Source organism: Sphaerodactylus townsendi, linkage group LG14 (assembly GCF_021028975.2).
Source record: "Sphaerodactylus townsendi isolate TG3544 linkage group LG14, MPM_Stown_v2.3, whole genome shotgun sequence".
Classification (NCBI taxonomy): domain Eukaryota; kingdom Metazoa; phylum Chordata; class Lepidosauria; order Squamata; family Sphaerodactylidae; genus Sphaerodactylus; species Sphaerodactylus townsendi.
This window is the reverse complement of record NC_059438.1, coordinates 23,925,024-24,068,601: the sequence shown is the minus strand read 5'-3', so window position 1 is coordinate 24,068,601 and position 143,578 is coordinate 23,925,024. Positions and strand designations below refer to the sequence as shown.

The following is a 143,578-nucleotide window of genomic DNA, read 5'->3' as shown; positions in this document are numbered from 1 at the left end:
ACCCTGGAGAGCCCCTGCCAATCGGAGTGAAATGAAATACCATCTCTGACCTTCATGGACCAATCGTTAGTCCATCTCAGGTTGAGGCGAGCTTGACGTGCTCGGTATTGTGATGAGTGCTCTGGAGAGAGGGAGAGCTAAGCAGAGCTTTGTGAAACTTTGGGGTCTGGTGTCTTGGACAGGGCACAGAACAACACACCAGAGAGCCAGCGTGGTGTAGTGGTTAAGAGCAGGAGAACCGGGTTTGATTCCCCGCTCTGCCCCTTGAGCTGTGGGGAGGTTTATCGCAGGAAACCGATGAACTTCGCGCACCTCTTAATACGCACCAACGGGGCTGACCTTGGACCCGTCACGGTTCTTCTGAGCTCTTTCAGTTCCACCCCAACTTCACAGGCTGAAAAGCTGTGAGGGGGGAAGGGCAAGGAGGTTGTAAGCCCCTTTGAGTCTCCTACAGGAGAGAAAGGGGGGATATAAACCCAACTCCTCCTCCTCCTCTTCTTCCTCTTCTTTTTTCCTGTTTCTTCATGGGCCTTTTGCAGCAAACCTTTTTTAAGATGCTAACCAGCCAGACTACACTTCGAGCTTCTGCCTCCATCCACCCCCCGTTAGAATTCTCCTCTTGGAATCTTTTGACTCTGAGAAACAGATTAGGTGCACCCTTTCGTGACAAATCCTTCGTGCGCAGCATCCTTCCGTATTCTCGTTGTTTAAAGAAATATATATAAAACAAACTGGCAACTGCCTGGCTTCTATCCGCACAAGAAAACAAAAGGGGGCACGAGAAAGATTTGACATACAGGAAGAGGCTGCCAGGTGGATAAGCCGCGCCACCGCCAGACCGCAGATGTTTTAAGTATTCCGCCTGACTCCGCATTCCGGACTCATTTCCTGATCTTCTCTACTGCCGCAGCAGGAGAGCAAAATTCGCAGTGGTGTGCAGGTCTCCTTCTTAGAGCGTCTAATCTCCAGAATTTTCAGCAGGTTCCTTGGAGAAGGATATTGCAGGTTGTTTCAGGGATGGGTGAAGTTAAGACGGGCCCGGATTTGAGAGACAAGCAAAGGTGATAACAAAACTAGATTGCGCAGTGCTCAGATGCAAAAGCAACGGGTGTTTAAACGCGTGCTAGCCCCACTGAAGCTGATCCCCTTGCTAAGCAGCATCCAGGTAGGTCCCAAGTGAGCACCCAACTCGCCAGAGAGCCACCTTGCCCACCTGCACCCCAAGAGATGTCCACAGCTCTGTTTTTCACACACCGTTTTCTTCCTGGGCCGCCTAAACGTGATGCTTTGGATGAGGCGGTAGCGGCTCCTTCGTTCCAATCCTCCTTCAAGGCACAGAGAGCCGCTTTCCTCCAGATAAGAACAGTGCGGAAAATAAGCAAACCGCCAAGGAAGGCATCTCAGTCTAATCACCTGGGCTGTCAACTGATTAAAGCATTCCAAATTGATCAATTATCTCCTTTTTACCCAGTGAAGTTCACTGCCCAAGTACAGTTGAATGTGCTAGTGTGCTGCAAAGCGCAGGTTGGAGCATGGGATGTGTGTGCCCCCTTCCTCAACCCTCCGCTGCAGGGGCTGCTGCACTTGTTGGGGGCAGCTCCGGAATAGGACCCCCTGTCCCCATGCAATGCACTGGGTCAGGGTGACTCATTTCAGCCATGTTTCATGCTCTTGTGTGGTCGTTCCTATTGAGGGAAGGACAGACATTTCACCCTGAAAGTCACACTATTATTTTCTTTTAGGAAGAGGAGCCTCCTTCTCATCTGCCACAATGTAGGGAAGAGAGACTCACAACAGAGTAAATAGCCAGGGGTCCTTTAACAGCCTGGGCCACCAGATCTAGGGGCGTACCACCTAGGGCAGTGATGGTGAACCTTTTCGGCGGTCTAATGCACTAAATTGCAAAACCACAAAACTCCATCGGTATTTATTTCCGCAAAGTGCCAATAACATGGGTACTTAACCCGAATACTTAGGTTTCAGCTTAGAAAAAACAGTTGGCCCTGCTACGCAAGGCGTGCGTTAATCGGGAGTAAGTTTGGTGGTAGTTGTTGGCTTTATTTTGAAGCCACCAAGCAACTCTTCTTCTGAACGGATGAATCCGCACATGGACTCCAGGAGGGTTTACTCAGAAGCAAAGCCCCATTGGCAGCAACTCGAGCTTACTCCCAGGCAAAGGATCACGCTTTAAATTTTGGTATTGAAAATCAGTGGGGTTTAACAGCGCTTAACAGGGTTACCTACACTGCTTCCCCAAAACTAGGTCTTAGGTTTAATGCTAATAATCGAGACCAGCAGCCCAAGCCAGCCTAGATGTGTGTGTCTGTGGGGGGGGGGGCAATTTCCCCCGCACATGATGAACTCTGTTTGCATGTGCCCACAGAGAGGGCTCTGAGTGCTACCTCTGGCACCCGTGCCATAGGTTCGCCATCACTGACCTAGGGGGACATATGGGTCAAATGTCCCTGAGCTGCGGCCATTTAGTCATGTGGGGGGTGGAAAATCTAGCCCAATGTCACCCAGGAGGGATGTAGGACTGCGGAAACACATCTGGTTCGCCAGATAAGCCTCTGCCACTCAGGTGGAAGAGTGGGGGATCAAACCCGGTTCTCCAGATTAGAATCCACCTGCTGTTAACCACGACACCATGCTGGATCCCAGCTCTGCAAATCACTCACTCCAACTGACTGCAGATGTGACAAATAAAGCAAATCTATTTCTGCACGTTTCCATGTTTACTGATTTATAAATATCTGCATTCCATTTTCATGCCAAAGCCATCTCCCAAGCCAGCATTGCCCATAAACGAAACCTAATGCGCAGGCTTGCTTGGGGGCCTCAAAAACGCCAATGTCGGCTCTGTTGACAAGGTGAAGGGGAAAGGAGAAGGGGAAAGGGGAAAGGCCGGGCTCTGTTGACAAGGGGAGTGGTCCACACATCCACCGACATTTGCAATCCAAGTGATTTCAGCTGAGCATCAGACGCTTCAGTTGCTTGCGGTTCTTATCGTCTGATTTGGGTGCATTTATTCCATCACACAGATATTGCGATGAAAACACTTCAACAGGAGGGAAGAGGTCACTGAAAGCTGACTCCTTCATTCCCCACCAACAGCCAGGAGCCAGGAGCCCCCGCAGGGACTTCCTCACTCCACATCTGGCCATGGAGAACAGCAGCAGTCAGGGGGACAACCCCACCAACATCTCCCTGGCAAACAGCGCTGCCATCGTGGCCATGATGGAATATAAGGCCCTTTCCGTCTTCCTGGTTCTGTGCATTTGTGGGGTCGGCATCGTTGGCAACGTCATGGTGGTCCTAGTAGTTGCCACCACCAGGGACATGAGGACTCCAACCAACTGCTACCTGGTTAGCTTGGCTGTGGCTGATCTGATGGTCCTGGTTGCCGCTGGGTTGCCCAACGTCTCTGAAAGCCTGGCAGGAACGTGGGTCTACGGCTATGTTGGCTGCCTGGGCATCACCTACTTCCAGTACCTGGGCATCAATGTGTCATCCTGCTCCATCACAGCCTTCACAGTGGAGAGGTAAGAGAAGAGGCTACATTCTTTTCTGTTTTTCTGTTGGGCAGGAGGGGGCAGAATGGTGGCCTTCTTCTTCTTCTTCTTCTTCTTCTTCTTCTTCTTCTTCTTCTCCTTCTTCTCCTTCTTCTCCTTCTTCTCCTTCTCCTCCTCCTCCTCCTCCTCCTCCTCCTCCTCCTCCTCCTCTCCTCCTCCTCCATCATCATCATCATCATCATCATCATCATCATCATCATCATCATCATCATCATCATCATCATCATCATCATCATCATCATCATCATCATCATCATCATTCTGGTCCAGCCTATGCTGCTGTTTTGCTCCCCAGCATGACTCCCCCCCTCTTCTCCCCACAGGTACATTGCAATCTGCCATCCAATGAAAGCCCAGACCATGTGCACGGTGTCCCGAGCCAAACGCATCATCGCTTTCATTTGGGGCCTCACGGCGGTGTACTGCCTGCTCTGGTTTTTCCTGGTGGACATCAACGTCGGCAAGAACCAGCAGGTGGAGTGCGGCTACAAGGTCTCCCGCAACCTCTACCTGCCCATCTACCTCCTGGACTTTGCCCTCTTCTTCTTCACCCCCTTGCTCCTGACCACCGTTCTCTACGGCCTCATTGGGAGGGTCCTCTTCCGCGGTCCCGCTCTGCACCAGCCAGCTGCCCTCACAAAGCACCATGGAAACTCTGACAGCAAGGAGAGGAACACCAGCTCCAGAACCAGCGTGCCCATCAGGAAACAGGTAGGGCAGCTGCCGACAGAGAGCTCCACACTCCACCCCACCCCCAACACAGGCTGTGGGAGGGGAGGGTTGTAGCTCAGTGGCAGAGCCTTCACTTGGCATGCAGAAGGCCCCAGGTTCGATCCCTGGCATCTCCAGTTACAAGGACCAAGCACCTAGAGATGTGAAAGACCTCCGCCTGAGACCCCGAAGAGCAGCTACCTGTCAGAAAGCCACTGTTAAGAGCAGGTGGATTCTAATCTGGAGAACCAGGTTTGATTCCCCACCCCTCCACCTGAGTGGCAGAGGCTTATCTGGTGAACCGGATGTGCTTCTGTACTCCTACATTCCTGCTGGGTGACCTTGGGCTAGTCACAGTCCTCTCAGAACTCTCTCAGCCTCACCTGCCTCACCAGGTGTCTGTTGTGGGGAGAGGAAGGGAAAGGAGCTTGTAGGCCACCTGGAGTCTCCTTACAGGAGAGAAAAGTGGGGTATAAATCCAAAGTCTTTTCCTCCTTCTCTTCAGAGTAGGCAATACTGACCTGGATGGACTAATTCAGAATTAGGCCTCTTTGTGTGTGCAGACGGTGCCTCCACCAAGAGCCTGGAATTCAGCTCTGAACTGAGACAAACAGCGCTTCCCCGGCAGTGTAATAGGCTGCCTATGTCTGTGGCTCCTGAGTGGCCTGGCTGCCTCGCATCTCCTCCCCCGGCCACCTCCAGCTGGGACGGAGATGCAGAGGATATAGGGTGGTTTTGAGGCAGAACGGATCCCTGTTGTTCCCGCTCTGAAAGTACCAGCCAGACAAATGTGTCACCCGCCCTTTTCTGCCAGTATTTGTCGCATTCGGCATGCCAATAAATCGGCTTTGCTTTGAATTGAATTATCACCACAGCCCACTGCCAACTTGTTTTGCTGGTGGAGATCCCTTGAGCCTTCTGCCAGTGTTCAACTCCAGGCTGCTGGATGGTCAGTTTCTGGAAAAAAATTGGCTTGGGGAGATTGTAGGGAGGAGCAGTAAAGACTCGTTCGCGAAATCCCCAGGGAGTTGTTGGGTCGCCCATTTTATCAGGTGCAAGGGGGAAAAAAAGTGCTTGTCTTGTTCCTAACCGGTTATGTGGAAGGCGGCTGTCGTCCCAGATGGCAGCAAAGCGGCCCCAAAGCTTCATCCAGCTTTCAGTCTTGAGGCCCTTAATTGGGCACGGCAATCACTGCTCAAAGGTGGCTGTGGCAGTTGTATTCAAGGCCACAAGTGCCAGTTATACCCCGCCTTTCAAAGCAGGTTTTAAACTATCCACATTATTCTTTCACATGGAAAACATCCATGTGCACACTGCAGATCATATGCGTTTGGGCTCCCTGTTCACACACAGAGGCAATGGCGTATCTAAGGTAGGACAGGTATGGCACATGCCCTGGGCTCCACTTGAAAGTGGGTGCCTGCCAGCCACAACCACACCATCCATGAACCTAACCTCATCCCACCTGCTATCCTATCCCTCAGCACCATTTGGCCCACTCCATGCTCAACTGGGCTTCAAGAAGAGGCTGCCACTGCCTTGAGTCAACAACAAGGCACATGGCACTATTTTCAATAGATATTCCCCTGCACAGAGGCAAAGTACCCAGATGTTTTCCTACAGGTAGGGAATCAGGGATATAATGTGAAGAAAAAGAAATTGCTCTGCCCAGCCGCTAGCCTCAATGGAAGCTGTTAACTTTTTCTCTGTCTTCATTTGGCAAATACTAGATAAGAACTGCTGTGGTGTAAGAACATAAGAACATCAGGACAAGCCAGCTGGATCAGACCAGAGTCCATCTAGTCCACCTCTCTGCTACTCGCAGTGGCCCACCAGGTGCCTTGGGGAGCTCACATGCAGGAGGTGAAAGCAACGGCCTTCTGCGGCTATTGCTCCCGAGCACCTGGTCTGCTCAGGCATTTGCAATCTCAGATCAAAGAGGATCAAGATTGGTAGCCATAAATCGACTTCTCCTCCATAAATCTGCCCAAGCCCCTTTTAAAGCTATCCAGGTTAGTGACCATCACCACCTCCTGTGGCAGCATCTTTCAAACACCACTCACACGTTGCGTGAAGAAGTGTTTCCTTTTATTAGTCCTAATTCTTCCCCCCAGTAGTGTAGTGGTTAGAGTTAGACTAGGATCTATGGGACCCACATTTGCATTCCCGCTTTGCCACTGGAGCTTGCAGGGTGACCCTGGGCCATTAATCTCAGCCTAACCCACCTCACAGGGTTGTCACGAGGATAAAACAGAGGATAGGTGAGCTTCTTAAAGGAAAGAAAACATTACACATAATCTAGAACCCAGAACCATCACGAGAGCAGAGGCAGGAGTGGCGGGGCGGGGCCGCTGTTTCCTGGCTTACACGTCTTCCTCTTTTTCATTCTCTGCAGGTAACAAAGATGCTGGCCGTGGTGGTGGTCCTTTTCGCCTTGCTCTGGATGCCCTACCGGACCCTGGTGCTGGTCAACTCCTTCATGGATCGCCCCTACCTGGACCGCTGGTTTCTCCTCTTCTGCAGAGTCTGTGTCTACGCCAACAGCGCTGTCAACCCTGTCATTTACAACCTGATGTCCCGAAAGTTCTGCCTGGCCTTCAAGAAGCTCTGCAAATGCCGCTCCGCCTCCGGGGGCTCCAGAATGAGGGGGGAGCCCAGCGTGCAGCACCCGGAGGAAGCAGCCCCATCGCAGTTGGTGGGGGAGAAGGACCCAGCGGTCTTGGAGCCAGGGATGGCAACGTCACCCCACAAGAAGGAACTGAACTCCAGTGTGGTTTGAAACCCACTCTCTTCTCCTTCCCTTCTCTGCCTACCACAAGTGGATACATCTGGGAGGCTGAGACATGCTCACTTCTTCCTCTGGGTGGAATCACAGCTTGGCCCCGGAGGAAATTCATCAGGATTTGAGTCCACAGGGATTGCAGTCCCCAGAGCTTGGGTGTGCCTTCTTTGACCCAGCTTGGGTCAGTGCGTAGAACAGGGGTCCCCAAACTATGGCCCGGGGGCCAAATGTGGCCCCCGAAGGCATTTATCCGGCCCGCCAGGCATGGCGGCGATGGCTCCATTCATGTGCAGTGGGGGCTCGAGGGAGAGGAGGAACCGGCCCCAACGGCTGTTGATTGCAATTACATGATGGCACCCCCAAATCTCCATGAATTTTCTGACCCAGAGTTGGAAACCTTACACGTGGCAACTCCTGCTCCACCCTTCCCTCTGGGCTACTCCATGTGCTGTTTCCTGTGGCTTTCTAGGTTCACTCACTCCCATTTGGCATCAGCTGTGGTGGTGAATCGGCCAGCTGGTTGCTAGGGAGGAAGAACCCAGGAAGATACCTGATCCTGGGTTAGATGGAATGCTTCATTGGGAAAGCTCTGCTTTTTTTTTTACAGGGGAAGAAATTTACAGCCTCCTTTAACAATATTTGGATTCCACCCTGTACTTGGATATACTTTGGTCACTGTTCTAAAAATAGACCATGACAGAAAAGCAAGTTGAAAGGTGAAAATCAAACATTTTAAGCAATCATTTGCTATAGGAATTTTGTTCCATAGTTTCTTTTAGTCTGGCCCTCCTTAACAACAGCGTCTGGAGGGGATGTGCGAACCGCCCCCTGTTTAAAAAGTTTGGGGACCCCTGGCGTAGAATAACAGGAAGACCCAGCCCATTGAGGGGTGTTCCTTGCATCAGAGGGTCGGAGCAAAGGCTTCAGGGGGTGGGGGTGGGGGTCAGCTGTCCTCTGTTGCTGTAAATAGACAATCCCCAAGACTATCAGTCAGAAATGCAATTAAGGGCAAAAGGCACGATGAAATTCTCACCTGCCCTCTTTGAAAGCTCAGATCATGTTTTAACTACTGTCCCTTCTTGCTTGGGAAATGGACTCAAAAGGCGGGAGGGTAGGGGAGGGTAGATGGGGGAGGACTTCTTGGATCCTCAGCCATGTTGCTTTGGAGAATCCAACATCTGGACCAAAGCCCAGATGTATGGAAGGCTTGGACCAACCTGCATGCAAAACAGAGTACCTGACTGAGCCCCCGCTGCCCACTCCCAACCACATTAAACCACGCATGCTTTTCTGAAATGTGTTTAAGACGAAAATCATATCTTGCCTTGCCATCAAATCCAATCTCCTAGCTTGCACAAAAGCTTTAAAAACAAATATAAAATATCACACAGTAGAAAGCAGCAGCCTCGGAGGAGAGACAGCCAAAATAGATCCCCTGTTAAGCCCCACCAAAGCTTTCTGTGAAAAAGAAAGAAGAAGAGTTTGGATTTATACCCCTCCTTTCTCTCCTGCAAGGAGACTCAAGGTGGCTGACAAGCTCCTGTCCCTTCCTCTCCCCAAAGCAGACACCTCATCAGGCAGGTGGGGCTGAGAGAGTTCTGAGAGAACTGTGACTCGCCCAAGGTCACCCAGCAGGAATGCAGGAGTGCAGAAGCTCATCTGGTTCACCAGATAAGCTTCTGCCACCCAGATGGAGGAGTGGGGAATCAAACCCAGTTCTCCAGATTAGAATCCACCTGCTCATCCACCTGGAGCAGCAGTGGCGTAGGAGGTTAAGAGCTCGTGTATCTAATCTGGAGGAACCGGGTTTGATTCCCAGCTCTGCCGCCTGAGCTGTGGAGGCTTATCTGGGGAATTCGGATTAGCCTGTACACTCCCACACACGCCAGCGGGGTGACCTTGGGCTAGTCACAGCTTCTCGCAGCTCTCTCAGCCCCACCTTCCTCACAGGGTGTTTGTTGTGAGGGGGGAAGGGCAAGGAGATTGTCAGCCCCTTTGAGTCTCCTGCAGGAGAGAAAAGGGGGATATAAATCCAACTCTTCTTCTTCTCTTAACCACTACACCACGCTGGCTCTCAGAGACAACATCAAGATGGCGGGTACACTCGAACGCCCAGATTTGCAGCAGGTACCACTAACTGTGACTGGCCCCACCCACCATATTGTTCCACCTTTGGGTTGCTAGGAGCTGGACTACCTATTCACCCTTTACCTTGCTTGTAAAGGTAATTTGGGATATTTGGCTGGTCACCCTTGGAGAAAGCATATGGGGACAGATATGCCTTTGGTGTGACTCACTAAGGCAGTTTTTACTGGTGGTTCTGCAGTGGAATGGTGCACCTTTCCCCCAATACGGGGACCAAGACTGCTTCAGTCCTGGAGTGGATTTGCATGTGGTTAATCAGGGTGGGGGAGAGGGGGCAGTCTGAAACACTGGCCTGGATGAAGAAATGGAAGGGTCCCACCCACCAGAATCTCTCCCTCTGGGAATCCACACCTTCAAGGTGAGTGCAGTGACAAAGGAAATGTGGGTTTTGGTGGGGAGAGACAGCTCTTCAGATATGAGGGTCTTAGGTTCAGATAAGTGTGCCTTAAGTTGTGATGAGCACCACTAGAAAGAAGCAGCACCTCCCACTGAACTCTGAAGCCGGCAGGTAACCCACATACTTGCTTCTCACAATACTAGAACCAGGGGGCATTCATTGAAAATGCTGGGGGGAAGAATGAGGACTAATAAAAGGAAACACTTCTTCACACAACGTGTGATTGGTGTTTGGAATATCCTGCCACAGGAGGTGGTGATGATGGCCACTAACCTGGATAGCTTTAAAAAGGGCTTGGACAGATTTATGGAGGAGAAGTCGATCTATGGCTACCAATCTTGATCCTCCTTGATCTCAGATTGCAAATGCCTTAGCAGACCAGGTGCTCAGGAGCAGCAGCAGCAGCAGAAGGCCATTGCTTTCACATCCTGCATGTGAGCTCCCCAAGGCACCTGGTGGGTCACTGCAAGTAGCAGAATGCTGGACTAGATGGACTCTGGTCTGATCCAGAAGGCTAGTTCTTATGTTCTTATGTAACGTGTGCACTGCATGGGAGAACAATCAGCTCACAGGATTCTGTAGCCATTGCTGTTTCTGAGTAGTCTTCAAGGGTAGCCCCATGTAAAACATGCTGATGTAGTCCAACTGTCAGGTTCCAGGAGATGTTTATTGGCAAATCCAAAGCCCCTTCCTGGAAAAAAAATATTGTGGACTTATAGCTGAAGTTGTCATGTACCCTGCTGGAATTAGTCATTCAGAATTTCCTAGAGCAGAATCTGCTCCAGAATCTGCTCCAGAATCTGCTCCAGAATCAGGGGGCTGGGACATTGATCTTTAACTTCTGCTGGGTGGGGTGGGGGGAGCATGCAGCCCCCACATAATACTGCTTCTATTACTACGCATGGGGTTTCTCAAATGTGTATCCTTCCCTCCAAAAAGCTCTTCTTGGCATGGCGCGGCTTATCTGCCTACGTAGGCAGAGCTCCTGCACGTTCCATTTGAAAAGACAATCTGCAAGCACAAAATGTCGGAAACAGCCGGTCGTGCCAGAAGAAAAGCAAAACACAGACAATAGTGACATAAACTTCCTTTTTTTAAAAAAAATAGAATAGTCCCATTTGTTCCTGTGGGATCAGGATAGATTGGAGCACAAAAATAAAACCCAGGAATACATTAAACCAAACCCTAAAATACTCTGAACAGTTTCTAAAATGTTCATCTTAAACCCCCACAGGAATCAAAACAATGTGAAGCATGCCAGCTGGAAGTCAGATTCCATCTGAAACGGTTGCTGATGAGCTGTTTCTCCCTCCCAAGCAAAATCCAGCCTGAAAATTCAAAGGAAAAAAAATCATAGGTTTATGTCTCCCTCTGTCAGGCCTGGAAAGGTGGGGTGGGGTGGCGTGGGGAGAGAGGTGGGGGGAGATACTCTTTTTAAATGCACTTTTAATTGAAACTGTATAAAGCTTTTTCATCTTGCTTATTGTAGCCAGAATGCTTTAGTGTGTGCATAAGCAGCTCCCATCCTTTTCATTGCAAAAAACCAAATCTGGCCTCGCACAAAAGACAAATTTAATAGACTCTCCATCACATTAGGGAAGTGAGGGGGAGCTGGCAGGGGGCTCAGAACGGGTCATTTCGAGAGCACTAGAATTTCCCCGTTGGGTTGAAAGGAACTTTACAAAGTTTGGGCATCTCTGCGGGCAAATCTAGATCCTTTCCGCCAGATAAGAGCCTCCCGAAATGGGGCATTCCATCTGTCTGCCTGGAAGTTGGGCCATGCATTTGTTTGTAGGGATATTAGATACCTTCTCTCCAAAGACCCAGGCAATGGGTAATATTCTGGTGGAGAAGGGCAGCAGCAAAACAGAAACAATAAATATGACAATTCCATGACAAAAGTTTCAGCTGTCCCCATTAAAGTTCTATAAATGGCAACCAAGTTATAGAAGAAGAAGAAGAAGAAGAAGAAGAAGAAGAAGAAGAAGAAGAAGAAGAAGAGGAGGAGGAGGAGGAGGAGGAGGAGGAGGAGGAGTAGTTTGGATTTATATCCCCCCCTTTCTCTCCTGCAGGAGGGCGGCTTATAAATATAATAAATAAATAAATAAATAAATAAATAAATAAAGGGGCTTACAATCTCCTTGCCCTTCCCCCCTCACAACAAAAACCCTGTGAGGTAGGTGGGGCTGAGAGAGCTCCGAGTAGCTGTGACTAGCCCAAGGTCACCCAGCTGGCGTGTGCGGGAGCGTACGGGCTAATCTGAATTCCTCAGATAAGCCTCCACAGCTCAAGCGGCAGAGATGGGAATCAAACCCGGTTCCTCCAGATTAGATACACAAGCTCTTAACCTCCTACACCACTGCTGCTCACTTTAGGAGAGCTGGGAATCAAACCCGGTTCCTCCAGATTAGATACACGAGCTCTTAACCTCCTACGCCACTTCTGTCCTTTAGGATGGAAGGCAGACAGCGTTGGAAAGGCCCTGCTTTATTCACTGGTAGACTTTACCGCATGACTAAGAAGTAAATGGGATGAAGCCTCTTCCGAAGGCTCAGGGAAAGGAAAGTCAGTCGTGCAGATGCTCATGTTGGGGGCAGGAAGTCTTTTGGCGCCTTCGTGAAAAGCCACCGTAAAGTGATAGAAAATAGGCTCAGGATTAAATCTGGATTGCACTCTGCCAGGACCTACTATTCCCTGAAGCCCAGCATGGGCGTAATAACATCAGGCGTATATGTCCGGTAGTTTTACCAGTGCCGCCAAGTTGAGCTGGAAGCTACGCATCCCCGAATAAGGGATTTTCCGAGCAAGAGAATGTCCCGGTCCCTGCAGAGAAGGTGACATGGGGAAAGGATAAGGACACGGATGAGACCTGAAGTTGGCGGGTGGGCTTTTATAGTGGGCTTTTGGTGAAAGTCTGCTGGTGGCAGCGGGTGGGCCCATCCCCACCATATCTTTGCTGAGGTGGCCCTTTTCTGAGGCCTCGGGGAACAAGAACTGCCCGCTCTGGAAACTTCACAGCAACGTCAAGCTTCTGAGACATTTCCAGGGCCAGCTTCTCCGCCTGTTGAAAGAGAAAAGTAATTAGCACCACTTGCAATCTCCGACTGCAATTATCCCGGAGCGCACTTTCCCCGGCTGAAAAAGGAAGGTTCCGCGGGAGACGTTTTTCCGAGGCCAGAGCAAGACATCAGCTTGCAGAGAGGAGAAGGGGACTTCGGAAGACTCTCTCCTTACTAGGATATTTCGAGCTGTCTGTAGGGGATTCATGGAAGCATTTTCCTTGAGTCAATAATGGGTTCTATGCCAATAAAGGCTTGCTGCTTAAGAGTCAATAATGGGGCAGCTGTCACTCAGCAGTTTCAGAAGGAGCTCCAGATATCCTTTTCAGGGCAGCAGGGCAGACAACGCAGGGGGAATGCCCTCCAGCAGAAATCGTGGCACTTGATTGTTTCGATGCGACTACTGTCTGGCTGAAATATTCCCCCTCCCCCTCCTTTTTTAAAAAGTGAAAGGCTGTAGACTCCATAAATTTCTCTCTACTTCCAGTGATAGCCACACACATGAGTCCACTGAGGACTCCGGAAGGATACTTGCAGCTTGAGGACTCACAACTTCATTTGAAGAAGAAGAAGAGTTTGGATTTATATCCCCCCTTTCTCTCCTGTAAGGAGCCTCAAAGGAGCTGACATTCCCCCCCCCCCCCCAACATTAAACACCCTGTGGGGGGGGGGGGGCTGAGCGAGCTCAGAAGAACCGTGACTAGCCCAAGGTCACCCAGCTGGCGTGTGTGGGAGTGCACAAGCTAATCTGGTTCACCAGATAAGCCTCCAAAGCTCAAGTGGCAGAGCAGGGAATCAATCCCGGTTATCTAGATTAGAGTGCACCTGCTCTTAACCGCTAGGCCACGCTGGCTTGGTCTGTGGTTCAATGGCGGAGCATCTGTTTGGCATGCGGAAGGTCCTGGGGTCAAGATGCAGCAGCGTCTCCTCCAGTTCAAAGAACCAGACGGTCAGCCTGAGCCCCTGAACAGCAGCTGCCAGTCTGAGTATACAGTGGCGTAGGAGGTTAAGAGCTCGTGTATCTAATCTGGAGGGTTTGATTCTCAGCTCTGCCGCCTGAGCTGTGGAGGCTTATCTGGGGAATTCAGGTTAGCCTGTGCACTCCCACACACGCCAGCTGGGTGACCTTGGACTAGTCACAGCTTCTCGGAGCTCTCTCAGCCCCGCCCACCCCACAGGGTGTTTGTTGTGAGGGGGGAAGGGCAAGGAGATTGTCAGCCCCTTTGAGTCTCCTGCAGGAGAGAAAGGGGGGATATAAATCCAAACTCTTCTTCTTCTTAAAGGACCAACTCTTTGTCAGCCGCTTCATATGTTCACATGAAATGAAGCCGGCGGGAGAGTTTCCAAAAGGCAGAGGCAGCCTGAGAAGAAACGTGAAGATATGATGGGGAAGGGGAAAGGGAGCAGAGCCCAGAAGGGGAAGAGAAGATTCACACCCTGTTCTTTTCTCCTCAAGGCGGCTTACAAACTTATTTCCCTTCCTCTCCCCAGAATAGTCACCTTGTGAGGTAGGTGGGGCTGAGAGAGTTCAGAGAGAACTGTGACCAGCCCAAGGTCGCTCAGAAGGAATGTAGGAGTGCGGAAACACATCTGGTTCACCAGATAAACCTCCACCACTCAGGTGGACGAGTGGGGGATCAAACCCTGTTCTCCAGATTAGAATCCACCTGCTCTTAAGCACTACACCACGCTGGCTCTCAGGATAGGCAGGAGGAAGATTTGTGCTTGTCTGGAGCCCCACCTTACTCTGCTGAATCGTTTCAGGTGGACTCACCTTGCTTGTCCTAGTTCAGGCATTAGTGCCCAGTGGATGATGAGGCTCAGGGCATTTAATTCACCAGGAACACGCCGGGACCATCAGGTGTCAAAGTGGGGCAGAGCTCCAATTAAGCAGAATGGCTGGCTGCCTCTTTCAGATGAAAAGTCTGATGAGCAGCAAGCAGGGGGGAGAGGGGGGAGGCCCGATTGCATTTGGATGCATCTGAAGGAGGCGGAGACGGAGGGGGGTCTCCGGCAGTTGGCAGCAAAGCTGATTTCCATTCTGAAGGGCCGAGAGGTATCAGCAGAAGTGCCCTCATTACCTGGAGGGAGGGGGCCGTCTCCATGGGGGAACGGCACATCCTTGTAATTCAGGTATGGCCTCGACACCCGAGCTCAATTATTGGCTTGTTATTACAGCGGCTGCGCTGATGTGAGACTGCAGAGCCTGCAGAGAACGCTTTCTGGGCATTGCCGGCTGCGAAGGGCATTCAGGAACCGCGGGGGCTGTGGGGAGGGGAATCTGCGTGGGCCACAGAAGGCCCTGCGTTCAGTCCTCGGCGTCTCCAGTTTAAAAGGACCAGGAGGTAGGGACTGCGAGAGACCTCTGCCTGAGGCCCTGGAGAGCAGCTAACATAAGAACATAAGAACAAGCCAGCTGGATCAGACCAAAGTCCATCTAGTCCAGCTCTCTGCTACTCGCAGTGGCCCACCAGGTGCCTTTGGGAGCTCACATGTAGGATGTGAACTGCCAATGGCCTTCGCGACTGTTGCTCCCCGATCACCCTGGTCTGTTAAGGCATTTGCAATCTCAGATGGCAAAGAAGAGGATCAAAGATTGGTAGCCATAAATCGACTTAAGTTACTACCTCCATGCAAATCTGTCAGAAAGCCCCTTTTAAAGAAGCTATCCAGGTTGGTAGCCATCCACCACCTCCTGTGGCAGCACCCAGGTTCTAGTACCATTGAGAAGAGAAAAATTTCTCTCTGTCAACGTACCCATGCATAATTTTGTAGACTTCAATCATATCCCCCCTCAGCCGTCTCCTCTCCAAACTAAAGAGATGGACAAGCAGCTGCAGCCTCTCCTCATAGGAAAGGTATTCCAAACACCAATCACCGTCGTGAAAAGTGTTTTCCCTTTTATTAGTCCTAATTGCTTCCCCCAGCATTTTCAATGAATGCCCCTGGTTCTAGTATTGTGAGAAGAAAAAATTTCTCTCTGTGTCAACATTTTCTACCCCATGCATCTAGTTTTGTAGACTTCCAAAGTGGCATATCCCCCTCAGCCTTTCGTATCACCTCCAAATAAGAGTCTCAACTGCAACAACTCATGCTCCAGTCCCTCAATCATCCCTCGTTGCCCTTCTCTGCACTTTTCCTATCTCCTCATTATCCTTTTTTTTTGAGATCACGGTGAGCCAGAACTGGACACGAATCCTCCCAAAGTCGCGGTCGCACCATAGGGCATGACAAACTCCTTTGCCGGTTTATTATCAATTCCTTTTCCTTTTCTAATAGTCCCCAGCACTTAGAGGTTTGCCTTTTTTTCACAGCTGCCATGCATTGAGTTGACTTGTTCCCATGGAACTATCCAACTAAGGCGACTATCAACTAAGATCCTAAATCCCTTTCCTGGTCTCTGACTGAGACCTTTGGCCCAACTGACCCCTGTAGCGTGTATGTGAAGTTTGGATTTTTTGCCCCTATGTGCATCACTTTACATTTTGCTACATTGAACTGCATTTGCCATTTCTGAGCAGGCAATACTGGCTGTGAGGAGCAAACATCTGATTCAGTATAGGACAGCTCTGTGTGTTCAGCTTCATGAGTTCAGAAGAGATGGTGGTGGAGTATCAAAGGCCTAGGAGACCAGAGAAAAAGAGATGACAAGACGAGGAGGAGGAGGAGGAGCAGTATACCCTGCCTTTCTTCCAAAGTGGCTTATACAGCTCTTCTCACCTCCATTTTAATCTCACAACAACCCTGATGATGGTGTGGTTAGTCCATAACATGAGAGTGCTGTGACCAGGTTGCCTCCATGCTCCAAATTCCCAGCAGCAATCTTCAGCTGAGGAGCACTGTGAGGATTAGAACCTGGGACTTCTAGATCCTAGTCTATCCACTATACCACACTTGCTGAGCTTCAGGAATACTTGGTGGTGTGGGGGTGGGGGCAGGCTGGGGGTGCATGACACACCGGGCATGCATTGGTGTGGGGGCATGGCATGGCAGGGGTGCAGGGCGCACCCTTGGGTGCTGTTCCCTCTCGCTGGGTAGGGGTGAAGATTGGCTTGGCAGCATTCGCCAGAACCAAGGACAATCACACAATAACAGCCCTTTGTGTGTGCATGCATAAAAATCCATCAGAAATTGTGTGCTGCACTTTACTTTTTGCGTGGAGGAAATGAAATGACATTTCCTTTGTCTGGGGGCGGGCAAATGCAAACAAGCCAAAGGGCAAGGCCCAGATTCGATGATGGGATGGCAAGCAGCAGCACAGGGGAAGGGGAGCCTGCTAGTCTATGCCAGCCACAGATGCAGGCAGAACGTCAGGAGAAAATGCTACTGGAACACGGCCATACAACATGGAAAACCTACAATCCCCCAGTGATTCTGGCTGTGAAAGCCTTCGACAATATAATATGAGGCTTCTCACTTGCCTTGGTGGATTTGTGACCGGAGCCCTGGACGTGGTTGCATGACACAGTGTGTAACAGACTTCCCGCAGTGACACACCTCTAAAGATGCCAGCCACAGATGCAGGTGGAACGTTAGGAACAAGATCCACCAGACCACAGCCACACAGCCCAGAAAACCCACCACAACTCTTGGGACTCTTTAGTTTGGAGAGGAGACGTCTGAGGGGGGATATGATTGAAGTCTATAAAATTATGCATGGGGTAGAAAATGTTGACAGAGAGAAATTTTTCTCTCTTTCTCACAATACTAGAACCAGGGGGCATTCATTGAAAATGCTGGGGGGAAGAATTAGGACTAATAAAAGGAAACACTTCTTCATGCAACGTGTGATTGGTGTTTGGAATATGCTGCCACAGGAGGTGGTGATGGCCACTCACCTGGATAGCTTTAAAAGGGGCTTGGACAGATTTATGGAGAAGTCGATTTATGGCTACCAATCTTGATCCTCCTTGATCTCAGATTGCAAATGCCTTAGCAGACCAGGTGATCGGGAGCAGCAGCAGCAGAAGGCCATTGCTTTCACCTCCTGCACGTGAGCTCCCAAAGGCACCTAGTGGGCCACTGCGAGTAGCAGAGTGCTGGACTAGATGGACTCTGGTCTGATCCAGTAGGCTAGTTCTTATGTTCTTAACCAGTTGAATCCGGCCGTGAAAGCCTTCAACAATACAATGTTTGCATGAATTTCCCAGTGAGAAGTTAGGACCCACCAGGGCCTGTCTTTCTCTGCTCCAAAGGCCTCCATTTGATTCTGGAGGAGTGGATGAGGGTGGGGGGTGGGGAATGATGCCATCGCCCTAAACACTGGCTTGCATTCATAGGGGAAGATCTCTCCCAACAGCTCCTGGGTAAAAGCAACGGGCTGCTAATGGAAGATCAAAGCCGGCTTTCCTCCCTGTCGCTTAAAAAGGCAGCTTTATGGGGCCCTGTCCGTGGTCCTGAAACACCAAGACTGGAAAAATAGGATGAAAAATCTTGTCCTCCGCGCTTAAAACATCTGTGGCAGGACGAAATCATTTGCAATGCAAAGCATATGAAATCCTCAACACTGTTGAAGAAGAGGAAGAGTTTGGATTTATACCCCACCTTTCTCTCTTGTAAGGAGATTCAAAAGGGCTGACAATCTCCTTTCCCTTCCTACCCCCCACAACAAGCACCCTGTGAGATGGGTGGGGCTGAGAGAGCTCCAAAGAACTGCGACTAGCCCAAGGTCACCCAGCTGGTATGTGTTGGAGTGCAGAAGTAATCTGGTTCCCCAGATAAGCCTCCACAGCTCAAATAGCACAGCTCAATCAAAACCCAATTCTCCAGATTAGAGTGCACCTGCTCTCAACCACTACGCCACGCAGGTTTCATTCCCCATTCCTCCAGATGAAGCTTGCTGGGTGACCTCGGGTTAGAACAGGGGTGGGCAATTATTCTTTCCATGGGGCCGCATAAGAAACAGAAAATATTGTGGAGGGCCGGGCCAAAAGGCAGGGGGGCGAGGTGCTTTTGAAAGCCCCGCAGAAGCTGGCAGCCAAGGCAACCGGCTTCTGCGGGGCTTTCAAAGGCGCCTCACTTCCCAGCATGGCAGGGGGGTCAGTCAGGGTCATCCAGTGGGCCGGATGTGGCCCGCGGGCCGTATAATGCCCAGGTCTGGGTTAGAAGATGGAGAAGAATCTGGGCTACTAGAAACAGGCAATTCAACTAGTAGGGAGGGAGATGCAGAGGAGGAGGAGGAGGAGGAGGCTGTATCACACACAGAAGGCAGCACCATATCACCTGGCTGTGGAAAGGCTGTCTGTAGCTGGCATTCCAACGAACAAGGAGATGAAGGAGGCAGGTGGCTTTGGGTGTGTTTCCCACGAGGCATTCAGCCGTCTCTCCTCTGCCCACCTGCCTCCCCCCCCCCTGGCCTGGGGCCCAGGAGGACAATCCATCCCCTAAGAGAAATAATCTGCTTCGTAAAGGGAAGTGACTGACAGGCGAAGCCACCTTTGAGGAAATAAAACGGCAGCAGGCTTTGAAAAGGAGCCCTGCACACTCTCGCAGGTTGAGAGGTTGCTGAGGTGGAAAAGCGGCCAAAAGACGTGGGTGGCGGCCAAAAGATGTTCTCTCTGCCTTTTTTCCGTGCTCCGGCCCCTGAACCTCGGGCACCCCTGCTAAGCTCAGCGTGGAGACTGAGTGATGGCTTTTGGGGGGGGGGGGGCAACACTTGTGCCCAAGCTGAAAATGCAGCTAATGTGTCGTGCACTTTACAGCAAGAGGCAAACACATTACAACCCTCCAATCTCATTTTCCCTATTGAGTTAATGTACTGGAGAGAGTCTGCTGTGGACAAGGCTATTCTGGTGCATGAGGATATTCGGAGACCTCTGACAGTTTGCAGCTGTTACCCAGGGTGGAAATCAGCCAGTTGTGGGGGCGGCAGGGGGCTCAAATCTTTCCAAAAACAGAGAGGCTGTTGGCTGGTACTTCTCCTAGTGGCTGGCTGGTCTGGTCAGCTCCAGAGGACCCCTTCATTTCTAAGCGCAAATTCAGCCCAATTTGGAAATGGGGTGGGGGTAGGGAAACAGTAATGAAGAAACCTGTAATAGAGGAAACAGAGAAGGGCTGGGTTTTGTGGGGAACTAAACAATCCCAACCACACTGAACAGCAGAAAGATGTTTTCAGACCAGACAGCTTCAGATGTTCCAGGGAGTAAACCAAATGAGGGGAAAGCCAAAACATTAAAAAAAAAGGGGGGGGGGAATGAATTAGGCAATAAAACCTGCCATAAAGCCCCTCTCATGTAGAAGCTGAGACCAGGAGTAAACACAGGCCATCGCCAAAACATCCACACAATTTGAGACAGGGGAGACAACGTAAAGCAAAAGGCTGTGACTCAGAGGCGGAGGGACAGCGGAGATGCTCTCTGCTCCTGCCCAGAGGCACAGTTTGCTGGCTCTCCAGCCGGGCTTTCTGGAACCTCACATTGAAAACAGATCCTCAGGCAGAGTCTGCACTTGACTCTGGTCCACTTGCAGCCCTTTGGGCGGGGGGCTCTCTGCAAATAACTGCCTCTGTGCTATTATTTTCCAGAGATGTTTTTAGCCGGCAGCACAACCACACTCTGGCACCCCCTGATTGGTGAAATACCTCTTTATGGGACATGTTGGGTTTACTTCTCAGTTCCTTTGCTCACTAGACATTGTCACTTCCAACATTTAACAGAGGGAAATAGGAACCCCTGTTACAGAATAAGAAACACTGGTGGTTCTTTTTGTCTACAACTGGATAACCCAACTGGCAACCCCTCCACCTGTTGGAAGTGAAGGACTTTACGCTGTTTCCTGCCTCAACCTACAGAGGGGGTTTTACTAGAGAGCTAGTGGCTAGATAGGGACCTAGGGATTTGACACCTTTACTCTATCATGCTGGTTCTATCCCTTTGATGTTAGACTGATACTCTCAGGGACTTCCTTCTTCCTCGACCCCTTCTCACTTTATCTTCCTACCATGCCTAGAGAGAGGATGGATGCTCCGCGCATCTGTCTCCATCCAGCTAGATTAGGATAGCATAGTGAACCTATCTACCTACCTTTCTATCCAGAATGGAGTTCACTAATAAATACTCTTTTTATTAGATTAGAAACTACAACTGACTCCGACTTTCTTTTGTGTAAGCTTGCGGCACATTGGGATCCATCACACACACGCACGCACATGAGGTAAGGCTTCTGCTGTGTTCTAGCCACCTGTGCCGCTCTGCTAACTACAAATAGGGATAATCTCCAACTACCAGGAGCACTTATCCCAACACCACCAAGGCTGGGGTTTTCCCTTTCCTTGCCCTCTGCCATCCCTTCATCAACGACTAAAACAGGGGTCTTCTGCAGGGAATCGAGAAGCTCAGCTACCAAAGATACATTTGAAAAGATTTCTCCTCTGGGAGGAAGAGAACTACAGACCAAATCAATGCCTTTTATTCCTAAGCATACCACACTGAATTCAGGCAACAAGACCACCCAAAATCACAGAGAAAGTCTGCCTGGCCCATCTCAGCTGGGTTTGCTCTCCCAGTCAGGAAAAGTTCCTTCAGGGATAAGCTGATGTTAAATAAAGATTTTCCAGAATCTCTCACACATGGAAAGCCCTTCAAAGAACTGCACTTCATGGCTGTCAAGCATTCTGCATAAATAGCTGCTAATTAAGCCTAATTAATCTGCTGAAAAACAACTCATTTCCAAAGGAAATGCTCCGTAGCCAGCAAACCTCCCATCTCAGCCCCGCTTGCTCAAACTCGGATCCGAACGTACAGCCTGCCCGATTTCTTTTCTATTCATTTCCCTAAAAGTAAGGCTGAAACACTTAGTTGATGGATTGATTTAAACATTTTGGTTCGTTCAAAGCCGATCACACTTTCATTTACTGGGAAACAGATTTCTTTAAAAATCCTAAAATTATTTTATATAAATATTTATTTCTAAAAACTGCTTATGACAAATGCCTTTAGTGACATAGGCGTTCACATCTACAAAGTTTGCTGGGTTTTATTTTACAGTAGAATTGTGGATTTTTGCTCCTAGATAAAAGTATGCAAATAACTCAAGCCACTAAAACCCATACAATCAATCATTTAAAATGTGTTTAATGATAAAAGGCACCTCTGATATATTCTTAACGCCAGATTATAGAGAAGCGCAATTCCTTTGGGGAGTTGAACTGAGCAAAACCTTCATCTTGCATTTAAATTTTTTTTCTCTTTCTCAGAGAACAAGCAAGGCGGGGGTGCGGTTAATTTAATTGTTTTCCAACCTCACCGCAATCATTCTTTTAAAAATGTTAACTAGGGCTAGTCACAGTTCTCTCAGAACTCTCTGAGAGCAGCAGTGGCATAGTGGTTATTAAGAGCAGGTGCACTCTAATATGGAGAACCAGATTTGATAAGAAGAAGAAGAAGAAGAAGGAGGAGGAGGAGGAGGAGGAGGAGGAGGAGGAGGAGTTTGGATTTATATCCCCCTTTCTCTCCTGCAGGAGACTCAAAGGGGCTGACAATCTCCTTGCCCTTCCCCCCTCACAACAAACACCCTGTGAGGTAGGTGGGGCTGAGAGAGCTCCGAGAAGCTGTGACTAGCCCAAGGTCACCCAGCTGGCGTGTGGAAGTGGTGGCCCTGAAGAGTAGGCTAGGCGCAGTGGAGCCTGATGTCTCAGAATCGGGAAGGGAAGAAGAAGACTGGTTCTGGTGGGTTTTCCAGGCTGTGTGGCCGTGGTCTGGTGGATCTTGTTCCTATGCTGAAACACACACACCCCTGCAAGGAGGCTCAATGTGGCTTACAAACTCCTTTCTCTTCCTCTCTCCACAACAGACACCTTGTGAGCTAGGTGGGGCTGAGAGAGTCCCGAAGAACTGTGACTAGCCCACACAGCAAAGTACGAGTGGGGAAACACATCTGGTTCACCAGATAATATTTGAAAACATTCCGTGAGTTCGAAGTAGGTCAGCCAACAGCAGTAGAAACCGAAGGCAGAAAGGAGGCTGTTTATTTACCTACTACAGGAGATTATGTGTTCCTGCATAGCAGGGGGTTGGACTTGATGGCCCTTGGGGTCTTTCCCAACTCTATGATTCTATGAAACAGACACACAGATCTTAATTCTTGCTCCAATGCCATTAAAATTAGGAGCTAGCAGAGACATAACAGGAACGACACCCCCCACCCCCACCCCTTAGGAATTCACTCTAGATTGACATTCTGATTTGCTGGTTTGTCAGTCATGAAATCAATCTTTGCATGACATTCTTGTGGAGAAGGTAGCAGCATTTATGGCTTTCAGATCTTTATGGGGGAGGGGAAATCCCCCTCCAGACAGCTTTAATGAGTCTACTTTTCTTTCCAACCAATATTTGAAATCCTATCCACATTTTATAGGGGGGGAGGGGAAATCTTTTCAGAGAGTGTTTATGAGGAAATTAGTTGGGGAGGGTGGGAAAAAGTTAATTAAATCAATTTTGTTTTGTTGGCAGAGCTCCGCTTTGATGCCTGCCAAGGCTATTTTCTCAAAAGCGGTGATGGCCAGATATTAATAAGTTTAACAAACTGTTTATCAATAAAGCTTCTAATTTGGCAGAAAGAACTCCTCTGCAACTTAAATGTGACCCTGGTGGATACATGATTAAGAGCGTGATGCAACGAAGCAGCTGTGTCATCAGGCAATATCCCCTGTGTGCCTGCAGGAGGTCTAGGGCTGAATCCTGGCATCTCCCTGAAAGGTGCGAGGGGGTGGGAGATTATGGCTCATACCGGAGACCGGCTGCTGCCAGTTTTAGGTGGGGAAAACTGGCTGGATGGTCTGAGGGCCGATTCTGCGGACGGCAGCTTCGTATTTCCAAGCCTCACCAACAGCAAAGAGTGGGAGGGGATGGGCACTACAAATTTGCTTGCAGCTGCCGGAGAAGATAACAATCCTCTCTTCGACTCCTCCCCACCCTAGGTCTGTAGTGAAATCTGGCTTAGCAGCTAACATAAGAACGTCAGAAAAGCCCTTCTGGATCAGATGACAGGAGGAGAACAGTAGTAGTAGTAGATTCATATTCCCCCTTTCTCTCCTGTAAGGAGGAGGAGGAGGAGGAGGAGGAGAAGAAGAAGAGGAGGAGGAGGAGGAGTTTGGATTTATATCCCCCCTTTCTCTCCTATAGGAGACTCAAAGGGGCTGACAATCTCCTTGCCCTTCCCCCCTCACAACAAACACCCTGTGAGGTAAGTGGGGCTGAGAGAGCTCTGGAAAGCTGTGACTAGCCCAAGGTCACCCAGCTGGCGTGTGTGGGAATGCATAGGCTAATCTGAATTCCCCAGATAAGCCTCCACAGCTCAGGCAGCAGAGCTGGGAATCAAACCCGGTTCCTCCAGATCAGAGTGCACCTGCTCTTAGCCACTACGCCACTGGAGACTCAAAGGGGCTGACAATCTCCTTTCCCTCCCCCTCCCCCACAACAAACACCCTGTGAGGTGGGTGGGGCTGGGAGAGCTCCAAAGAAGGTCCACCTAGTCCAGCATCCCCCTCACACAGTGGCCAGCCAGTTCCTCTGGAAGTCCAACAACAGGGCACAGAGGTTGAGGCCTTCCCCTGATAAGAACATTAGGAGCAGCCCTCTTGGATCTAACCAGCGAGGGTCCATCCCAGTGGTCAACCAAATGGGACATAGAGGCTGAGGCCTTCCCAGCTGGTTCCTTTCCATGCAAATCTATCCAGGGGTGGCCAACCTACGGCGCTCCAGATGTTCATGGACTACAATTCCCACCAGTCCCTGGCAGCATGGCAAATTGGCAAGGAATTGTAGTCCATGAACATCTGGAGCACCATAGGTTGGCCACCCCTGATTGGCTGCAAGTCTTACCCTCTATTCTCTGCTGCCAACCGGAACAACTCCCTGTTCTTCTCCAAGAGACATCCTTTCAAATACTTCCAATACTTTGGAGGATGTTTTGCAACCAAAAAGCAAGACAGAAATATTTTCACTAACTGCATAACTAAATAAAATGTATTCTTGTTTCACAAAGCTTTGTATAAATGTCTCTGGTCTTGTAGTCCATTCCACAAGGGAGCTGCTACTGACTACTCTCTTACAAATTAAACCCCAAATCCCCATCTGGACCACCACAGACCTCTCTGCTGGGGTGAGTGAAAAGAAGGCGACTATCAAAGGTCCCAATCCTGCAGCTGCTCACACCTGAGAGCCACCTCCTTACAATAGCAACATATTCGGTTTATTTCTACAAAGCAAGGCTTACAAAGCGGCTGCCAGCCCAAGTCTATTCCTTTAATAGAGGCTTAATGGAGTGTGATTTACCAGGTGATGCTCTTTACCTCCACCTTATGAAAAGCTTCCACTGCCAATTTCAAGACACTAAACCTCTATTAAAGGGACAGAAAATTTCCCTTCACGCTCACAGTGCACTCACAGTTGCGAAATAGGATTAGAACCCCACATTTCATGTCCATAAAAGTGCACTGAAAAGAGGGTTACAGCAGTGGCTCCAAACCCGTGTGTGTGTGTGTGTGTGTGTGTGCGCGCGCGCGTGTGTGTGTATGCCTCCTTTTTAGATTGTATGGTTTCAAAGGCAAATCACAAAGGGAACATTCGTCTTGCTGTAACTCCATCCTATGCATATTTACCTAGAAGAAAGTCCTTCAGAGTTGCACAGAGCTTATTCCTCTGAAACTGTCTCCAAAGCATGTGTGTGTGTGTGTGTAGGCTTTCCAACAACCAAAAGCCAGATCTCAGAAGCTAAGCAGGGGGTTCCTTGCTAAAGGTCAGCAGCAAACCAATTAAGAGTAGAATTTGCGCGCGCACACACACACACGGGGCCCAGAACACCTTGCTCTTGCCCTACGCATGTGCAACAGCTCAGACCCTTCTCAGAATTCTAATATTCTTGCATTCTCTTTTTTAAAAATACCAGATCTGTCGATTGCTTCTTCCAGCAGATCCAGTTGCACCTGGTGCTACAGTAAGTGAAGAAGAAGAAGAGTTTGGATTTATATCCCACCTTCCTCTCCTGTAAGGAGACTCCAGGTGGCTTACAACCTCCTTTCCCTTCCTCTCCCCACAACAGACACCTGGCGAGGTAGGTGGGGCTGAGAGAACTGTGACTAGCCCAAGGTCGCTCAGCAGGAATGTAGGAGTGCAGAAACACATCTGGTTCACCGGTTAAGCCTCTGCCACTCAGGTGGAGGAGTGGGGAATCAAACCCGGTTCTCCAGATTAGAATCCACCTGCTCTTAACCATGACGCTGGCAGGTGATGTTAGGCACCGAGACAGAGGTTGGAAGCAAGAGCAGACTGCCCATTTCTGCTCCAAGGCTGCTGATCCCAGCAAAAACTGTCTCCTTGGAGTCCAAGATACGTCAGCTACTTCTTGTGCGCACTCAGGAACAGGATTTAAATACATGCTGTATATAAAATAAAGGCTACACTGTTAAAAGAGTTCCCTGCTTTTACCACTATTGTGGGCGAGGTGTGGAGGATTTTAAGGGAGGGGAAGAGTTTCTGAAAACCGGCGATCACGATTTGGTGTGGAAAGGCTTCCACTTTGCAGGGTGCAATAGCCACGTCTAGTGACGAGCACCTGAGGAAACATCTCCTCCTCTAGCTGGAAGGACTTCTATTTCTCTCAGGAGACTTTCAACATCTTCTTCTGCTTCTGACCCATCCAGTTAAGAGTCACCTGGGGTCCCAACTCCCACCCACCCACAACTTTGGCCCCGTCTTCCTCAGTCTAACCTACCTCATCCCCTTGTCACACGGAGAGACTGGAGGATCCCGTGTGCCTCCTAAGCTCCTTGGCGGGACAGTGAGACAGAAGTGGGTTAGCCCAGGGGGCTCAAACTGCCCGGTGCGGCAACCCCCGAGCTAAGCCAGCTCCTTCTCAATTCCCTTCACCCAGGAAAACAGCTCTACAGTTGCCTTGGCAACCACACACCTGTCCGTCACAGGGGCTCTGATGGAGACTTCAGGGCAGTACTTGGAACCAGGAGCAATACAATTTGCACTTTGGTCAGACATTCTCCCTCAGCCCACAAACATTAGCAGCCATTTTGAGGCACGAGCCACAGCCTTAAAACACTCAGCAGGATTCCCCAGTATTTCTTCTGTGCAGTTTAACTCCAAGGTAACTCCAGCTTGATTCTGGCGGGGGTAAGAAAAGGGGACAGTGAAGCAAGAAGGATGGGAAAGACGGCACGAAGGTAGCCCCACCGAACCACCCCACAGAAGGAACCAGGGCCTTCCTCCATCTTCAAACCAGCACAGGGTTGCCTGAGGTCTTGCAAGGGAGGTCCAGGTCTACCAGTTGCCTCAGAGCAGAAACAGGAAATCCATTCTAGGGCAAAGCCTACAGCAGAAGCCTGCTGGAGAATGGGAGCCCTTTCTCGTCAAGATGCAAAGATTGTCATGCCCTTATATAAAGCCGTGGTGCGACCGCACTTGGAGTACTGTGTTCAGTTCTGGTTTCCACATCTCAAAAACGATACTGAAGAGATAGAAAAAGTGCAGAGAAGGGCAATGAGGATGATTGAGGGACTGGAGCACCTTCCTTATGAGGAGAGGCTGCAGCGTTTGGGACTCTTTAGTTTGGAGAGGAGACGGCTGAGGGGGGATATGATTGAAGTCTATAAAATTATGCATGGGGTAGAAAATGTGGACAGAGAGAAATTTTTCTCTCTTTCTCACAATACTAGAACCAGGGGGCATCCATTGAAAATGCTGGGGGGAAGAATTAGGACTAATAAAAGGAAACAGTTCTTCACGCAACGTGTGATTGGTGTTTGGAATATGCTGCCACAGGAAGTGGTGATGGCCACTAACCTGGATAGCTTTAAAAAGGGCTTGGACAGATTTATGGAGGAGAAGTCGATCTCTGGCTACCAATCTTGATCCTCTTTGATCTGAGATTGCAAATGCCTTAGCAGACCAGGTGCTCGGGAGCAGCAGCAGCAGCAGAAGGCCATTGCTTTCCCATCCTGCATGTGAGCTCCCAAAGGCACCTGGTGGGCCACTGCGAGTAGCAGAGTGCTGGACTAGATGGACTCTGGTCTGATCCAGCAGGCTCTTTCTTATGTTCTTAAGATACAAAAGCACTCTGCACATGCCCAGTGTGCTTTTATTCTTACTTCTGATGCTCCGGTTTTGCACAGTACAAGTTCTGGGACTGAGTTATGGCTCCAGTGACACTTTCTGGAGCTCAGTCCTGTCTTCGTGAAGAGTTAATGCAGAACATTCATCCCCACCTGGCCAGTGAGAAGGCCAGCTGAGATGGTTTGACTCCAGCAGCGGTGCTTTGGCACCACCCAGTGGCCAACACTGCAAACTACAAGCAATAAGTAGCAAGAAACTCTAACCCTTGTGCTCGCTTTGGGATGGAATGCCGCCAATAGGCAGAATGCAATGTTAATAATTGCCTTGGAAAGCATCCAATCTGGGACAGAGTCGGCGCACACAGCAGCCCGAGTGATTCCTTGGAATGAGTCCCATTCCACTAGTATTGCTTCTTGTATTTATATCCAGCAATCTTTTACCTATATACTGCCAACGTTGCAAAGGACGCTGAATACCTGGCTCTCAGCAGCACGTTCCCTTTCTGGGTTTGGGGTGTTGTATTGTTGTTTTCTGGAGCAATCCTACACTAACGGCACCTCTGCCTGCATCAGGGGTCTGCAACCTGTGGTTCTTCAGATGTTCATGGACTACAAATCCCATCAGGGGCAACTGAATGGGACATCTGGTTTCTGACTGACAGATGGGATTCGTAGTCCATTGACATCTGGAGAACCGCAAGTTGCAGATCCCTGGCCTACATATTCCTCCCCTTGGAATCCACCACTCCTGTTCCCCTAAATCTTCCTGCCTCCACTCTAACATATTTACACGGACATACATGAAGCTCAGTTCCAGATGTTGAATGTCCGTGTAAAGAGTTCTGAGAGAACTGTGACTAGCCCAAGGTCACCCAGCAGGAATGTAGGAGTGCGGAAACACCTCGGGTTCACCAGATAAGCTTCCGCCACTCAGGTGGAGGAGTGGGGAATCAAACACGGTTCTCCAGATAAGAGAGTCAATCCCACCACCATGACACCTTCATGCTAATTCTTGTCAAGACCCTTGAATATCCCATGAAGAGCCATACAATTAAATACAATTAACCGCTCACTGACTACTCCCTCCCCGTCCCATAAGACAAGAACTTGGGATCAGCCTCTGCAACTGGTTGGCAGTAGATTTAAGACAGGCAAAAGGAAGTTGCACTTCACACAACCGGTACCTGACTTGTGATACTCCTTGCCACTCAACGTGGTGGCGGCTCAGATGGGATTAAAAGGAGATTGGATACGTTTATAACAGTGGTGGCTAACCTATGGCACGGGTGCCAGAGGTGGCACTCAGAGCCCTCTCTGTGGGCCATGCAGCGACACAGGAGTTTGTCATCAATGCAGGGAAGCTTCGCTTCTGAGTAAACCCTCTGGAATTAGGGTCGTTGATTCCAATCCTGTTCTGAAGCATTTTTATGCATGGTTTGCTTCAAAGCAAAAGCCGCTGACTATCACCAAACTTTACTCCCAGGTGTAATGCGTGCCTCCGGTTCAACCAACTGTTTTTTCCTAAATTCAAAACCTCAGTAATTCAGGTTAAATTCGCCGTTGTTGGCACTTTTCTGCAGATAAATGTGGGTTTTGGGGTTGGTGCCACAGGCTTTCGCCGGTCTCGAAAAGGTTTGCCATCACTGGTTTATAAAGTCAATTGTTGGCTGCTAACTCCGAGACAGCTGAATGGGGACATCTGGTTTCCTGACCCCTGACCAGATGCTGTGGATGCCGCATATCAAAGCACTGCAGGGCTGTTGTCAGTGGGTCCTGCTAGTGGGTTTTTCCTGAGACATCTAATCTGACTCGAGCAGGGTGTTGAACCAGGTGGGCCCTGGACCTGATCCAGGAGGGGCACGCGGACGTGCTGGTGACTGGCCAGCACGGCTGAATTCACACAATCGCTGCCAAAATGCTACCAGTAAGAAAAGGACTTACAGCTTCCCAGTCCTAAATCCCCGAATAATTTTACGCGAAAGGCAGGACCAGAGGCTCTGGGAGATTTCCGTGCAAGGCATTTATTTTATGCTCAATAACTTATACACACAGTTCCCGAGGGGAGAATCCGTCCTCCTCTTCAGTGCTCTCTTGTTTGAATTTCTGTTCCAGTCCACATCAATTCTACATCAACCCACCGGACAACAATTGGGAAAGGGGAGGGCCAGAATGCATACCCCAGGCAGCCACCACCTGGCTCTGCAGGAAGTGACCACCAGGCCAAAGGGGAAAAGGAGAAAAATAAAAGTAAAAGGCCACCTACCCCACAAAGAGGTACCAAGCCGACCTCCAGAGCCCGGGCCTGGGCCCTGGAACCCAGCCAAGCTTTCATGATGGCACTCTAAGAGGGAAATGGGCTGATGCCCACGAGAAACCCTTCTTCGAGTGGGAGTGGGCACGTGTGGCTGAACCCCAAGTCTGAGGGTCACACAGAGCTCCGCTAAGTGCGTAGGTCCGAGGAAGCAGACAAAAACTGTGCCACGTTGCATTATTTGGGTCTTACGCCTCTCCACACAACGGTCTGAAGGCAGCTTTTGGCCCAACCTGCTTATGTTATTTATTAGAACACCTGTCCTCCGCCCGCTGCCCCCCCACCCCCGCCTTCAGGGGCCTGTGACTGTGTTGTCTCCACCACGACAAAGTCTCGTGCAAGCGCCAGGGTGCTGCTTTCTCGCTACAAGCACAAGCCGAGCTGTTTCCAAAAGGGAGGCTCTTTCGGTGAAGGCAGGAAGAGGGGAAAACAGAAAGCAGGAAAGGGGGCCATTTTGGGAGGGGGGCTAGCAAAAAGAAGAGGGAGGGGGGCTCGCGTTCAGCTGCAGCACCCGGTCTGTTTGCCCTGGCTTCTGGCTGCACAGCGCTGGGCTGGCTAGAACACACCGGCTCTCGAGCACCCAGCGCAGAAGAAGAAGAGTTGGATTTACATCCCCCCTTTCTCTCATGTCAGGAGACTCAAAGGGGTTGACAATCTCCTTTCCCTTCCCCTCCTCCCCACAACAAACAGGTAGGTGGGGTTGAGAGAGCTCCGAAGAACTGTGACTCACCCAGGGTCACCCAGCTGGCGTGTGTTGGAGTGCACAAGCTGATCTGGTTCACCAGATCAGCCTCCACAGCTCAAGTGGCAGAGCGGGGAATCAAACCTGGTTCTCCAGATCAGAGTGCACTTGCTCTTAACCACTACACCACGCTGGCTCTCAAGGGTTCCAGGTCAAGAAGGTCAAGCCAGGAGAGGTCAGGCCCCACCCTAAGCTGAGCTGAAGCAGAGACGGCTCCCCCCCCCGCAACACTCCCCAGGTGGAAAAGGGGGCAGAAGAGCCCTCCATGGGAGTTGGTCTTCAGGGGTGTGTGTGTCTTTGCCACTGTACCCCCCAGTCAGATGGGAGCCTTGCTTGGAGAGGAACACTTCACTGCCTCCCTCTGACCCTGAGGGACAGTCCCCAGCTCCGTGGCCCCTCGGCTGTCCTTCTCCAGCGCCACCAGCAGACCCCCCCCTCCCCTCAGGTACTCCGAGTGCAAGCCGGTCCTTCTGCATTTTTTGACCCCCAACTGCGGAGGGGTCCGTCTTGACCGGTTGCTCTGGGGAGCTGGGCTTCCACGCTGGCAGAGCCAGGAGCAACCAAAGTGCTATTTGACGTGTTCGGCCGCGTGTGAAGAGCAGTAATACTTCTTATGGGCGATGAAAGTCGACAGGCTGCTGAATTTGATATTGCACAGGCGACAGTACCTGTGGTTGCCGTTGGCGATGGGGGCGGGGAGCCCTTTGCCGGGTGGGGTCTGCACGCTTTTGTCCGTACACTTAGGAGGGGCAGGAGGGGACGCCTCCGGTAGAGGAGACACGGTCGGGGGGGCGGAAGGGGAGACGGGGAGAAGGGGCTGGGGGGAGATGGTGGGCCGCGGACTCCCGTTGGACACTGAAGGGACGGGAGCCTCTTTGCCATTGGAGCTGTCCTTTCGCAGCCGAGGGAGGGGCCGTGGCGGGGAGGTGGTGGTCGTGGTGGGAAGTGGGGAGAGCAAGCTGCTCTCGGCCAGCGTCCGCGCGGCGGCTTCTATCAACGTGGCACCAGGCACCGTTTTGGCAACGAAGAGGCCGTGGGCGTTGCGGAAGTGCTCCTCCAGGTCCCCTTTAATCGCCCCGTTCAGCGGGCAGTAGGGGCACACGGCCAGGGGCACCTTAGCAGCGTGGAGTTGCAAGGCTTTGGCATCCAGGTAGCGCTGCTGAAGCGACTCCATGCCGGGGTAGGGGGCCGGCGGGGCCACGGGGCTCAACGAGGCCAGCGCCTTCTCGACTTTGACCGGCACCCCTTCGTGTTCCTCGCTCAGTCGGTCCGGGCTGCCTCGAGGTTTCAGGAGGGGCGGGACGGCCCCCTTGATCTTTTGCAGCTGCTCTAACGTGCTGGGTTGCAACGGTGTGGCCGGGCAGTAGTACTTCTTGTGCGCCAGGTAACTATCCAGGGTGTGGAAGCTGATGCGGCAGGCAGTGCACTCGTGGTAGTCCGCCAGGGGGAGGAGGGAGGCCGGCAGCCCCTCCCCGCTGTGCAGGCGGGGCTTCTTGCTGAGGTCAATGGGCCCCTCCGCATCGGGGCTCGAACTGGGGGAGGGGGTCGTTTTGACTATGGAAATGAGGGCCGGCACCACGGCGGGAGCCTCAGGGCGTGGGGCGTCCGAGGCGCTGCCGAGCTGGCCGGCGGCCCCGTGGATCCTGGCATTACAGCTTAAGCGTCGCTATACCCGAGGTCACGAAAGCGGATCCCGGCGCTGCGGGCAGGAAGGCTGACGCACTTTGCTGGCGCTGCTGCGGCGCAGAGGAGGGTCGTGGCGGGAGGCGCAGTAATAGCGCTTGTGCACCATGTAAGTCTCGTGCCGGCTGAAGCGGATGTTGCAGGCTTCGCACACGGTCCGACTCGGGTCGTCGTCCGGCTCTTCCACGGAGCTGCCCCCGGGGCTCTGGCTGTCCTCGGTCGTCCGGCCGGTGCCGTCAGTCTCCGGGGAGGGGCTCGCCTTCGTCCCCCCCTCCTCCACCTTGATCTCCTGCTTGATCTCTGGGACGAGTGGGGGGCTGCATCTCCCCATTTCTCCCTCCTGCATCGCCTGAGCCTCTCCAGCAGCTTGGGTGGACAGGAGCACCGCAGGCATGGGGGGCCCTTTCGGGGTAGCCGACAGAGTAGCTTTCAGCTTGCGGGGGCCAGGGGGGCTCTCCTCTGCCCCGCGGCGGCTGGAGCAATACAACCGCTTGTGGACGTAGTAGTTGTTGATGTTGTTGAAGGTGATCTCGCACTCGAAGCAGGTGGCACCCTTGGGCACCGGGGTGCCAGGGAAGAGGGTGGGGGGCACCCCAGTCTGGCCTTGCTTCAGCCGGCTGTGCACCAGTTCAGACATCTTTGCCAAGATCTCCGACGCTTGAGGGACCACCGCTGCCTCGTGGCCGAACACGTATTGCGGCAGAAATATGGTGCCCCCGGACGTGCCTGACCCCTGCTCACTGGGCACCGGGCTGGACCCCGGCGTGGGGCTGGCCATCTCAGACTTCACCTTCACAGAGGCCAGGCTGTGTGGAGAAGATGTCTGAGAGGTGGTGTCCGGTTCTGGCTCAGGGGCAGAAGTCGAGCCTGCGGGAGAGATCTGTTTGGGGGTTTCCTCGTCATCCACAGGTTCCTCCTTGACTCGCACCATCTCAATCGACGAGGCTGAGGGGCTTCCTTCTTGTCGAGGGGAGCCGTCCTCCGCTTTCTCAGCAGGGGGGGCCAGAACTGCCTTGATGGGGGTCTCTGGCTGGTTGGGCTCTGAGTTGGGCAGAACCATGGGCGTGGCGCTGTGCAAAACCACATGCTGTTGGAGGCCGGGCAAGCTGTCGGCCGCGTAGCCGCAGAAGGTGCACTTCAGAGTGGGAGAGGGACTCAGGGTGCCCAGACCTGCAAGGAGAGGAAGGGAGTTACAGAAGGCCCAGTTTGAGTAAGTCATCTTCCTGGGGTCTGTTTTGACCGAATGGGCTGGAAAAGACAATAAATGGATTGTCGAAGGCTTTCACGGCCAGAATTCAACTGGTTCTGGTGGGCTTTCCGGGCTGTGCGGCCGTGATCTGGTAGATCTTGCTCTTCAGAGAAACGTTAGGAAAAAGATCTACCAGAACACGGCCACACAGCCCGGAAAACCCACAACAAACAATAAATGGAAACTGAACTATTTGCTGTTGGGGAAGGACAAAAGAGTTTCCAGTGATGTAGCCGGGTCTGGTGTTTTAGTAAACAAATACAGGCGAGGTGGACAGGAGACCCTTAATTCCTATAGAGCAGTGATGGCGAACCTTTAGGAGACCGAGTGCCCCAACTGCAACCCAAACCCCGCTTATTTATCGCAAAGTGCCAACACGGCAATTTAATCTGAATACTGAGGTTTTAGTTTAGAAAAAATAGTTGGCTCCAAGGTGTGGGTTACTTGGGAGTAAGCTTGATGGTAGTCGGTGGCTTTGCTTTGAAGCAACCGTGCAACTCTTCCAACGGGTGAATCACGTCACTAGGAGGGTTTACTCAGAAGCAAGCCCCGTTGCCAGCGACCAAGCTTACTCCCAGGTAAAGGATCGTGCTTTAGTTCTTCGCATGAAAATCAGTGGGGTTTAACAGCGCTTAACAGGGTAACCTACACTGCTTCCCCAAAACTAGGTCTTAGGTTTAATGCTAATAATCGAGCCCAGCCCAGCCTAGATGTGGAGGGGGGGGGGCTCTGTTTGCACGTGCCCACAGAGAGGGCTCTGAGTGCCACCTCTGGCACCCGTGCCATAGGTTTGCCACCACTGCTATAGAGGAATGTTAAAATAAGTTTTACTTTATATTTGAACTTTCCAATCTCTTCGCTTATAAATAATTTGGAATTTGGCTTTCTATGAATTGTTGTTTTACTGGTTGTTAACTGTAAATAAATGAATGGAAACTTATTCCCTTCTGGGTTCTGACAGCTTCCCCTAAAAGCCACGGCAGCTCTGAGGCCTGCCTTGGGATAAGCTACAGAAGGCCAACGCAGGCTGAAACATGGGGTGGACTACTTGAAAGAGGGCTGAGGTATATGGTCCCCACACCTCTCATCCACCAACCTCTGGAACACATGGCTTACCTGGGGTGAGTGTTTTCGTGGCAGGAACTGAGGAGCCGGGGGAATAAATCTCCCCCTTGGAGCCCGGCTGGCAAATCATATGATTGGTGACCAGGTGGCTGTAGAGGATGTCTCGGGTGGTGGAGATGAAGCCGCAGCTGTGACAGACTCCTGGGGGCACAGAGGGGACAGAGCACAGCAGGTGAGAAGCGGGAGCAGCCTCAAACTGAGCCAGACCAAAGGAGGGTCTACCAATCTTGATCCTCCTTGATCTGAGGTTGCAAATGCCTTAGCAGACCAGGTGCTCAGGAGCAGCAGCAGCAGAAGGCCATTGGTTTCACATCCTGCATGTGAGCTCCCAAAGGCACCTGGTGGGCCACTGCGAGTAGCCGAGTGCTGCACTAGATGGACTCTGGTCTGATCCAGCAGGCTAGTTCTTATGTTCTTAGGGTCCCAGGCCAGGCCATCTCCGGGCCATAGGTGCAACAGCCCAGCCCCCGTAGCCCTTCTCTGGGTCCCACAGAACTGGGCAAGTCATCTTTAACATGAGGCTTGGCTCGGGCTGGGTGGAGGGAAGGGAGAACCTTTGTCAAGGCACCCCTGGTGATTCTTAGTCGCTCACGACCCTATTCTCTGGAGGTGCACAGGAAGAACAAGAAGAGTTTGGATTTATATCCCCCCTTTTACTCCCATAAGGAGACTCAAAGGGGTTTACAATCTCCTCCCCCACCCCCATAAGAACATAAGAACTAGCCTGCTGGATCAGACCAGAGTCCAACTAGTCCAGCTCTCTGCTACTCGCAGTGGCCCACCAGGTGCCTTTGGGAGCTCACAATAAATACCCCAATAAATACCCTGTGATCTGGGACACGCAAAGTCATCACTGAATTATGGGTCTGTCTCCAAGACGGAGAGCGAGGCTGAGAAGCACGGAGAGCAAGCATGAGGGGCGCCAGCACGCCAGCAAGGGGGTAAGCCTGATTCCTGGTGGGGGCCTTCAATGGTACTCCTGAACCCCTTGCCTAAGGACAGTCAGCCACACTGCGGGAAGCTCTTGCCTCCCTGACAGCTCTAACATGGATCACCACCCCGCAAGACACCCTGCTTGGATCCCAAAGGCAGACGCGGGACAGGCTCACCATTCAGTATGTCTGTGTGGACCTTCAGGTGGCGCTCGCAGTTGGCTTTGGTGGTGAAGGCGGAGAGGCAGATCAGGCAGACGAAAGGCCTCTCCCCTGAAAGAGAAGCCCAGCGCAAAGAGCCCCCGGTGAGGTCGGGCACTTTCTCAGCCCCATAACCACCCCTCTCGACCCACTAGGCTTCCTGCCCTCCTCCACCCCCCAAACCTGGAAGGGCCCCCTTGTGGTCACTGCAGGGATCACATCATTCTGCTCTTGTTCCACCTGGTGTTGAGACTGTAATCCACATTTTCTGTCCTTTTTATGATGTGATCCGTGAGAAATACATAAACCCAGAGGTGGGATCCAGCAGGTTCTCACCGGTTCCCGAGAGTAGGTTACTAATTATTTGTGTGTGCCGAGAGGGGGTTATTAATTGGTGATTTTGCCACGTGATTTTTGCATTAGTTACGCCCCTCCTCTCAGCAGTAGCGTGCAGAACTTGAAGCAGTCTAGCAGGAGGTGCACCGGCGTGCGTGGCAGCCTGCGCCTGCGTGCATTCGTTTCTTGCCCAAGGACTGGTGCAGCGGCTGCGTCCTTGCCACAGCCCCGCCCAGGAATGCCCCGCCCCCGTCGTGCCCAGCTATGCCCCCGCCGTGCCCCGCCCAGCCCCATTGGCGTTACGCCACTGTTTGAATCCCATCACTACGGGAACCTGTTACTAAAATTTTTGGATCCCACCACTGCATAAACCCCATTTTGATCTATAGATTAAATACTTTCTGATATTGCAAAGCGAGCTTGTTTATTAAACACTTCTGATCCAACCATATGTGAAGAGGTAGCTAGTTTCTCACAAGCAAAACAGAGTTTCATCATGGCGTTAAACTATAGGACTCCTTAGCATAATTCGTTCCATATTTTTTAGCGATTCCAGGCCTCATGTGATGGTTTTTCCTTTTTAAAAATAATAATAATAATAATGTATTTGGAGTTTCATAACCTGATTTTAAACCATGTAACCTTATTTTTGAGATCTTGTGTTAACGTTTATGTGATGCAAATATGGAATGAATGGAATGAATATTTAACTTGTCGAAGGCTTTCACCGTTGGATTCAACTGGTTGTGGTGGACTTTCGGGGCTGTGTGGCCGTGGTCTGGTGGATCTTGTTCCTAACGTTCCACCTGCATCTGTGGCTGGCATCTTCAGAGGTGTATCACAGAGGGAAGTCTGTTACACACGGTGTCCAGAGAGAAGAATATAAACCCCACTAAAACATTCCCTTCTCACTGGACACAGTGTGTAACAGACTTCCCTCTGTGATACACCTCTGAAGATGCCAGCCACAGATGCAGGTGGAACTTTAGGAACAAGATTCATCAGACCACAGCCACGCAGCCCGGAAAACCCACCTCAACCAGAATATTTAACTACTCAAGTGTTTTAATGTTTTATGTTCACTGCCTTGTGGACCCTGATGGGAGTGGAAAGGTGGCATAAAAATGTTTTAAATCAACACATGGAACAAATCCTGAGACAAAGACAGGCTGGCCTCCCGCTCCCTCGTACCACTGTGGCTGCGCATGTGTATCTCCAGAGAGCTGGCGCTGGGGCAGCTCTTCTTGCACTGCGGGAAAGGGCAGACGCGCTCGTTGGGGTAGGCTTCCTTGGGTTTCTCATCCACCGCCGGCGACGTGACATTCTGGCGACTGGCGCAGTAGTACATCAGGTGAGCTTGGAGGTTCCGTTCGCTCCGGTACCAAATGCCGCAGTCTTTGCAAGGAAAGACGTCCTCTGGAGGGAAGGGAAAGGTGGGACAGGGAACAGACATGCGCAATGAGAAGGAACTACCGTGTTTCTCCGAAAATAAAATATTAATTTTTGCTCCCAAAGATGCGCTATGTCTTATTTTCAGGGGATGTCTTATTTTTCCGCTCCACAGCTGCATGCTCTGGTTGACAGGCATGCTTCCAAACAAAAACTTTGCTACGTCTTACTTTCGGGGGATGCTTTATATTTAGCACTTCAGCAAAACCTCTACTACGTCTTATACTCAGGGGATGTCTTATTTTTGGGGAAACAGAATTGAAGTAGTAGTAAGAAAGGGCACTTCATGGAGGTGGGATCCAACGAGGTTCTCCACAGTTTCCTAAGAGTAGGTTGTCATCACTAAATTATTTCTGTGCCAAGAAGGGAGTACGACTAATGGGTGAGATTTTTGGCCAACGTGATTTTTACGCCTTAGTTACGCCCCTCCTCTCAGCAGTAGCGCGCAGAACTTGAAGAAGTCTAGAAGGAGGTGCACAGGCGTGTGTGGCAGCCTGCGACTGCGTGGATTCGTTTCCTCCGCCCAAGGACCGGTGCAGCAGCTGCGTCCTTGCCACAGCCCCGCCCCGGAATGCCCCGACCCGGAATGCCGCCGTCGTGCCCTGCCCAGCCCCATTGGTGCTACGCCACAGTTTGAATCCCACCACCGGGGATAGGGCGGTATATTAAATTCAATAAAATAAATAAATAAATAATTTTTTTGGATCCCACCACTGGGTACGCCCTCCAGACCAATTCTGTGATTTGAATATTAGGCCACACCCTATTACAGTGACAGAAGGGCCATGTGCAGGCAGCGCCCCCCCCATTACATTGCTGAACATGGCATGTGTCCTTGCGCATCACCAGAAGAAATGAGACCAGGTGACTCCCCCTTCCGTATCTCCCCTGTTCTCTCTTTCTGTTCCCACCCAAGTGCTGCAGGCAGAAGAACAGCGGCTTCCGCTCCGAAGAAGAGGAGTTTGCATTTTTATCCTGCTTTTCTTTCCTGTAAGGAGTCTCAAAGCGGCTGACAACCCCCTTTTCTTCCCTCTCTCTACAACAGACACCTTGTGAGGTAGGTGGGACTGAGAGAGTTCTCAGAGAGCTGTGACTAGCCAAGGTCACCCAGCAGGCTTCATGACCAGCAGGCTTCATGACCAGCAGGCTTCATGTGCAGGAGCGGGGAAACAAGCCCAGTTCATCAGATAAGAGTCTGCCGTTCATGTGGAGGAGTGGGGAATCGAACCTGGTTCTCCAGATTAGAGTCCACCGCTCTGAAAACCACAACACCATGCAGAGATGACCTTCTACATACATTTGTAAGTGCTATCAAGTTGCAATTGACTGGGCGATCCCACCAAGGGGGCCTTGAAGGCAAGTGAGAAGTGAGAAGTGGTTGGTCACAGCCTTCCCCTGCAGAGCCTTCCTTGGTGGTCTCCCGTTCCAGTTCTGACCCTGCTCAGCTTCTGAGATCGGAACACCACAACACCTTCCCTCCACAGACCTGCTAAGGAGACAACATACGTACTGTTGACGACCGCGGTGGCCAGTATGGCGGCCATCCCCGCTTGCTGGGGCAGGAGCTGTATCTCAGAGGGCAGCACCGCCGGGCCAGCGAGATCTCCGGGCTCAGTTTTCACAGCATGGTTGGGGATGCCCATCGGTTCGGCCATGACGAAGGCGTTCAGGGAGTCTCCTTCTGGGATGGCCTTGGTGGTCTTGCACCAGATGGAGTCATCTAAGGTATGACAAGACAAATCACTGGGGGGCTGTTGGGCTACAGCAGAGAAGGTGGAAAGTTGAGGCGGGGTGAACGGTTCTGCATGCAAGAGTGGGTAACTATACGCTACGGCAGTGGTGGCGAACCTTTGGCACTCCAGATGTTATGGACTACAATTCCCATCCCCCCCCCCCCCCACCCCCCCCCCCCCCCACCCCCCCCCCCCCCCACCCCCCCCCCCCCCCACCCCCCCCCCCCCCCACCCCCCCCCCCCCCCACCCCCCCCCCCCCCCACCCCCCCCCCCCCCCACCCCCCCCCCCCCCCACCCCCCCCCCCCCCCACCCCCCCCCCCCCCCACCCCCCCCCCCCCCCACCCCCCCCCCCCCCCACCCCCCCCCCCCCCCCCCCCCCCCCCCCCCCACCCCCCCCCCCCCCCACCCCCCCCCCCCCCCACCCCCCCCACCCCCCACCCCCCCCCCCCCCCCACCCCCCCCCCCCCCATCACCCCCCCCCCCCCCCCCCCCCCCCCCCCCCCCCCTCCCCCCCCCCCACCCCCCCCCCCCCCTTCCCCCCCCCCCCCCAGGGGGGGGGGGCACAGAAGGAGAAAACTGGGCAAGGGATGAACATGCAAGACACGCAGCCGCCCCTAGAAGGCAGCATCAACCCATGCATATGTCCGCGTCGGCAAGAACAGCCGGCTTCTCCCCAGAGTTGCTGAATTCTGTTCTGCCATCTTCAACCCCCAAAGGTCTCTTCCTCCTTCTCCCTTGTAGCCCCCCTCCCCAGATATACAGGCGCTCCTTGAACACATATATCCCCACTCAACCCTTCCTTAAAAGCCCACCAGTTCATAAAGACTGGTTTGTCCCTTTTTTCCCTGTTCTGAACAGCAGCAAAGTTTTAAACACCTACATGGTGTTCCTTCCCCTGACTTCCCCCCACCCAAACTGTGTTTCCATGTTCTGCATTTTGATTGCCAGCTCCTTGGGAGTAAACAGTCGTCCATTTTTGTCTGTGTAAATCTGTGTAAATCTGTAGGAGGAGTTTTTTTTGGATTTATATCCTGTAGGAGACTCAAAGGGGCTGACAATCTCCTTGCCCTTCCCCCCTCACAACAAACACCCTGTGAGGTGGGTGGGGCTGAGAGAGCTCCGAGAAGCTGTGACTAGCCCAAGGTCACCCAGCTGGCGTGTGTGGGAGTGCACAGGCTAACCTGAATTCCCCAGATAAGCCTCCACAACTCAAGCGGCAGAGCTGGGAATCAAACTCAGTTCCTCCAGATCAGAATGCACCTGCTCTTAGCCACTAAGCCACTGCTGCTCAGGGGGGGCACATACGAGAACTGGAAATGCCAGTGGGTCAACGGGGGCAGGAACAGAGGGGCCGTATCATCCCTGAGCTGAAAAATATATATGTTCCAGGACACAATTCCAAGAGCTTCTGCTCACCTTTAAAATGCTCACAGTTTGGGATTAGGTTACCTGAAGGACCGACTTCTCTTGGTCTTCTCTGCCTTCCTCTGTGAGCTCTGATAACAGTGCCCCGGACAGCAAATACCAGGCAGAAGAAGAAGAGTTTGGATTTATATCCCCCCTTTCTCTCCTGTAGGAGACTCAAAGGGGCTGACAATCTCCTTGCCCTTCCCCCCTCACAACAAACACCCTGTGAGGTGGGTGGGGCTGAGAGAGCTCCGAGAAGCTGTGACTAGCCCAAGGTCACCCAGCTGGCGTGTGTAGGAGTGCACTAGGCTAATCTGAATTCCCCAGAGAAGCCTCCACAGCTCAGGCGGAAGAGCTGGGAATCAAACCCGGTTCCTCCAGATTAGATACATGAGCTCTTACCCTCCTACGCCACTGCTGCTCCTGGCTGTGACTACAGGACAGGCTTGCTTGGTGGTGTTTCCTGGTTATTGAACGACTCCCCCCGTGACATTCATCCAGCCCCCCGTCTTACTGGCATTTAAGCAGCAGGCGAAAACATTTCTTTTCACCCAGACTGCTAGACAAGGTTTTGCATATTAAAGCCCTTCTCCCAAACCTGCCCAGTGCCCGTGAAAATGTATCCTGTTGTTTTTATTGACTGCATCTGGATGAGAATTTATGGTTGGGATTTTAGGCAAGATATTCCAAATAAGAAAGGCTCTACCCGTTTGTAGAAACAAGTTGAGCAGCTTCTGGCCACTGAAATCAAAAAGCCCCAAATTTAGGCATTACACAAACCCAAGACAGACTTATCCAGAGGGGAATAGGAGGGAATTTCTGTCTGCACAAAGGGGGCAGAAAGGGATGGAGAAATCCAGGGTATCTTGAAGCCCTTTCCCAAGATCCTACAGAACAGAATAATACCAGAGGTGGGATCCAGCAGGTCCTCACAGGTTCCCGAGAGTAGGTTACTAATTATTTGTGTGTGCCGAGAGGGGGTTACTAATGGGTGATTTTGCCACGTGATTTTTGCCTTAGTTACGCCCCTCCTCTCAGCAGTAGCGTGCAGAACTTGAAGCAGTCTAGCAGGAGGTGCACCGGCGTGCGTGGCAGCCTGCGCCTGTATGCATTCGTTTCTTGCCCAAGGACCGGCGCAGCGGCTGCGTCCTTGCCACAGCCCCGCCCAGGAATGCCCTGCCTCCAAAATGCCTGCCCCCGCCCCCGTCGTGCCCAGCCCAGCCCCATTGGCACTATGCCACAGTTTGAATCCCACCACCATGGGAACCTGTTACTAAAATTTTTGGATCCCACCACTGAATAATACCTCCTACCTTACTTCTCTCCACCCCCCAAGCACCCCAGGAAAGAGGCCACTATGTAAATACCAACCCTTTTTATAGATCACCACGTTGGCCTCTCCTTCTCCGGAAACCAACGGCAGCTTCGAGATCCAGCAACTCTCATCTTCTAACACCAAGGTCACGGGTGGGTTCGGCTGCCAACAGAAACAGAGTCCATTTAATGTGGACCTGAAAAGCCGTGACCTGATCAAGGTCTTTTGTTGCTCCCAGGTGAAGTACTCCCATCCCCTCTGTGGCCTGCGTGGCCACCTGCAGGCTTCAAAGAGGATGCTGAACACCTTCTATGTCGTATTGTCGAAGGCTATCGTGGCAGGAATCACTCGGGTGTTGTGGGGTTTCCGGGCTGTATGGCCGTGTTCCAGTAGTATTTTCTCCTGACGTTTCGGCTGCACCTGTGGCTGGCATCTAGCTGGCAGGTGATACGTCAGGATAAAATGCTACTGGAACACGGCCATACAGCCCGGAAACCCCGCAACATTCCACCTTCTATGTTGTTCAGGGTTGACAAAGTCCTTCTTTACTGAACATGGCATGGCATTTTGGAATTTCACGGTCAGGGGCTGCCAAAGGGCATCAGACACATGGAGGACAGTCAGGATAGTTGATGGGAATCCAGAGGCAGGTGATCTCTGAACAGCAGCGTAGGGAGGAAACATTGGTGAAGGTCTTTGGCTGGCCCTCCGGGGCAACGGGGTGGCTGCTAAGTGAAGCAGGATGCTGGATCAGACGGACCACTAGTTGGATCCATCTGGGAGGACTCTAACAGCTGGATCATCTCCAGCCATAATCTGTATGGAACAGCCACCTCTGAACAAAAGACTCCTAAGTCCAAACTGGGGCGGGGAGGGAAGAGAGAGAGAGAGAGCGAGAGAGAGAGAGTTTGGATTTATATCCCCCCTTTCTCTCCTGCAGGAGACTCAAAGGGGCTTACAATCTCCTTGCCCTTCCCCCCTCACAACAAACACCCTGTGAGGTGGGTGGGGCTGAGAGAGCTCCAAGAAGCTGTGACTAGCCCAAGGTCACCCAGCTGGCGTGTGTGGGAGTGCACAGGCTAATCCGAATTCCCCAGATAAGCCTCCACAGCTCAGGCGGCAGAGCGGGGAATCAAACCCGGTTCCTCCAGATTAGATACGTGAGCTCTTAACCGCCTACGCCACTGCTGCTCCAAGAGAGGACCAAGAGAGCAGAAAACATCCCACTGACCACAGCAGAGAGCAAATGGAGCCAGCCAGGGCCCCCCCCCCCTCCCGTGTGGAAGCTGACCCCGCGGCCAGCCCTGAGGCCTGCCAGCACCCCTCCGAACGTGACTACAGGCACAACAAGTTTGTTATTTCCTCCTCTCCTTAACCTGGGGCCACCGGAGCAGGCTGCAAAGGAAACTGCCGCTTCACCCCTAACCTCAGTTGAAGGCAAAGAGGAAAAGAGATGGGGGGGGGGAGGAGAGACGGGACAGCTTTGCACCACTTTCGCAAGGCAATAGGAAGCGCCAACGTCCCCGAGGCAGGCGTCCAGACCTCACGCTGCTGACGCAGCCACAGATGTTCAGGGGAGACAGGAAGAGGATGCCTGCCTGCGTGGACCTTGCGGAGCGAGCCTTGGCATCCTGGGCCACAAAGGGGGCTGCCTGCCCACCACGTAGGTGCTTCTCCCTCCCGTGATGACACGGAAGTAAGGGTGGGCGTCAGGCAGGAGAGACCTGAATGGCAGAGCCCCGTGTCTGGGACGGATCCAACAGGAAACATTTCCCTCTTCCCAAACGGAAGGGCAAAAGAAGGGAATGGGGTGAAGGCTTCGGGGGGGGGGGGGGTCTGCCTCCCAGACTGGAGGGAACCAAGGAAGAGATTAAGGGTTAGCAGCTAGAAGCCACCGGTCCCCAGAGCCCCACTGTCTGGTCTACAGGTTTCAAAAAGGGATTGTGGAAGGAGAGGCTGTTAGGGCAACATAACTTTTCGGGCAGCCCACCACGGAGGGCAACAAAGAAGAAGAAGAAGGAGGAGGAGGAGGAGGAGGAGGAGGAGGAGAAGAAGAGTTTGGATTTATATCCCCCCTTTCTCTCCTGCAGGAGACTCAAAGGGGCTTACAATCTCCTTGCCCTTCCCCCCTCACAACAAACACCCTGTGAGGTAGGTGGGGCTGAGAGAGCTCCGAGAAGCTGTGACTAGCCCAAGGTCACCCAGCTGGCGTGTGTGGGAGTGTACAGGCTAATCTGAATTCCCCAGAGAAGCCTCCACAGCTCAGGCGGCAGAGCGGGGAATCAAACCCGGTTCCTCCAGATTAGATACACGAGCTCTTAACCTCCTACGCCACTGCTGCAAAGGGGATTCTGGCCCAGCACCCTCCACCCTCTCCACCATTACACGCAACTTGCCAAAACCCCAAGAGCCTTTCAGAGTGACCCAGAGGGATCTGGTCCTCTTCAAACAGTGCAGGATGGCACAGGGCTATACTCCTCTGGCAGCCTCCTGTCTGCATTAAGACTGGCTAAAAATGGCCCCTAGGTTGTTGAAGGGGAGGAGAACTTCGGGGGAAGCGGAATTTATCCTGCTGTAGACCCGTGCTGTAAAAAAAGGAGGGTGCCAAGACCCGGACAAGACACAAGGTGCTCAAGTGGGAAATGCAACGGTGGGGAAATCCTCTCAGATGGGGGCGACCGCAGGGAGTGTGCGGAAGGCACCCGATGCCTCCACCCGAGGGCCGCCTCAGCCTCCCCACTCTGCTCCCCCCCCCAACTTCACTGGCTCTCGGCCTTGGCTCTTCTCTGCCTTCATGTGCCGCTAATGAATATTAATGAGCAGAGGAGGGAAAGAGAGGAAGGGGGGGGGGGAAATTAATCTGCCTGATCCTTCGATGGCTGCAGCGGTAACGATATGAAATCTAATTATTCGTCCCAATATTTCTAAACCCTCCAACTCAGACTGACAGTCTTGGTCGGTTTAGGGCTTATCACTTGAAGGAGCAGAGTGCTCACGGCTTGATAAAAACACACACACATGTGCCACACTTCCCCCCCCCTCTCTCTCTCTCGCACGCACGCACACACACACACACACACACACTGCTGACACTGCAAGAAAGGTAGCAGCCCTAATTCTTGACTATGTGCATGCATGTATGGAAGAGACAGACAGACAGACAGAGCTCTCTGCAGAGACAAGTCTGTCTTCTAGGCATGGGAGGTTATTGGGGGGGGGGGCCCTTCACCAACCTGCTGCTTCAGCTCTTTGCCTGGCAGCTGCCCACCTTGGCCCCCGGGGGGAACCCTTCCAGCCCACACAGAGAGGACCGAGGGGGGGCTGCCCAGGGGAGGGAAAGATGCGCCTCCCCACCCCGCTCCTTACGCGGCCATTGCTTGCCCCACCGTGACCCTTCCCATTGGGATGCCCCCTGCCCACATCTGCCCTTTCCCCCAAGAATGCCATCCTTGAACATTCAACAACAAACTACTGCAGCCTGGCACAGGCAAAGTTGAATGAATTATGCAAAGCAGGGATAAACACTCGCATGCTGACTTATAGGCATCATTTATTCCACTTTTGCTACTCATGAGGAGGACCACACAGCTCTGGAAATATGTTCAGGTCAGTCAGCCTGGCCGGGCCCGCAGGAGTCTGTGCCTGGAGCCTGTTTTTTTATCTCCTCCGGACCCCACGGAATTGGTTAGGCGGGTCTCTGCTGGGCAAATTCACTCCTTTGTGTCAGGCCTTCTTTTGTTTTCAAGGTAAATGGCAAAGTTCTCAGGCTGTGGACTTTAGATGCCTGTTACCCTTCTTTGCAGTGGTGCATTACAACATGTACACACACGCAGACGTGCTAACACACTTGCACCGAGCTGTCCTCAAGACATAAGAACATAAGAACTAGCCTGCTGGATCAGACCAGAGTCCATCTAGTCCAGCATTCTGCTACTCGCAATGGCCCACCAGGTGCCTTTGGGAGCTCACATGCAGGATGTGAAAGCAATGGCCTTCTGCTGCTGCTGCTGCTCCCGAGCACCTGGTCTGCTAAGGCATTTGCAATCTCAGATCAAGGAGGATCAAGATTGGTAGCCATAGATCGACTTCTCCTCCATAAATCTGTCCAAGCCCCTTTTTAAAGCTATCCAGGTTAGTGGCCATCACCACCTCCTGTGGCAGCATATTCCAAACACCAATCACACGTTGCATGAAGAAGTGTTTCCTTTTATTAGTCCTAATTCTTCCCCCCAGCATTTTCAAACAGCCTGGGTGCACTGTTTTCAAACCCCCTGCATGCTCCCTGGCCAAAGAGGGCGTCTCTTGGGTATTTCTCTGTACATCATCTAGCACATTCTTGAGACTACCTTGCGCCCAGAGGAGGGGTGTCTTGGCATTTCCACCCCCTGCAGGCAATGGGCACAGCTGGCACAATACAACATCCGTAACATGAATATCCTCTGGAGAGCTCTCTCCCGTACACAAGTATTTTGCATACAGGTTTCCACAAGGGAGCCTGCAGAAGCTGCCTAGCTCACACCTGGGACTCACAAAAGACCGGGAAAGGCAACCAAGTCTGGTGGCCCATTTTGCTGCATTGCTCGCCCTGCCCCTTCATTGGACTCTGGAGCCAATCAGCAAACTCGCCCTCCCTGCCATCCCACAACGACACCAGTCTGGTCCTACAACAGTCTCCCTTTATTTCTTCCCCACAATGCTAGTGTGTGGGGGATAAAAGGGCCATGACAGACAAACATTGGCAACCGAGGTGTGGCTTCCTTTCCGGGCGGCTTCCATGCCAGCCCCTCCGCGGGTAGGCAGGACGGGCCGCGAGGTGCCTCTGAGAAACCCTCCTTGTTTTCCCCGAACAAAGAGGTCACTGTCTCGGATCTGCAGAGGCCCAGATAACCATCGGAAACTCTATCTGAGCAACATCCGCTTGGGACGCTTTATCTGGGGCAGCCCAGACCCCTCGCCAGGAGGGGAAGGGAACCGCCAGCCACGCCGGTTAATCAGTAACCTTTGGGAGGATTCGGCCTCCCTGCAGAAAGGGGAAAAAACACCACAATTCTCCCCTCTTTGCAAAATCAGTCCAGGGCTGGTCCTGCGGAGAGCTGGAGGGGGTGGGGGCTGCCCTAATCCAGGAGGGGGGGGGAGGGCAACCTCCTGTCCAAAGCGGGCATGTTTTTATTTGCATGACCAATTTGGCTGAGCAGAGAAGAGGGAAGGGGGCTTGCGGCTTCCTGCTGTCCCAGCAATATGATCAGGAGTCAAAGCCGGTGAGTCTGAGCCAGCTCAGCTCCCAGCAAGCCCCCCCCCCCACCTCCCGCTCGCCCCCAGGACCAAGGTAGGAGCGTCCAGCCCCGTCTTCCTGCATGGCCAAGCCCACAGGCTTCCCCTGAGGTTAAAGAGATGGGGGGCTGTTCAGACTAGCGAGCAAGAATGACTTGGATGCATTTATAGCAGCCAGGAAGGGCTCATTGGCCTGTTCCAAGGTCACTGAGGTTCAGGGGTCTTCTAGCTAGCCTGCCTGCCCCCCCCCCCCGCTTCTGTGTGCCCCTCTTTTGGTCAGAGCCCAGTGGGGGAAGGGTTAAATCTCAGTTTGAGTCCTAGGCTTGCCAGCCTCCAGGTGGCTCCTGGAGATCTCTTGGAATTACAACTGATCTCCAGGCAACAGAGATCAGTTTCCCCTGGAGAAAATGGGTGCTTTGGAGGGTGGGCTCTGTGGAGGGTGCCCTGCAGAGACCCTTCCTCAGGTTCTACGCCAAATCTCTAGGGATTTCCCAACTTGGAGCTGGCAGCCCTACTAATTTCAAAATAACAACAGTGCGAGCGGCAGTGAAAGACCCAAACAGAGGAAAATACATTGCACCCCGTTCAGCAAACCTCGATACTACAAAGTGCAAAAAAATATATCCTTTAATAGCGTAGAAAATTAATAATAACAAGCAGTTATCCATTCATACATGAACCACATTCATACCAACAAACTCTCCAACATCATATATCCTACAAAATCTCTACTTACAATACCTCTATTTAACTGATACCAACCCTACTAATTTCCCAAACCCAAGTCACTTGGTTTGGGGTCTGCTGTAGCCTTAAATGGTGATGCCTCTGAGCCAAACAATCTTCTCCAACCCCCAAAAGGCACCCCAAACTAGATTTCTTGTTTTGGCCCAGACACCAAAGAAAAGATACAGCTGGGAAACCTGCCCTCCTAGAGATCCGCCCCCCCCCCCTTCCCCTGTCTCCGAGCCAGAAAGACCAACAGTTATTTTTTGTGATGGAGAGCGGCGATTCTTTCTTCTGGGCAGAGACAGTGAAGGGAAGCAAGTGGCAAAAGGAAGGGGGGGGGGAGGAGAGAGCGAGGCAGGGCTGGGAATCATCAGCACAGCTTGATAAGGGAAGCCGCTGAAATGGGAGCAAAAATATTTAGACAATAAATGAAGTATCAGAAAAAAGCAACAGCATATCTTTAAGAAATCAATCATCCTGTACCGGTTGTCTGGACATACGGCGCCACAGGAGAGATAGCCGCCAAACTGGCAAGATAAGGGTTAATCAAGGATTTAATTCGGCAAAAGATAAATGGGGAGGCTCCGGCAGAGAGGACCAGAAAAAGAGAGAGGGAGAGGAGAGGCCGAGACTTTCTGTCCCATTATTTCTCGCAAGCACCATCAAGTTCTGGATGGGTTCCCGCCAGACCTTCCTCCTGGCTTTATTGCACCCTCTTTCTCTTAAGGAGACAGGATCCCGGGCAGAGGTGGGGGACGGCATCAGAACAACAGACAGATGGTGCATCTGGAGGCCAGGGTCTGGGAGTAGGGATCCCCTCATACACACTTGGGCCAGGTTTGGACCGAACCAACGAGAGATACTGCACAAGATGTAGCCACAAAAGCCCTGCTTGCTTCCTGATTTTCTGCTCCTCTCCAGCGCCTCTTAAAGGAGTCTGGGTGAACTGAGCATTTCCTTACATTCCGTGGTGTTGCTGAGCTATGCATTTATGTAGAAGTCACACCTGTAACATCTTTAGGATGCACCTATTCTTCTACGATTCTAAGCATTTCTTTGGAGAGATTTTGCAATATTTCTGTGGAAGTTAAGACAGGAACCTTGTGCACAATAAGAGACATTCTCCCCTCTGCTTAAAAAACTGACCAAAAAAACCCCAAAACAAAACACCACACACCTTTCTACTGTCCCATATCTTGAGTTAGTTATCCTTTGGCTTTTCTGCTAGGAAATGGCCGAGCATGGGCAGAAGAAACCTCATAGAGAAAATTACATCGAGGGATGCAATTGTACCTTTCTATTCTGCATTGGTTAGACCTCACCTGGAATATTGGGTACAGTTCTGGGCACCACAATTCAAGAAGGATATTGGCAATCTGGAATGGGTCCTCCAGAGGAGGGCAACCAAAATGGTCAAGGTCTGGCATCCATTACCTATGAGGAGTGACTTAGGGAGCTGGGGATGTTTAGTTCGGTGCAGAGAAGGTTAAGAGGTGACGTGAAACTTTCATCTATGGTTTTTTTTATTTTTTTATTTAATTTATTTATTATACTTGTATACCGCCCTCCCCCGGAGGGCTCAGGGCGGTGAACAACAAGGTACACAATAGAGCACAAAATAAAATCAATGGTACCACAGTTAAATAAGTAATTATGGCTCTATACACATTAAAACCAACCCTATTAAAATGCAGCTTCCAGATACCAAACATAATAGATGGCGCCCTACTATCAGATCCCCTAAAAGTCCCCTAAAAGAGGGGAGGAGGGGGCGGCAGGTTCCACCGATGTTATGGCGGGGGGCCATCAGCGACCGGCCTCTCTGAAGGCCCGGTGGAACAGCTCGGTCTTGCAGGCCCTGCGGAACTCATTAAGATCCCGCAGGGCCCGCACAGCTGGAGGGAGAGCGTTCCACCAGGCAGGGGCCAGAGCTGTAAAAGCTCTGGTCCGAGTGGAGGCCAGTCACATCATTGAGGGGCCAGGGGTCACCAGTAAGTTGGCCTCTGCTGAACAGAGAGGCCGATTAGGGACATATGGGGCAAGACGGTCCCGCAGGTACGGAGGCCCCAGGCCACGTAAGGCCTTAAAGGTTAACACCAGCACCTTGAAAATGATTCGGAATTCAACCGGTAGCCAATGCTCTGTGTAGGCAGGGGACCAATTTTTTTAATTAGCTCCCCCTCCCTGTTAACCAAAGCCAGCATTCAAAACCAGTTATGCAGATTATTTTAAAATGTCCTAATCTGTTTCATTTATGAATAAGAATAATTGAAGTCTCAGGGCCTTCGGCTCAGCACAGAAAACTTTTGGCTAAGACTTTATTACTTGTAAAGAACATGTTTTGCATAATGCTGATTCTGGGGCTATATGTACACTGATTCATGAGTAATGGAATGTCATTACATTTTCCTTATTTATGTTTCATTCCCTTTTTGTTGTTATTCAGTTCAGCCTCTTTTTAACCTCTGTGCTTTGTTTTACTGGTTTGTGGTTGGGGTTTGTTTGCTTTCTAGCATTTTAGCTGGGGGAAACTAATGAAAAACTTTATAAGGAAAAGTAAGGACAGCCGGCTGTGAGCATGCGCAGACAGACCGCGTTGCTGGAAGGGCTCTTACCGTCTCACCGTGCCCGGGAGAAGGCGCTGGTTCGGTGTGGATGTTCCCCTGGTAGGGACCCCAGGACAAGCCCTCAGGTACGTTCTGCCGGGCAAAGACTTTGCTCTTGTCCTCAGATGCTGTCAGCTCCAGTTCACCTGTCAAAAAGAAGGTGAGGAAAGAAATGAAAGGTTGGGGAAAGGAAAGCAGTGAAAAGGAGTTTAGATTTATATCCTGCCTTTCTCAACAGTGAGGAATTTCAATGCGGCTTACAAACTCCTTCCCTTCCTCTCTCCACAACAGACACCTTTGCGAGGTTGGTGGGGCTGAAAGAGTTCCCAAGAACTGTGACTAGCCCAAGGTCACCCAGCACGAATGTAGGAGTGGGGGGGACGGGGGGCGGGACAAAACTGGTTCCCCTAATAATGGTCCGCTGTTTATGTGTGCTCTCATAAGGCGACAATGACTGAGATGCAAAGTCAGATGAGGCAAGACCAAGGGCAGCTGTTTTGATTAGTCACTAAATTAGCTGCAGCAGTACGGGGCCAGGACCTGGGTTCAAATTCTGATCATTGATGCTCATTAGGTGACCTTGGCCAAATTAATTTCCACTGAGCCAAACCGACTGCGCAAGTCAGATTCAAGTCCAGCGGCGCCTTAAAGACCGCTAAGATTTTTGAAGCACATGTTTTCAAGATTTAAACTCCCTTCATCAGATACAAGTGGGAAAGAAAACGGAGTTTTGACTCTTGAAAGCTCATACCCCCTAAATCAGTGGTGGCGAACCTATGGCACAGCTGCCCTAAATCGTGTGGGTCCTGAAAGTGCTACTGGACTTGAATCTAGTTGCTCTACTTCAGACCAACATGGCTACCTTCTGGAACTGTCTACTCCACAAGGTTATTGTGAGGTCGAAATAGAGGACAGGAAGCCCATGTCTGCTGCCTTGAGCACTTTAGAAGGGCGGGATAAAAATACGAACCAATGCCCCACCCTTCCGAAACGTTTAGGCTTCTGGGTAATGCAAACAGTTGGATTCTTCAGCACCAGAAGTTCGTCTCTTGAATATGCCACACTCACAGCAATAACAACACTCTTTGCTGTGCTAGGAGTCCTCAAACAAACCTTCCCCCAAATTCTGGGGGTTACCCTATGTAGACACCATCTCCATTCCATCTCCAGCCCCCACCCCCCTCCGCTACCCTGACCAGCCCCACCGGGCAGGAAAAGAGATCAAAGCTTGCTGGCATGCCTCCATCCAAAGGGAGACTCTCTTTTGCTTCATTAGGACCTCGATGGAGGCGGCTTCCGGCCTTAATGGCCCTGATGGGCTGATAAGAGAGGCTTTAATGGGCCAGATAACATGCAAATCGGTTAGGAAGACTCGCCCTAAAATGTTTTAGCTGCACCTTCATCTCTCCGCAGGCAGATAAGATGGCAGCTAAGCAATAGACCAACGGGAGGCTAAGTGGAGGGGCCCTGAACCCCTCAGAACGCAGCTGGAAGCAGAGATGCCCCTGAGAAGGGGGCAGGCCCGGCAATTCTCTCTCCCCCACCCCCTCCAAAGAGGGAGGCCTGTCTGGGGGCAGGCGGAGGTCCAGGAAGGTGGCTTGCTGGAGTCCAGGGCCAACTGACTCTGTGGGAAACAAGTGCTTGAAATGGCAACACTTCTCCCATTTGGTCTACTCTGGATCCCCACCTTTAAAAAGATCCTTTTGGACAGTTGTCTTGTAAACTCATTTGAGCAAACGATATTTGGGGGGTGGGGGGGAGAGGACACTTCTGGAAGGGCCCACCCTCAGTTTTGCTGCCAGAACAGGTGTCTGGATGAAGGGAGAGGGAGAGGAAAGCCGGCCTTTGTCCAGAATAGAGGCCAAGCCAGCCCCTCTGGAGTCCAGGGCTTTGAGGAACTCAATCTGGGGATTACTCGCTCTTGAAGGTGAGAAGGAGAAACGGGGCTTCCAGTGCCTCTAATCCCCCCACCGGGCAATTGGCGTGAAGGACTCTGAAGGACAGAAGGTCTGACTCATAGGCATCTCCTTCTCAAAAGGCGCTTCCTTAATTCCCCCCCCCCCCCGAAAACCAGAGCAAAGTCCAATGAAATAATGAAAATAAGGATCCCTTGTGATTTTGGAGATGAGAGAAGCCATGGTTAGCCTTAAAGCCGTATCTCTACCCGTGTCGGTTTTGAGGGCCTGTGTGTGTCTTTGAGGATCTGGGAGGGTTTTGGTTGGTGTGGGGGTTTTCTTTGTTTTTTTGGCCATACTGAAGATGGAGCAAGCTTGTTTTTGGCTGCTCCAGAGACCAGGACGAGGAGTAATGGGTTCAAGTTGCAGGAAAAGAGATTCCACCTAAACATTTGGAAGGACTTCCTGAGGGTCAGGGCTGTTCGACCATGGAACACACTGCTGCCTCGGAGTGTGGTGGAGTCTCCTTCTTTGGAGGTTTTTTAAGAGACTGGGTGGCCATCTGCCAAGGGTACTTTGATTGTGTGTTCCTGCATGGCAGGGGTTGGACTTGATGGCCCTTCGGATCTCCTCCAACTCTCTCGTTCTATGGTTCTAAGAAGAGGAGTACAATCGGAAGCTCAGAAACCAGCCAAAAAAACCTAGCTGGTGTAATTCAAATTTCAAACCAGGAAGAGATGCAAGAAAGCTATTTATTTTAGGAATACTAGCTGAGTCAGCAAGTATGCCTGGAAGCTCTTTGGCCTGGTAGCCAGAGAAACCCTATGTTCACACCTGGGGCTACTCTGTGCCTAGAAGATCAATGGAAGTTTTTAACTATTAATGAACAGCAAGGAAAGCAGAATATGTTTCAATAAATACTCTGTGCATGCTCAGGAGGCACTTTTAGTATTCAAATCTGATGCCACAACTAAGCCTTGGGGAGCACTGGCTCAAATTCCGTCTTCCTGTTGGAAGTACATTATGCTGTCTTCCACCTATACGATAGGAAATCCCTTCCTCCACCCAAGTTGTTGAAAGTTCCACTCACAATCCATTGTAATTCTGTTGTACACCACTTAATTGCTTTCTCGAAGCGAATCTTTAAAGACTTCAGACAACTGGATAGGGAACACAATCTATTGTTCCTTTCCATGGGTTAAACATGATTTCATTTAATGATTTCAGATTGGCTTAAGCCGGGGGTCTGCAACCTGCGGCTCTCCAGATGTTCATGGACTACAATTCCCATCAGCCCCTGCCAGCATGGCCAATTGGTTGCAGACTCCTGGCTTAAGCAAACCTCAAGCCCAGATGGATTCACAATCTCAACAGAATGGTTCCCCAGAGTTTAGAGCGTATGCCATCAAGAGGCTGAGATGTATGGGCAAATTCCACAGAAAGAGAAAGACGTTGGCGCTTTTTATGAAATTATGCTTAAATCGTTTTCTGCCCAAGGTCTGGATTTCATGCGTAAAACCTGCTGCCAAGAATTGGTTGACTGATGCTCCTGTTCCACTTTGTATCTTGAAACTAAGAATTGCATCCCATCGGCAAAGGTGCTCTTAGCACCACTTCTCAAATGCAGAGTTTGCCGCAACTTGAGAAACAAGGAGCCAACTCGCGGAAGGGCTATCTTGGCCCAGAGGCGGCCACAACAGCTAAGACAGTGGTGGCGAACCTTTGGCACGGGTGCCAGAGGTGGCACTCGGAGCCCTCTCTGTGGGCACGCACACACAGAGTTCGTCATGTGGGGGGGGGGGAATCACCCACACACACATGCACACACATCTAGGCTTGTCTGGGCCACTGGTCTGGGCCACTGAGTACGACGTGCGCGCACTGCGGTGAGCAGGGAGGACTCGGCTGGTGGGGCTGGTGCCTGTGCTCCAGGAGGCTGCTGCCGGGGGGGGGGGGGGGCGCAGAGGAGGCAGAGATGCTAGAGAGGCACAGAGCAGTGCACAAGGGACTTGCTGGAGACTAGAGCAGGCTGGCCCCTGCTCGAGCGGGTGGGGCAGAGGAAGAGGGAGCCAACCGGTTTTTTCTAAACCAAACCCTCAGTATTGAGGTTAAATTGCCGGGTTGGCACTTTGCAATAAATAAGTGGGGTTTGGGTTGCAATCTGGGCACTCGGTCTCAAAAAGGTTCGCCATCACTGAGCTAAGAGAATCAGAAACCAGGTCCAGAAGAGCTTCACTTTCCGTGGGGGGTACACACCATTTCTTTTGACTACTCTGGCCAAAGAAGTCCTGCAAGAGTGAAACAGATGCCCACAGCCTGACTTGCAAATCTCTCTTGCAAACCACCTCCAGCTCTTGGAAAGCCAAACCATCCAGCCTGCCTTCAGCCTTGCAAACGCTCACGTGCAAGCCCCGCTTCCTGCTCTCCAGCGCTGACAACAAAGAGTTCCCTATTCTTCAGGAACCTTGAGAGGAAAGCGGCCAACTTAGGGTTAAACAACAACTCCGGGCCAGCTTGGCAAACAAGCGGATTTTATGCCCAACAACTGCCAGGTTTCCTCCGGCTTCGTGCCGGCTAATCAGTTGCGTTTTGGTCAGGAGACCATGCCTCCGAGATAACAGCCTTTTGCCTGACACTTTCCATGTCAGAGCACTCCATCTTCTGTGTATCAATCCCCACCAGAGAAAACACACAGCCACTGATAAAGGAGGCAACCGTTCCAGACGCAAGGGGACAAAATTAGGGCAAGACAAGCAGGCCGCCTCCCTCCTTTCGGTCCTGCCGGATTTTGCAAATTAAAATAAAAAAAAAAGGGCAGGAGAGGAATTATGCCCCTCATTAAAAGTCAAGTGGATCAAGAGTCAGGAAAACAAAGCTGTCCAGTAGCAAGTCACTGCAGCATTCAGGCCCCTCCTGGCCAGCCAAGAAGTCCAGGAATCGAGGCCACCTCCCTGTGCCAAAGAAAGACATTTGTCACCCAAATGTCAAAGAAGCAGGAACCACCTGCCATTAAACTAGGCTGGCTTCTTGCAGCCCACAGCCAGGACGGTTCAAAACTGAAACCACAGCTTCCACGGCTTGATGAGAAAAAGGCTTTTCTCCTTGCAAACAGGGTGCTCAAATCAATGAGAATGAAGGCTGGATGATGCTAGCGCATCCCATTTTCGGACAGGCGTTTGGTCAGCAGTTCGGCAACAAACCCTGCCAGTGGAATTTCGTGACAAAGGAGCTCCACCTTGGAACCTCCCTGTCTTTCTTTACCCATCAGGGGGAAAATCTTCTCCATTTTGCTGTTTTATTGATGTTGCCTGCTGCAAATTTTGCAATAGCCAGAATTTTATTGATTATTTTATTGTCTTGCCTGGCTTTGAACTGTGCATATGTTTTGACCTCTTGTATTTCAAAGCCTTTTGGCTTCATGCTTTACAATTCGTTTTCCTTTCCCACCACATACATGAAGACACACACACACACACACACACAGAGCACGTTCATGCACCTGACACAGTAGGCTGTGGTTCAGGAAAGCCCAAACCACAATAAATCAGTTAAGCCCCCAAAATGCCACAAGACAGTGCCATGTTTTATCTCAAGAGGGTAACACAAAAGCTCCCTGTCTGAAATCTAGAGATATTTCTCTGCCTCATCTGAGTTGTGCTGTTGTGCAAATCTGTCTGCACAGTTTTGGCGTGGTAGGAAAGGGTAGCGTTTTTTTAAAAAATGTTCTTGTGAATGAGTCAATCATATGCAAATATGTGCTAGATTCCGTACATCACAACCCCGCCCTGGTCTCTTGTGAGGTCTCGCTTGGCCGTCAGCCCTGAGGCTCCGTGTGCCCAGGATTCTTTCCCCAAACGCCTTTTGCCCCTTCTGTTCAAGTCCTAATTTCCATTGAGTTTCCATTTGGCCTCCTGAGCCTTTCTCTCCAAGAAGCTGAAGGAGGCCCCCCTCCCCCCCCCCCCCACACCTTGCATTCACCCCCCAGGACCCTTCTCTTTCCCCCTATTTCAGAAGAAACTTTTTCAGGGTAGTGACCCAACTTTGGCTTATATTATTGTGCATCACAGACAGTGGTAGCACCATGGGGAAGTGATAAAAGAACGAAAGAGCATTGCATCTATCGCTCCAAATGTTAGAGGTGTAGCAGTTTGAACATGGTCTTTGTCAATATTGATCCTCCTTGATCTGAGACTGCAAATGCCTTAGCAGACCAGGTGCTCAGGAGCAGCAGCAGCAGCAGAAGGCCATTGCTTTCACCTCCTGCACATGAGCTCCCAAAGGCGCCTGGTGGGCCACTGCGAGTAGCAGAGTGCTGGACTAGATGGACTCTGGTCTGATCCAGCTGGCTAGTTCTTATGTTCTTAATATATTGTCATAGGCTTTCACAGTCAGAATCACTAGAGAGTTGTGGGGTTTCCGGGTTGTACGGCCGCATTCCAGTAGCATTTTCTCCTGACGTTTTGTCTGCACCTCTGGCTGGCATCTTCAGAGGATCTTCAGATTCATATTCCCCCTTTCTCTCCTGTAAGGAGACTCAAAGGGGCTGACAATCTCCTTTCCCTTCCCTCCTCACAACGAACACCCTGTGAGGTGGGTGGGGCTGAGAGAGCTCCAAAGAACTGTGACTAGCCCAAGGTCACCCAGCTGGCGTGTGCTGAGTGTACAAGCTGATCTGATTCACCAGATAAGCCTCCACAGCTCAAGTGGCCGAGCGGGGAATCAAACCCGGTTCCTCCAGGATCTTAACGACTACACCACGCTGGCTCTGAAGAGATTAGCAGAGGTGGTTTGCCATTGCCTTCCCCTGCATAGCAACCAGGGCCTTCCTTAGTGGTCTCCCACGCAACCAGGGTCAACTGTGCTCAGCTTCCAAGGTCTGCTGAGATCCGGGTAGCAGAGGCTGTCCAGGTCACGGCCAAACAGCAGTAGACAGAATTATTTTTTCTTTGATAAGCAATTTTCTTTGTTTGCTTTCAGGGAATTTTTTCCCTCTTTTGTATGGAGCACTCAGAACGGCACCCCCACCTGCTGTGTACGCACAATGGCAGAGGGCAGTTTCCCACCCCAGACTTCTTGCACTTTCTCCCGCTCTCCGTGCAGACCAGGAATCATCACACAGAGAACTCCTCGACAGAAAAAGGAGGCCCAGCAGGGGCCACGCTCCGAGGATCACACAAAACGGCACCCCCTGCATTTCTCTGGACCCCATCCAAACTGCCAGAAAGAAAACAAGAACCTATGAAGCGCGCATTAATAAGTGCCGGGCCCAGCCTAGCTAATGGGCAGCACAATCTTGCAGATTATCACAAGGCACAAAGTCCATTTCTCTCCCTCTCTCTCGCGCGCACTACGCGCACGCGCTCCTCGCCGCTCCTAATCTTGGGATCGGTGGTGCCGGCTCTCGGTTTCACCACCCTGCAGGTTAATACAATTCCCCCCTTATCTTATCTATCCATCAGTTTCCTGGCAAAGCCGGATCCGATTGGCTCCTGCAAGCCAGCTGGCCTGGAAGTTATCGGAATAATTCTTATCTCTGGGATCATTAACCAAATTGGGCTGGTATCAGCCTGTACGCTTGCGATAATAAAGTTACAAAATGAATTGGGGGTGGGGGGGAAGAGAAAATAGGGAAGGGGCCGCATCTGAAAAGCTTCTGTTCCCGGGGGTTCTGCTCAGATACTGCGGAAGAAACAGGGATCCCAATCGCCATGGGTGGGGCCAGGAAATCCTAAAGCGGCACAAAGTCTGTTCCACTCAGCGACTTCGTTTTCCAAGCAAGGCCAGTAAGATGCTGGTTGGAACATTCTTACATGCGCAACGGCATCAACCGTTCCTGCCCAGGGAGACGCTTCTGTGGCCACCTCAGCTTATCTAGACATTTGCAACATCTAGTGGCCATGAGTTCCATAGTCTGGCGATCTGTTTGTGTGTGAGTGATTTTTCTTTGTTGGCCTTCAACCTGTTGCCTGCCTGTTTTCTATAAATGTCTGCCCTTCTGCCTGTTTGTGCGTTGAAGCGTTTGTGCTTTATTTAGTCATATATATATATATTTAAACATTGTTTGAATGTTCAAAGGGTTTGCCGCCGTGGGAAGTCTGAAATGGGGAGAAAGGCACCAGTGGGGAGGGGCCCTCGCCCAACTTTGCACGCAGAAGGAGGTCTTGGGGTGGCAGCATCTCCAGGTGAAAGGAACAGGTGGCAGGTGTCGTGGAAGATCTTGGCCTGAAGCCCTGGAGAACGGCTGCCGGTTTGAGTAGGCAATACTGCCCTTCATGGACCAAGGGACTGGTTCAGAATAAGGCACCTTTATGTGTTCAGCTCCTCACATAATGTTTTGAAGAAGTAAGTAAATAAACTTCTGCAAACAACGTTGTTGAGTTGTGATCACACACTGTCCTTTGCTGTTCTCTTTACACAGGAGAAGAACAGTCTCACACCTAGTACTCACACCTAGTACTCCATGCTGGCTAAGCAGCTACCCCAGGAAGGCCCACCAGCAGGGACATTCAGAGGTATACTACTTCTACACATGGAGGTTCCATTTAGTCATCCTGGGTAGCAGCCATTATCACCCCCCGCCCTTTATTTTTTTAAATGTAAGGTACTATTTTCCTTGGATCAGAAAAGTTTCTGCTCAGGTCAATCCATAAAGCACAATACAGAGTGATATGAAAAATATTGCAATAGAAGAAGAAGAAGAAGAAGAAGAAGAAGAAGAAGAAGAAGAAGAAGAAGAAGAAGAAGAAGAAGAAGAAGAAGAAGACGGCAGCGGCAGCCGGCGAGGAGGAGTTTGGATTTATATCCCTCTCTCCTGCAGGAGACTCAAAGGGGCTTACAATCTCCTTGCCCTTCCCCCCTCACAACAAACACCCTGTGAGGTAGGTGGGGCTGAGAGAGCTCCGAGAAGCTGTGACTAGCCCAAGGTCACCCAGCTGGCATGTGTGGGAGTGTACAGGCTAATCTGAATTCCCCAGATAAGCCTTCACAACTCAAGCGGTAGAGCTGGGAATCAAACCCAGTTCCTCCAGATCAGAGTGCACCTGCTCTTAGCCACTACGCCACTGCTTAACCAGAAACATTCCCATAACACCTGTCCTTCCTCCACAGATGGACATTTCATTTGCAACTCTGCGGGAATCTCGCAAAATTATTCCCTTATTACCATCTTGGCCTCCCGTGGGTATGGAAGGGGGTGAGTTTTCGCCATCTGTTGTTGTTATTGTGGGTTGATTTTATTGTATCATTGTTATGGCTGTTTTTATTGTTTTGTTGTTCACCACTCAGAGCCCTACAGGGCAGGGCAGGATATAAATTGAAATACAAAATAATAAAATAAAATGTGGTAGAGCTAAGTGTTCATTGCAAGCTGGCTGCAATCCATGGAAGGGGGGAGTTCTTTTAACCTATCAGCAGGTGGAACTCCTGCTTTAGTTGTGCCTACTGAGAAGGAGAGGCGCTCCAAAGGAGAGAACAGCCCTGTGGGGAGAGGAACTGCCCAGTGTGGGGAGGCAAGCCATTGGGCCTCAAAGGGTGCTCAGGAGGCCAGATCAACCTGAGTGTCTATTCAGAACAGCTCGACAGGAGGCGGGAGGGTATGGAGAAATTGACATTTTACAAGATTTTTATTGCACTTCTTTAGTGAAATTCGAGTCCAGACAAAAAGGAGACTCTTACAATTAGTTGTTAGGGCCCAGCATCTCCCGACCCAAGGCGTTATACCCTGCGGAGGTCACCCTCCCTTCAAACCGGGCTCCAAAGCTCCAGGAATATTCCAACTTGGTCTCAGCAACCTCAGCAAACCGAACAAGCTCCTTTTCCACCTGGCCACCGTTTCTGCCTAGCCACCTAGTCAGCCAGAGTGAAGTTAGAATGGATCTGCAACCTGCGGCTCTCCAGAAGTTCATGGACTACAAGTCCCATCAGCACCTGCCAGGGCTGATGGCAATTGTAGTCCATGAACATCTGGAGAGCTGCAGGTTGCAGAGCCCTGATTTCTTGGCCTGGGGATGTGGAAAAGGATTATTTATGATCATTCTGTTTTAATAATTATTTTCATGTATGGCATTATTTATTGTTTTAAGGTTGTATTGGTAGTTTTTGCATTTTAAAGGTTTTATGATTGTATTATAAATTCTGTTGTGGCCCACCCTGAGCCCTGTGGGAATGAGGTGGGATAAAAGCCAAATAAAATAATAATAATAAAATAAATAAATAAAATCTTTACAGAATTGCACATGTGTGTAAAGGGACGGGACCAGAGAATGCTCACAAAGAAAGGACCGCTTCCCAAGAGACGTGTTACAAGGCTACACGACAGAACCCCAACAAACAAACAACCAGTTGAAACAGAACAAGATACCCTCTGAATGAATGCAGACAATTTCCACAACTGATGAGCTGGGGCAAGAGGAAAATGAATCAGAATAGAGAATGTAAACCTGTGAGTGGCAACAGTTGTTTTTGCTAAGAAACTCACAATTCTATCGCTTCCGACAGTATCAAACCTGCACATGAATTCCAATTCAGCTGCTTTTCACTATAGCAGAGCAATGCAGCCGCCCCCAAAGAGTTGGTCTCGTTTTCAGTCACGAAGGGAGCAAAGTATACTTCTGAGTACCACCGGCTGGGGACAAACAAGTCCGGCCTGCCAGCTGCCAGAGTGGGTGGAGCCTGTCCAGTTTCTGCAAAAGCAAGTCCTGTGTTTTAAGCTGTTTTCACAAACCTTATTTTTCTCCAACAAGCCGCAAACAGGAGGCAAACACAATATTCACACACACACACACACCCTGACAACTCAACTAGCGAAATGATGCAGGATAGCACGAGGCTGATAAGATGGAGGGGGCGATTGGGAGAGGTTTTAAGCTGCATACAAGCAACGTCTTCACTCTTCACCTTCCCGCACAAAAGGAAATCTCTCCAAAGGGGCTAAGAAGATTATCCCGGCTTTGCCAGCTCGGGTGCTCAAGTAATCAGGGGCAGTCTTGGGAATAACAAAGGAGCTGTTGGGTCTTCAATTAGAGCAGCAGAGACCCTTCCCCAGGCCCACAGCATGCCCCGTATTAGCAGAAAGGTTATTAGGTGCTGGGGAACCGGTAGCCCACAGGTGACACGCCGCTGATGCCGCGCGGGACGCTACGGTTTCTCCGGGCAGAGTCATCTCCCCAGATTGCCTCGCCTGTCTTAGCCAAGATGAACACCTTGGATAAAGTGACCCAGGTGCAGACCTAGAAGTGCTTTGAACCCCAGCCAGGTGAGAAAGCCCTGCCCCACCTCGCAAGCAGGGCACCGCAACCATTCTTGGCCTCACGGCTGGGGCGCCTCTCTGCTCAAGCTGCGTCTGGCAAGAGTTATCAGCAAGACAAGGCGCGGCAAAGTCCAGCCCGCCCGACAGCCACCCCTACCGAAGCAGAGCAGTCTTCTCGTGTCGCCACACGGGCCCTCACCTTCGCCTCCTGGTATCCGATCCTCTGGGCCACCTTTGGTGCGCGTCCAGCGGCTGCGATTCATTTCAAAATGGCATCCTAGCAGCACAGCAATCGCCTAAGGCAAGCTGGTGGCTCAAACGCCCCGGGTCCCTTGCACCTTTCTCGGTTTTGGTGGGGTCTCCTCTGATGCAAAGTCCCCCTCCCGCTTCCTCGCAGCCAGTGTGTGCCCGGCCCCCGCCTCTTAACTGGCTATTGGGGATTTCTCCTTGCCTATCGCAGCCGAGCATCACAGAGGATTTATTGATTTTTTGACACAGTTAACAACAGCAAATCTTTATCGCAGCAAACCCTGACCCCACTAATGGAGAAGCTCTTACCAAGCCGGCTGCAGCAATGGGGCCTTGTCTACCCACCCCGAGTGCAGCACCCACCGCTAACTCTACGGCAGGAGTTTTTGGGGGGAAACTTTGGAAAAGGGGAAAAGAAGCCAAACAGCCTTGTTAATGCAGCCAGAGAGACTCACACCCTCTCCTCTGCAGGGTACGGACAACTGAGCATTTTAATACAATGCCGTTTGCGTTACGGCAGAGCGGATTCCACATACTGGAAGCCCCTGGAATCAGTCTGTGTAGGGAACAGAAAAAAACACGTCTTGACACCCAGTTCATCAGTATTTAAAGTAGGGACAGGCATGACTACATTATAAATGAAAAACCCATCCAAAATACTTTTCATAGCTGCAGCAGGAACTCGGGGAGATCTGGGCTACAGGCCTTTGACATAACTCACTCATAACAGCCAGCGTGGTGTCGTGGTTACGAGCAGGTGTACTCTAATCTGGAAACCCGGGTTTGATTCCCCGCTCTGCCATTTGAGCTGTGGAAGCTTATCTGGTGAACTAGATTAGCTTGTGCACTCCAACACATGCCAGCTAGGTGACCTTGGGCTAGTCACAGTTCTTCGGAGGTCTCTCAGCCCCACCTACCTCACAGGGTGTTTGTTGTGTGTGTGTGTGTGTGTTTGTGTGTGTAAGCCCCTTTGTAAGCCCCTTTGAGTCTCCTTACGGGAGAGAAAGGGGGGATATAAATTGAACTCTTCTTCATAAGTAAGCCTCTTCCCCAAATTACAATTGCCAGGATTCTTTAGAGGGAAGCCATGACAGTTAAACCCGCTGTGTATCAACCGCTGCCAATTTTCAGAGTTGAAACATTATTATTAATTGGGAGTTAATTATTATTATAACCTGACCTAGACGGCCACTACTAGCTTGATCTTGAAAGCTAAGCAGAGCTGGCCGAGGTTAAGAGCTGGCCTGAGAGATCATCATGGTTGCTACACAAAGGTTACTACATTTCTGTTCACCTGCCCTGACCTGCCCTAATCTCATCTGATATCTGAAGCTAAACAAGATTGGTCCGTGGTTAGAACTTGGATGGGGAACTGAGGGTTGTTATGCAGAGGTAGACCATCGTAAACCACCTCTGGACAGCTCTTGCCTTGATCTACAGGGTTGGATACTCCCCCTTTGGAGCCTTTCCCAAGAACTCAGAAAATCAGCATCTCAGGGAGGGGGAAGGGAAGACTAGAACTCTTCCTCTGTTATCAGCATGCAGGGAGTTTGTTTAGATGGAATATTCACCCAGGTGAACCTTTGATAGAAAGCTGTCTGCTACAACAATGGAAGTTGATAGGAACATTTGACAGGACAGTGGTGGCGAACCTTTGGCACTCCAGATGTTATGGACTACAATTCCCATCAGCCCCTGCCAGCATGGCCAATTACATAGACTCCACGTGTACAAAGACAGAGCCCCCCAGACAACACCTTACTATCTGACGCAGCGCATGGGTGTTGGTGGGGGGGAGGATGGAGCCAGGGGGATGACCAAGGGGCTTCAACCTCATTGGGGGATTCTCTGCCACAGCAAGGCTCCCCAAGGGACGGGGCGGGCTGATCTGCTCCAGAGCCGCAGCTGGTTGTGAGGGAGCACGACCGTCCCAGTATTCTTGGGGGGCGGGGGGCGGGTACAGGTGCTCTTTTTTAGCAGCCCATGTTCCCCGCAGGTGCCGAATCTGGCAAGTTGGCTTCTTGCCCTGCCAAGCAAACCTGCCGGTCGAATGGACTGGGTTAAGGACCTTCTCCGGCTCATTTGGCAAACCCCACTTGGAGGGCGGCGTGAGGGAGCCGCACGACACCCGCCCTGTGCCAGAAGGGACCACCAGGCCTGCATCAAGACCCCCAACTTGGGCTCCTCAATCCTCTTGCTAACGCAGGCACCCAAAAAGCCCTGATGTCCAGTGGTGGGATCCAAACATTTTAGTAACAGGTTCCCATGGTGGTGGGATTCAAACTGTGGCGTAGCGCCAATGGGGCTGGGTGGGGCACGATGGGGGCGTGGGCAGGCATTCCAGGGGCGGGGCATTCCGGGGCGGAGCTGTGGCAGGGCAGCAGCCGCATGGCATGGAATCCTTAGGCAGGCTTGAAGCGAATGCCTTGCAGGCGCAGAGCTTTGCCACTGCTGCAGCGGTGCACCCTCCCCGCTAGACTGCTTCCAGTTCTGCGCGCTACTGCTGAGAGGAGGGGCGTAACTAAGGCCAAAATCACGTGGCAAAATCACCCATTAGTAACCCCCTCTCGGCACACACAAATAATTAGTAACCTAATCTCGGGAACCTGTGAGAACCTGCTGGATCCCACCTCTGCTGATGTCTCTGGGCCCTCCCTTTTCTCTCTGCCATGCATCCATTTATTTATTTATTTCCACCCCCCGCCCCGCACTCCCCACGCACCCTGTAGAGAATTTCTCATAATCGGCACCTTGGCCAGGCGGCCCCTGATACCATCAGCTCCAAGGAGAAGGGACAAAAGGGGGGGTGGGCTTTGGAGGGTCTGATCATATCCTGACAGCAAGGGCGGCCCATTCAGGCCTGGAATGAACCGTGATCCTATCTCCGCCGCCAGGGTGGGGGTTATTGTGTCTCATAAAAGGAGGAACTCTTCACCGCCTTTTCTTCTCTTCTGTGCTAGTCTCTTATCGGCACTGGCATGACCCACCTTCTCCCCCCCCCCTCTGCCCCCATCAAAACCCCCTTCTTGAGCTCTTTAACCCAAGTATTTCATCTGTACGTGAAGAATCTTTCCACCATGCTGTGATTTAGCTCCAGAATATCAAGAGCTAGTGCGAAGGACGAGAGTTCCTCTGACCACGTACAGAGGGGGAAGGAGATCTGCTGAGGCCAGGGGAAAACAGGTGTTATGCTGAATGTTGCATGGATCAAGGCCATTGCGGCCGCACGTTCCCACCACCGCCTGCCCCCTCCGCTCCCTTCCAACATGGGCGATCTAAAACAAATAGGACTATCTCATGTAAAATTCTGCTCCAAGCGATAAAAGAAAATTGCTGGAATAATTTTTCCCACCCACACATACCAATGTGGAGGGAAAGAAACAACACACACGCACACGCACACACACCAAGACACACAAATGCAACCAGATAATCAGGAAGATCGTAGCCAACCCTGCCCCTCTCCGTCAGAACGGGCTGTCCTGCCTCACGCCGCCCTGCACTGCCCAATAATAAACCTTGAGGTTTGCACAGAAACTTCAGGCAGTGGGAGATTACAGAGACAGGAGTCACAGCAAAGATAAAAAAGAAAGGAAAGGGGTGGGGGTGGGGGGGAGATGAAACAAAAATAGAGAAAGGGAAAAGTTTGCTACTTCAGATAGCCAACTGTCTCCTCTTGGCTGGCCACAGCAAGTGTACAGAGCGATTCAGTCAACTGGTGGTTTTCAGTTGTAACGACTACATGGACCCTCCGTATCTAGTAGCAGTATACCACTGTCTGATTGTTAGATGCTTTGAGGAAACAGACAGTTGGCAGGTTGTCTGCGTGTCAGGGGAGTCAGCTCCAGCCAACACGACTGCTGGGTCCTGACTGCTGGTTTCGTGCCCCCTCCCAATATCCCTGGATAGCCTAATCTAGCCTGATCTTGGAAGCTAAGCAGACTTGACCCAGGTTAGCACTTGGATGGGAGACCACCAAGGAAGTCTAGGGTTGCTACACAAAGGCGGGCGACGGCAAACCACCTCTGAACCATCCTTGCCTTGAAAACCTCTTGAGGGGGTTGCCGTTAGTCAGCCGTGACTTGCCAACATGTTCTGTCACACCAAATGACATTTTCTAGGGCAGGTTCACCAAGAATCCTGGGCCGGGGCTTCACTAACAACCCCCTCCAGCTGAGCAGGGAGGCAACAACGCCCTCCAGCTGAGCAGGGAGGCAACAACGCCCTCCAGCTGAGCAGGGAGGCAACAACGCCCTCCAGCTGAGCAGGGAGGCAACAACGCCCTCCAGCTGAGCAGGGAGGCAACAACGCCCTCCAGCTGAGCAGGGAGGCAACAACCCCCTCCAGCTGAGCAGGGAGGCAACAACCCCCTCCAGCTGAGCAGGGAGGCAACAACCCCCTCCAGCTGAGCAGGGAGGCAACAACGCCCTCCAGCTGAGCAGGGAGGCAACACCGCCCTCCAGATGAGCAGGGAGGCAACCTCCAGCTGAGCAGAAGGGGGGAGGCAACAGCCCTCCCATCCCCAGGCAGGGGGGGGGGAGGCAGCAACCCTCCATCTGAGCAGAGGGAGCAGCAACCCCCTCCAGCTGAGCAGGAGGCAATAGCATGCCCTCCATCTGAGCAGGGGAGGCAGCAACCCCCCCTCCAGCCCAGGCAGGGAGGCAGCAAGCATGCCTCCAGCTGAGCAGGGGAGAGCAACAGCCTCCAGCTGAGCAGGGGGGGGAGGCAGCCAAGCCCTCCAGCTGAGCAGGAGGCAACAGCAGCCTCCAGCTGGGCAGGGGAGGCAGCAACCCCAGCTGAGCAGGGAGGCAACATCCCTCCAGCTGAGCAGGGGAGGCATGGCAGCCCTCCAGCTGAGCAGGGGAAGGCAACAGCAGCCCTCCATCTGAGCAGGAGGCAGCAGAAGCCCCCTCCCAGCTGAGCAGGAGGCAGCAGCCCCCTCCCAGCTGAGCAGGGAGGCAACAACGCCCTAAAGCTGAGCAGGGGAGGCAGCAAGCCCTCTCCAGCTGAGCAGAGGGAGAGCAACAAGCCCTCCCAGATGAGCAGGGGAGGCAGCTTAAGCCCTCCAGATGAGCAGGGAGGCAACAACGGCCTCCAACTGAGCAGGGAGGCAGCAACCCCCTCTAGCTGAGCAGGGAGGCAACAACGCCCTCAAACTGAGCAGGGAGGCAACAACCTCCCAGCTGAGCGGGAGCGCTTAAGCCCTCCAGCTGAGCAGGAGGCAGCAGCCCAGCTGAGCAGGAGGCAGCAACCCCCCCCCTCCAGCTGAGCAGGGGAGGCAGCAAGCAGCCCTCCAGCTGAGCAGGGAGGCAACAACGCCCTCCAGCTGAGCAGGGAGGCAACAACGCCCTAAAGCTGAGCAGGGAGGCAACAACGCCCTCCAGCTGAGCAGGGAGGCAACAACGCCCTCCAGCTGAGCAGGGAGGCAACAACCCCCTCCAGCTGAGCAGGGAGGCAACAACCCCCTCCAGCTGAGCAGGGAGGCAACAACCCCCTCCAGCTGAGCACGGGGCCGTTTGCTTTCAGCCTGCAAGTGACCTGTCCAGTTGCGTCCGGCCTGAGCTCCAGGCTGCTGGCCCTTTGGGCTACCTGGATCTGTGGCCATGTCTGCGTGGGCATCTTAAGGGCTTTGGCAGGGGTGGGGTGGGGGAGATGGAGAGAGAGAGAGCCTGATTATCCCAGCAGATTATCCCAGGAGCCCTCTCCTTCGGCCCTGAAATTAATAGTAAAAGCTCTTTGCCGGGAGACAAAGGGTATAAAACGTGACAAACGGCCCCACATAAAGAGGCTCCGGGGTTGCCAATCTATTTGAATATTTGATAGGGAGTGAAAATAAAGGAGCCCATAAAAAGGAAATAGGACAATAAAACACGAGGCAGAGTTACAGGTTGGGGAGGCAGCTCAGCACCTACTAATTACGTTTCCCTTCTTTAAAGGAACTGCTTGTTATTCCAAGGGCCTGGCGGGAGCAGCCGGGGGTCTGCGCCTTGATCTATCGGCAAGGCGTAAACATCATTCAGCCATGGAGAAGCTGCAGCCCAGAACAGGGCCTCTTTCCTGGTCCCTCCGCAACAATGCTGGATCAGTGGGGAAACGGGCTTGTAAATATTCAGGGGGGAAAATTTACAGTAACAGCTGTGAAAAAGTGGAATCAAGTCAGTGGTGGGATCCAAAAATTTTAGTAACAGGTTCCCATGGTGGTGGGATTCAAACTGTGGCGTAGCACCAATGGGGCTGGGCGGGGCATGACAGGGGCGTGGCCGGGCATTCCGGGGGCGGGGCTGTGGCAAGGGCTAGCAGCATACACCCTGATCCCCTTGAAGTAGAGAAGCGAATGCGATACTGGCATGAGCCTGCCGCGCTTGCCCTTAGGGTGCACTTCCTGCTAGACTGCTTCAAGTTCTGCGCACTACTGCTGAGAGGAGGGGCGTAACTAAGGCAAAAATCACGTGGCAAAATCACCAATTAGTCACCCCCTCTCGGCACACACGAATAATTGGTAATCTACTCTCGGGAACCTGTGAGAACCTGCTGGATCCCACCTCTGCCTCTACGGTCCCTACCAACTCTATGATCCTATGAACCTGCTGGATCCCACCTCTGCTTCTACGGTCCCTTTCAACTCTATGATCCTATGAACCTCTAATAAAGCTTGGGTGTAACCTTAGGTGGCTAGTCAACGGGCTAGGCCACGAGAGGGCCAAGATCCATCTTGCCCGGGCAACTCTATCGCCAGCTACTAATTCAGTCTTGATTACTACAACTGTTTGCAACTTCAGTTGGGGCATGGCATGGGACTGGTCACCAGGGGAGGGGGGGACATTTTACTCGCGCTGAAAAAACTGCTTGTGTCCAGTTGTTTCTCGCCACAATTCAAAGTGTGGCTTTGACCAAGAAAGCCCCAAACAGTGAGGGGCCAGGAGTTGTTACAGGACCTCTTCCTGTGTTGTGAACCTGCCCGCTGGTTAACAGTGACGTGAGCGGCTATCCCCGGATGCCTCTGCTTTTGGAAAGTCTGTTGGCTGCCAGAGAAGATGCCAGCCACAGATGCAGGCGAAACGTCAGGAGAGAATGCTGCTGGAACACGGCCACACAGCCCGGGAAACCCACAACACACAAATATGGTTCAGTTACATAATTTATACCAGTTACCAAATTCTCCCTCCTTTAGTAAAGAAGAAGAAGAAGAGTTTGGATTTATTACAACAAATACAAATACAAAACCTTTAATGGCATATAAAGAGTGGTAAAATACAAATTATGTTAAAACCAATTGACTAAAATTTACACAAAGGTTTCACTCTTGATCCAAGTGCCTTTGTTAAAAACCTGGCAACTGATTCAGTAGTGTGGGGATGATGGTCACTAAGCAAGTATGAAACTATTTCCTTGTCTGATCTTGCTGAAAATTTCTTCAAGATGGCCTCAAGAAAAAGCGACCGATAGTCTGCAAAATCTTTACAATGAAGGAGCACGTGTCCAGTTGTTTCGGGTAGGACCGCTGCACAAGAACAAGTCCTGTTCTCCTGTGGGATGCCGTGATATCTACCGGGCAGTCGGTAGCACATTAAGCCGAGCAAGCATAAAATATCCATATAAAATATGTGGACTGGGTTTGGATTTATATCCCCCCTTTCTCTCCTGCAGGAGACTCAAAGGGGCTGACAATCTCCTTGCCCTTCCCCCCTCACAACAAACACCCTGGGAGGTGGGTGGGGCTGAGAGAGCTCCGAGGAGCTGTGACTAGCCCAAGGTCACCCAGCTGGCGTGTGTGGGAGTGTACAGGCTAATCTGAATTCCCCAGATAAGCCTCCACAGCTCAGGCGGCAGAGCTGGGAATCAAACCCGGTTCCTCCAGATTAGATACATGAGCTCTTAACCTCCTACGCCACTGCTGCTCCTTATTCATTTCGAATAATTTCATTCAAGAATATTCAAGAATTATTTCATTTCGCTTTAAGCACCCTGGCCTTGGCCGGGCCTGGCATTTGACTCGCGTTCTCAGCGATGTTGTGAGACATTTGAAAGTTTTCAATTCCCAAGTCATTTTAAAGCGAGTCAGTTCTCAAAGTCCCCATCATTCCTCTCATGACACAGGCCTCTGCAGCAACTGACGGGGCTTCAACTCTTGCTAGAAGGCAACCAGCCTTCCTGGACACTTGGCCACCATCTCCCTCCCATCAATTCTTGCCGCCGGGGGCAATTTGAAACTGCCCACCCAAACTGCCGGAGGCAACTGGGGCTCCCAGCCGCTGGAAATGCCACGTTCTGCCTCCGAGGGAGATTTACGAGAACAGGAAGCAAATGGAATGGGCTGCTACATCTGCAAACGCTCCCAAGTTGAGGATTATAGATTATAGCTATCAGTTATTTGCATATCAGAATTTTAAAGCAGCCGAGACCCCGCGAGCGAACAAGGTCATAGTAAAGATTTTTTTTAAAAAAAAATCTTTCCCATTTTCTTCTCCTTCCCTTGACTTTCTCATTCTGCTGCACGTTGCTCGGGGGCCAACAAAAGCACACGGCGGCCCCGTTTGCTCTCCCTTTGCCCGGCTGCACCAGAGCACAGATGTTGTCAACGCCACTGTTGGGGGAGAAAAGGTGAGCTTTTCAACAGACACAATCTGCTCTACCAACCGCTACCATTGGCTACAAAGGGATAGCCGATTATACAGCAGGGGTCTGCAACCTGTGGCTCTCCAGATGTTCATGGACTACAATTCCCATCAGCCCCTGCCAGCATGGCCAATTGGCCATGCTGGCAGGGGCTGATGGGAATTGTAGTCCATGAACATCTGGAGAGCCACAGGTTGCAGACCCCTGTTCTACAGCTATGCTTGCCCTCTGGCAGTGACATACCGGGTCTAAATGGCACCAGGGGGCATGACCGCGCCCTCCCCACCTGTTTCCCTGCTCCTTTCCCCCAGAACACACAATCCCCCATGCCGGAACACATAATCAGAGCACTCCCGACAGATGGCCATCCAGTCTCTGTCTAAAACAGTGACGGCGAACCTAGGGCACGGGTGCCAGAGGTGGCACTCAGAGCCCTCTCTGAGGACACGCACAAACAGAGTTTATCATGTGAGGGGGGATCACCCCCCCATCTAGGCTGGCCTGGGCTGCTGGGCTCGATTATTAGCATTAAACCTAAGACCTAGTTTTGGGGAAGCAGTATAGGTAACCCTGTTAAGCGCTGTTAAACCCCACTGATTTTCATGCGAAGAACTAAAGCGCGATCCTTTACCTGGGAGTAAGCTCGGTTGCTGGCAATGTGGCTTGCTTCTGAGTAAACCCTCCTAGGGTTGTGATTCACCCGTTCGAAGAGTTGCACGGTTGCTTCAAAGCACAGCCAACAACTACCACCAAGCTTACTCCCGAGTAATGCACACCTCAGAGCCGACCATTTTTTTCTAAACTAAAATCCCAGTATTCAGGTTAAATTGGCGTGTTGGCACTTTGCAATAAATAAGTGGGTTTTGGGTTGCAGTTTGGGCACTCGGTCTCGAAAAGGTTCGCCGTCACTGGTCTAAAACCTCCAAAGAAGGAGGCTCCACCACACTCCGAGGCAGCGTATTCCACTGTCCAACAGCCCTTCCCATCAGGAAGTCCTTCCTAATGTCTTTTCCTGCATCTTGGGTCCATTGCTCCTTCCCCAGTCTCTGGAGCAGCAGAAAACAAGCTTGCTCCCTTGTCCACGTGGTCATCTCCTGTCTGTTCCTTTTGACTAGCGATGCCAGGAGGCTGCTTCTGCCCTTCAAGCAGAGACTCTTCCACTGAACTTTGCCTTTTCCTTAAAGGGCAGCCTCCTATTTCCTGCTGTTCCCTGCCTTCTATGGGGCTGGAAACGTGTTGATCTGGGGCAGGGGTCAGCAACCGTTCCACCCCTTTCCTCCCCCCTTTACACTCTGGGCCTTTAATTCTCATGGGGGCCCTCCGCTCTCTTATTTTGTTTCTTTCCAGGGTGGGTTTATGAAGTTTTCATACTGGACGCCAATGTAATTTTGTTAATTTGCTGTTTTAATGGGGGTTTAATGTCATTGTTGTTTTATTATGTTGTTCACCGCCCAGAGCCCTTCGGGGGAGGGGCGGTATAGAAAATCAATTATAAATAAATAAATATAAATAAATAAACCTGCGGCTCTCCAGATGTTCATGGACTACAGCAGGGGCTGATGGGATTTGTAGTCCATGAACATCTGGAGAGCCGCAGGTTGCTGACCCTTGGTCTGGGGCTTTTAATCCCTCCTAGCCAGATGGTCAAGGGACTGGGGAGGAGGTCTGACCCCTTCATCTGGGAGCTCCATGTTCAGCTCCCTTGCAGGCTGCAGAGAAACATCTAGAACCAGGGGATGCCCAGCAAACCCAACAGGGGCAGCTTGACCGAAGTGCCCAGCTCGGCAGAGGGGAGAGAAGGTTTCAAACAGCACTGAGGACCAGCGGCAGAGCCCCACCGCTACCCCCGGCACACAGACGCATGCAGCCCCCTCCCCGGCCTCCTCCACACACCATCTTCCCAGCCTGCCACTGCTGACACACGGCGGATCCTGCCAGATAAAGAAGAAATTCAGGCTGCTCAAAAGTTTTCCTTTTTTTTTCTTCTTCTGCCCGTTCCATTCCTGATAAGTGCGGTGCCTGCACAGAGACTGATAGAAGCCCTATCGCGGCGGTTAGTGCAAGACGGAAAAGCCTATCGCTCCGGCATCACCGGACTCACATCAACTCCCAGCCACACAGAAATTAATATCACTCCAATTACCAGAGTGGAGATGGGCTGCGCAGCTACGATAATAAAATCTCTTTTACATAAAGAATGCAAATGACCAACTCCGGAGGGGGTGGGGTAGGGGAGAGGCCGGGGCAGAGCACCTTCCTGACGCTCCCTGCAGGCAGGGCGCACCAGGGTTCATTCAGCCCCGGGAAATATGTCCAACCTCACCAACTGCATGAGCATCAGTGGGTCCTTCTCCAGGAAAAGAGCTTGTCTGAGCATGCACAGAGCACCAGACAGCTCTCACACTGCTAGAATAAAATCTTCTTGAAGCTGTAGTCTGACATAGAATCGTAGGGTTGGAAGAGACCACAGGGGCCCTCAAGTCCCACCCCCTGCAATGCAGGAACACATAAACACGCCAAACATCCGCACCACATGCCCCATGCGGAACAAAGCTTATGCCAATGGTGCTCCCATGTACAGAGTTATCGACAATGGCTGACCTTGCATTGAGCAGGGGGTTGGGCTAGATGGTCACTATGGCCCCCTCTACTTCTATGATCCTATACACCCCACAGGGAGAGGGAGGAGGAGGAGGAGGAGGAGGAGGAGGAGGAGGAGGAGGAGGAGGAGGAGAAGAAGAAGAAGAAGAAGAAGAAGAAGAAGAAGGAGAAGAAGAGGAAGAAGAAGAAGAAGAAGAAGAAGAAGAAAGAAGAAGAAGAAGAAGAAGAAGAGTTTGGATTTATATCCCCCCTTTCTCTCCTGCAGGAGACTCAAAGGGGCTGACAATCTCCTTGCCCTTCCCCCCTCACAACAAACACCCTGGGAGGTGGGTGGGGCTGAGAGAGCTCCGAGAAACTGTGACTAGCCCAAGGTCACCCAGCTGGCGTGTGTGGGAGTGTACAGGCTAATCTGAATTCCCCAGATAAGCCTCCGCAACTCAAGTGGCAGAGCTGGGAATCAAACCCGGCAGAGCTGGGAATCAAACCCGGCGCACCTGCTCTTAGCCACTACGCCACTGCTGCTCCACTGCCTCCAGTGGACACAGATTACACCCCAACACACTGGGGAAAGAAACCAAACACGGAAGCCTCCTCCTACTGACGATACAAAAGCCACGAGGGGATCAAACACCCAGGCAGGACACCCCTTAAGTTATGTCCAGATTTGCACAGAGGCCGGGATATCCCTGACCACTAGGGAGGGAGGGCAGGACACTCTGGCAGGATTTGAGACGAAAAGTTTGCCCGGGCTGATGGTTGCCAAGGAGAACTAGGAGTAGAGGAAACCTCACATCAGGGCAAAGGGCTGGGTGGGAAAGTACAGATAACCAAGCAGGAGGTGGGACGTCTAGCAGATATTTCCGGCCAAAGCATCCAGGAAGGGATGGGAAGGGATATCAGTCTGGCTGTGAAACTCATTTCCCTTCTAGGACCTGACGGGGAAAGAGAAAAAGAGACCCGTGACAAGAGGAGTCCCCGGCTAGCCTTGGGGGTGAGCTGCATGTAGGAATAGGAGGACTCAAATGGCCAGCCAGGAGCAACGGGGTGGTTTTGTTTCCTGGATGGATGTGGTGTTCTGACAAAGAACACAGTCAAGGGAATGCCGTTTCCAGCATCTCACATTTTGGAGCTGGATTCTAATCCCTGACCAAAGCAGAGGTGGGATCCAGCAGGTTCTCACAGGTTCCCGAAAGTAGGTTACTAATTATTTGTGTGTGCCAAGAGGGGGTTACTAATTGGTGATTTTGCCACGTGATTTTTGCCTTCGTTACGCCCCTCCTCCGCTCCTCAGCAGTAGCGTGCAGAAATTGAAGCAGTCTAGCAGGAGGTGCACCGGCGTGCATGCCAACCTGTGCCTGCGTGCATTCGTTTCCCGCCCAAGGATCAGTGCAGTGGCTGCGTCCTTGCCACAGCCCTGCCCAGGAATGCCCCACCCCCAGAATGCCCGGCCGCGCCCCCATCATGCCCCGCCCAGCCCCATTGGTGCTACGCCACAGTTTGAATCTCACCACCATGGGAACCTGTTACTAAAATTTTTGGATCCCACCACTGGACCAAAGCCCTGCCAAGGCTGAGAAAAGCACTTTTCCTCTGAGCTCCATAACATCTGAAACAAAACTGCTGGCCAACCTTGCAGGGTTCTTTGCTATAAGAAGGCCAAGATACACTTCCCAGTTGACCTAAGATATTAACAGCCCATCTCACAACAGATATCAAGGTTGCGCAAAAAGGGCTACAGGGCAGCAGAGTAGACCCATGTTCAGAGACTGCAAACCTTGGTGGGTCAGAACCAGATTGCTTAGAGAGATAAACATATGGATTCGATTTTCTGCAATGAATTGAAGAAGGGAGAGAAACTTTTCCCCAATGTACAGATAGCCCTCAGAGTGATTTTAATGGGCAAAAAATTATAAAGACCAGGAGACTTTCCCCAAAAGTCCAGCTGTGCTGTTCAACTCTTGTCTTCATGTGGCAGGGAGTTCCAAAGGCTCATTTCAGACAACTTTCCATCTCATTCAATCCTCACAGTTAGATGTAAGAACATAAGAACATAAGAACAAGCCAGCTGGATCAGACCAGAGTCCATCTAGTCCAGCTCTCTGCTACTTGCAGTGGCCCACCAGGTGCCTTTGGGAGCTCACATGCAGGAGGTGAAAGCAATGGCCTTCTGCTGCTGCTGCTCCCGAGCACCTGGACTGTTAAGGCATTTGCAATCTCAGATCAAAGAGGATCAAGATTGGTAGCCATAGATCGACTTCTCCTCCATAAATCTGTCCAAGCCCCTTTTAAAGCTATCCAGGTTAGCGGCCATCACCACCTCCTGTGGCAGCATATTCCAAACACAGTCACTCGTTGCGTGAAGAAGTGTTTCCTTTTATTAGTCCTAATTCTTCCCCCCAGCATTTTCAATGGATGCCCCTTGGTTCTAGTTCTAGTATTGTGAGATACTAGAACCACGCCATTGTTTGCCAGCTCACAGCAAGGCCCCTACCTCTTCTGTTGACAGGTGGAGAATGGCACTCCCAACATTTCACCGCACGCCTCAGTGGCACACAAATGAAAGTCCAGTCGGAGAAACTGGCAGGACACGAGGAGCACCCTGCCCTGGAGAAACAGATGCTCCCAGACTGTGGAATCTGCATGTGCCACAACATGTCTGAGTTCTGAACTTATTTGCTTTTGGAATCTAATTGTGAGCCAATCTGTGACTTGCCATTTGCTCAAATATGCAAATCTGAGGTAACAAACAGGGCTGCCAACTTCCAGGTGGGGCCTGGAGATTTCCTGGAATTACAACTGATCTCTAATCTACAGAGATCAGTTCCTCTGGAAAAAAACAACAACAGCCAGTAGAGTCTGTGTTATTATCCCCTGCTGAGGACTGTCTCTTCCCCAAAGCTCACCCTCTTCCAACTCCACTCCCAAATCTCCAATAATTTCCCAGTCATGAGCTGACAACCCGAGGTGCAAACCAAATATTGAAGCTAGCCTTTGCTCCTCCTAAAAACAAAAGACAATCTTTCTTTCAATTAAACGACAGGTTCCCATTCTCGGAAGAGACGGCCATCTTCCCGGAGGATCCTCTGAAAAGGGCTGATCCAATTAAAAAAATCTTTCATTGGGGTGTTGTGGGATTTCCGGGTTGTATGGCAGTGTTTCAGTAGGATTTTCTCCTGATGTTTCGCCTGAATCTGTGGCTGGCATCTTGAAGATGCCAGTCACAGATGCAGGCAAAACGTCAGGAGAAAATGCTGCTGGAACACGGCCATACAGCCCGGAAACCCCACAACACCCCAGTGATTCCAGCTGTGAAAGCCGACAATCTTTCATTGGCTGATCGCCCTTATTTTTAGCCACCACAAGGGCTCAGTTCACTGCATCAGTGTGTTGTTGCCCTTGTAAGGTTGACAGATCTGTGCTGAGTTAGACATGGGGGCTTTCACTGGACATTGTGCTGAACTATGCAAATTCCCTCTGTTGGAAGGAAGGCAGAGCCTTGAGTGGGGCATCTGATTTCTACCCAAGAGAGTCTGGATGACGCAGGTGGGAAAGAGAGACTGCAGAGTGGGGAAGTGAATTTACCTGGCCCATTCCACGTGTCTGGCTCCTGGAGTTCCTCCAGAATCTCTTGTTTATCGGGCTCCGCGGGACTGGCTGAATTCTCTTTGGGCTCTGCCTCTGAAACAGAAACAGTAAAATGTTACTAAAGTCATTGGAGATGATGCAGTTGGCAGCTGGGTTAGATGGAGCCCCTGTCCACCGGACTTAATCACATGATTCACCTTTGGGTCCTGGTCCAGATCTACAGGGTTGGATACTCCCCCTTTGGAGCCTTTCCCAAGAACTTAGAAAATCAGCATCTTAGGGAGGGGGAAGGGAAGACTAGAACTCTTCCTCTGTTATCAGCATGCAGGGAGTTTGTTTAGATGGAATATTCACCCAGGTGAACCTTTGATAGAAAGCTGTCTGCTACAACAATGGAAGTTGATAGGAACGTTTGATAGGACAGTGGTGGCGAACCTTTGGCACTCCAGATGTTATGCACTACAATTCCCATCAGCCCCTGCCAGCATGGCCAATTGGCCATGCTGGCAGAAGGCTGATAAAACAATAATCTAGCAATCTACAGCATCTGGAGTGTCAAGAGTTCCGCTCCCTACAATGATAAGACTTGTATCGTATAATCCAGACCTCACCTTTACCACCTCACCTGATGTTTGTGAGAAAAAGGCCCAAGTTAAACCCATCCCTAAAGTGGACTGGTGTGGCTGGACGTCGGAAGAGATGTTCAGAAAAAGAAAGGCTTACATATCTTGGCGGGCAACCCCTCAGAAATGTTGGCCAAAATAGAGACATCCTTCGGACGGATGCCAAGATCAATCACTATTTGTTGCTATGGGAACACATCTGGGAGTCTGGGCCACTAGGACCTCTGGCTTATATTCTCTTGCAGGCAGCCCAAAAATGAAGAGGGACAATTGTTATAGCCAACCATAGTTAGCTCCGACATAAAAATAAGCTATATGGCTCACCATGAAAGTGGAAGTGTTTAATACTGGCTATCTACAAAAAGAGGAGGTAGCATCAAAGGATTACCCAGGTGTCTTCAGCGCACATTTACACCTGAAACTCAGCTGGTGGGGGGGGGGGGAGACACTTGGCTTTGAACATGAGCCCCTCCCATCCCCTCTCACTGTCCAAATTCTTCTACTATTTCCTTTTCCAAAGACAGCTTGCAATTTTAAAAAACGGAGATAGTTCTGCAAAATAAAATTTCTGTCAGATTCTTTACACTACTTAAACGCAGACATTTACATTCTGTACCAAATTCTATCACCCAAAAACCCCAAATAATTTTAACTTGTTGATAAGTGATCTGGAATCGGGGGGGGGGGGGAGATGAGCAGCGTCGTGGCCAAATTTGAGGACGACACCAGATTATTTAAGAGAGTGAAAACAAAAGAGGATCGTCAAAAATTCCAGAAAGCTCTTTTCCGTTGAGCTGGGTAGGTAACCATGTGCCAAGTGAGGAAGCGAAAGTAAGTGTGGTAAGTATAAGGCCACATGGGAGCAAAAAACCTTAATTGTAAAGATAGGCTGATGGGATTTGAAGAGGCTGAGACTGACAGGGGAAAAGAAATCAGGAGTGTAGCAGAAAGCTCAATGGAAGTATCAACTCAGTGAGCGTAGTGGCGGTGAAGAAAGTCAAATTCTGCACTGAGGATTATTAGGAAAGGTTGAAATAAAACTGGCAATACTGTAATACCCTTGTACAGATCTCTGGCTGAGCTTCCGTTGTTATATTACCCACAGTTGTGGTTTCCATGTCTGAACAAAGATACTGCAGAGACTGTTGAGAAAACTCAGCAATGAAGGAATAAGAGGGGAAGTCCTCCTATGGATTAAAAACTGGTTGAGAAACAGGAAACAAAGAGTGGGTGTAAATGGGAAGTTCTCACAATGGAGAGATGTCGGGAGTGGTGTCCCCCAAGGATCCGTTTTGGGACCAGTGCTCTTTAACCTATTCATAAATGACCTGGAAGTAGGGGTGGGTAGCGTGGTGGCCAAGTTTGCAGATGATACTAAATTATGTAGGGTGGTGAGAACCACAAAGGATTGCGAAGAGCTCCAAGCGGACCTTGATAAATTAGGTGAGTGGGCTCAGAAATGGCAAATGCAGTTCAATGTAGCAAAATGTAAAGTGATGCACATGAGGTAAAAAAATCCAAACTTCACATTCACGCTACAGGGGTCAGTGCTATCAGTCACAGACCAGGAAAGGGATTTAGGCGTCTTAGTTGATAGTTCCATGGGAATGTCAACTCAATGCGTAGCTGTGAAAAAGGCAAACTCTATGCTGGGGATCATTAGAAAAGGAATTGATAATAAAACTGCAAAAGATTGTCATGCCCTTATATAAAAGCAGTGGTGCAGGCACTTGGGTACTATATCCAGTTCTGGTCACGCATCTCAAAAGGATATTGAGGAGATAGAAAAGTGCAGAGAACCTTGAGGATGATTGAGGGACTGGAGCACCTTCCTATGAGGAGAGGCTGCAGCGTTTGGGACTCTTTAGTTTGGAAGGGAGAGAGCGTCTGAGGGGATATGATTGAAGTCACAAAATTATGCATGGGGTAGAAAATGTTGACAGAGAGAAATTTTCTCTCTTTCTCACAATATACTAGAACCAGGGCATACATTGAAAATGCTGGGGAGAATTAGGACTAATAAAGGAAACACTTCTTCATAGCGTGTGATTGGTGTTTGGAATATGCTGCCACAGGAGAGGTGGTGATAGCCACTAACACAAGTTAGCTTTAAAAGGGGGGGGCTTGGACAGATTTATGGAGGAGAAGTCGATTTATGGCTACCAATCTTGATCCTCTTTGATCTGAGATTGCAAATGCCTTAACAGACCAGGTGATGGGAGCAACAGCCGCAGAAGGCCATTGCGTTCACATCCTACATGTGAGCTCCCAAAGGCACCTGGTGGGCCACTGCGAGTAGCAGAGAGCTGGACTAGATGGACTTTGGTCTGATCCAGCTGGCTTGTTCTTATGTTCTTATGTTCTTATGCATAGCTGGGAAAAGGCGACCAAGATGGATAAAGGGTTGAGCTACCTTCTCTACAAAAGCAAAAGATGACCAGAGGTGGGATTCAGGGGGTTCCGAAGGTTCTGTAGAACCTGTGGTTAAAATTTAAAATATCACTTTTTTAAATACTTAAAATATTTTTATTAAGTATTAATATTTTTAGTACTTAAAATAAAAAAGTGATATTAAAAATATTTTTAAATACTTTTTAACAGTCATTATTTGAATCCCACCACCATCGGAACCTATTGTTAAAAAGTTTGAATCCCACCTTTCAGTCTAGAAAAAGATGAGTGAAGGAAGGGGGGAAATAGTAGGGATTTATAAAACTAAACATGGGGTGGAAGAGGGGGACAGGGATAACTTTTTCTCGTTTGCCCGTAATACTGGCACTTGGGGGGGGGGGGGGAGAGGCAACTGTCTGTTATCATCAATTGTCTGTTTCATCAAATGAAACTAATGGATCAAAGATTCAGATAGGATTAAAAAATGCTTCTTCATTCAGCCATAATAAGTGGAATTCACAGTGTAGTAGTGGCCACAAATTTAGTTGGCTTTAACAGGAGGTTAGATTCCTGGAGCAGAGGTCCGCCCATAGCTACTGTTCTCTGTTCCACATAAAGATGTTAGTAGATCGTATATTCCTCCGCCACTGAACAAAACATGCCAGGCCTTCTTTGTTGTCGAATGCTCTGCCTGGGTCTTAGTGCCTACCCTGTGATTTGTCTCTTTGAAAGCAAAAATGCATTACATTCAATGAACTATAAACGCTCCAGTTTCAAGTACCTTGTTTAATAATGCCCAAAATAATGGTTTTAACAAAGGAAGCATGCAAAAATGAATGACAATTCTCACATTCATTTGGGCTGAAGAATACAACTTTCTCAGCGGCTGCACCTCAACTGACCACACTAACATCTTTATGAGGAACAAAGCATAGAAATAATGACTAAGGCAAATCTCCACAACCATGGGACACCAACCTCTGCAGGCCATTGCTGGAAAGTAACAGTAGGGAAGGCCTTGGCCTCCAAGCCCTATTTATTGGGCCCCTGGTCTGATCTGAAACTACCTCCCCCCGTGATATTCTTACACTATACTAGTTATTTTAGAAATTCATGTCCCAAGATTCCTCCTCACAAGGGGGACTCGAGATCGTTCACAGCATCCAGCTGTGCGAGACAAATGACAGATGCCGCGCATTTGCATAATTTATTCCGTCTCTGGTATCAACTGGCAACAGCCAACAGTAGCGAGACTTTTTGGCTTTGAGCCACACATCTTCAAGCTTATCGTCCTGGCTTATGAGGGTTAGAAATTTGGAAGTGCAGGAGGCTTCGGACCATAGGACTGGGGCGGACGCCCAGGGCACACGTGGAACCAGGAGAGGCTGTGGCTTATGACATCAGTAGCAAGCGACTGTTTGTTGATGACTCAGAGGGCCGATCCGCTCTTCCCTTTCCCAGCCCTCCAGCTGGCTTCCTGGGGCCGCGCTCCCTGAGGCGTGTTCATAGCAACTTGGACGGCAATTATTTTCCCCATTAAGGGCCGTTCGAGACGCTGCCGATAAGCCTATCTGCATAAGACAGTACATGAAAGATCAGCAAAGTGCATGTTGCCTTTTGCATCGAGAGCTTTCGATAAACAGTCACACGCGCACAAAAGATTGTCGATGGCCACCACAAAGGGCGCCCCCTGGGTGACGTCACCGGCCATTAGCGGTGTAATACAGGTGATAAGGGAGGGGGGTGATGATTAACATCAAATAAATCAATCGCTGAGGATAAAAGTCCCATTATTTTTGGCTATAAATCAAAGTGGCTGGCATATTGATTGTTATCCATCGCGCTGAAAGCTTTTTGCTATTCGCCACAGGAGCAGCAGTTATTGCAGCCGGAGCGTTATCAGGCGCTATCACCTTCTTCTTCTTTTTTTTTATCATGGCACGCTAGTGCCAGGTGCAGCACTCAGCTGGAGTCTTTGGAGCTCTTCACCCCTCCCCACTCACCAGCCCTCCCCCATTGCCCACGGCTTTTGCAGCAAACTCCAAAATCAGATAAAGGGACTTCTTGTTTCCTTTCTGCAGACCAACTGGGGGGTGGCGGGAGAGGGTCGAAGTCTGCTATCAGACAGGCGCTTGGCCTTTTTGTAAACCAGATTCACTCATCCCCTCCCCCAAACATGAATTATGTGCACCTAACTGGATCACCTGTAAATGTCCAGCTAGGTTCAAGTCCAACAGAATCAGATTTTGGGGTTGCCAGCTTTTGAGAGTCAGATATACAAAAGTTCATGCCCCCCACTCCACATTTGTCTCTAAGCAGTGGTGGGATTCAAATAATTTAACAACCAGTTCCAGTGGCGGGATTTAAATAATTTAACAACTGGTTGTTTACAAGCACCATTTTTACAACCGGTTCTGACGAAGTGGTGCAAACTGGCTGAATCCCACCACTGTCTCTAAGGCTCTCAAATCTAGCTGTTCTTCTGAAACCATCTGAATGCGAATTTACACTTTGGGAGAAGAAAGCCTTTGGTGGATATAGAATGAGTGCACAGAAGAAGAGAGATTAGGGAGTCAAAGGCCATTAGCTAAATTTAGACCCTTCCTCGGCACACTATCAAATGATGAATATTAGTGACCTCTATTCCTCAAGGGAGGGGGGCGATCTTGAGAAATTGCAGGCCTCCACCCCGCCTACGGGCTAACCAGCCGACCAGGAGGATGGACAATGAAACAAAATCCCAAGGGGAGCTTAGGGGCCACACAAACTGTGCAGTTCAATCTTTGTTATGAAAATAATTCCCACCAGTTTCCATGCTTCTGAGCAAAGGACGGCACAGCCGTAGCGGACATGGGTGTCTGGGACCAGATAATATGTTTTTTTAAATGAAAGAAAAAGATAGGAGCAAAACATTAAAATCCTTTTTGGGAAGCTGGATGGTCAAACCATGAGACAGAAGGATAATGGGCATATATGTGAGTGTCCATGTTGCATTTTTGGGTCAGTTTTCATTCTAACCAGGGCTGACCCTGATTAGCTTCCAGTTGCTGACAACCTGAGTTAACCTGAGCCATCCAAGTCAAGGTTCACCAAACCAGGCCATGATTAACCTCACTGTCAGCATTTCTCACTGCTATGCTTGGAAAAACTGTTGAGAGTATGCCAGTATTATTGATTAGAATGTGAGCCGGCCTGGCAGAGATCTGACGGCAATGAACCCAAGCCCTTGGTTCGGATTTCACCTCTGCTGAGAATTGACTAGGCAGCTCTGGGCTAGCCTCTTTCTCTCTACTCCCCCTCATGTATGCAGTATGGGTGGAACAACAGACGCCTCCTCTGGTTCAAATCACAAAAATGATAACACACATGAAACGTTTCAAAAATCCAGCAACTAAAAAGAGCAGCCCTTGGAAAACGGAGCATGGCAGTAACGGAGAGTGCCTCTGGGCATGGGCAAATTAAGCAAGCCTATATTGGCATAGACAGCAGTACAGCAATAATAAAAAACGGATTAAAAAGCATGTACAATACAGGAAATACATGTTAGGATGAAGAAAATCTACTGGCGTTTAGTACTTTCCAGGAGAAAGTCTGCCACTATCATACAGAGAGAAGGATCAGGGTTGTCCAACCAGTAGTGTAATCTAATTAAATCGGGGAGATCGGGAAAATGTAAAGGAGTGAGATTCACATACTTGGATCTGATTTCCCTTGAATCTGGAGACAGTGAAGTAATTGGCACTGGGCCAAGAGATTCCAACAGAGCCATCGTTACATGGGGCACAATCTTTGTAGCTCTTTTCTTGCTTATTAAATCTGCCATGTAACAAGGCAGAAGGCATAACATTAAACCTGGCGAGCATTATGGCTCTCCTTTGAACAGGGTTTATTAAGCAGTACGCATGGGCAAAATTGCCTTTCCCTCTTTTTGGAATAGCTATGGCCACTTTTCATACTTTCTGGGTGAGAACACCGGGCATTAGGAAGCAGAGCAGACCCTTTTGGCTCCCAGCTCTGTGCTGACAACGCCATTCTCAAAAGGAAACTGACCTTCGCTGCAAGGGGAACTGGACGACTCGCCCTCCATGGAACCCTCCCGGTCTGAGGCGCCGCTCTCTCTCTCCGAGTGGCCGTTGTCCTCCAGAGTTGCTTCCTCCCCTTCCTCCATTTCACCAAAGGTGCCTGCAAGTGCAAAAGCCAAGAAAAGGAATAAAGGTGAATCCTCCTGCCTGCATCCCCAAAAGAAGATCAATTGAGATGTTGCTTGTTTGATAGCAAAAGATCGTATGCAATTCAGGACTCATACCCCTGGCCATTGTGTACAGTCTGGGCAGTGCAATTCAAGAAGGATATTGACAAGCTGGAATGGGCAACCAAAATGGTAAAAGGTCTGGAATCCATGCCCTACAAAGAGAGGCTTAGGGAGCTATGGGGATGTTTAGTTGGGGAGCGATGGGGATATTTAGTTTGGTGAAGAGAAGGTTGACATGATAGCCATGTTCAGATATTTGAAGGGATGTCATGTGGATGAGGGAGCAAGCTTGTTTTCTGCTGCTCCAGAGACTAGGACCAGGAGTCATGGGTTCAAGGAAAAGAGATTCCACCTAAACATCAGGAAGAATTTCCTGACAATAAGGGGCTGTTTGTCAGTGGAATGCACTACCTTGGAGAGTGGTGGAGTCTCCTTTTTTGGAGGATTTTAAGCAGAGGTGGATGATCATATGTTGGGAGTACTTTGATTGTGTGTTCCTGCATTGCAGGGGGTTGGACTTGATGGCCCATAGGGTGCCTTGAAGCACTAAAAGCTCATTCTCAGCTTTTGTGGTCTATTCAAGACATGGCATCAATGCATTTTCAAACCGCTTTCAGTGCTGCTTTGAGGAATGCCGGGAATAGCAAAATCCATTTGCAAACAGTTGTGAAAGTGGTTTGAAAACGCATTATTTTGCGTGTGCGGAAGGGGCCTATGATTCTACATTCGGGTTCAAGTCTACCCAGAGTCAGAGAACTGGTAGTGACTGGCATTCAGAGGTTTGCGGCCTCTGTACGCAAAGGTTCCCTTTAAGTAGCATGGCTGGTAGGCTCTGATGGACAAACTCCTTTTAAAAGGCTCTGCGTTCATATTTCAACCCAGGCAGCGAATTCCTCCATTTAATTAGTCTCTGAGTAAAGAAATATTTCCTTTTGCCTGTAATGACTATAGCAAATCAACTTCATTGAGTGCCCTAGTATTATGCGAGATGGAGAAGAAACTCTTTACATATACACTGTCCACCCCATGCATGATTTCAAAAACCTGTCCCCCGCGCGCGTGTGTCCCCACCTACATGGTTGTCTTCTTCTAAATTAAAAATCCTACTGTTGTACTTTCAGAATCCAGAGGTCTTCTCAGAAAAGTGGTGAGTGGTGCCCCCCCCCCCCAGTTCATGGGTCCCTAATATCATCGGGACCCATCATTGAGACCATAGGTCCTAATACCATCAGGACCCACTGCCTCTCTCTCCTTTTTAGGAGGATTAGGTTTAGGATAACTGCTGTTTTTATCATATTTATGGAAGTTCTATACGAGGGGTAGGGAACCTGCGGCTCTCCAGATGTTCAGGAACTACAATTCCCATCAGCCCCTACCAGCATGGCCAATTGGCCATGCTGGTAGAGAACTGATGAAGTATGGGAATTCTAATTTCCTGAACATCTGAGAACCGCTGATTAGGTTCCCTACCCCTGTTCTGTGATGATTTTATGTATGGTTTATATGTTGTATTACACCACTCCAGAACCCTTCGGGGGATAGGGGGCGGTATATTAAGTTGAATGAATGAATGAATGAATGAATGAATGAATGAATGAATGAATGAATGAATGAATGAATGAATGAATGAATGAATGAATGAATGAATGAATGGGCACCAGCCCATCTTCATTCGCCTGCGGGCACATTTCTGTTCTCTTTCACTAGCTAAGACATTTGTTATTGTTGTCCGGTTTTGCACCCACACTGTTTTGGTGCGTTTGTTTGCTACCTATCTCAATTCAGTTTCTGGCTTTAAATATGAGCTACCAGAGAAGACTCTTCAGTTCGCAACGAAGTGGCTTGAAGGTCTGGTTTGTCTGACTTTGTGACTCGGGTAGCATCTTCCCACACACTCAGGTCACAAGCCGTTTGTACTTCAGACGCAGATGCCGCTGCTCTGCAGGTAGAGTCTACACTTCAGAAAGAGCCTTGAGGCAGGAGAATCTGCCCACAGATCCAAGTAGCTCACCTGACATGACCCCAAAAACCCCACAACGCAGCACAAGCAAGAAGCCACTGAACTGCAGAAAATGCATGCAGAGACCACTCTCTGGATCACATCCACGCCACTGACCAACATCTGCTCTCGGGGTTTTATGGGGTCTTGGCATCAGGGATGATCGAGGGCCTCTTATGGCCAACCAGGCCTTCCCCCTAACCTGTTTGAAGCCGTGGACACCTTTTAAGAACATAAGAACATAAGAACTAGCCTGCTGGATCAGACCATCTAGCCCAGGGGTAGGGAACCTGCGGCTCTCCAGATGTTCAGGAACTACAATTTCCATCAGCCCCTACCAGCATGGCCAATTGGCCATGCTGACGAAACATTAAGGGTGGATTCCTAACATCGAAGAAGTCTGATCTAACCAACACTCTGCCACTACATGGAATTGGCCCACCCAGGTGCCTTTGGGGAGTTCACATGCAGGGGAGGTGAAAGCTACAATGGCCTTCTGCTAAGCTGCTGTTGCTCCCTTTGAGCACCTGGTCTGCTAGAAGCATTGCAATCTGAGAGATCACAGGAGGATCAAGATTGGTAGCCATAGAGTCGACTTCTCCTCCATAAATCTGTTGTCCAAGCCCCTTTTAAAAGCTATCAGGTTAGTGGCCATCACCACCTCCTGTGGCAGCATATTCCAAACACCAATCACACATTGTGGCAGAAGGCAAGTGTTTCATTTTGTTAGGTCTAATTCTTCCCCCCCAGCATTTTCAATGTATGCCCCCTGGTTCTAGTATTTTGAGAAAGAGAGAAAAAATTTCTCTCTGTCAACATTTTTTCTACCCCATGCATAATTTTATAGGACTTCAATCATATCCCCCCCCTCAGACGTCTCCTCTCCAAACTAAAAGAGTCCCAAAAAGAGTTCCCCTTACTGATGCAGTGGGAGACAGTGGTGGGATCCAAGAATTTTAGAAGTAACGAGTTCCCCATGGTGAGGGTGGGATTCAAACTGTGGTGTGGAAGGGCCAATGGGGCTGGGCGAAGGACACTGACGGGAGCGTGGCTGGGCATTCCAGGGGCGGGAACACATTCCTGGGCGGGCTGTGGCAGGGGCGCGGCAAGCTGTGCTGGTCAGCAGGCTGAGGGAAACAAATGCATGCAGGCTTAGGCTGCCGCACACCCGGTGCACCTCTTCTGCTAGAGCTGCTTCAAGAGTTCTGCGGCGCTACTTTGCTGAGAGAGGAGGGGTGTAACTAAGGCAAAAATCACCAATTAGTAACCCCCTCTCGGCACACCCAAATAATTAGTAACTTACTCTCGGGAACCTGTGGGAACCTGCTGGATCCCACGTCTGCAGGGGGGGGGGGTCACAACCACGAAATGACTGCCACGGGAGCTGGAGCCATGCACATACAGGAAGCCCAAGTGCAGGAGAGAAGGGGGATAATTTATTTATTTATTACCTATGCCCCAAAGACTCAGGGTGGGTTACAATATAAAACTCATATAAATCATAAAATTAAATACAACTAAAACAATTGCAACACAGAAACAACATAACTAAGTTACGATGTATGCAGCAAAATAAATTTCTACTGCCAAGGCGATGTGAGGACTCTTATCCTCTAGTAAAAATTTCATGCTAGGCTATTTGGAATTTATGCTTAATCTTGTCAGTAATGGAAGAATCCACCTACGTTGCTCACGCACATAGCAATCCACCTACGAGGAGAGACTTAGGGAGCTGGGGATGTTTAGTTTGGTGAAGAGAATGTTAAGAAGTGACATGATAGCCATGTTTAGATATTTGAAGGGATGTCGTGTTGGTGAGGGAGCAAGCTTGTTTTCTGCTGCTCCAGAGACTAGGACCAGGAGTGATGGGTTCAAGGTGAAGGAAAAGAGATTCCACCTAAACATCAGGAAGAACTTCAGTGGACAGTGGAACGCACTACCTCGGAGTGTGGTGGAGTCTCCTTCTTTGGAGGTTTTTCCAGAGAGTCTGGATGGCCACCTGTCAAGAGTGCTTTGATTGTGTGCTCCTGCATTACAGGAGTTGGACTTGATGGCCCCTTGGGGTCTCTTCCAACTCTATGATTCTAATTAATCTGTCAATCAGATGCCTCGCTGAGCAAGAGCCCCTGTCGACCCAGTCCCTTTTCCCACTTTTTAAAAAACACTTGGTGGGAATTATGGTGCCCCTGGACACAATGGAGGGGACGCCAGCATTACAACTATATTTTGAGGGAGTGACACATGATTCACGCTCCTTTTCAGACCCTCTGGTTCTGACTGGTCTAAGAGGAACACCAAATAATCGAAATTTCATTCTGTCCCAGAAGAGGGAGATTACTCCAGAGGTCTCCATGACAGCTTTGGTGTTTCTGGGGCTACCTCCCGTTTCTTGATGGGAAAGAGGGCTGGCTTTTGCTTCCTCCACAGCTACCAAGAATTAGCTTGGTCCAATTAGCTTGGTGATGGCCACAAATCTGGATAGCTTTAAAAAGGGCTTGGACAGATTTATGGAGAAGTCGATCTCTGGCTACCAATCTTGATCCTCCTTGATCTGAGATTGCAAATGCCTTAGCAGACCAGGTGCTCAGGAGCAGCAGCAGCAGCAGCAGGCCATTGCTTTCACATCCTGCCTGTGAGCTCCCAAAGGCACCTGGTGGGCCACTGCGAGTAGCAGAGAGCTGGACTAGATGGACTCTGGTCTGATCCAGCAGGCTAGTTCTTATGTTCTTATGTTCTTAACATCTCAAGATGGTCGTAGGCCACCAGCCAGACTGTGGACTTCAGCATGTGCCCAGACACTCCAACCCCAGACTACCTTATCTTCCCACTCACACACCCAATAAACCGACAAGATAAAGAAGCAGAGTCATTTGCTGGTAAATCCTGTTGGGAAAATTTTCCAGACCCAAAATATGTGCCCTGTAAAACCACAGGGATGGTTCAGGCTAGCCCAGCCTCATTAAATCGAAAAGCTAAGCAGGGGTGGAGACCGCCAAGAAAACCCAGGGTCTCTACTCAGAGGCAGGGAATGTCTCGAAAACCCTACAGGGCCACTGTAAATTGGATGCGACCTGATGCCGCTTTCTACCACCTTCAAAACCACAGCCAGGTTCCGCTGACAGCACAGAGTCATCGGTGAATATTTGGGATCCACCAAGTGGACGTGTTTATTGACATCCAGAGAAGCGTATCCAATTTCCAATGGCTTGGGTGTCTCTCAATAATCACATGCCCCATCCTCTCCGTTGCTTTTATAAGCTTCGATGGGGACAGCAGTTGCAGATTATTGGAGAGAAATATATTAAAGTCTACAAATGGCTTCTTGTAACTCATAGATTGCTCCCCCAAACATGCTGCTCTTTCAGGAAAGATACCAGGGGGCGGAAGAGGCAGTCAGCCGGTTACATAAAATATAAGGAAGAAAAGGCAGTGGTCCCTTGTGGAAGAAGAAAGAAGAAGAAGAAGAAGAAGAAGAAGAAGAAGAAGAAGAAGAGAAGAAGAAGAAGAAGAAGAAGAAGAAGGAGAAGAAGAAGAAGAAGAAGAGGAGGAAAAAGAAGAAGAAGAAGAAGAGGAAGAGGAAGAAGAAGAGGAAGAAGAAGAGGAAGAGAAAGAAGAAGAGAAGAAGAAGGAGAAGAAGAAGGAGAGGAAGAGGAAGAAGAGGAAGAGGAAGAAGAGTTGGTTTATATCCCCCTTTTCTCTCCTGCAGGAGACTCAAAGGGGCTTACACTCTCCCTTGTCCCTTCCCCCCTCCCTCACAGCAAACACCCCTGTGAGGTAGGGGTGGGAGCTGAAGAGAGCTCAGAAGAACTGTGACTAGCCTCCAAGGAGTCACCCAGCCATAGGCGTGTGTGGGAGTGTACAGGCTAGTCTGGAATTCCCCAGGATAAGCCTCCCACAGCCTCAGGAACTTTGGCAGAGTGGGGAATCAAACCTAGTTCCTCCAGATTAGAGTACACCTGCTTTTAACCACTACGCCACTGCTATGGAGGGGCAGAGTCATGGGCACAGGGCCCCTTCTCTGCTCTTCCAAGTCAGGTCCAGTTCCCAGTGACGCCTGTTGAACTTGGATGCACGGGAAAGCAACCTGATTGTATGTGTATGTAGTGAGGCATAAGAAATGAGCGTGCACTGATGGGAACACTACAGCGGCCAGGTAATATGACTTTCCTTGCCCTGGCTGGGGTGCCTACGCAGGATTCCTGTTGTTTGAATCACAGTCCTATTAGGTTCACCACTGTCCAAGGGGTAGGAAAATGGTGCCCCTGTGTAAGCCAAGTGGAACTGGGCAAAGGGATCCCCTTTTCATTGTCGTGCCCCAGCACCCAGCTTGCCTCAACGGTGAGGCCGGCCCTCCTTCCCAAAAAGATGGCTGCTGTTTTCCCAAGCAGGTCTGCCCCTCTGGTCTCCCTCTGTCCGGGTGAGGATGGGGGAGGGGGCTGTAGCTGGGAGAGGAGGGGAGGGGGTTAACTTTATCAGAACCCGAGAGCCGCGAAGCCGTGAAAGAAAAAATTAGCCTAACGATGTTTCATTTACAGCGAGAGAAACGATTTGTTAGCCGGCGATTGTTTCTGAATATTATCAGAGCCTTTTTAATTGTGCTGGAACTGAAATTAGTAGAATTAGAATAAATTGCCTTCCCTTCTCCGGCAGGCTCTTTATTCACGCTCATTGTTGTCTGCTTTGTATAGATTATAGGGGTGCTGGTTGTTCTCCTCGGCACGTATTAATATATACATGCCTGGAGTCCAAGAGAGAGGGAGCTGAGGTCTGGAGAAAACTACGCGTTATTGCCAGCAGGCCAGCCTCTCCGCTATACACCCACACCTCATTTTTTGCCTTTTCAGGGTAAAAGGCAGCATGCAGTGTGCCACACAACACAGAGGTTGCCCATTTTAAAGGTGGGTGGCACGAGGCTTGTGCTTCTGGGGGCTCTATATCCACCGCATCACCAGCCGGGCTGTGTGCGTTCTTGATCTGCTGTGATAAGCATTTGGTGTTCCCACCTGGTCCATGGCACACCATGCAACACCCTGAGGAACACAGTTGTGGTTGGTTTCTTTCTTTCTTTCTTTCTTTCTTTCTTTCTTTCTTTCTTTCTTCTTTCTTTTCTTTCTTTCTTTTCTTTTCTTTCTTTCTTTCTTTCTTTCTTTCTTTCCTTCTTTCCTTCTTTCCTTCCTTCCTTCCTTCCTTTCCTTTCCTTCCTTCCCTCCTTTCCTTCCTTCCTTCCTTCCTTCCTTCCTTCCTTCCTTCCTTCCTTCCTTCCTTCCTTCCTTCCTTCCTTCCTTCCTTTCTTTCTTTCTTTCAAGCACCGAGGTTCTAGCCCAGAGCTGTCAAGGGCTGATGGGAATCGTAATCCATGAACATCTGGGGCACCAGAGTTGGACACCCCTGCCTCTAGGCCAGGGGTAGGGAACCTGCGGCTCTCCAGATGTTCAGGAACTACAATTCCCATCAGCCCCTACCAGAGGCTGGTGGGAATTGTAGTTCCTGAACATCTGGAGAGCCGCAGGTTCCCTACCCCTGCTCTAGGCCTTATGATGGAGCAGACACACTTGAGAGCAACACACAAAATAGTTTGGTGAAACTGTGGAGCCCACAGGAGAGGATCAAAATTTCCAGAGGGAAGGCACTTACACTGTTATTTTTTTAATGCCACAGGTCCCTTCTACATATAAAACCACCCAACTTCCTCTTTCAGTCTCTGCCTGGCAGGCATTTGCAAGCTCAGATGACAAATCTGAAGCCAGCCTCAACACTGCAAAGCTGGGAGGCTCCAATCCAGACACAGGAAGAAAAGGAAGAGCCCGGATTTATACTCTACTTTTCTCTACTACGAGGAGTTTCAAAGCAGCTTATAACTGCCTTCCTTCCTCGCCCCACACAGACACCTTGTGAGGTAGGTGGGGCTGAGAGTTCTGAGAGAACTGTGAGTAGCCCGAGGTCACCCAGCAGGCTTCATGTAGAGGAACAAGGAAACAAATCCAGTCCCCCAGATAAAGAGTCCTCCGCTCTTAACCAGTACACAGCATTAGCTCTTGCTGAGGTTCAAGGTTCACAACAGCGTCTAGAAAAATCCCCTCCCTATTTCTTACAGATCTGGACAGATAGGGGAGAAGAGAGATGGAACATAACGTTCCAATCGAACCCTAGGCGCGTACCCAAGTCAGAACAAAGGACCGCTAGCCAATTTGCTATTTCAAAGAGGCTCATTTGGGCCTCGCTTGCTGGCACCTGACTGAGGCGTATAGCTCAGCCTCAACCCTCCCCTCCGCTCATCTGACTTGTAAAATTAACAACACCCATTCCCAATACCCTTTAAAAAAACCCGCTATTGTCTCCCAAGCATCCCACTGCTTGCAAGAATGCTGGCAGCTACACAGGGGCCGACAGGAGCCAACTACTCTGTGCCAAGCCGTGTGGGTTAACCGGACGGTTGGGTTTTTTAAAAGGCAGGAGAGAGGGGGGGGAGGGGAGGAAGCCGGGCTGCGGTGGGGTGGGGGGAGCCGGGGAGAGAGCCGCAAAGGCTGCGAGTGGAGCGCGCCCGTCGCCGGTTCTGTGGGATTGCTGGAAGCCTTGAGGAGTTATCACCTCACGCAGGCTCCCTCCGTCAGCCTGATCTGTCTATTCTTCATTAAGCAAATACGCTGAAATGGAAATGAAAACATAATAGCTATTTGATTTTCGGCGAGATATTTTGCATATTGGTTCAGTGCTGATAGTGGAATTTCATCAACTCCCTTTTTTCATGCTTTAAAAACTGAATTACTGAAGGCTGGCTTTACAGTGAGGGGATGAGCCGAGAACACGTTCTACTTCCAAGATACTCCGCTTAAACGATTAACTGGACTCTCTCCCCCCACCCCCCTCCCTCCTCCTCCTCCTCCTCCTCTCCCCCTCTTTTGATAACAAGGAAGGATTTCTTTTTTAAATTACAGTGATTGTAAAGAAGAACTCGCATTAATCTGAGATGATGCGACAAAAGTTCGCTGTGCAGATGCTAACTAGCTTTTCTGCCCCGCAAGCCCCTTCCATTAACCCATGGGGGGGGGGGAAATTGGGGGGGTACAGATTGAGGAGAGGTTCAGCTAGCTTGTGGGAGCCACAGACGTACAAGGAGCTTGGATCATTTCTGGTAAAAGCCTCAATGCAGGCTCCCTTGTGCAACAATAATATGAACCCCCTCGAGAGCTTTGCGGGAGAATGTTTTGGAAGAAGGAGAAAGGTGTTTTCCTTGGGAATGGCCACACTGGGGCACAGCAATAAGCCAGCCACCTGACGCAGGAACCCTGTTACCATCACAGCAAAGCCAGACATAGCGTCAACCTCCATCCAGTGGTGGGATCCAAAAATTTTAGTAACAGGTTCCCATGGTGGTGGGATTCAAACTGTGGCCAATGGGGCTGGACGGGGCACGACGGGGGCGTGGCCAAGCATTCCTGGGGCAGGGCATTCCTGGGCGGGGCTGTGGCAAGGACGCAGCCGCTGCGCCGGTCCTTGGGCGGGGAACCAATGCACGCAGGTGCAGGCTGCCACGCACGCCGGTGCACCTCCTGCTAGACTGCTTCAAGTTCTGCGCGCTACTGCTGAGAGGAGGGGCGTAACGAAGGCAAAAATCACGTGGCAGAATCACCAATTAGTAACCCCCTCTCGGCACACACAAATAATTAGTAACCTACTCCCGGGAACCTGTGAGAACCTGCTGGATCCCACCTCTGCCTCCATCACAGGAGCCATGCAACCTACTACTGAAAAAAGAGGAATACAAGGAGCTTGGATCGTTTCCTACAAAAGCCTCAATGCATGCGCTCGTGTGCAACAATCATGCACACCCCCAGAGGCTTTGCAGGAGAATATCTGGAAGAAAACTTTGGAAGGAAGTGTTTTCCTGAAAGATGACCATGCTGGGACAGAGCCGTGAGACAGTTAACATGGAAGCTCCCCTCGGAGCAAAGCACGGCGCTGTATTGACATCTGTCACAGGAGACAGGTGAGCTACTATTGAAAAGAGAGGCCGCCATTTTGACTGTCAAGACGAGATCCACTCGCACGCTGGTGCATGTTGTATCCTCATGCCAACCCTTCCTAGAGCCATTCCAAGTCGGAGATCATTGTGGCAATCTTGTGGCAAGGAGTTGCACAGGTCACCTGTGCACAGCCAAAAACCTTCCTTTAGTTGATTCTGAAATCGAGCCAGGAGTCCTCTGGGGTCTCTCGGCCTAATCTTACTCACAGCAGGGGGCTTCAGAACCATCTGAGCTGCAAGAACGCGACAGTAGAGTTACGTGGCTGGAAGAGGGGAAACCAGAATTATGATTTCGCCACTGCAAAAGCCGCGCGATGCAGACCAAAAAAGCCGGGGGCTGAGAACTGGAACCAGACCACACTTCTGAGAAGTTTTGCCTCACGGCCCGGCTCTCCTCTCTGCAAAGACCGGTTGCGATCCTGCTCTTCACGCATGGTCCCTCCTCAAAGCTGCAAAAACCCAGCAATTGGGGCTCCTGACTCATGGAGAGCCCTAACACTTAGACTGAGACCACTGCCGTGTTGGACTAGGATCTGTCAGACTGAAGAATGAATCCCCACTCAGTTGTGGGAGCTTGTTCGGCGAGCCACACACACACTTGTTGAGCCAGCCACACACTCTTAACCTAGTCTACCTTACAGGGCTGTTGTCAGGAGAAAAATGGAGGAAAGGGGAACGAGGTAAGCTGCATTTGGTTAATGAACAAAACGGGTCCAAGAAAACCATGTAAGCTCGTGGTGGCGAACCTTTGGCACTCCAGGTGTTATGGACTACAATTCCCATCAGCCCCTGCCAGCATGGCCAATTGGTTTATAGAAGATGCTTTAGATCATAGGTGTCAAACTCGTGGCCCTCCAGATTTATGGACTACAGTTCCCATCATCAGTTTATTTATGGACTACAGATTTATGGACTACAGTTCCCATCATCAGTTTATTTATGGACTACAGATTTATGGACTACAGTTCCCATCATCAGTTTATTTATGGACTACAGTTCCCATCATCCCCTGCCAGCATGATGCTGGCAGGGGATGATGGGAACCGTAGTCCATAACACCTGGAGGGCTGTGAGTTTGACACCTGTGCTTTAGATAATGTGCAACTATTGGGAAATCTAGTGCAGGGTCACCTTCTCTGATAAGCTGCTGCTCTCCAGCATCTTGGACGGAAAAGGGCCTTCCTACGTTCGTACTTGCAAAGATTCTAATGGCTAATGAGGAAGGGAAAGGAGCTTGCCAGCCACTTTGAGTCTCCTGACAGGAGAGAAAGGTGGGGTATAAATCCAAACTCTTCTTCTAATGAGTAGAATGGAGACCGTCTGTCACTGAACCCCATCACAAGTTTCTAGTCCTCTCCATTCCCAAGGGCTGTGTCAAGGGGAAAAAACATATAAATTAAAAGGTTTATTGCAAACAGATAAGAACCAGGCCAACATTAACCCACCAGATGTTCAGGCATCTTATCAGCAGGCGTGAAATGCTAACCCCCCAAAACCAGGCAAGAAAATTTCACAACTGCGGAACATCCAGAGAACAGCTCATGAAGTAGGCCGACTATCGGGACCCGGGTGCCTTGGCTGGAAAGCTGCATGACGACAGCAATGCAATTAATCCAGGAAACAGCCCCCATTCCCCCTCGAGATATACGGCATGGGAACTGCGAGACCGGAAGGGTGGGACCGGGCAGAGATGATGACTGAAGAAGAAATGGCAGGGCATGGGGAGAGCCACCCATTCATTTCTCGCTCATACACACCCCTTCCCCCTCAAGCGATTACATCAAAAATACTAGAAGAAAAGTGCCCGTGATAAATGTGGCTTATCTGGGTAGACTACGGCACCTTAAAAGCAAAGCAAATGTGTCTCGATCGGGCTTGCTCCAGTGGAGTCTCGCCACCCCACCCCCCCACCGATGAATCACATTTTTCCAAAGCATGGCTATCCACACCTGGCTGAACAGATCATGAAGCTGAAAAGTATTTTCACAAAGCCAGTGTTCGTCGCCTGGTGAAATTAAGTTGTTTGAAGTCTGATCCCCAGGAAGTGGCAGGATGGGTAGGTGGGCCAAAGGTACTGGTCTGGCATACAAGACAGTCCAACAGAAAGAAACATGCAAACGCCAGCATTTCCTGAAAAGGACAGCCTTTGTCTATTGCAGTTCCTGTTATTCTCAGCCCAAAAGTAACCCTGCTTGAAAATGCTGTTCAATTCCCCCCTCCACCAATTGGACCACCCCCCCCACACCCACCCCCGGTCCCCAGCATAATATGAAAATTCTAATTCTGGAATGCATAAGGCAAATCATTCAAAATGACTTATGCACAACTAACTTGTATATTGTATTGCTTTTTTTGCCAAAATAATCTAAGAGATCATATGCAGGAATTTTCTGACAAGAAAAAAAAACAGAAACAAAAAGAGAATTTGGGAGCAGGCTGGGAGTGCAACAGGTGGAGAATTCAGGCGGAGTGGAATCGAAAGGGTAAAACACACAGCAATTCTGGAAGGACAATGAGAACGCCGGCTTGAAGCCCGACCCTAAACCCAATTCTCCCTTGTCAGGCGAGAAGAAACAGCTTTGATTCTTTCATGATTTTAACAGAAGACTATTTTTTTTTACCCCATGACGTCTAGAAGCATGTTCTGTTTTTAAGAAACTGAAGCTGTGGGGGGTTTTTTGCACAAGGAGCCATACTGTGCAGTCTAAAGACACGTATTCCCCCAACACAGGAAAAGAATACTTCTAAATTTGCAAATGCCACAGAGCTAATCCAGCTTTGAATTTTGCCATAATCACTTTTCAGATTCTTACAAAGGTCATCTGGAAAATCAACAACATGCAGGCAGAGGTGGGATCCAGCAGGTTCTCACAGGTTCCCGGGAGTAGGTTACTAATTATTTGTGTGTGCCGAGAGGGGGTTACTAATTGGTAATTTTGCCACGTGCACCGGCGTGCGTGGCAGCCTGCGCCTGCATGCATTCATTTCCCGCCCAAGGACCGGCGCAGTGGCTGCGTCCTTGCCACAGCCCCGTCGAGGAATGCCCTACCTCCGGAATGCCTGGCCACGCCCCCATCATGCCCCGCCCAGCCCCATTGGCGCTACGCCACAGTTTGAATCCCACCACCATGGGAACCTGTTACTAAAATTTTTGGATCCCACCACTGCATGCAAGGTACACCCTAAAGCCATTTTGTTCCAGCTGAAGGGAGGGTTCCTGTAGCTCCCAGAAGCCCCTGGGCACCTAATTAGCACTTTTTAAATCCTTGGCCTCCACGCCAGGTGCTCTACTGGAGGGGACAGGACAGGCAGGTGAGACACCTTTTCCTGTAACAAAGAACTTGCTGCTCATTTGTACAGACACTCGCTTAATGCAGAAGACCTCACTGTCCAGCACTGGAGATACGAATCTGTCAACACTCAGAAAGTATCTTCAGGTTCAATGTATTGTCAAAGTCTTTCACGGCTGGAATCACTGGGGTGTTGTGAGTTTCCAGGCTGTACGGCTGTGTCCCAGTAGGATTTCCTCCTGACGTTTCGCCTGCATCTGTGGCTGGCATCTTCAGAGGATCCTCTGAAGATTCCAACCACAGATACAGACAAAATGTCAGGAGAAATTGCTACTGGGACACAGCCATACAGCCCGGAAACTCACAACACCCCAGTATCTTCAGGTTCAATACTATGGATTGGTTACCCCTTCAGGTTCTTCTGTGACCTTGCTATACTTTCAGCCAGATGGACTTTCCCCACATTTTAAGCATGGCTACAGATGAGGTGAGGATCACCTGCATAACAATATGGCACCAAGGGTTGGCTGCCCTAGACCCGTGGTGGCGAACCTTTGGCACTCCAGATGTTATGGACCTCAATTCCCATCAGCCCCTGCCAGCATGGCCAATTGGCCATGCTGGCAGGGGCTGATGGGAATTGTAGTCCATAACATCTGGAGTGCCAAAGGTTCGCCACCACTGCAGATGAATTCCTCTCCCAAACAACCCCATGATTTTGCACTTGTGAGGGCAATTCCGCATTCCGCATCTAGCAAGACAACTTGGGTGTGAGCTGCCTGACTCTGTAGAGTTCGTATTTTTTACTTATTATATTTTAAAACCTTTTTCTGGCCTTTCCTATCCCTGAAGGGCTCAAGGCAAGTCCTAACAGAAAAATCTATCATTTGCATAAAACTCATCCACAGAAAGACTAGTCTAATCTTTTTAAAAATCCAGTCCATCAAAAACTACATAGCTGCAAAATATTTCCGTTCTCAAAAGGAAGTATAGCTGAACAGCCGCCACCCCCCCAGCTCAAGTACCCTCAATGCTAACAGAGCACCCTTTGAAGAACACGTGTCTTCTTGAAAAGCCAGAAGGATAAATTCTGCTGCATAACCTCCGGTCAGCTATGCCAGAGTCCTGGTAGGATGCCGGAAAGGTGCAACCTCTGGTCAAGGACAGGTGGACAAGACAGTCTGAAGGAGCTAACTGCATCAGTGGCATATCTGGGCAACTCTCGTTACCTTAAAGGCTGTTTCTAAAATTCAACACTCCTATATTCCTGCAGGCCAAATATTTACAAAGCAGACTCCCACCCTACACCACCTGCCCAAAGCTACCTGAGAGCTCATTTTGCAAGAATAAACATAAGAACATAAGAACAAGCCAGCTGGATCAGACCAGAGTCCATCTAGTCCAGCTCTCTGCTACTCGCAGTGGCCCACCAGGTGCCTTTGGAAGCTCACATGCAGGATGTGAAAGCAAGGGCCTTCTGCGGCTGCTGCTCCTGAGCACCTGGACTGTTAAGGCATTTGCAATCTCAGATCAAAGAGGATCAAGATTGGTAGCCAGAGATCGACTTCTCCTCCATCAATCTGTCCAAGCCCCTTTTAAAGCTATCCAGGTGAGTGGCCATCACCACCTCCTGTGGCAGCATATTCCAAACACCAATCACACGTTGCGTGAAGAAGTGTTTCCTTTTATTAGTCCTAATTTATGTGTTCCTTCTCCAGATGGGGTTCGCTCCCTTCCCCTTCTTAGGTACCCCATCTGGAGAAGGAACGCATATCATCCAACTTCTGGACCAGAGTAGTGGGAAGCCGTCACAATGAAAAAGTAACACAACGGTGACGTGTAGTCACGTGTGAAAAGGGTCATGGGGAGACATGCTCACTACTGGGAAGCGAGATCACGAGTTAGCAGCCGGCGGGCAGCGGGTGGAATTCCCCCAAATTGAAGGCCAGCACAGAGTGGAGATTAAAAGGGCAAATCCAGGGAGTTTGCAACAAATCCCAAAGAGCTTAAAACAACCTCTCGGCTGGGTTTTCCCACACAGTCACACGGCAAGGCCAACCCAGCGACGAAAACAAAGCACACCGATGGACCAAGTGTTCTCGCTGTGCCTCTCTCGATCCTTTTGCTTCTGGCTGGGTTCCATCGCATCTCTGCGGCTTTATCCCAAAGATCAGTTCAGAACATTTCCCTAACCCAACCCCCCCCCCCCCCACAGTCTCAGTGTTGCAGCTAAGGTCGTGAACCAGGAAGCGCCTGCATTCAAGTCCCACCTCTGCCCAGGTGCCTTCAACAAGGCATTCTCCTTCTCACCCTTAATCCCTGTCTGGAGTGTGGGGATAATGAAGCTCACCTACCTGGGCTGCTGTCGGAAGACTGAGATGCCACATCTATCAAAGTCAGCATCGTCTACCCTGACTGGCAGTGGCTCCCCAGGGGCTCAGGAAGAGGAAAGTCTTGCTTAAGCATGTCGTGCACCACCGAGACACTCTGCACAGGTGTGGCATGGGCCTGTCTGGACCAAAACCTGGACCACCGGGCCTGACTTAACAGAGGGGATGGGCTCAGGGTCCAAACACGCACTGCGATCGGAGCTCTGCGAGTCGAAATTTAAAGGCAACGGAGCAAAGGCCAGCCCAGAAGAAAGGATGAGAAAATAGCCTTGTTAGGAACGTGACGGCTTCCCACTACTCTGGTCCAGACGTTGGATGATATGCGCTCCTTCTCCAGATGGGGTACCTAAGAAGGGGGAGGGAGCATACCCCACCTGGAGAAGGAACACATAAAACACCGGTCCCCAACATGGTTCCCCCCAACGGGAACCATGGCCCCACCAACACCTTTCCAAATACCCACCAAGTATTTTTATAAAATAGCCAGGATTAGGTGGAGTTTCTTGATTGGCTGCACAGATTAAAAAGTGTCCGGTTAAACAGAGCACTATATATATACAAGAGTACTGTACTATATACTATACTATATATCATACTATATACTATAATATATACGAATCTCATGGACCTTGGGCCAGTCACATACTCTCAGTCTAACCTACCTCACAGGGTTGTTGTGAGAATAAAATGTATGAGAGGAGAGAGTCTCCACTGGGGAAGAAGTTGGGGTACAAATGAGACAAACAAATGCCCCAGGGGGCATACATTGAAAATGCTGAGGGGAAGAATTAGGACTAATAAAAGGAAACACTTCTTCACGCAACGTGTGATTGGTGTTTGGAATATGCTGCCACAGGAGGTGGTGATGGCCACTCACCTGGATAGCTTTAAAAGGGGCTTGGACAGATTTATGGAGGAGAAGTCAATTTATGGCTACCAATCTTGATCCTCCTTGATCTGAGATTGCAAATGCCTTAACAGACCAGGTGCTCAGGAGCAACAGCTGCAGAAGGCCATTGCTTTCACATCCTGCCTGTGAGCTCCCAAAGGCACCTGGTGGGCCACTGCGAGTAGCAGAGAGCTGGACTAGATGGACTCTGGTCTGATCCAGCTGGCTTGTTCTTATGTTCTTAAATAAAACCTCCCTGCCTGACATTTTGTGGCTGGCTGCCATTTCATGACTGGAATTCTAACCCAGGACCGTGGGCACAAAGGCGGCCCCCCGGCTTTAAAAGGTTGGAGAGCCCTGGTCTACTGGCACAAGAGGTGAAATTGACTACATGTATAAGAGATGAAATAAAACACCTTGTTAATTTCCTCATACATTCTAGTTAAGTGCCCAAGACTGTTTTGGTGGTATAAATCAGCTAGGGGCCTTCTCCGTGTTTGACCTCGAAATCAATCATTCTCAGCTCCAGTGCTTTTCCACCTCTCGCCCGCCCTGTTGGAGCAGGGCGGGCGCTTTCCCGGCGGCCGGCAAGGCTGAGACACCGGCTTCATCCTTGCCCACCCTGCAGGCAGCAGGGCGGGCACACCAATTGCCCGCGGCCGGGTGGGCCGCACCGCAGGGAGCCGTGCCGCACATCATTTATGACATCACAGGCACTGTCCAATAGGTGTCCCCGAAAGATGCTCAACCGCGTTCAAAAAACCTTGCAATGGCCCTGTTTTGAGGGGGAAGAGGAAAAAAACCCACTTTCCCATGACCAATGCGCTGTAATAATCCCCAAACAGAAGCAGTTCCTTAGGAGCAGACGTCTGAATCCTAAGTGGCCGTTACTGTTACGGCACAAGGGCTGTCCTTTGTCTCCAACTTCCGCAAAGATCCCCGACTGCCATTTGATGCTCTGTGCAGAGAGAACTGCGCCTAGCTAGCTCCCTCCCTCCACGAAATTAAGAGACTAAACACTGCTGTTCTGTGAGTCCCCAAGACGGTCAAGAAAACGCCCTCCCATGAACAACGCCAGCGCATGGATTATTTCAGACAAGAGAGGCACATGAAACACCGGCTTCAGGAAGTGCGGGGGTCAGCGCAAATCACCATTAGACGTGTAATTATTTGATCATTTCACTCAAATTAAACTTCTTCCAGCATCCGAACAATAAACCTTTTCTTGATCCTTCTCATTAATTCAGTAAATTAGCAAGAATACGGTGTGTGTGTATAGAGAACGAGAGAGAGAGGATCCCGCCCCTCCCTTGGGCTGCCAAGAGAAAGACCCTGGACAATCCACAAGCAGGCATGCAGACAAGAGAGGAACGATAAGAAGCGGCGATAAGAGATAGAAAATAGCAACAGATTCAAACTTTCCCACCGACTGGGAGATCAGGGGAGGCAGCGATTCAGCCAGGCAACTGACAACTTCTCTCTCCCCTGCCACCCCCCCCACATTGTATACCCCCCTCCATGTACCTGTCAAGTTGATGAGTGAGGCAGAAAGGAGGGAACAGGAGAGCTGGAACGGCTCCGGTCTCAAACAAGAATCTACCTGGTTCTTTTGAGCCAATTATGCGGTATAGCCACGGAGGGGGGAAATGTGTTTTTGAAGTTTTCCCTGAAGTTGCAATATGGGGCATGTTTCAGGGGACCACCTGCCCACCCCGTTATCACACAAAAGCCTTCCTTCGAGTAAGCCTGCAGTTCCAACGCGAGGGAACGTGCTGAACACAAACATAGCTCTACTGTGAAGCAAAGATAGCAGGATAGGATAGCTACACCCACCCACAAAAGATAAAACAGTGTCTTCTTCAACTGGCAAGGTCATTCCCACCAGACAATAAAGCCTTTTAAATGGACAAGACACTTCAGCAGACGTTCTCATTTCAAACGCAGACCCAAGAAGGGCAAGACCCTTTCCGACCCCAAATGTGCGCCATGCAGACAAAAGGCCCAGTATTATCTAGGGCAGGGGTGTACAACCTGTGGCTCTCTGGATGTTCATGGACTACAATTCCCATCAGCTCCAATTGGCCATGCTGGCAGGGGCTGATGGGAATTGTAGTCCATGAACATCTGGAGAGCCACAGTTTGCACACCCCTGATCTTGGGGATTAGAGAGCAGATTTTGGAAAGATCTGGATTCAAGTCCTTGCTCAGCCACTGGTGGGCAAATTTGGGAGTAGCTCCTCTTTATCTTGCGCAGGAGGTGACATTGGAGTGGGGAAGGCAGGGCTCAAACCTCTGCTCTGATGTGGAGCTCCTTGAATGACCCAGGCCAAATCCCACTCTTATAGCCCATTCAACGGGTTGTTGTGAGCACCAGCAGTAGAAGTCACTTATATGCTGACCTCAATGCCTAGAAAGGTTAGGATACAAATAAGAGCGCACATGCACACACACACGCGCACACACACACACTCACCCTCGAGTCCCCTTTCTGTAAAATGGGGATGTTACAGTGCTGCATCACAACATTGTGTTGGACAACTCCACAGGTCAAAAAGAAATACAAAAATAATTTAAAAAGCAGAGCTGACTTCAGTCGGGGTCCCCAACCTTTCTGACCCTGTGGCCAAATTTGGAATTCTGGCACAGGGGGGTGGGAGCAACTACGAAATAGCCAGCATGCAAGGTGAAGCACATACATACACACAAAAGTCCAAGTGGAGGAGAAGAAGAGTAATCTTTAAAAATATACTGGAGAAGAGCAGTGAGAGACAGAATAAAAGAAGAGAAGAGTTTGGATTTATACCTCCCTTTCTCTCCGGTAAAAATATCTTAACGCAGCCTACAAACTCCTTCCCTTCCTCTGTCCACAACAGACACTTTGCGGGGCTGAGAGAGTTCTGAGAGAACTGGGTCTGGTCCAGGATCACTTAGCAGGCTTCATGTGGAAGAGTGAGGAACAGTGGTGGGATTCAGCCGGTTTGCACCACTTCGGCAGAACCGGTTGCTAAAATGGTGCTTGTAAACAACCAGCTGTTAAATTATTGGAATCCCACCACTGGTGAGGAAACAAATCCAATTCACCAGATAAGAGTCCACCGCTCACGTGAAGGAGTGGGAATCAAACCCAGTTCTCCAGATTAGAGTCCACCGATCTCTATCACTAACCCACACTGAAGTAGGCCAGGCGCCATTGAAACACGCTATTTTAATCTGTACCGCCAATCAGTTCTCCAGTGGTCAGTGAGAGGTTTTGCTGTCCCCACAGCTTTTATAGGTATACCTGCAAGCCAGCTCGACAGTTGTGGAGAAAGACCTGTGGCTTCTGGCTCACACTAGAAGCTAAAGCAAGGCACGAGAGCAGCGCAAGGTTAAACTGTCTGTATTTGGTTGCGTAACAGGCCAGACATGAAGGAGAAATTAATGTGAGAATAAAAACTGATGTTCAAAAGGGGAAAAAAACAGAAGCTATTCTGAACTGTGCTGCTTTGGCCCATAGGTGGCAGAAAGCATTGCCTGAGTGCTCTCCTATACAACAGCTTCCTCCATATACAAACCCAGCATATTAGGGAGAGGGCTATGCTAAAAATCCCACATCTGAACTGCACCCCGCTGTTTAAAAAGAAACCCACCCGCTGCATGCAAAAAGTCAGCACACGAGGACAAAAAGTGTTGTTGTTTTTAATCAAGGAAAAGCAAAATCCATTCGTCTGGTTTCCTCACCTCAGCTAGTACAGTCCAAAAAAGGAGCTATTCCCCCTTGGATTCTGCTGAAAAAGGGGGCGAATGTACCTGCAGATGTACCTGCAAGCCGGCTGTGGGAGACTCTGAAAGTCAACCGGGCAGGAGGGGTTTCAAACAGATTCTTTTCTTTTCAACAAGGGGGAAAAACCGCTGCAATTATTATAAACACGCATCTTACAACATCTTAAACACCAACAACATTTTATTCCGCCGTTAGGATTTGTGGATTAAGGGCCCACTTCTTCAAGTGCATCCAGTCCACAAAGCCCTATGCTGGGGGGGGGGGGGGGGAAGGGGTTTCATCTTTACGGAGCCACAAATCTGTTTATTTTTACTGCGGTGAATTAACACTGCTCTTTTCCTGGAACTGCAATTACAGGAATGTCTTACTTCACTTTCGACAGGAAAGTTTGCCTTCCCCGGAACACACCGAGGCCTCAGAGAAAGGAAATCAGTTCTCAAACCGCCTCATAAAGCCACTGAAACCTAAACAGAGTTGCATATTCACCTGAAGATATCGAATGCACCCCGTTTGAGGGACAGGGTCTCTCACCACGGGAGAGGACAATGAGGCCAGGCAGCAGAGCACAGACAAACCCCAATCTGCTACAGGAGATGGGTAAGTGAGGAGATAGCGAAGGATACCGCCAAAGAGGATGCTGGGTGCGAGATAAGAGAAAGAAGAGCCCTCGGCCAGACACAGAACGGAGATAGAAGACCCACAAAGATGCCAAACTCATTGCAGATCAGAAATCTCCTGCCCAGAGTGAGGTTTCCCTTCCCTCTGGAGACTCAGAAGCTTTTGTGAAAGATGCAAAGAGTGGATACAGAGAACTCCCCCCTTCGTGTTGCATTACACTAGAAAACCAGGGCCACCCAATGAAATTTTTTTGGCAGCAGATTTAGGACAAACCAGAAAAAAGTATTCCTTCGTGCGATGCAGACTCGAGTTATGGAATGCCCTGACCCAGGATTGCTGGCTTTTTAAACAGTGGCTTTAAAAGAGCATTGGGGAAATCTGCGGAATTGTTTAGCCATGACTGCTCAACAGAACCTCCACTTGCAGAGGCAGTATACCTATAAATGCCGAGTGTCGAGGAGGGGGCAGTAGCTTTCGTGCTCTATTTTATGTGGTTTTTTGGAGAATCGCCATGCTGGTTGTTGAGCAAAGCAAGATGTTAGACTTGACGGGTCTTTGGTTTAAGCGTGCAGAACTCCGGTGCTGAGATTTAACTCTGGGTCCTTCCAGAATAGCACACCAAGTAAATAATACCGTGTTTCCCCGAATATAAGACAGTGTCTTATATTAATTTTTGCTCCCAAAGATGCACTATGTCTTATTTTCAGGGGATGTCTTATTTTTCTGCTCCACAGCTGCATGCGCTGGTGTTCAGTTTGACGGGCATGCTTCCAACAAAAACTTTGCTACGTCTTACTTTCAGGGATGCTTTATATTTAGCACTTCAGCAAAACCATTACTACGTCTTATTTTCAGAGGATGTCTTATTTTCAGAGAAACAGGGTATGTGATCTTCCTTCCAAAACAGAGCCCAAACAGCTTCTAGCCATCTGAAAAGGGTGGAGTTCTACAAACTCCCATTCGCACCAAAAAGGTCTGCCCTCGAAAAACTGGTCCAGACTTTATGTGGATGACAGAACAGCCAATATGAAGACCCGTGCATTATATCAGCCCACCGCAAAGCCAGCCAGCCCCATCGCAGGCAGGTTTCTGGCTCATTCTCTCTCTCTCTCTTCCCGTCCTGCCCTCATTTTAAACTTGTTGGAGATAATTTTAATATCAGCCCGGTGTGAGCAGTTGATAATGTTCAGGCAACGCCCAGCCCCAAAGCCACGGGAGCGCCCTCTTGCTCATTCAGAGTCCTTTGCTATCACGCCAAGATAAACTCCGCCTGACCTTTCACATGGGTTTCCATGGCAACCTGGGCGCCATCCATGCATTATCCCGTTCCATGGACCCCCAGTGATTAAAACGACTAAGTACGGGGAGGGTGGGAGGCACTGCTGAGCGAAGAAAGATGCTGAAGGCTGATAGGTTTCATATACGCACACCAGAGCTTCATTTAAAGGCAAGGATTCGGTGGAGCAGGTTTCGGGAGCCGGACCACGGCTAAGCCAACCATCGCATCCACACAATGTGTCAGAGGCCTGCGGACAATCCTCACCCCTCAAGGGAAGGTCTCCACTGGTTTCCTCTTCCTCAGGGAAACTCGGGTTCTGCAAGGCAGGATTCGTAGCTTCTCAGCATCCCCACACATTTAGGATTTGGAGGGGGTGACTTTTGATCTGGAATACAGTGTAAGTATGTATTGTGGATACACCCACAGATGGAATGAAGCACAGCCACAGATCAGACGGACTGCCGGGAAAGCAGGTCTGCTACCCACCAAAGCTGACAATGAGGGAAATGCTCCAATTTTTAATTCTGGACCCATTCATGTGCATGCCCAACGGAACCCCCCTTTTCCAGCGAAGAACCACCTGCAAAGCAGACTTATTGCTCAAAAAGGACACAATAGTTGCTGCAGAATAATTATGCTCTATGACCTTTTAGAGAAGAAGAAGAAGAGTTTGGATTTATATCCTCCTGTAGGAGACTCAAAGGGGCTGACAATCTCCTTGCCCTTCCCCCCTCACAACAAACACCCTGTGAGGTGGGTGGGGCTGAGAGAGCTCCAAGAAGCTGTGACTAGCCCAAGGTCACCCAGCTGGCATGTGTGGGAGTGCACAAGCTAATCTAGTTCACCAGATAAGCTTCCACAGCTCAGGCAGCAGAGCTGGGAATCAAACCCGGTTCCTCCAGATTAGAGTACAGGAGCTCTTAACCTCCAATGCCACTGCTGCTCCTGCAAGTCATACTCGAAAGAAAGAAAGAAAGAAAGAAAGAAAGAAAGAAAGAAAGAAAGAAAGAAAGAAAGAAAGAAAGAAAGAAAGAAAGAAAGAAAGAAAGAAAGAAAGAAAGAAAGAAAGAAAGAAAGAAAGAAAGAAAGAAAGAAAGAAAGAAAGAAAGGGTGAATTCTCCCTCTTCTCAGATGCTTACTTCACAGGGGGAGTAGGAACTATTTTAAAGACTGCCTTGCATATAAAATTTGGATATCCCACATATGCATGTCATGAAGTATGCAATGTACAAAAGGGGCACGCATCCCTTTAAATTAATTACTATTTACGGAAGGAATTTTTTTAAAAAGGAAAATGCCATAATCTGTACTCACAGTCCTGCTTAACAGCTGAAGGTGAGTTGGGGTGTTTGGCCAAAAGCAGTAAGAAATCTCCCTCATGGCTTAACCTACACTGGACCAGATCCGCAAGCACTACCTGCGCCTGTTCGAAAGGCACCCAACCAGCGTTAGCCCAGTCTAAGCCCATTGAAATCAATACCGCTCTACAGGAGTAACTCTACAAAGGACTGCACTGTTAGTTCCTCAAAGTGGGACAGAAATGTCCCTTTGTCGCTAGCACTAATTACAACCATTAGTCTTGGCTCAGCCTGTCTGAGACGAAAGATGACCGTGAGAAACCCAGGAAACTTTTTACAAAACATGCCGAAGTCACCCTTGGCACAAGATGGCCACCCAGAGGTCAAGAGAGGATCCGAACTGGCAGGTTGGCTTTAGCAAGCCGCCCGCCCCACCCCACTATCCTGCTCCCCCAAAGCTCCAGGGAAAGGAAGGAGACGGGGCAGCGAGAGAGGAGGAGGAGGAGGAGGAGGAGGAGGAGGAGGAGAGCCCCCAGCCTGAGAAAAAACAGTCCTGCTCCTGCTATCAGGGAGATTGGTTTCAAACAGAGCTGCTCTCTCTGCCAAGTCCATATCCTATCTGAGGCGGGTGCAGTTACTTAACATTCATCACGGACTGAACTCTGTAACTTTATCAGTTCTCGAGTATGGCGCCATCTCAGGGGCCGGCCATTCTCAGCTCTCAGATAGGACCGATAAACCACTGATAGATTACAAAAGATTGTTTCACTTCAGGGGACGCGATTACTAATACTAATAGTGCGAGAGAGAGAGAGAGAGAGAGAGAGAGAGAGAGAGAGAGAGAGAGAGAGAGCTCGCATCATATCAAGCGACGACGGCGACGAAGGGAAGTGGTGGGGAGAGAGAGAGAGAAGGAAAGAAGAGAGGAGACGAATAATGAGAAAGAAAATACGAGGCCAATAGCAATGAAGTGACTTTACGTTTCAGATGGGGCCTGATAACGCCTTGATAGATTTTAAGAGAGGAAAAGATTCTAATAGAGCTATCCCCAGTCCTCAGACACATCAGATGGATAGAAAGAGATTGCTTCGTAAAAAGATGAGGCGACTTTTAATGCAATGCTGGGTTTGTCATCTGATAGGGGTAAAAGAAGGAGAAGTTTGGAATCGGGAGGCAAATGGAAGGTCTGGAAAAGACAGATGGGTCCTCTCCCCCCCCCCCCTCCTCCCCAACCCCAAATACTGTAAAATGAAATGAAATTTTTTAAAAGAGGAGCTACGGGACAAGATTACACTCCTGGGTGCCCCCAGGTGCGAGACTGTACCCGTGACAACATTTGCACTGCGTGGTAGAAGGATCCCAAGAGGTTTGCAGAGTTCCATTCCACCAGAACTTGCTTCCACACTGAATGGATCTCTTCTCAGAGTCTGGCTCTTGTGTTGATCACACCATGTTAACAGCAAACAATAATTAAATAATGTCTGCTCAATGGGGAAGCAGTTGTCCAGCCCCATCCACAGAAATGTTGTTAAAGATATAGCTAGTCAGTAATTCAGCAATCTCTTATCACAGATGCCTTCTCTAATGCAACGCTCCTCACACCATGTGGAGATGAAATTACTCAAGGAAGGGGACATCAGATGTCTCACCTATCTGTGCCAGGATAATAACAAAACAAAACAAAAAAAGCACAAAATTAGCAGAAAGATCGACCCTTTAGTCATAAATACAATGATGCAGCTTTGTGGTCATATCCAGTAGGTAACCAAGAAAGGAAACAGAAGCAATCTTTCTGCTGGCATCTTGGTATTCTTCCCCTTCAAGAACTCAGGTAAGGACAGCACAAGGGCGACAGACAGAAACACGGAGGAGGAAAAGAGCAAACAGGTAGACCAACATGGGCCCAACGAGATGTTAATATTTGGCCTTCTGATAAAAAAACGGCCCACTACCTTCGACAGACCCGTTACCAGTGAGGCAAAGGCAGGGGTGTACAGCCCAGGGGGACATATGAGGTCAAATGTCCTCAGGCTGCTGCAATTTAGTCACGTGGGGGCGGAAAATCGGCCCCCACACACACACCCCTCCTCCCCTGCCCGGGTCCATACACTGACTTCAAGGCCTGATGCAAAAAAAGTTGTTTGGTCATGGTGAGGGAGGGCAGCTGCCCATACCTGGGGTGGGGAGAGGGGCCGGAAAACTCAGATTTTGCACCGGGCTACATTTTCCCTAGATATACTTCTGGGCAAAGGCAGTCTAAAAGCTTAAGCCTGCAAGAAGGTTCTGGATCAACCACCCCCAAAATAGCCACATCATTCATTCATTCATTCATTCATTCATTCATTCATTCAATCAATTTTTATACCGCCCGATCCCCAAAGGGCTCCGGGCGGTGAACAACACAATTCAAACATCAAGCAGGAGCAAGTCATACACAAAATACAAATACATAAGCTCCATCCCATAATCATCAATAGAACAACCTAAAAACTCATATAAAACAGTGGGTAACAGTTAATAAATAAATAAAAAGAGGCGTCCAGAAACCCCAATTAAAACCTACCCCAAGAAGGGGGACGGCGGGCCCTGATGTAACAGCACCAAGGCAAACAGCAGTGAGGGGGAGCAGAAGGATCCCACAGTACTGTGTATGACTATGACACGCTCTTAAGCATGCCTCCTCTTGGTCTCCCCTTGGTAGCCACAGTGGTTTGCCTGGAGGGTGGTTTCTGAAATAGGCTACACATATAGGCTGGTTCAAGCTTAGTCGGGCCATGGCCAACAGTTGTGTGGAGCCAGAAGGACAGGCCCTCTCGCCTCCTGCCCCACCACGCAGGGAGCAAGCCAAATCCAGCATATTACCCATCTGGAGGTATTGCCCCAAGAAGTCACTTTGGCTCGTTCCGCACATGCAGAATAATGCACTTTCAAACTGCTTTCAGCGCTTTTTGAAGCTGTGCTGAATGGCAAAATCCACTTGCAAACAGTTGTGAAAGTGGTTTGAAAACGCATTATTTTGCATGTGCGGAAAGGGCCTTTGATGGCCTGGCCAGAAAACGAGCACAGAGGCCGCACAGCACCTTTTCTGTTGAGCCCCCCAAGTCAGGGATGGGAGGTACGCGCAACTCCACCACTGCTATTCACTTCCCTGGGTGCCAGTGAAAGCGTTTTCCTTTCTTATAAATATATAACTTCCAAAGCTGAATTTCTGCTCTAAATTTATTGCTTGGCCGGGCTTTATTTTATACTGCTTGCTTGAAACAGCTTTATGATCTTTCCTGATGCATTGCAATGGGGCTGCTTTAGCTTTCTGCACAACACTTCGGAAATCTTTATTGCAAGGCGGTATTTTTTTTAAAAAATCTTTTATTTCAGGCTGGCAGCCTTGAATTCCAACACCAGCATCGTATACATGAGCCTGCCTCACCTCCACAGGGGAGATCAAGAAGGGTGAGATGTCCCTCCACCTCCCCAAGCCAAGTAGGTATTCATCACACCTGGACTTGGGGAGGAGCGAGGGAGACGGTCCACTAAGGAGGGCATTTCTTATTTCTGACCTGCGGATATTTACGCCTAGAGGTCTTCTGTTCAGGGGAATCCTGTGCGCATATCGTAGCATTCTTCCTGATACCTTTTCTAAAAGCCCTTTGCTCTCTACGGTAAATCAGGACAAGCTGGAAAGACACACAGCAGGCCTACCTTATTCACTCATCTCCTGCCCTATGCTACACACAAAAAACTAGTACCTGAGTTTCAAGCAGGGGAAGGGGGAGTTAAAATTATTTCACTGAATAGGGTGTTGTGGGTTGCATTTTCTCCTGACGTTTCACCTGCATCTGTGGCTGGCATCGTCCAGTAGCATTTTCTCCTGACGTTTCGCCTGCATCTGTGGCTGGCAAGATGCCAGCCACAGATGCAGGCAAAACGTCAGGAGAAAATGCTACTGGAACATGGTCACACAACCTAGAAAACCCACAACACCCTAATGATTCCGGCCATGAAAGCTTTCGATGACACATATTTCACTGAATATTTCTTAGTTATGGGCCCCTCAGGTAAATTCGTCTGTCTCCCTCGATCAGTGTCTTCTGCCAGCTGGTGAAAACCTCTTCTGTTTCATTTGGCATCCCCCCAACAACATTTTTTGGCCCTCCTCGGGAATTTTATTAAATTAATTTATAACTTTTAAGTGTTGTTTTGAATGGTTCAAATGTTTGAATGTTTTTATGTGCACCGCTTTGGGTGGAAAGCTGACATGATGTTTTAAATAAAATAAAAAACAAACAAATTACTTCTTAAGGGCCATATCATCACATTTTGCAAACGCAACTCCAGTCTTGCTGTTTAATATACACTCATACACCCGGGTCTGCTATTATCTGAGCCCTTCGGGGGAGGGCGGTTTATAAACCTAATAAATAATAATAATAATAATAATAATAATAATAATAATAATAATAATAATAATAATAATAATAATAATAATAATAATAATAATAATATATCAGGGAGTTCTATCACTGGCAGTGCACACAGCTTCATTTCATTCATACATAACATTTTAAAATTACCTGTTCAACGCATCTTAGGTGCACACCTAAAACTGCTGAGGCTTGCCTGAGGAACACAGACTCAGAACACAGACTCATGCAGAAATGAGGGGATGCTCTTCTGTAGACAGAGGAATCTTACTCTTTCACAAACCCTTCCACACACACCAACCTTCTCAGGATTTACCTGCAAATCTCCAAGAATTTCCCAACCTGGAGATGCCGATTCAAACATTGCACCAAACAGCACACTCAAAAGACTGGACAATCAAGGTACTACAGCAGGGGTGGCCCCAGATGTTCATGGACTACAATTCCCATCAGCCCCTGCCAGCATGGCCAATTGGGATGGGAATTGTAGTCCATGAACGTCTGGGGCACCATAGGTTGGCCACCCCTATGCTACAGTCACAAGAGAAGCCCTTGAAGGTCACGGAGACTTTCCTACCCATCACACCCGTCGTTTCTTTTAATGCGAAAGGGAAGGGTTCTTTACTTTCCAAATTCCTGGACACAGACATCTTTGAAAATAATGATACGCAGTAGACAGACTGAAGACAGGCTTCCTGTTGTATGTGCGACACAGATAATAATATGCTGCAGCACTAGAAAGTAAAGCTGAAGAAAGGAGTTTGATTTTTTGAAAACAGGCATAAGTTTGGGGGCAAAGCCTACAAAAGGCTTTGCAATCCCCCTTTTTGAGTTCTGTTAACTTCAGCTGGGATTGCACAAGGGAAAGTCCCAGTGGACCAGTCCATTTTGACCAAACTATTGGGCAATATCTCTACTTGCTCAAAATAATAATTCCTTGTTATTCTGCAGTGTGGGGTTGGGATAGATGAACCCTCCCCCCCATCATGTGAGTAAATGTTCCTGTTCCAGATCTTATTACATGACAACAGGATAAGGACTCAGCTGTGTTTTTCTCTTCTGAGCAGTATTATTATGGTTATTTTTTTTCTCGTTTCCCAGGTTGTGTTTGGACTTCATTTGCAAAAAGAGGGAAAAAAAAGGGACTTGCAATTTTAATTTAATGGTAACATTTTATCACCAGTTCCATGAATTATCAAGGCAGAGAGGGTTTGTGTGTTTTCTGTTCTTGGCATTTTGGTGGAGCGAGATAAAGAGTGAAAAACAACAGAGCTGCTCGAAGAGTGAAAAAGGGAGATAGATAACGCAGATACCAACTCCTACACAAAACAGCCCTGGACTTATCTGTGCTTTTTATCGCAGTTCTTTTTTAAAAAAATAATAAAAAGAAGAGAACAGCCCAACTGGAATGGGGCAGAGCACTGAAAATGAACTTTATGCAGCTTGGTCTTTTAGTTGTAAAACTGAAGAGGGAAGAAAACTTGAGATTTGCAAGAGATACTTTCAAAGGTCAGTAAACCTAGAACATTTAGGAACTAAAGCAGTTTTCCCAAGCAAACAAATAAACAAACCCCTCCTTCAAGATCCATAAAAGGGATTTGTTTCACGGGTTCAGGGGGCCGCTCACTTTTTCAATGACCATTTACCCACAAAACACCAACACTCCTGCCACAAAAATGTGGTTACTCTTAGCAGAAAGATTTCTGGCTAGCAAATTTATCTAGTTGAGAATCAAGAGGAACATTTGTCTTTACCAAGACTGAGCAGAGATCAGCCCCTCTCAACTCACACAAACCTCAACGTGCCACAAGAACATTAAGGAGCAGATCAGGTAATTAAAGTCGTTTTAATTGGTATTTCTATTGGATTTTAAGTACCGGTAGTCAAGGAGCCAATTTATGGCTGGAAAATAGGATAAACTTATAAATAAATAGAAGATTCCCCCAGCAGGAATTCCTGGTCACCTTAGTAGAAAAAGCAAGAAACTGTTTTTGGCACCTCCCCACCCCCCCCAACCAGGATGTTTAATAGAGCAATAAAATTATTTCTGTCCCTCCAAAGGGCTTTTAAAATGCCAACACCAACTGCTGTGTTAAAAGCCTTTGATAAAAAGTTCAGCGATTGATTTGATGTACATAAACACAACAATCCTATCTATATTAAAATAAAAGATTGCAATAAACACCCAGATCTGACATCAATGAAGTAAAAGAGTTTCTCTGCACATGGCAAGACAGCCTCTCAACTTTACAACGATGGTTTTTATCCTGACAAACACAAACTAAAATCGAAATGTATCTAATAAAAGGCACTGAAAATGGGGAGAATAAGAAACTGCTCCTCGCCAAACCATATACCACGCATGACTGGAGAAGCCAAATTACCCCTTGATCAATGAGATACCAGGGCAAACTCCTTCCCAGTTTCAAAAAACCTAGCTATTGCCTTGGCCCGACCTGGTTGGTGCAGAATGGCCTGATCTTATCGGATCTCTAAAGCTAAGTATGGCCAGACCTGGTTAGTACTTGCATGGTAGACCACCAATGAAGTGCTGGATTGCAATGAAGAGGCAAGAAATGGCAAACCACCTCTGAACATCTCTTGCCTTGAAAACCCTATGGGGTTGCCCAGGGGTCTACAACTTGCGACTTTCCAGATGTTCGTGGACTACAAATCCCATCAGCCCCTGCCAGCATGCTAGCAGGGGCTGATGGGATTTGTAGTCCATGGCTTTGTCGGAAAAGCCCGCAGGTTACCGCAGAACCCTGTATGAAAATCATAGAGTTGGAAGAGATCCCGCAAGACCTGTCGAAGTCCTAAATCCCCTGTGACTTGTTGGTGAGTGACTGAAACGCGGTCTAGGATTGGCTGAAAACATGCCCCCAGTTCCTAGTTCTGGGACCCTCTACCACTGAGGAAGAAAGCTACGGAAAGATCCTAAATATTTCATCTTTGTTAGAGATGATGCTTGCTCTGCGATTACGACTTCTGAGTGCAATGCACTGGGCACCTGTCCTTGCTGGTGACAAAGACCAATTTCTAGACACATCCCACTACTCAAGGTCTCTCTGCATAATATGGGATTTGAAACAACACACGGATGCACAGACTTGTACTCCACAGCGCTCAAAGAAGCTTAAAAATAATGCATCATAAGGATCACGACACATGGCAGGAAACCAAAAAAACTCAGTGTCTCCCATCTTTCATATTATTGTCAGGACGGTTTTATATTTTTACAGGGCAGGGTGTAGACTTTAGGCGCTGTGAAGGTAATTAATGGTCCCTCAAGGGCCAATTACAATGCACTGTAAGGAAGGCCAACCTGTAGATAAATGTTGCTGTCTCATTTACCCCTTGGTTCTCGAGGAGAACTCCCAAAGCCTGAGAGAGTTAAAGACTCTCTGCACATCTGGGCTTACGAGAAGAGAATCTTAATAAGAAGACCCGGGGACAGGGGAGTGTGGATCACTAGCACACAATGATCTTGCCAAAGATGCAAAGATCAGGCCAGCTGCCGGATCAAGCCAATGATCCCTCTATCACAGAATCGCGTTTCTCTACCATATCCAAACAGATGCATCATGAAACAAAGTCATTTACAAGAAACCTTAGTAATTTCACAGCAATTCAGCCTTTCAAAAACACACTAATATTTAGGGTGCTGTGGGTTTTCCAGGTTGTATGGCCGTGTTCCGGTAGCAATTTCTCCTGACGTTTCACCTGCATCTGTGGCTGGCATCTGAACATCCTCAGAAGACGCCAGCCACAGATGCAGGCGAAACCTCAGGAGAAAATGCTACTGGAACACAGCCATACAACCCGGAAAACCCACAACACCCTAGTGATTCTGGCCGTGAAAGCCTTCAACAATACACTAATATTTCTGGCTGTAACCCTCCAGCAACTTTTGCAAGCCAAGTTATTTTCTGCACACATTAAAAGGTTTGTAGAATTGCTACCTTCCAGACAGGGCCTGGTAACCTACTGGATTCACAATAGCTCTCCAGACTTCAGAGGTCAGTTCCCCCTCCCTCAACGACCCTCGCCCTCCACAGGCACCCCCTGCCCCCAAACATCCAGGATTTCCAGATCCAGAGTTGGCAACCCTATCAAGTAGGAAGGACACGGCTGGGGGGGGGGGCGGGGGCAGCTGGATCTGGTGTGAAGACCACACATGGATATTGTGGTAACAGGGTAATTCGAATTCAGAACCTCTCATCTCGCCACTGTGCTATCCCAGTCCTTTTCATTTGAATAGAAATGCTGGGGGGGTTGCCCTGCGAGGCACCTTTATTAGAAGCTGGTGAAGCAAAACCCAGTCTGTGGCGGGACATTTGCCAAAGGAGTAGAGGCACCGGACTAGAAAAAAGTCATTTTCTTCCTTTGAACGTGTTGGGCTTTAATGGCTTCCTCCGCCCAGGGGCCAAGAGAGCCGTCTGAATGGGCACAATGCAAAACACACTGTGATTTGACACCGTGGCAGATCCAAGCCGCCGCTGACCTACGACGCCTGGCCTCCCAGCCACGCAGGGAAACCTGGTTTACTCCTTTCTCGACAAAGGAGACCAGCCCGGGTCAGCTGCAGAGGGTGACTTTGCAGGCTCTTTGCAGCCCCAGCGCTCCGACAGTGCCGGAATCAACAGACACACAACATGCGAGCCTTTAATTGTCTGGCTGTGTTTTATTCTTTGAACGCTGCAAGATCTAGGCCTTCATGTAGCCGGCGGGGCAGAGCCCAAGAGACAAGAGGGAGGGAAAAATGGACTCAAGGCTGCTCCCCCCCTCCCTCTGCCCTCGCACTCCCGTCCCTACCTTCTTTTTGAAAAACATAATTTATCTGTGTATTATCAAGAAATCCAGACACTTTAATCAGTGAGCTATGAAGTCAGTATTTCCATTCTTATCTAGTGGAGGAGTGGAAATGGAGAGCAGATAGGCAGCTCCGAGCCGGTCCGTGGTGGGGAATGTTAATGGGAGAAGCGGCTGAATGATTGGCTACCGAGCTCCGGCTATCTCCACCATTATCAAAGCCTTATCAATTCAACCATCAGTGGCGCAGTAATGGGGCCAGTTCAACTTTCCGCATTATCATATCCGCTGAAACCTGCATGAGAGGCCTCAGCTGGGAGACAGAGGAGTGAGAGAGTGACTGAACTCCACGTTTGGAAAAAAAGGGGGGGGGAGAAAGAGGAGGAGGAGGAGGAGGGCTGGGTCTACTGGAGTGGGGTGGGACGAGCCAGAATCCCAGATGAATCACTCCAGACCCAAAAGGACAGGGAGAAGAGATGGCAAATTGGATCCCTCCTCTTCTCTTAACGGGGAGCGACCCACAGTCCTCTTCCGCAGGGTCTGCTCTGTTGGCTAACACTTCACAGGTTCTGAAGGAAGAGCAAAAGTGGACACCACGAGCAGTTTCACAGAGCAGCCACGTCGGCCTGCACTAGAAGAGCTAGATCCGAATCCAGTAGCAACCAAGAGACCCATAAGGTTTTCGGCAGAGGTGGGATCCAACCAGTTCTCACTTACTAATTTTTTCTGAGTGCCGAGAAGGGGTTACTAAAGCAACCTCTCTGCCCAATAGGGACTGGAGGTGCGTGTGTGCGGCGCCGCCACTGTTTGAATCCCACCACCATTGGAACCTGTTATTAAAATTTTTGGATCCCACCACTGGTTTTCGGGGTAGAAGCTTTTGGGAGTCAACGCTCCGGTGTCTGATGAAGGGAGTTTGCCTCTTGAAAGTTCACACCTCCCAAATCTTGTTGGTGTCTAAGCTGCCACTGGGCTCGAATCTGAGCCGTACTACAAGGACATGCTCTGCTGGCCCATAAACGGACTCACCACAGGAGCCGATGCTTGGATCACACAGAACTCTTTGCTGTTTTCCCCAAACCACAAGGCCAAGCATTTCACATGGAAGGCAGACAAGGCAAACCGCCTCTGAATCTCTCTTGGTTTGAAAACCCTACGGGTTGCCGTAAGTCATCTGCGACTTGAAGGCACTTGACACACTTGACAGAGCCAGGAGTCACCACTGAGAAGGCTCTGCTCCTAGCAGAAGTCAACTCAACTTCGTGCATCTAAATCAGTGGTGGTGAACCTTTGGCACTCCAGATGTTATGGACTACAATTCCCATCAACCCCTGCCAGCATGGCCAATTGCCACTCCAATTGGCCATGCTGGCAGGGGCTGATGGGAATTGTAGTCCATAACATCTGGAGTGCCAAAGGTTCGCCACCACGGATCTAAATGAAAGAATCTGGGACAGGCAAAGGAGCTTCAGAGCACTTGACGCACCTGTAATTCTGGGTCTGACTTCCAGATAAGGACGTCCAAGGATCCCAGTGTTCAATCAACCAGCAGCTTCAAGATGGTTGTCCCCGTTTCTTGGAAGGTCTCCCACCCAAGGGTGCTTGCTTTTCAGAAGAGCATGTTTTTAGCCTCCTTTCCGCACAAAGACCCTGAAGGTGGCTCACAAGTGGACACATTTAATCACACTATAATATAAAAATTAATACAGGACAACGAGGATGATTGAGGGACTGGAGCACCTTCCTTATGAGGAGAGGCTGCAGCGTTTGGGACTCTTTAGTTTGGAGAGGAGACGTCTGAGGGGGGATATGATTGAAGTCTATAAAATTATGCATGGGATAGAAAATGTTGACAGAGAGAAAATTTTCTCTCTTTCTCACAATACTAGAACCTGGGGGCATTCATTGAAAATGCTGGGGGGAAGAATTAGGACTAATAGAAGGAAACACCACTTCACGCAACATGTGATTGGTGTTTGGAATATGGTGCCACAGGAGGTGGTGATGGCCACTAACCTGGATAGCTTTAAAAGGGGCTTGGACAGATTTATGGAGGAGAAGTTGATTTATGGCTACCAATCTTGATCCTCCTTGATCTGAGGTTGCAAATGCCTTAGCAGACCAGGTGCTCGGGAGCAGCAGCAGCAGCAGCAGGCCATTGCTTTCACATCCTGCATGTGAGCTCCCAAAGGCACCTGGTGGGTCACTGTGAGTAGCAGAGAGCTGCACTAGATGGACTCTGGTCTGATCCAGCTGGCTTGTTCTTATGTTCTTATGACAGCAAAAAGAGCATCTAAAAAGCACAGGGGAACAATCAATACCCCAATCGTGGATCTGGACGCCTTTCAGTAAAGAAGTTATTCAGGAAAGAAAGTTACCAAGTTCAGGAAAGAAGTTACGAAGTTACCTCCAGTAGCAGGGAGTTCCACCATCTCAAGAGAGTGCCTGAAAAGGCCCTTAAGCTCAGAGAGGGCTGGCTCCCGCAAGTAGTCACTTGCTTGTTAGAGGCCACAAAGGCTTTCTAAACTGGATCTGTTTAGCTCACTAAAGAGTGGCAGATAATAGAACTGAGGCAGAAAACATTAGCCTCAATGGAGCTTCCAGCTGATTTCTTGAAACATTTATATCTCACTTCCCATCCTTGCGCGAGGACCCCTCAAGCCACCAACAAAAACCAAAACCTCAAAATTAAAAACGAAAAGGCTTCAATAACAAACAAAACCAGCAACTGCCAAAAGAAAATGCTACGAGCACGAAACAATCACAAGGACCGTCTTGTCTCTGCAACGTCGAATAGGAAGCCTTTTGCCACAAGAGACCCCCAAACTAAGGTGACCAGATTGTCACCTTTTTAAACTGGGACCATGGTGGGCATGCGCATGCATGTGGGCATGCGCTGCCGCACTGCCTTCTGGGGCGCTCCCCTGTTTCTCGCCCTGTGACAGGGCAGGAAACCGGGGAGCGCCCCAAAAGGCAGTGCGCTCCTGCGGCCGCGTTCGTGGGAGGCTGCCGCACTGCCTTCTGGGGTGCTCCCATTTCCCGCCCCAGAAGGCAGTGCGGCAGCCTTCCAAAAATCGGAACAGTAAAAAAACCCTGCAGGACGCGGGACAAATTGGTTTAAGGCGGGACTGTCCTGCCAAAAGCGGGACGTCTGGTCACCTTGCCCAAAACTCAACTGAAACGAATAGCAAAGAAACAACCTAAAAAAACCAAACCAATTCAGAACTTCAAAAGCAGCAAAGGTGAAAATGTTAAAGTATTTACTCGGGAACAACAAAAGCACTACTGAATTGTGTTAAAACCTTCTAGCCAGCTTCCTGGATGTCAAAGGCAACGTTGGCCTTGTTTCCTGGGGAGAAGATACACAGAGCCTGGAGTCACAACTGAGAAGGCCATGCTCTAGTGGAAATCAATGTGGTGCATCTAAATGACAGAATCTGTCAGAATCTCACAGGAGTTGGTGATGGCCACTAACCTGGATAGCTTTAAAAGGGGCTTGGACAGATTCATGGAGAAGTCGATTTATGGCTACCAATCTTGATCCTCTTTGATCTGAGATTGCAAATGCCTCAGCAAACCAGGTGCTCGGGAGCAACAGCCGCAGAAGGCCATTGCTTTCACATCCTGCATGTGAGCTCCCAATGGCACCTGGTGGGCCACTGCGAGTAGCAGAGAGCTGGACTAGATGGACTCTGGTCTGATCCAGCTGGCTTGTTCTTATGTTCTTATGTTCTTAATCTGGGACAGGCCAAGCAGCTTCAGAGGGCTACTAGGACCCCACGCCTGCCCAATGTCCTCAGATGACTCCTGCCGTGTCTTTAGCCCCCTGCCAGGTTCCCAAATGCCAGCTTAAAATGGCCACCCGTGACCTTTCTCTAAACAGGAAAGAACTGACTGCCGCCACTGCCGGGGTGCTATTTTGCCTACAACAGGCAATTCCCGGAGAGGGAGTGGCAAGGTTGCTGATGCCAATCAATGGATTAAGTTAACGATCACAAGGAAAGCTAATATTAGAGGTACACGTGGCACGTTCCCTACCCTATCTGTTGGAAGGAACGTATTTACCTTGTCTGCTGCAAAGAATATTGCAGTCGGGAATATTGATGCCTATTTAAGCACACACACACACACGCCTCTACACTTGGCTTGCCAGGAAGCATCTCCACCTGGCACCTTGACGGAGCGGCAGCATTAGGAGTGGGCAGCAGGAAGGAACAACGCAAAGGACAGCAGAGCACCCACCACCAAGACTGAATCGAGAAGGCTAAGCGGGCTCAGGACCCTCCGTGGCCCCGATGACACCAGCCCCTTGGGTTAGGAAGGGAGTCAGAGGCAGAAGCGTATCTAGGGAAAATGTAGCCTGGTGCAAAATCTGAGTTTTCCGCGTCCCCCCCACCCCACCCTGCATGGGAGGCCACCCACCCCCACCACGACCAAACAAATTTTTTTTGCACCAGGTCTTGAAGTCAGTGTATGGACCCAAGGGGAAGGAGTATGGTTGTGGGGGGAGATTCTTCCACGAACCCCTCACATGACTAAATGGCTGCAGCCCAGGGATATTTGGAATATGCTGCCACAGGAGGTGGTGAAGGCCACTAACCTGGATAGCTTTAAAAAGGGCTTGGACAGATTGATGGAGGAGAAGTCGATTTATGGCTACCAATCTTGATCCTCTTTGATCTGAGATTGCAAATGCCTTAGCAGACCAGGTGCTCGGGAGCAGCAGCAGCAGCAGAAGGCCACTGCTTTCACATCCTGCCTGTGAGCTCCCAAAGGCACCTGGTGGGCCACTGCGAGTAGCAGAGTGCTGGACTAGATGGACTCTGGTCTGATCCAGCAGGCTAGTTCTTATGTTCTTATGACCCCATATGTCCCCTTGGGCAGTACGTCCCTGGTCAGAGGCCTCCAGGTTGGTCAAGCCAAACATCAGCACGGAAGAACCAACTGCTTGGCCTTTAGGGTCCAGCAGACCTCCGCCGCTATTCCCAAGGCAGAGATCCCCATTCCTTATCAGCCAGGAACCCCGGGAGCCGTAAGAACGTGGCAAGTGTTATAAAGCTTGGGGGGGGGGGGGCGCTGAGCCCGCCCCTCTTTTGTTGCCCGCACACTGGCTATATATCTGACCATCTGCCTACCCCCTCCCGCCCAGGGTTTGTCCACTGGGGTTTGATCCCAGACGCCTTTTATTATCATTCATTTTTTGTAGGTTATTGCTGCTATAGTTTTTATAGTTTTAAGGTTTTGTATTGTTTTAATTGGGGCTAGTCGATTTGTTTTATTGTCTTGTTATTTGCTGTTGTACACCGCCCTGAGCCCTTCGGGGGGGGTAGGGTGGTTTATCAAATTGAATAAATAAATAAATATAAATAAATAAGGGGGGGGGATCTGAAACCATGGCAACTATTAGTTTTTCCCAAGAGAGGAAGAGTCAGAAAACAGGAACTGGGTTTCAGAGGGAGGGGGAGCCCATTCGACCTACCTGTGGACGGAGGAGATGAATGGGCACCCTAAAAAACCTCATCAGGAAGATAGAGGAGGAGGAGGAGCAGAAGGTTCTCAGCCTCCAGGTGGTGGCTGAACTCTCCAGGGAGAGCAACTGATCTTCAGGTCTAATAGATCTATAGATCAGTTCACCTGGAGAAAACGGCTGCGTTGGATGGCTGACTTAATGGCATTATACCAGTGCCTGGAGCCCCCCCCCCCCCTTCTCAAACCTGCTCAGACTCCACCAAAATCTGCAGGTGTTTCCCTACCCAGGTCTGGCCCCCCTCATGCCAAAGGATCTCATAGGTCCCCACAAGGGACAGGATTCTGAACTCTGGACTGGGGAAAGGTTTTCACCAAAGCAGGCAGAAGCTGTAAAAGGGGGAATCTTCCTTTGTTCTGGGTTCTAATACTTTGCCCAGACACTGTGACCTGTGGCAGCCATCCCCCTCTGCCAAGGGGGCAGTAGGGCAGCTGGGATGTCCCAGCCCGACCTAAGGTAACTGTCTTGTAATGTGCCTATGACACATCCATGCCCTTTCAGGAGAGACAGGGGCCCCTTCCGCACATGCAAAATAATGCGTTTTCAAACCACTTTCACAACTGTTTGCAAGTGGATTTTGCCATTCCGCACAGCTTCAAAGAGCACTGAAAGCAGTTTGAAAGTGCATTATTCTGCAAGTGCGGAATGAGCCTTGGAGTGCTAGGGATGTTTAGTTTGGGGAAGAGAAGGTGAAGAGGTGACATGACAGCCATGTTTAGATATTTGAAGGGATGACATGTTGGTGAGGGAGCAGGCTTGTTTTCTGCTGCTCCAGAGACCAGGACCAGGAGTCATGGGTCCAAGGTGAAGAAAAGGAGCCCTTCAGGGATGGCCGGTCTAAGAAATTGAATAAATAATAATAATTAAAAAAGAGATTCCACCTAAATATCAGGAAGAACTTCCTGACAGGAAGGGCTGTTCGACAGTGGAATGCACTACCTCAGAGAGTGGTGGAGTCTCCTTTGGAGGTTTTCAAAGAGAGGCTCGATGGCCATTTGTCAGGAGTGCTTTGATTGTGTGTTCCTGCATGGCAGGGAGTTGGACTTGACGGCCCTTGGGGTCTCTTCCAGCTGTACGATTCTAACTCCTACCCCGAGGCTGCTGATACAGACACACACAGAGGGGCAGATGAAATAGTTGGAAGTTCTGTCCTCTGCTCAGAGGCAGCCTTACCAGGACACTCCAATAGTCTAACCACGACATCCTGCTAGCTGTAATATTTCTCTCCCTTTAGATGTACTCCCTGTGCCCCGCACAGAGCTCCATTCTTCATCTCAGCCCCCTGGAGCTTCCTCTTTCTTTCAGAAGGGAATGGCCTACGGCTCAGTGATGGAGCCTGCTGTGCTCTACAGGAAAGTGGTTTCAGGTTCTCTGAAACATTCAATTCAAAAAGAATGGGGCCTTTTTCATAGTCCCCCCCCCTCTGGAATTCCTCCAGTTAATTATTGATAATAAATTTCTGTGCTCTTAGTTTTAAGCCACTGCTACTTATGTTTATGTACAAACACACACATTCTCATATATATGGTTATTTAGAGAACTGTGCCTTTGGGCTTTGTCTAAAGGTTGTTTTGTTGTCTAAAGTTTGTTTTATTGTCCTGTGCAAGCCCTCATGTGCATTTTGTGGAGAGCTGTACCAATAGTTTACACAAACACTCTTAAGAGCTGGAATGTCACACTACAGGAGATGTTGGTATTTCTGTGTTATTTTTCCATGTTATTAGATTCCCACTGACCAAGCTGCACGCGAAACACATAGGGGTTGCCAAATTATTAAAGAACTCGCTTCCTGCTGCACCATTTGTTTCTTGGCCTTTGTTTCACACTACAGACTACAACAGAAGCATGACATATCAGTTGATATGCTACACTTCCTTTCACCCACCCACCTGAAAGCTGTGATCCCCATAGCTATTATTTGCCTATGACCGTGGTGGCGAACCTTTGGCACTCCAGATGTTATGGACTACAATTCCCATCAGCCCCTGCAAGCATGGCCAATTGGCCATGCTGGCAGGAGCTGATGGGAATTGTAGTCCATAACATCTGGAGTGCCAAAGGTTCGCCACCACTGGCCTATGATCTTCTCAAGGGCTGGTTCCAAAACATTAGATTACAGGGGTCTTCAAACTATGGCCCTCCAGATGTTCAGAGACTACAATTCCCATGAGCCCTACCACTTGGCCATGCTGGCAGGAGCTGATGGGAATTGTAGTCCATAACATCTGGAGTGCCAAAGGTTCGCCACCACTGGCCTATGATCTTCTCAAGGGCTGGTTCCAAAACATTAGATTACAGGGGTCCTCAAACTATGGCCCTCCAGATGTTCATAGACTACAATTCCCATGAGCCCTACCACTTGGCCATGCTGGCAGGGGCTGATGGGATTTGTAGTCCATGAACATCTGGAGGGCCATAGTTTGAAGACCCCTGCATTAGAAGCTGGTCTCCAGCAACTTCCAACAGCTGGCACATTGAGTTGAAAGCACAAATGCTCATCATCATGTGAGTACTTCTCACAACTGAGATGATGCTAGGCTTGACTGCCACAGACAGAACATTTGCATCCTCTCAGAGGCACCGAGTCTGTTCGCACGTTTAGCTGCCCATCAAGCGAAGTTCACACACACATGTGAGAAAGAGGCCGAGTTTTCAGATACTGAGGAGGAAACACCACCACCGACAAGCCGTGCGGAGTTCAGAAATTATGAAAATAAGAGATTAGCAAACAAGAGAGAAGACGTTTCCTTTCTACGCTGGCAAAGAGTGAGATGTCACCAAAGTATGTTGATGGGAGAGGAGCAGAGATAACAGATATTTGGGAGGAGAGAAGCCAGTGGAAGGCCCTTATCTGGAATGACTCACAGCTACTCACTCCTTAACCCTATTCCAGCTCAAGGTCAACAGCTACATTCCTGTCAGTGCTTCATCCTTAAAAAAAACAGAAAACCACACAGTTCTGCAGAACAATGTGGAGTCTTTCTTCAGCCAAAGCAGAAGCTCCCTTTCAGAAACGGCACGCAAGAGCACACGTCCCAAGTTGAGGAAGTTGTTCCATGCAAGCTGAACTCTTCGGCTCCAGTGAACGCGGGGGAAAAAACTTCACACACACTCACCTGGGGAAGGACAACAATCTGGAGACCTTAAGGAGGGGATCCTCAAAGTCAAGAAAAGTGCAGGCCAAACCAGCTAACACGCTCCTTCTCTCTGCAACTACCCTGTTTCCCCTAATATAAGACATCCCCGAAAAATAAGACATAGTAGAGGTTTTGCTGAAGTGTGAAATATAAGGCATCCCCCGAAAGTAAGACTTAGCAAAGTTTTTGTTTGGAAGCATGCCCGACAAACAGAACACAGAAAAATAAGACATCTCCTGAAAATAAGACATGGCGCATCTTTGGGAGCAAAAATTAATATAAGACACTGTCTTATATTCGGGGAAACACGGTAGCAGGATAAGTATTTTTGTGCATGAGCAATCTCAAAAGCCTGTGCCCAGATATTTCCTGCAGCAGAAATCAACTCGGGGGGGACGGGACACCTTCACTTCCTGACGATTTTCAGTCAATACATTTTTTTAAAAACCCACCAGTCTCAAAAGAATTATCCTCAGAGGTGGGATCCAGCAGGTTCTCACAGGTTCCCGAGGGTAGATTACTAATTATTTGTGTGTGCCGAGAGGGGGTGACTAATGGGTGATTTTGCCACGTGATTTTTGCCTTAGTTACGCCCCTCCTCTCAGCAGTAGCGCGCAGAACTTGAAGCAGTCTAGCAGGAGGTGCACCGGCGTGCGTGGCAGCCTGCACCTGCGTGCGATAGATTTCCCTGGACTGAAACGCCCAGCGGCTTTCTTCGATCCTTGCCACAGCCCCGTCCAGGAATGCCCGGCCACGCACCCGTTGTGCCCCGCCTAGCCCCATTGGCGCTATGCCACTGTTTGAATCCCACCACCATGGGAACCTGTCACTAAAATTTTTGGATTCCACCACTGATTATCCTACTACCAATATACGAAAACAAACAACCCCCCACCCCCACCCCAAGAGTAAATTAATGACTCCTGGTAAAATTCCAATCATCCAAGATGCACGTAACCACTAAGAACAAACTTTTCCTTCATGTGAATATTGGACTGCGTAGTTTTGAACTCTGCATGCTATTCACCACTCAATATAATTCAGAAAAATAATTCATGTTGTACCCATTTTGGACCAGTTTTTGGTCACCTTCCCTCCCCCCCAGACGAGCTTCAGCCAACAGCCTGTAGGTGAACCATTCCAGGTGACAACCCCCCCAGGTTCCTCTCCCAGGCTTGGTTCACATCACCTTGTTTGGTATTCAAGGAGGACCTCCCAGGCTGGAAAGAGTTAACATTATCCATAAAGACAGGATTTAAGATTAGACGGAATTAATGTCAGAAGCCATACACACATACACAGGTTGCAAGATCAGATGGAGCTGCTTAACACCTGTACTGATAAGGTTACTAGATGTTACTTAGTCTGAGAAGCCGCCGCCATCCACTGGAACAGGCTGCCGTTCCGTTCAATTCAGTTGCAACCTGAACTTTGCCATGCACTCTGAACTACCTGGGACTTGGCATAATCCTAAAATTAAGTCCCACAGATTAGAGCCGTGATTGGTTCCCATTACAAAATCTGCAGGTTAATCCACAATGCAAATTTCCCCGCCAGCACTCATTTGAGAATCTGGAGGCTGATGTGGCGTCTCCTCTGCAAACTCATGACTGCTGATGACTGCCGGAACCCCGAGCCTGCCCAGATTAGTCACATATGCACATAGACACACACACACACACACACAGGCACACACACAGGCACAAGAATGGGAACGTGCCAATTCCATCGCTGTCATGGACTGATCTTTTTAAAACGCACAAGATGCCTTTCTAGGCAAGGCAGAGAACAAAAACAACAGAATTTTGACAACCGTAAAAATTAAAACGGCAGGACAACTGAACGACTGGACCCAGGGCACAAAGTGCTGAAAACGAAGGCATAGACAGAAACGCTGAAAAGCAGAGGAAAAAATCCATGGCTACACACACACATTACTAACCACCTTTTGTGGCTTGGAGTTCTCCACTAATGGCCCCCGTTTTCCACATTACAGAGGTTATTTGTCCAGAAATGACCGCTTTAGAGAGCAGGTTCCACTGGAGCACCACATCTCCGCTAAGTTCCTTCCTCTCTCCAAATTTCACTCTGCACAAATCTCCAAGAACTATGACAGATTTACAAGAAATTCTGCCAACAAGGCACAACCACCTCCCAAAAATCCTTTTTTCTAGTGGAGTTCTGGAAAGGGGTAGATGGGAAAAGTCCTCCAGTAAGAGCCTTGGCAGCTGGACAGTCATTAAGGGCCTCAATTGTCAGCACTTTAGTTGTGCGGAGGAGCCAATTTAAATCTTAGCGCGTCAGTGAAAGGTACTCAGGGCTCTGAGCGATGGAGACACTGGGCATCCATAAGCAGTACGGGACCTAACAGCAAGTCCAAATTATGGGCCTCCTTTTCCAGCACACAGCCTTTGTTCAGAGTTGCAAAAGCCGGGCAAAAAGACACAACTCTCAGGATTTTAAATCTGTGTTGCAAGCCACTTCTGGCTAGGATCCACCAGAAACATGTGGTGATTTGGTACCCAGTAAATGCTCACATTTGCTTTCTCCTTCACCGGATCACTGGCAATTAAACTTTCTGAAAGGACCATTTTTAAACCCAACAGTCCCAAACCAGCTCAGACCTTGGAGAAAGCTAATTTAAGCATCTAGCCACATATTGTTCGCAAAAGCCGGTTCCCCAAATTCATCTAAGCGATCTTAGATGTTTACACAACTGGAAGAATTCCGTGTAGGTCTCAAGTATTTGCCTCCAGATATTCTGGCTGGCTCATCCGATGCACCAAAGATACTCACCTGTATATCGGGGTTTCTCTCTTATCATCAGACTGCCAAGGGAATAAAACTCTCAACACCCTAAACTTCCCCTCCAGAAAAGCCGCGATAGTCATCAAAAACGTTATCTCTGCACAATCAAAACTTCTCCCTCATCAGTCTTTCTCAAGTCCTCTCATCTCATCTGGACAGCCTGTAATTTGCCTCGTGGCACTTTTTGACTCACTAGGTGGCCAGTGACTCAGAGCAGTTGGGAGGGGGGGTCTCTCACTCGGTGACGTGAGCAAGCTTTGAATATCTGGGGCAACCGGATTTTGCGCTGCAACTTGCAGCCAGCAGAAACTGCAAGCATACGCGTACAGAGAGGAGGACGGGATTCTAAGACTCCACTTCTCAACCATGGATACTTTGGAATTTCAAACAAGTTTCAAGTCCTTATGAGTCTCCAGGTAAATTGAAAGTGTGCTGCCAGTATCCAGGAAAAAAAAACTCACTATGCAGATGAGGAGGCTTTAACATTTTCTTGCTGGTCAAGCAATGAAATCTGACTTCCTGACGCCCAACTAATTTTGACATCTCATAAGCGTGTCACTGTTAGATCAAGAAGATCTGGAGTGAAATCTTCACTGTGCCCATAAAGTTCACAGGGTGCCTACAGACCAGTCATTCTCTTCCTAACCTACCTTGCTGGATTGTGGTGAGGATAAAATGGGGGAAGGGAAAACCACGTATACAGCCTATGTATACAGCCCTGAACCTTCCTTATGAGGAGAGGCTGCAGCGTTTGGGACTCTTTAGTTTGGAGAGGAGACATCTGAGGGGGGATATGATTGAAGACTATAAAATTATGCATGGGGTAGATAATGTTGAGAGAAATTTCTCTCTCTTTCTCACAATACTAGAACCAGGGGGCATACATTGAAAATGCTGGGGGGAAGAATTAGAACTAATAAAAGGAAACACTTCTTCACGCAGTGTGTGATTGGTGTTTGGAATATGCTGCCACAGGAGGTGGTGATGGCCATTAACCTGGATAGCTTTAAAAGGGGCTTGGACAGATTTATGGAGGAGAAGTCGATCTCTGGCTACCAATCTTGATCCTCTTTGATCTGAGATTGCAAATGCCTTAACAGACCAGGTGCTCGGGAGCAACAGCCGCAGAAGGCCATTGCTTTCACCTCCTGCATGTGAGCTCCCAAAGGCACCTGGTGGGCCACTGCGAGTAGCAGAGAGCTGGACTAGATGGACTCTGGACTGATCCAGCTAGCTTGTTCTTATGTTCTTATGTTCTTAACTCCTTAGATAAAAAGTATTATTATTATTATTTAGGTTATTTCTTGTCCTCCTTTCTCACTGAGAATCACGGTGAACTACCCTGTGTTAAGTCATTGACAGCCTGTGACATCCAATGAACAATACAATGAGTTTGGGCTACAGAAACCTAAAAACAAAAAGAAATCTCAAACGGAGCTGAAACCAAGCATGAGCTTTAAACGTGGCACATTAAGTGCTGAAGAAAACTGTCTAACCTGAAGGATGCTAACAGTGATGGGTAGAAATACAGACGGGGCAGCCACAGTCTCTGTCCCTTGACCAAGGCATCTTTCTGACCATTTCAGTACAGTACAGTCCTATTCACCTGTGCAAAAAGCCTCTGAAATACAATAAAAACGCGATGGATAGATGTTCAGGCAATTTAGCTATCTATCCATCTGTCCTGTTTTTCTCCTATTCGAGAGGGTTTTCTGCACACAACTTATTAGAAGCCAGTCGAACAAGCGTAAGACCGAGTCATTTGATCAATGTATTCTGCTCGGGGCAAAACGGCCACATTTGGCTTGTGGCTTGCATAAAATTAGCTTCACTGGACCAAACAAAGGAACAGGCCAAAGGGCGTAGAAAGAGGTCTCCTTCGGCATGATGACAAGCAACTCAGGAGGAAACCAGGAGGATGCACGCACTCTATGCTTCTGAAAGAAAACCCGCACACAAGTTGCAAGATGAAACTGCAGGTATCTTTCCTCTCCTTCCCAGCAGCCCCGGAAACAGCTGTGGATCAGCAGGGCCGTAGCCCAGCAAGGGACCTCCGAGAGAACTCCCGAATCATCTCCACAGTGCTCCTTATGTGCCAAGAAGCTGTCGACAGGCATGTGTTTGGTATTCAGCGGAACGGGTTCTTCTACCCGCACGGCGTTGCCCAAGCGGCAGACGGAGCCCAAAGCCCTCACATCGTGCCAGGCAAGGGACGCTCACCCAGGAAGAGAGAGACCGCAAAGCTGCCAGGAGATCAAGAGTTCAAGGGCTGTGCCCCGAGGCTGCCCAAAGCAACCGGGAAGAGGTGTGAAGCCCCACCAAGCCCTGGGTCTGACCAAGGGAGCTGTCCTTCGAAAAGGCATCTATCTGCCAGGATTAAAAAGAGCCAATCCTTTGCTTGTCTCTGGAAGGTACATACAGAGCTTTTGGTGAGATACTTTGCATATACCTAATCAAGGGGATGTTGCTCCACACCCCCAGCATTTCAGAACTCATTTCTTTACCTTTCAGAAGCACCAATAAAAGGAGCACTGAGCACTTTCCAGCTCTCCAAAGCGCACACTGGGATCCTTTCCTTCCCTACCTCAGTTCAACTGCTGGGATTTTAATGTTCACATTCTGAATTTTTCCACCATTATTATTATCATTATCATTATCATTATTATTATTTATTGGGTTTATAGACCGCCCTCCCCCGGGGGGCTCAGGGCGGTGAACAACATGTAAATAGAGCACAATATCAGTTAAAATACAATAAATATAGATCAATACGTTTCTGATAAAAATAAACCATCAGGATCTTATTTCTTTTGCAGAGACTACTTAGATTTCTGGACATTGATTTCATTGTATTGTTTTAATGATGGAAGCCTCCCTGAGCCTGCAAAGGGAATGGCGGCCTACAAATGTAATTATTATTATTAATACTAATAATGATAATAATGATGGTAATAATAATCATAGTGCATGTTGTATTTTAACTTTCATGGTTTCTAGATCCTGCAGTGGTTTCCAGATAAGCGTAATCAATGCTCATTTGGCTCTGACCTACATAGCCTCGCGAAAGGGTGTCCAACTCTGGCACCCCAGATGTTCATGCACAACGATTCCCAATTGGCCATGCTGGCAGGGACTGATGGGAACCAGAGCCAATGAACATCTGGGGCGCCAGAGTTGGACACCCCTGAACTAGTGAAAGAGCCTCTGCTTAAAGTAGAAATGAAGGCAGATTCATTTTCAACCAGAAATGAAGGCAGATTCATTTTCAAGCAGCCAGGTTGAATAACTGCCTGAAAACTAGGGGTGGGGGGTGGGGGTAACAGAGAAGGCCTTTTTCCCACCCAGGTCATCAAGTCAGTGGCTCAGAAGGCTACCAGGATCTGGGGGCAGCAGCATGCCAGACAGCCAGTGACTTTTGTGGACTGCGAATCAACAGGGGTGACTAAACAGAATGAGCAAGGGGTTCCACGCAGTCACGGGAAGGAATGCAAATCAGCGCCAGCAAATGATGCTCAAAGTGCCAGGCGGGCAGCAGAGGGGGAGGAGAATGTTTAGGGCTTGGGCAAGCTAAAAATAGTTGCCAGGGTGGCTCTTGTCAACCTGGGAGGAAAAAAGCGCTCACCCTTTTCACGAGCTGCTGTATTTAACAGGACAATGTTCACCGTCCAGGACTTAAATCTTGGGTTGCAGAGATCACAGACCAAAACACTGCTTTGCACCAAAGCTATTCACTAAAGGGATCCATCCATCCCTTTTAGCCCCTCTGAGCTGGGTGACAGTTTTATCCCCATTATTTTAGGCAGCTCCCTTGTTTTACGCCGCGGCTTGGCTTTATCGAATTGTTTTTATTTGTTGCTATTGCTCCATCCCTCTAGGGGTGAGCCGCTGAGAGCAGGCTCTGGAGAGCTGGCGTACAATCAAATAATTCCAATCAATCAAATTGTTCCGTCAGGCCTTACATCACTAGGAAGACTATAAGGCTATAAGTCTGTGCCTCCCCAAGGCTGGGCCCAGATGGTGCTCAAATGCCCACATCACAGCTCAATTCAGAATCATGAGTAAGAAATAAGATGCGTTCCTCAGTATGAGCACGGGAAGCGCATGAAATTCAAGGGCAGGGCTTGCAGGGTGGCTGGCGCCTCAGCGCTTCCTTTCAGACTGGAGAAACTGAGGCAAATTGGTGTACCTCACATTCTGTGCCACATTTCGGGGATGGACGGCGTCATCAGGTCACAATTGACTTATGACAACCCCACAGGATTTTCAGGGCAACAGACAAACAGGCAGTTTGCCATTGGGAGACCCAGGATGGTGTAGTGTTAAGAGCAAGTGCACTCTAATCTGGAGAACTGGGTTTGATTCCCTGCTCTGCCACTTGAGCTGTGGAGGCTTATCTGGTGAACTAGATTAGCTTGTGCACTCCAACACATGCCAGCTGGGTGACCGTGGACTAGGCACAGTTCTTTGGAGTTCTCGCAGCCCCACCCCCACTCACAAGGTGTCTGTTGTGGGGTGGGGGGAAGGGAAAGGAGATTGGCAGCCCCTGTGAGTCTCCTTACAGGAGAGAAAGGGGAGATATAAATCCAACTCTCTTCTTCATTGAGTGACGACCCCATGTTCACGACCCCAGATTTCTTTGGTGGTCTCCCATTCACAGATTATTTATTTATTTATTTATTTATTTTATTTTTTAAACTTTTATACCGCCCCATCCCCTAGGGGCTCTGGGCGGTGTACAGCATAAAAACATGGTAAAACAACTCACTAAAATATTTAAAACAGTGGTAACAAACACTAATAGTAATAATAATAGGAGGCGTCCGCCCAGTCCCATATTTCACTAAAATCCTCTTCTTTCATTAAAATTCTCCCAGAAGAAAAGGAGGGGAGGGGAGGGAGGCGAGATTAACTGGGGGCAACCCTACTTAGCTTCCAAAAACTGATGAGATCGGACTTACCTGGGCCATCCAGATCAGGGCAAAATCAGCATTGGAAACCACTAGCAGATCTACAACCATGAAACGTAAAATAAAATATACTCAGGGTCCCTACTCTTTAGAGGTGGAAAGTGATCAATATTCCTTTTATTGGTGCTTCTGAAGGATAAAGTGAGCTCTGAGATGCTGGGGTACAGAATAGCAGCCCCTGTTTAGATATGAGACCAGAGTAAAGGGAAGGAATAAATGCAAATAAATAAACAACATATTTCCAAAGTGTCTCACAAGAGGCTTTGGAAATAGCTTTCCAAGACCAATAAAAAAAAATCAACGGTTTGAACCTGTGAACAGCCAGTCCAATAACACCACAAGGAAAGAGAATCTGGCAGAGAAAGAAACTCCTGCCTAGGACCACTGAGAATTTATCTGTGCCAAACAAAAACAGAGAAGGTAGCAAAAGAATCAAATATCCAGAAAGGAATGGAGGTACCAGGCCAGACATTACCACAATCCACCCCATTTTCACCCTGTCCCTCCTCAAAAGAGTACAGGCCAGGGAAAGTGATTTTACCTCACAACAACACAGGCTGAGAGGGGATCACCCACCCAGGACTATCTAGCGAGCTTCACGGGATTTGAACTCAAGCCTGCACATTCCCAATCTGGAATTCTCCCCAGTGCCCCACACCGCTTCCTTGGGTCAGGACGCGACCAACTCCTGTGTGACCCTTAAAGATCTGTCCTGAAGCTGTACTCCGGCAGATTCAAGACAGGCATCTACTGTGTGTCCACTGGGTTTCCCTAGTCCAGTGGTGGCGAACCTTTGGCACTCCAGATGTTACGGACTACAATTCCCATCAGCCTCTGCCAGCATGGCTGATGGGAATTGTAGTCCATAACATCTGGAGTGCCAAAGGTTCGCCACCACGGCCCTAGTCCAACACCTCACCATGCCAGTATTAATTAATTAATTAATTTCAATTAACGTGTTTAAAATATTTATATCCTGTCATTCCACAAAGCCCAAGGATGCTTATAACAAACCCCACACCGTTGCCACAAAACCAAAGAGTTCCGACCTAACTGGGCCACGCGCTCCTGACTGCTCACTTCAGCCAGCTCAAGAAGCAGGGTGCAAAGTTCACGTCTGCCAAAGGGGTCCTAATGTTTGGCCCTGCAGGGCTGGAGGGGATGGGGGGGGGGGGCATGCTGCGTTATGCTGTCCACATGCCCCACTTAAGAGAGGAAATTTTCATTCTGTAAGTACTGCTCATCTCTGAAACGGTCTAAAGACGCTCTGCAAAAAAAGAGATTACTCACCTGAGTCAAGACAACCGAGAACCGGGTCCAAACTGAAAGAGCAGCTAAGGACAGAGGCAAGACCCGCACACCCCCAGACCCACAGCACAGCTACGAGAGCACAGAGGCACGCCTCTCGGGCTCGGCCGCTTTCTGCGTTGATTAAAAGACACATTCACTACACTTAGCAGAATGGCAGATAAGAATCTAAAAGCTTACTTTGAACGAAGCCACATCTGGGTCTGATAAACAGCCCCAGAAGAGAAATCAAGTTATATATATATGGGGTGGGTGATGTTGTGAGGGTTCTCTTTTCTTTCTTTTTTTTACAGGAGTGCAAGGAAGGGCCCCGGCCTCTCCCTGCCACCTCCATCAGATAATTAAAATGCCTGCATTAATCACATTTGCAATGGAACAAATCGTTGGGAGCCCTTTCGCCTCCCCCCCTTCCCAGCGCCTGTTATTGTAGCAGGCGAATCCTGCTGCAGTCTGTTTGGCAGAGATAAGGAAACCTTTATCAGACTTGGCAATCTTTATCAGAGGAGAGATCAAGTCCTCTCCTTATCTGTAGCTCAGATCTGCTTCGGCAGAAAGCAAAGCGGAAGGGGAGGGGGGGGCAGGAGAGGGGGGGGGAGGGGAAAGGGCCCCAGAAAACTTCACTGACAATTTTGGTGTCTTTGCTCAGAAGCGAGGGTGGTGGTTAAAAAGTATACATTTTCAAAAGCACATTCACGCACCCATTCACGCCCTGGCGCACACAACCAACGCAATCGCCACTCGATCTATCTGCCAGCTCTATCATCTCCCCTGATCTAAAGAGCCCGGCCCGGCGTGGCATGCAGAAACACACGCACGCAGCTGCCAAGAAGGTTTTGATCATTTTCTCTGGGTGCCCACACTTTCCCCGTTTGAAGTTAATAAATGTAACCAGCTATCTAGGCGAGGGATCAGTTCCCGGCCTCTTTCCCCCCCCCCCCCTTCTCCTGCTTTTATCAGCTGTCCACATCTATCAAACAGCCGAACAAAAGAGACATGGGAGGCGAAGGAGACAGAGAGAACACAAACAGCGCCAGATGTATCCTGATGTTACAGGAGGATTGTCATTTTTTAAAAAGCCACATGATTTAATGTTGGGGGGGGTGTAGAAGAACGAATGTGGGAAAGAAGGGTTTTGGAATAACCTTCATATTTAAGGCTGCAATTACCTGATTGACTTCCAGCACCTTTAAACACACACACAGGGATACAACAAGCCAACGGCAAGGGCAAAATCCTCCCCTCCGAGGACAGAGAGAGGGGTGAAAAACTAAAACCACCAAAGGACTGCATGGCTGAGTGTTCAGATCTCTTATCTCAGCCACCATCAGTTCCCAGTTACAATCCAGCTTTTAATGTCTTAACTGCACATAGCATCTCAGTTCCAGCCAGAAAGAAACAGGAATGAAAGTGACACTCAACTCTCTTTGAAAGCTCCTAATAGCGCAAGCAATTACCAGCCATACTTCCATGGGGTGCGCACCTCTGCCCGCTGCACACCACGGAAGGACCGGAAGACGACAGCCGGGAGGGTCGGCTGGTGGAGACAGCCTGGCTCTCCAAAGAGCGCTCCCCAACAGCGGCTTGCTGGTTATCCCCGCGACCCCTGACCGTCTCCTGCTGAACCCCCACATTAGAGGCCTGGGTCACGTGAAGCGGCCCAAAACTGAACCAGACCATCGGTTCACCAAGGTCAGCATTGGGGTGCTGCGTGGTTTCCGGGCTGTATGGCCGTGTTCTAGCAGCATTCTCTCCTGATGTTTCGCCTGCATCTGTGGCTGGCATCTTCAGAGGATCAGAAGATTCAGATCCTCTGAAGATGCCAGCCACAGATGCAGGCGAAACGTCAGGAGAGAATTCTGCTAGAACACGGCCATACAGCCCGGAAACCACACAGCACCCAAGTGATTCCGGCCGTGAAAGCCTTCGACAATACAAATAAATAATGTTCAGTAGTTCCAGTTACTTGGTTCTACTAGCCCCCCCCCCCCCCCACCCCCCCCCCCCCCCACCCCCCCCCCCCCCCACCCCCCCCCCCCCCCACCCCCCCCCCCCCCCACCCCCCCCCCCCCCCACCCCCCCCCCCCCCCACCCCCCCCCCCCCCCACCCCCCCCCCCCCCCACCCCCCCCCCCCCCCACCCCCCCCCCCCCCCACCCCCCCCCCCCCCCACCCCCCCCCCCCCCCACCCCCCCCCCCCCCCACCCCCCCCCCCCCCCACCCCCCCCCCCCCCCACCCCCCCCCCCCCCCACCCCCCCCCCCCCCCACCCCCCCCCCCCCCCACCCCCCCCCCCCCCCACCCCCCCCCCCCCCCACCCCCCCCCCCCCCCACCCCCCCCCCCCCCCACCCCCCCCCCCCCCCACCCCCCCCCCCCCCCACCAATTCTACGCAAATACCTCTAATATCCTAGGTCCTTGGGAAGGACTCGATATTCAGAGATGAATTCCAGACACTTGTGCTGTGCTGTAATGTGTATAATAATAATAATAATAATAATAATAATAATAATAATAATAATAATAATAATAATAATAATAATAATAATAATAATCTGGAGAACCAGGTTTGATTCCCTGTTCCTCCGTCTGAGTGGTGAAGTCCTATCTGGTGAACCAGATTTGTTTCCCCGCTCCTACATTCCAGTTGGGTGAGCTTAGACTGGTCTCAGCTCATTCAGAACTCTCTCAGCCCCACCTGCCTCACAAGGTGTCTGTTGTGGGGAGAGGAAGGGAAAGGAGCTTGTCAGCCTCTTTGAGTCTCCTTACAGGAGAGAAAAGTGTGGTATAAATCCAAACTCTTCTTCTTCATCACCTGCTGCCTGGCCCTTTAAACTGGAGGTGCCGGGGACTGAACCGGCGACCTTGCACATGCCAACCAGATGCTCTCCCACTGGACCGCAGCCCCTCCCCACACGCACCTTGACCAATCAGGCTTATAGCTTGGGAGCATTCCTAAATCCAACATGCCTTTTGACAGGTGTTTGCCACGGCATTCACCTGACAATCCAAGGCTTCCTTTTGGAAGACGAAAGACATGAACCAACAGTTCTCTTAAAGGTCCTGCGAGTCTCTTGACTACTACAACAAGCTGCGTTCAAGGCTGCCCTTGAAGAATGCACGGAAACCCTCCCTGGGTGCGGCCACATCATTCAAGGCTGGGCTGTTGGCTTTTTGAAACCAATGAGCTGACTTATGCTTCGTGTGACTGTTATTAATTATAATTGTATTGCTTTAATTTTTAATTGTTCACTGCTTCAAGCAGTTTTCTGGTCAGGCAACTAAGATATAAACTAAATAGTAGAAGTAATAGCAGCCAGGCCAGAATGTAGCCGCTCGCAAGCTGACGGCCAAGCACACCCAACCGCAATTCTTTCTAATCGTCCCTGGTTGGTTTCAAAGACGAGTTCCAGGCATTGGCTTGGACCTTAAAAGTCCTAAATGACCAGGACATTGTGGGGAACGCTTTCCCCTGGCCAGACACGCCAAACGCACCCGCTTAGAAGTAAAGACCACTTTGCAAGATACTGATCCGGGGACTAAATGCATCCTTAGCTGAAGACGGCCTTATTGAGAAGAGGAAGTGATCACGGAATCCTCTGTCCTTTGGAGGTCCTTCCCAATGCAAACCTGCCCAGGGCTGTTCTAGGAAGACTTTTAGGGCAACAGTCAAAACTGGTCTCAGTGACTAACGCAACAGATTTGCTCTTTTTAATTTTAACGCCATCATTCATTGCCTTCAAATGTTTACGATATCCCAGGATGCTCTGAGTGCTTGTAAGCTGTTTAAGGACCTTTATTGCAAAAAAAAAAAGGCACCCACCCTCTAATAAAGAAACCTGTTGCAGGCCTGCAGGTGGGAACTATGCTCAGCGCCTTAAAAGCATGTCTCCCTGCCAGGATTTGCCCCTCTGACTCAACAAGGTCTCTCCCAAAGTTGAAGCGAGAATGACTTTCACTGTGAATTCATGTACCACCACTGGATAAAGCATGCTTCCCCTTTGCTGGTACTTGCAGAGGAGAAAATTAAAAAGGGGGGGTTGTCACCAGATGACACCGGAGACATCACGCCTCTCCCCTTATTTGCTACACCAGAGCCACTTCGAGAAATTCCTGCTCACACCAGAAATGCCACTGGGAACAGGGGCCATTCATGTACCGCCGACAGGAACCTCCCAGGTTAAAAATAAAATTATTGCTATTATTAACTGTCATGGTGCTTGAGGTGGCACAGAGTCAACAGAACCCGTCCCAAGTGGAGTAAACACTTTGTGCATATAAGGCGGCAGGTAGTATTTTGCAGCAGAGGGGCTTGGGAGACCACTTAGCTCACAGGGGGCAGCCCTGCCTGGAGCGGACTTGGGTGTGTATGATCCAGCAACAGCTAGTTCCTGATCCTCATGAGTTAACAACGTTGGTGGAATTATCCCCCCCTCCCCCAGTACGTTTACACAGACTGGACCAGCACTCAGCATCATAAGAACACCTCCTGTCGACTAGCTGGTTAAATATAATCTTTTCACTTTATCAAGCTTCCTCTCCCCTTATCTGCCTTTGCATCACGCAAAGTGTGTGGGGAGGGGGAGAGAGAGAGAGTCAGAAGAGTGCAGCCAAGAAGCAAGGAGGCAAACTAAAATAAGTACATCTTGGCTGTGTGTGTGTGGGGGGGGTGTAATTGGCCAGTCATCTATTTTGTTAAAAACAGGTCCAGCCTTGGGCTAGAAGAACCGCGAGTGGCGCATTCTTTCCACCATCAACCTTCTGAAAAAACCAAACCAGAAAGAGCATTTTTTTAACAAAAAAAACAACAACACCCACCTATTTCTCTTGCCTGCATACTTTCAGAGGGCTATTTTCATGCCCACACACACACACGCACGCACACACACACAGAGGACAGACTCCTCGTCTTCCATCTTCCAGCGCTCATCAGTTTTGGCCATCTCTATCTGGCCCCAGATCAGCTCCCCCCCCCACCCCCGCGCCACTTTATCGCTTCCTCACATCTCTGCAGAGAGCCGGAGCCAGTTAATGCATTCCGATAGCTGCCCATCTCTGGAAATATCCCAATCCATCTTCAGATCACCTTTGGCTCCTTATTAAGCAGCGGACGCCGCACAGGGGTGACAGCCAAGGAGCTGGGAATTAATGCACAACAGCCGCTCACAAAGACCTAACAACTCCGGCAAGACAAAGCAGGGTGGAAAGTTGAAAGTGTGGGGGGGGGGGGGGGGAGGAGAGAGACCGCACCACCCAAACAAACCGCATCTCGTGAATGGGAAGCGCATCGCTGCACTGGAGCTGGCCATGCGGCACCAGGGAAAAGAAAAGTCCCAGGACAAGGGGGGGGGGGGAGACCTACATTCCACTTTGCCAAGGAGAAAACTGCAGAGTGCTTTGGTCTTCCTATAGTAGAAACAGTAGCACACCTTTAAGGGAAAGTTTCACACCTGCTTCCAGGTAGCCAGCTAAATCCCCTGCAAATTTACGCCCAGTCACAGGGCCCGAGGGCTGCATGAATGTCACCTGCACCTTCCACAAAGTTTACAAGTTCACCAGAGACCACTCATACAACTGGACGCCTCGCAGAGCTGCAAGAATTACTGGTGCTCAGTCCCACCTGGATACCTCTCACTTCTCCTGCGGGCTTCTGGGAGGGAAAAGGCCCCCCACGTTGGCATAAAGACACATGCTAGGGAAGGCAGCCGGGCACAGCTGGTTGAGGAAGGTGAGTGAACCACAGCACCCATTAATGGTTCAGGGCTACCCATATGGGTTCCTGCCTGTCACAGACAGAAGTCACACTGGGCAAGTCAAGAGCCAGCATGGGATTGTGGTGGAGTATCTGACCAGGAGAGACGCAGGGTCCAAATCACCACTTTCTTCAAGTGATCTGATCACACTCTCAGTGTGGTCTACCCTGCAGGGTTAATGTGAAAGTAGCACAGATGAAAGGAGAGAGATGTTTTACTCTAAGCCTCGAGCGAAGGAAAGGATGGAAACATAACAGTATAGTCAGTTTGTACGGCTGCTGCTGTGTTGGATGCGAGGGGTGGGCCTCTGACCACAACAGAGTCCACAGAGGCCCATCTTGAAAGCAGAGATGCAGTTAGCAAAAAGTTTGGTATTGAGAAAAGTCAGCGTCTCTGGAGAAAAGAACTTTCATCCAGGTTTTTTTTCAAAAGTTTGCTTTTGGCCTTATCAGCTGAAGGAATCACCTCAGGCAGGAAAACAGGTAGATGCGGCTTAGGATGGCAATTATTTCCAAGAAAAGATAAAGCCATATTAGCTCAGGAGGGGAGGGGGGGCCGCCGCGCGCTATCCGGGCATCTCTCTGCGCACCCTTATCGGAGCCGAGATCTTTTCAGGAAGGAAAGGAAGGGAGGGAGGAAAAGAAGACAAAGGCAGCCCCAAACAGCCAGCCAGCCGGCGGAAAAGTTCCTGCTGTTGCCATAGAATCCCCCCTGCCCGCCCACCCCCACCCCAAAAACACGCTCCCAAATCCCGCAATCCCCGGTCTTGCCAGCACTGAAACTGGACCCTCCATGCCCAATCGATTGGGGATCCTTGGGAAGGGAGGTTTACATCAGGGGCACCAGGATCAGGTTGGGGGGGGGGAGACAATCCAGCTCCAATCAGGAGATGTTTATCAGCCCTCCTGGATCTTATCTGGAGGGAAAGCAGGAGGCAGGAGAGAAGAGGGGCTGGAGCGGAATGACCTAAAAACCAAACACAGCCTAGCAGAGCGAGCCAGGATCTCTGTTTTCTCCCCAACACAGACTGGGGGGGGGGGGGGTCAAGAGAGGGCTCAGGCTGGCCTGCCAGCACCGCCGGGCACAGCAGAAGGGATCGCTCGGGTTTGGCATACAGCGATCTGGGCATCTCTGCCAGGGCGCACCGGCCCCTTCCTCTGCAGGGCTGGGAAAGGCGTTCAGCGGCGCCAGTGTCCGGATCCCACAGGTGTCCTCGGCGCGCATCTGGCAGCTAAAGGTTCCCGCCCGGCACCCCTCCCACCCCGCGGGCTTCCGAGGAAAGGGGGCCGGTCCGGGACTAGGCGGGAGAGGGGAAGTCCCCCGCGACAGGCGCTCTGCACAGGCTCCGAGGAGGGCAGCGCGCCCGGGCCGGCCCCCGCCCGCGTCCCCGGCGACGCGGCTCCTTCCTGCCTGCGCTCCTGCCGGAGCCGGGAGTGAGTCAAGCAGCCCAGATAAGATCGCAATTTCAGCCCGTCCCGACAGGGCGATCTTATCGGGCGGGACTCGCAGGAGGGAGGAAGCGCCCCGCGCCGCGCTCGGCTCCCATCCCGGGCGGCCCAGCAGGCCCAGCCGCGCCGCCAACTTCGCCCGCAGCCCCCTCCCCCCGGGCCAGCAGGGGCAACCCCCCCCTCCCACAGGGCAGGGCAGAAGAGCGGCCGAGGGGGAGGGGGGCTGCGGGGCAGGGGCGACTCTTGCCTCCGGGGCTGGGCAGAGGGACCCCGCCGACCCCCCCGCCCGGTGGCCGGGGGGAGGGACGGGGCTGGTGGTGCCGGAGCGGCTGGAACCCCCGTCTGGGGGTGGGGAGGCTCGGAAGGCGGCAGGGAAGCCGGGCGGGGGTGGCGGTGGGGGGCACCAACTTTGGGCTGGGGGGGGGGAAACTAAACTTCGGGGCGGCGCTCACGTTTAATCTGCCGGGGGTTGCTCTGCTTCCTCCTGGACATCGCGGGGCGGCGGCGGCGGCGGCTGGGTCGGGCTGCAGCGGGAGGCGGCCGGCGCTCATGCCCCCCCCGGGCGCCGGCGAGCGGGGCTGGCCAGCGGCAGCCTGGCGCGGCTTCTCCGGGCAGCGGGCGTCCTCCTGGCTGCGGTGGGCTCGGCGCGGGGGTCTCGGGCGCCGGAGTCCCGCCTGGCCCGCCCCCCTCCCTCCCTCCCTCCCGTCCTGCCTTCTCCTCGCGGCCGGCAGCGGCGGAGCCCCGCAGCTGTTCCCCCCTTTTTTTCTCAATGGAACCTGAACTGTATCAAAACCGCTGAACGTTCCAAAGGGGCGAGTCCGGCAGCCCAGGACCGCCCAGCTGCGCCCGCTGATTGGCCCGCCGCTCGGCACTCCGCCACGCCCACCGGATGAGGTGGATACTCGGCGGGGCGGGGCCGGCGTCTGAAGAGGGCGGGGCCGGGCGCGGAAGAGCCGCAGCCGAGGCACCGCCCCTGACTGCCGGGAAGCCTCTGAGCGTGCGAGGAGTGCGGCGGCCGCGGGTTGAAGCCGAGCCGGGCCCGGCCGGAAGGGGAACTGGAGGGTCCAGAGTCCCCGCCCTGCCAACAAAACTTCCGTTTAGCTCTCGTGCCACCTGTAGGGGTTAAGGGGGGGGGGGGGATCTTTGAAATATGAGATTCTGCTGCTCGGGGGAGGGGGGGGGGTTGACATTTCATGTCTTTTTTTTAACGGCCTGCTTTCCGTTTGGTGGAACCCGCTTTGCAAACTGCCGCGCTCATCTGCCAGGAAAGCGCGGGCGAAAGGTCCAGCCCCCCCCCCTCCCAATAGCTGCCCCAGTGAGGACCCGAGTCCGACTCGCTGCCCGTGGGAGCCTCGCGCTGTTTCCCCTGCAGAAGCCCAAGGGAGGCTGGGAGCTGGCTGAAAAATCCAGGGGGGGGGGGGTGAGATCCGTTTCACACTCGCCCCCTCCCCTCCCGCCAAAGTTGGGGTTTGGCAAAATTGCTAAGATCACCCAAGCAGGGCCGCCTTCAGCCCGCTCCCCCCCCACACACACAATTGGGGACTTCACTTCCACTCAAAGGAATAAAAATGTAACAAATG

At 50.1% G+C, this 143,578-nt stretch overlaps 2 protein-coding genes across 2 annotated transcripts; one reads left to right on the top strand and one right to left on the bottom strand.

The window, feature by feature from the left end:
* The first annotated feature begins 3,162 nt into the window (after positions 1 to 3,162).
* On the top strand, positions 3,163 to 7,062 carry LOC125443297 (thyrotropin-releasing hormone receptor-like). Its single transcript, XM_048515315.1, has 3 exons — positions 3,163 to 3,542; positions 3,896 to 4,283; positions 6,679 to 7,062. Exons 1-3 carry the CDS (start codon positions 3,163 to 3,165, stop codon positions 7,060 to 7,062), a joined length of 1,152 nt encoding a protein of 383 aa, XP_048371272.1.
* Positions 7,063 to 30,797: 23,735 nt separating this feature from the next.
* Positions 30,798 to 142,773, bottom strand: ZFPM1 (zinc finger protein, FOG family member 1). Its single transcript, XM_048516262.1, is given in 10 exon segments — positions 30,798 to 33,630; positions 34,826 to 34,975; positions 35,944 to 35,988; positions 37,495 to 37,719; positions 39,263 to 39,472; positions 42,266 to 42,371; positions 50,825 to 50,961; positions 77,006 to 77,101; positions 84,073 to 84,204; positions 142,451 to 142,773. Coding segments are annotated over 10 exon segments (3,426 nt in total). The 5' UTR covers positions 142,491 to 142,773; the 3' UTR covers positions 30,798 to 31,345.
* Positions 142,774 to 143,578: the final 805 nt, after the last annotated feature.

What these genes read in the sequence shown, in the direction of transcription:
- LOC125443297 (XM_048515315.1), top strand. Translation starts at nt 3,163, where the DNA reads ATGGAGAACAGCAGCAGTCAGGGGGACAACCCCACCAACATCTCCCTG. An exon ending in ACAGCCTTCACAGTGGAGAG is followed by an intron (nt 3,543 to 3,895) that starts GTAAGAGAAGAG and finishes TTCTCCCCACAG; the next exon opens with GTACATTGCAATCTGCCATC. An exon ending in GCGTGCCCATCAGGAAACAG is followed by an intron (nt 4,284 to 6,678) that starts GTAGGGCAGCTG and finishes CATTCTCTGCAG; the next exon opens with GTAACAAAGATGCTGGCCGT.